At 40.8% G+C, this 144,179-nt stretch overlaps 2 protein-coding genes, 2 long non-coding RNA genes, 1 other non-coding gene and 1 pseudogene across 7 annotated transcripts in view; 2 read left to right on the top strand and 4 right to left on the bottom strand.

Annotated features, from left to right (window-relative positions):
• Positions 1–15,155, top strand: part of LOC129046394 (uncharacterized) — a 17,471-nt gene extending 2,316 nt beyond the window's left edge. Inside the window, exons 2-3 of the long non-coding RNA XR_008507582.2 lie at positions 106–195; positions 14,304–15,155. This is a non-coding gene — a long non-coding RNA (uncharacterized LOC129046394). The remainder of the gene's footprint in view (positions 1–105; positions 196–14,303) is intronic.
• Positions 15,156–35,826: 20,671 nt separating this feature from the next.
• On the bottom strand, positions 35,827–36,837 carry LOC123858249 (translocon-associated protein subunit gamma-like; annotated as a pseudogene).
• Positions 36,838–41,974: 5,137 nt separating this feature from the next.
• Positions 41,975–52,546, bottom strand: PLEKHO1 (pleckstrin homology domain containing O1). Of its 2 annotated transcripts, XM_045896745.3 has the most exons (6): positions 52,160–52,546; positions 51,448–51,594; positions 46,764–46,904; positions 45,961–46,065; positions 45,486–45,587; positions 41,975–44,385 (listed from the first exon to the last, which is right to left on the bottom strand). In XM_045896745.3, exons 1-6 carry the CDS (start codon positions 52,187–52,189, stop codon positions 43,681–43,683), a joined length of 1,230 nt encoding a protein of 409 aa, XP_045752701.1. In that variant the 5' UTR covers positions 52,190–52,546; the 3' UTR covers positions 41,975–43,680. The 2 variants fall into 2 exon arrangements, with proteins under 2 accessions (XP_045752701.1, XP_045752702.1); XM_045896746.3 differs by lacking the exons at positions 51,448–51,594; positions 52,160–52,546 and having other exon boundaries at positions 45,486–45,669; positions 45,961–46,116.
• A 5,823-nt stretch (positions 52,547–58,369) lies between these two features.
• Positions 58,370–125,781, bottom strand: VPS45 (vacuolar protein sorting 45 homolog). Of its 2 annotated transcripts, XM_064588456.1 has the most exons (15): positions 125,586–125,781; positions 124,822–124,956; positions 121,271–121,331; positions 116,267–116,346; positions 114,912–114,980; positions 114,653–114,790; positions 114,098–114,208; positions 110,661–110,795; positions 110,110–110,223; positions 109,544–109,711; positions 101,213–101,371; positions 100,900–101,007; positions 99,968–100,089; positions 87,187–87,318; positions 58,370–58,716 (listed from the first exon to the last, which is right to left on the bottom strand). In XM_064588456.1, exons 1-15 carry the CDS (start codon positions 125,676–125,678, stop codon positions 58,629–58,631), a joined length of 1,713 nt encoding a protein of 570 aa, XP_064444526.1. In that variant the 5' UTR covers positions 125,679–125,781; the 3' UTR covers positions 58,370–58,628. The 2 variants fall into 2 exon arrangements, with proteins under 2 accessions (XP_064444526.1, XP_064444527.1); XM_064588457.1 differs by lacking the exon at positions 114,912–114,980.
• Positions 67,766–67,838, bottom strand: TRNAK-UUU (transfer RNA lysine (anticodon UUU)). The gene has a single exon. It is a non-coding gene; the product is annotated as a tRNA-Lys (tRNA).
• Positions 125,782–125,920: 139 nt separating the features above from the next.
• On the top strand, positions 125,921–135,953 carry LOC129046433 (uncharacterized). The gene is made up of 2 exons (XR_008507719.2): positions 125,921–126,292; positions 135,127–135,953. It is a non-coding gene; the product is annotated as an uncharacterized LOC129046433 (long non-coding RNA).
• The last annotated feature ends 8,226 nt before the right edge of the window (positions 135,954–144,179 follow it).

Here is a 144,179-nt window from a genome sequence, read left to right as displayed (position 1 = left end):
TCTGTCCTTAATAGTAAAATACACTGTACTAGGATGGTTGTAAAGCTATCACTCCATGTTATATATTCATTATTTTTAGTTCACATGATTGTGATTTACTTTCAGGTTTTTATGTGTTCTGTCTTCACAAGTCAGTCACAATTACCCGGTGAAGAAAAAAACCAATGGAGATGTTATGTACATAAGCTTTTTAAGGTAAGGAGGTCTATAGCTATGATAAAGGCATAATATGTGGAAGAAAGTTCATTTAGCAAACTTTTAAAAAAAGTATTTATTTTTATTTTTATTATTTTTTAAAGATTTTATTTATTTATTTGGAGAGAGAGAGAGCACAGGCAGGGTGAGCAGCAGGCAGAGGGAGAAGCAGGCTCCCCACTGAGCAAGGAGCCCGATGCAGGACTCCATCCCAGGACCCTGGGATCATGACCTGAGCCGAAGGCAGACGCTTAATGACTGAGCCACCCAGGCGTCCCAACAAACTTTTTTTTTTTTAAAGACTTTATTTTTAAATAGTCTCTACACCCAGCATGGGGCTTGAACTCACAACCCCGAGATCAAGAGTTGTAGGCTCTACCCGGTGACCCAGCCAGGTACCCCTAAAAAACGTTTTAATACCTTTGTTTAAGGCACTGAAGTGCATGGAAAACAAAGATGAATAATATGCAACCCTATCCCTTGAAGAATACAGGCTAAACACAAGATTATGAGCCAAGAGAAAAATGATAGAAGGTAGACAAATAACAAAGCTTGTGCCCAGGAAGCTCAGAGGTGTACCAGAGCCTCGATTTGCTCACTTCAGTGAAGATCTGATTTTGTCAATGCACGTATGAGGGATAGACTCGTGCCATGAAAGCTCAAAGAGACTGCTGTCTAAACCTGGTGTCAATTTATTGGTTTTTAGGGAGATTGTACATTTATACTGACTGCAGTATTCTTGTTTATTCTTGTTCAATGTTTGAGATCAGTGCTCATCAATAAAAATATAATACTAATCACAAATATGAGCCACAGAAGTAATTTTAAATTTTCTCGTATCCGTATTAAAAAAGAAACAGATAACATTAATTTTAATAATTATTGTATTTAACCCAATATATCCAAAATGTTATAATTTTAACATATAATCAATATATAACCAATACTGAGATATTTTACATTTTTTTTTCATACTAAATCTCTGAGATCTGGGGTGGATCTTACACTTAAAGCACATCTCAGTTAGGATTAGCCACATTTCGAGTACTCATGTGGCTATGTGGAGGTCTAGAATATTTTCTTCCTAGAAAAAGGTGACTGGGAGGCCAAGTTATAATCAGAGCATGGAATTAGAACAGAAGGTGCTAGATGGTCTTGAGGGATATTTTGTTGGTCTGGCAGGCATGATGAACCTACCTTGATCCACCTTTTTCATGGTGTTAGTATTTGTTGTATTTAGCATGTCTTGCCTCAGGAGCCCAAGGCTAATACAGCCAAATTCTTCTCCTAATTTGATGTAAACTGCTTTCTTCTATTTTTTTTTTAAAGATTTTATTTATTTATTTGAGACAGAGAGAATGAGAGACAGAGAGCATGAGAGGGAGGAGGGTCAGAGGGAGAAGCAGACTCCCTGCCGAGCAGGGAGCCCGATGCGGGACTCGATTCAGGGACTCCAGGATCATGACCTGAGCCGAAGGCAGTCGCTTAACCAACTGAGCCACCCAGGCGCCCAACTGCTTTCTTCTATTAACGTACTTTGTATTCAAACAGGTTTTAAATTTTTTTAACCTCTTTTATTAAAAAAAATTTTTTTTTAAAGATGTATTTATTTATTTGAGAGAGAGAGAGTTGGGGGGCATGGGCAGAGGGAGAGAATCTTCAAGCAGAATCCCCACCGAGCTTGAAGCCTGAAGCTGGGCTGGATCCCATGACCCATGAGATCACGACCCAAGCTGAAACTAAGAGTTGGACACCCAACTGACTGGGCTACCCAGGTGCCCCATGCCTCTTTTATATTTGGTCATATTTGAACACAGACTAGTTAATTTTTGATTTGTATATCTCTTCACCTAAGCAGTACTTTCTTTAATGGGGTTAATATTATAACTGGCTAACTTTATCCATGATGTGTTTGTTATTTTATTTTATTTTTTTATTTTTTTTAAAGATTTTATTTATTTATTTGAGACAGAGAGAATGAGAGAGAGAGAGCACATGAGAGGGGGGAGGGTCAGAGGGAGAAGCAGACTCCCTGCCGAGCAGGGAGCCCGATGCGGGACTCTATCCAGGGACTCCAGGATCATGACCTGAGCCGAAGGCAGTCGCTTAACCAACTGAGCCACCCAGGCGCCCCATGATGTGTTTTTTAAAAATAAATATTTTTTTAATTATAAATGTATTTTAAGAATGTAAATTACATGGGGCGCCTGGGTGGCTCAGCCGGTTAAGCATCTGCCCTCAGCTCAGGTCATGATCTCAGGGTCCTGGAATCCAGCCCCATGTAGAGCTCCCTGCTCTGCGGGGAGTCTGCTTCTCTCTCTCCCTCTGCCCCTTGCCACCCTCATGCTCTCTCTCTCTCTCTCAAATCTTAAAAAAAAAAAAAAAAAAAAGTAAATTACAATCATATTACTAAAAACTTGGAAAATAGAGGAAAACAAATAAAAACTACCACAATATAATAATTGCTTATTATAATGTATATTTTTAGAGTTGGAATCATAGACTGTAAATTAATATTCTGTTTATTTTTTCCTTTAATATAATAATATATAAAAACTTTCCCCCATATTATTAGAATTTCAAATGAAATGGTTTTCAAAACAAATGGAATTTCTTTTTTTTTTTTTTTTTAAGATTTTATTTATTTATTTGAGAGAGAGAGAATGAGAGACAGAGAGCAGGAGAGGGAGGAGGGTCAGAGGGAGAAGCAGACACCCTGCTGAGCAGGGAGCCCGATGTGGGACTCGATCCCGGGACTCCAGGATCACGACCTGAGCCGAAGGCAGTCACCTAACCAACTGAGCCACCCAGGCGCCCAAAACAAATGGAATTTCAAATGAAATAAAATTTTAATCTGTGGGGGCACCTGGGTGGCTCAGTCATTGAGCATCTGCCTTCGGCTCGGGCCGTGATCCCAGGGTCCTGGGATCGAGCCCTGCATCGGGCTCCCTGCTCCGCAGGAAGCCTGCTTCTCCCTCTCGCACTCCCCCTGCTTGTGTTCCTTCTCTCCTGTCTCTCTCTCTGTCAAATAAATAAATAAAATCTTTAAAAAAATTCTAATCTGTGGTTATAGCATAATTTATCCAATATTTTTTGTCTAATTGTTTATTTCTCTCTCTTTTTTCTTTTTTTCTCTTTCTGTGTGTGTGTATAAATAACCCTCTAGTGAACAGATTAACACTATGATTGCATTCCCATTCCCGTATTTTAGGATAGTTCCTTAGAATAAAATCCAAGAAGTGGAATTTCTAGGTTAAAGGGCATTAATATTTTTATGATTCTTTTTTTTTAAAGATTTTATTTATTTCAGACACAGAGAGAGTGAGCACGAGCAATGGGGAGAGGCAGAGGGAGAGGGAGAAGCAGGCTGCCTGCTGAGCAAGGAGTCTGATGCAGGACTCTATCCAAGACCCTGGGATCACAACCTGAGCCAAAGCAGACACTTAACTGACTAAGCCACCCAGGCACCCCTATTTTTATGATTCTTAATTGCCAAATTATTTTCCAAAAGGACATTTAACAAGCTATCATTGATGATGAGAATAACAGTTTTACTTCACTTGTCCTCATAGTGGTCATTGTCTGTCTTAAACATTTATTTAATAGGCTTATACATTCATTTATTCATTAAACATTTATTGAGTACTTATTATGCTCCAGGCAATGTCCTAAGCTCTCAGGACACAGCAGTGAATAAAAGACAAAAATTCCTGTCTTCCTAGATCCTCTTGGATGGAAACAATCAGCTAGATAAATAAAATACAGGTGCTAAGTGATAAAAATCAAGCATGAAGGAGTGTCACTGGGGAGAGCATTTTAATTAGAGTGGCTAGTAAAGATCTCATTGAGTAAGTGACAAAATTTAAAAATATATTTTAAATTTAAATCACAAGCCTACAGAAAACTTGCAAGTATAGAAGCAAAACCTTTTTTTTCTGAAGCATTTGAGAATTACCCATGTAATGTCCCACCTCCCCAAAGAGTTTAGTGTGTTTTTACTACAAAGACATTTCTCCTACATAACCAAAATATAAGCACCAAAATAAGGTATTAACACTGAGACGTTAATACTGTCTTATCCTCATACCCCAGTCAGATTTTTGCCAATTGTCTCAATAATGGCCTTTATAGAAAAAGGATCCTGTTCTGCATCAAGTTGTTGCTTTTAGTTACCATTTCTCTTTAGTATCCTTCAGACTGAAACAGTTTCTCAGTGTTTCTTCAGCTCTCCCGACCTTGATACCTTTGAAAATTTCTCTTTAGTATCCTTCAGACTGAAACAGTTTCTCAGTGTTTCTTCAGCTCTCGTGACCTTGATACCTTTGAAAATTCCAGGCCACTTATTTTGTAGAATATCCCCTAGTTTAGGTTTGTCTGCTGTTTCCTCATGATTAGACTTAGGGTTATTCATTTTTGGTGGGACTATGACAGAAACAATGCTGTGTTCTCATTGCATCTTATCAGGTGGCACATAATTTGTTTGTTCCATTACTGATAATGTTTACTTTGATCACTTGATTTAGATGGTATCTTTCAAGCTTGTCCACTGTAAAGTTCTTCTTCTCTTCGTAATTAAGTGTTTTGTGGAGAGAAACTTGATCACACTCCTCATCAAACTTTCAGTTTGTTTGTTTAATATGTATATGAGCTCAGTTTCCTATTTTAGTCAGTGAGCGAGTGTCATTATTTTGGTGTTTAAATTGTTCTTAGATTTTCCCATTGGAACCTCTTCAAGCTTAGCTTCTGTGTCCTTTTGACATGGCCCCATCGTTTTTTGAGCACTTCCTTGTTTTCTGGCACACCAGTATGTTCCAGGCTTATCTTGTACTTTCCCGGCCGAGCCCTGTAATCCGCCATTTCTCTGAGGAGCCCTTGAGAATGCTATTTTGAAGTCACGCTTTGGGTGCTAGGTGTGCTCATTGCTACTGGGGTTGAATGGAGTTGCTCCTCCCAGTCCCTTTTAATGGAAAGAGAATATGTGTGTATATATAAATTTATATATAGGTGTAATATATACACACACAATATTCACATAATTATATCTGTATTTGTGTCTATATATCTATATTGAAAACCATGAATTCACTCCAATTTCAACCTAACACCTCAGGGTTCATTCTAGTTTTATCCCCTTTCCATCTTTGTGCCTCTATAATCTGACAGTGAGAAATTAGCTCCCTTTATCCTCTATTTACTTATTTGATCAAATCCTCTGTGTATTATCAGTCTCTTCCTCTGCTGCCACACCTTTCCCTGCCTCAATGGCTTTCTGACCTCATTCAGCATGCCCCCACCTCGCTCAGGTCTGACATCCCATGCATGCCGGGCCACTCCTCTGCAAGGGGTCTCTCCTTATCCTTCTTGGCTCTGACACACCTCTGTGCACTAGTCTACCTGGTTCTGCCCCATCCTAATGTCTGTAAGACTGAATTGTTTAGGAAAGGAAGAGAAAGGGAGGAGGAAAAGTAAAGGAAAATTTTTAGTAAAGACCCAAAGGACATGACAAAGCTAACTATTTGATACCTTGGTAAGACCACTTCGGATAAGGATAGCAAGCGTAAAGGCTGTGTAGTAGGAGCCTGGCTGGTGTGGTGGAGTGATGTCAAGGCCATATATCTAGAACAGTGTCAGCAAGAAGGATGGCAATATTCGATAAGGTCTTGGAGATAAGGGGTAGAGCAGGGTAAGAAGGGGACAGGTCCTGTAGGGTTTGTAAGGTCTTTGGATTTTAGTCTTAATGGGAATGGGCAACTATTGGAGAGCTGAGCAAAGAAATGAGAGCATCAGGGGCGCCTGGGTGGCTCAGTCGTTAAGCGTCTGCCTTCGGCTCAGGTCCTGATCCCAGGGTCCTGGGATCGAGCCCTGCATCAGGCTCCCTGCTGGGTGGGAAGCCTGCTTCTCCCTCTCACACTCCCCTTGCTTGTGTTCCCTCTCTCTCTGTCAAATAAATAAATAAAATCTTTAAAAAAAAAAAAAAAAAAGAAATGAGAGCATCTGCCTTAGGTTTTAACAGGTTCACTTTGGCTATTCTCTGGAAAACAGAGGAGGAGGGGCAAGGACAGAAGCCAGGACACAAGTTAGGAGGCTATTGCAATAATCCAAGTGAAAGATGTTGGTGGCTTGGATCCTGGTGGTGATGGGAGAAGTGAATTGAATTGTGGGTATGTTCTGGAGGTGGGGCTGACAGGAATTGCTGACTGATGAGATGTGGCAGATGTGGGAAAAAGCGGAGTCAGGGTGGTACCAAGATTTTTGGCCTGGGCAACAGGAAGAATGGGATTGCCATTCCCTGAGAAGGGGAGGGCTGCAGCGGGGAGCGGGTTTGGGGGAGAGAGGTAGTATCAGTAGTTCAGACTGCAATACATTTTCATTAAGTTTGAGTCACTTGTTAAAAATCCACGTGGAAATGGCAAGTAGGCAGCTGAATATTTCAGTCCAAGCTGGAGATACAAATTTTGGGACTCATTGATAAATAGATGCTATTTAAAGCCATGAGACTGGATGAGATCATTAGGGAATGAGTAGAGATAGAAAAAAGAGAAGTCTAAGTACTGAATTCCTAGAGCATTTCAACACACAGAAGTTGGGGAGATGAAGAGCAAAAGAGGCTAAGAAGGAGCTGTCAGAAAGGGAGGAGGAAAAGTAGGTAAAAGAGTTACCTCGTTGTTGCTTTCATTTGCATTTCTTTGATTACTGGTTGCAAGTTCCTTTGTAGATTGTTTATAACCTTTATCAGTGGGCTTTTACTGTTTGATTTAAAAAAATCAATTGCATTAATTTGTTTATGTAATAGGGACTTTAACCCTTTGTTATACTAGATAAAAAATATTTCTTCTATTCTTTGTCTTTTTATTTTGGTTATAGAATGTTCAAAATATTTATGTAGTAAATCAATTAGTGTTTTTATTTGTGATTCATCTTATTCTTATGAAGCCTAGAAAATTGTCTCATCCTCCAGAGATTTGATGATCATTGAATTCTATTTTATTCTAGCTTTTAATTGTCTTGATTTATTTTTATTGACTTGTGGACCACCTAGAATTAATTGTTGTGCATAATGTGAGGTCAGAGTTTAAACCTGTATTTCCTCAAGCAAGAGGGCTCAGTCAAACACCAGCAAGCATTATTTGGTTCAAGCAGTAATTCATAAATAGAGGGGTCAGCAGGATGCATGTGGCCATGTGCTCACCATCCAGGAGAGTGATGGGCTTGAGTGTACCATGTGCACTGTGGTCAAACATGGGAGCAGCCTTGAGAGTGGATGGAGCTGAATTTGGGTGTCAAATATCCTGAGCTTGGGTGCCAGTTCTTGAGAGAGCTGCTGGGAGTGCTGGCTGCCCAGCAGTTGGATATTCTGGGGGAAGGTGAGATCAGGCATCTCCAGATACCAGCCAGCTCATTGTCAGGTAACCTTGGGAGAGCCCCCTGGATCATTCTTTGGACAATCTTTTTGTTTCTCCACACCCACCAAATTGTTAGTTATTCCAACACTACTTATTATTGAATAATCTATCCCTTTGCCAGTGATTTGTGATATCTTTTTATTTTTTTATTTTTATTTTTTTTTAAAGAGTTTATTTCTTTATTTGACAGAGTGAGAGACAGCGAGAGCAGGAACACAAGCAGGGGGAGTGGGAGAGGGAGAAGCAGGCTTCCCGCGGAGCAGGGAGCCCGATGCGGGGCTCGATCCCAGCACCTTTGGATCACAACCTGAGCCGAAGGCAGACGCTTAACGACTGAGCCACCCAGGCGCCCCTGTGATATCTTTTTAAGCATATATTAAATTCTTATGTATTATATATATATATTTAAAGGTTTTATTTATTTATTTGACAGAGAGAGAGGCAGCAAGAGAGGGAACACAAGCAGGGGGAGTGGGAGAGGGAGAAGCAGGCTTCCCGTCAAGCAGGGAGCCCGACGCGGGGCTCGGTCCCAGGACCCTGGGATCATGCCCCGAGCCTAAGGCAGACGCTTAACGACTGAGCCACCCAGGCACCCTTGTATTATATTTTATATATGTCTAACTATTTGAAAATATTAGTATCATTAACATCAGGATATTTACATCATTAAGTTAAATTTTAAACATGTATTAATCTAATCTGTAAAACGTACTATCATTTAATACAGGAATAAGTGTTAAAGCATTATTATATGTATTTACTATTCCTATTTCTGAGACGTCTTAAGTTCTTTCTCTAATATCAGAATTTTCTCTCTCTAGCTTGAATGCTTCAACAGTAGAGAATTTTCAAATAAAGACAATGCTTAAAATAATGGTTTTCTATTTGATTAAAGCAGAAATTTGCAAGTAGGTTTATTTTCATTTCACTTTTGAATACTTTTGATTTTTGTTACACTCTTCAAGATGAGGTATTTTTTTATTATCCCTTTATAATTATAAGTGGCTACTAATGTTATGGTTTATCTTTTTTAGTTACCTAGAAGATGCCCTCCTAACCTGAAAATGAAATTATCCATTGGAAAAAATACTAGTAAGATTAAATCTTACTACTAAAGATGAGTCTTTAGTACTACTACTACTAAAACTGAGTCTTACCTATAATATATTGAAAGAATAATTCAGTAACCGAAAAATGCTTATCTCAGAAATTTGAGGACGGTTCAATAATAAATCTAATCTTAAACTTTGAATATGAAAAATATATATAAATACTTCTATATATATAGAGAGAGTATATATATAGATAGAGATACTCTTGGGGCACCTGGATGGCTCAGTCATTAAGTGTCTGCCTTCAGCTCAGGTCATGATCCCAGGGTCCTGGGATCGAGCCCCGCGTTGGGCTCCCTGCTCCGCAGGAAGCCTGCTTCTCCTTCTCCCACTCCCCCCGCTTGTGTTCCCTCTCTCGCTGTGTCTCTCTCTGTCAAATAAATAAAAATCTTAAAAAAAAAAAAAGAAATTATATATACTCTATATATAAAACATTCTATTTTAAGTACTGATTAGGAATGAAATAGAAGGACAACTCGACATGATAAAATCTTTTTCAAAATAACAATGCTGTTCTTTCCTTTTTTTTTTTTTTTTAATTTGACAGAGAGATAGCACAAGTAGGCTGAATGGCAGGCAGAGGGAGAGGGAGAAGCAGGCTCTCCGCTGAGCAGGGAGCCTGATGCGGGGCTCGATCCCAGGACCCCGGGATCATGACCTGAGCTGAAGGCAGCTGCTTAACCAACTGAGCCACCCAGGTGCCCCACAATGCTATTCTTAATGGCAAAATAAATAAGAATGTTTCCATTAAAATGAGGACCAAAATTAAAGGGATGCCGGCTGTTGCCTGTGCAAATAAATGAAGACCAACCAAACAAGAAAAACAAAAACTATTTATTCTGAGTTTGCTATAACAAGAGAGTCAGCTACCATCACTGGAGTTTTGTCAGTTACTCAAAGGCAGGCAGAAGATTGGGAAAGCTTTACAGTAGAGAAAAGGGAAGGCTTCACATGTGCTCCGCCCAACTGGAGACTATTGGCATGGGGAAGCTTGTAGACAGGCTAACTAGAAATGGGACATCCTATGTGATTGGTTAGAGGTGCATATTTTGCTTTCTATTGTTGGTCCCATGTTGGAAGTTGGGACCAAAATTGGGAAGGTTGTCAGTTATTAATGAAGTCATGGCCATTTGGGCGAGATTGTTACAGAAGTTATTGTTTAGCTTCTCGGATTGTCACTATAGATAGCAGCCTGGCTTCCTGTAAGTCTGACTTGTAAGAGGCTGGCTTCCTGGGTTGTTTATTGTAGATAAGGGGTTGGTTTCCTGGGCAGGTGGCTGCTGCTTGTGGGCCAAGGTTCTGTTTTCTGTATGGTCTGGCCATTGTCCATTTGTATATTTAGTCTCTCAACCACTGTAATTTAAAATTGTTTTGAAATTTCTGACTAATGCAATAAGATAGTAAACACATGATTTAAATTTGGGGAGGGTGCAGAAAGTAGATGGTGGAATTTTTATCTTAAACTAAACGTTTGAATTAATAAAGTCGTTTAGGAAAAAGCACTCTACTGTTCTGGCAATAATTAGGTAGGAAATGTAATGAGAAAAGCTTTCATTCACCATACCAACAAATAAAATTTAGGGATGCCTGGGTGGCTCAGTCGGTTAAGCAGCATCTGCCTTGGGCTTAGGTCGTGAATCTGGGGTCCTGGGATAGAGCCTGCAAGGCATCAGGCTACCTGCTCGGCAGGGAGTCTGCTTCTCCCTCTGCGTGCCGCTCCCCCCTGCTTGTGCTCTCTCTCTCTGACATATAAATAAATACAATCTTTAAAACAAACAAACAAAAAACCCAAAATAAAATTTATAGTTATGCTCTTAATGGAGTATGTTTGATCTATATAATCCAAACTATCAAAGAAACTATTACCAGAAGAAAAAACACTGGAAACACCTTTTAATAGAAACATTCTTAATTTTTCACCACTGAATAAAAGGAGAGGCATGCTAAGTTTTGGATGGAAAGCCTAAGCATTGTAAATATTTCAGGCCATCTTAAATCAACTTAAAAATTTAATACAATTTCTATTTAAATTCTCAATGGAATTTTTTGGGAGGCAACTAAAAATTTTTTCTAAAGTTGATCTAAAAGAATAAACAAAGAGCAAGACATATTTATTCATTCAATACCTATTTCTTGATTTCTGTGTTCCAAACTCTAGGGGAACATTAGTGAACAAGGTATTAACGTTTTAAAGTAATCCGATGTGAGTAAAATGTGTTTTCTTCTTTTCTAATAGATTGTTATCATTAACAAATTTAATTTTATGAAGATGTAGACCTGACATAAAAAAATTTTTTTTTTAAGATTTTATTTATTTATTTGACAGAGAGAGAATGAGAGAGCACATGAGAGGGGGGAGGGTCAGAGGGAGAAGCAGACTCCCTGCCAAGCAGGGAGCCCGATGCGGGATTCGATTCAGGGACTCCAGGATCATGACCTGAGCCGAAGGCAGTCGCTTAACCAACTGAGCCACCCAGGCGCCCCTGACATAAAAAATTTCGTTTTAAGATTTGTTTAAACAAATAAAAGTAGAAGTGTTAACATCTCTTTCTTACTAAATTCCTGTTATAGCACCTCCAAAGGGAAAACTCCTGGAGGGCAGAAATTTGCCTTTTCTACTTTTTGTAGCAGTGCCTTGTTTATAATAGTGTTTAGATTTTTATAATCCCCTCAGTTATTAGTTGTCCATTACAGAAATGCAAGAAGGAAAATATTTCAAGTATAGGCTAAACATGGCTAGAGTTTACTTTTCTTGAAGTATTTTCCCTTAAACTCACATTGTACTTATTGTTTAGACAGAAAACATAAGGTTATCTAGAGACATTTTATCATATCAAGGAAGGAGAAAAATAATCCCTAAATTACTATACATATTTAATCAACATATCACCAATTCAGGTTAAATTGCTTAGTACAAGGAATACCTTGATGTCCACGTTTATACCAGCTGAAAATAAAGAAAATGTTCTGTATTGAATTAATTAACTCTGTGGACACTAATAAGCAATGAACTCATGTTCTAATTGAAAGGCCAGATGCTACTGAAACAGGACAAGAAGAGATGAAGCAAGAGAATTTCTGAATTTTACTTTCTTAAACTGCAAGTGCTAAGTTAAACCAGTTTCTTACATTTCAAATCAGGGAAGAACACATTTTGGCCAATTTAGGAAACAGCATCTGGATTAAATGCTCTTGTTTTTCATAAGTACTTTGGAAGAGATGTGTACAGAATTTTCTTCATAAAGTTTTAAGAACAAAATCATAAGCAACAATGAACGCTATGTTTGGAATTGTATCTTTCTAGATTTGTCCATGGGTTAGCAAAGGAGGGAAAGTTGTTTTCTTTTGGGAGTATATGCCATTATTGTAGTTATTTGAAGGTAGATTTTAATTATAATTCCTTAAGGAGTGTCTGAATAATACTTCTACCTCAGAAGGACTAGTGTATGGATGCTTGCCGTCAGAAGGACTATGGGGAGTTGCCTCAGAATGAGGCATGGCAGACTGTGTAGGGAGCCTTCACAGTGGCTGCTTTCACTGTTAAAATACCAGTGAAATGAGGTGAGAACACACTGTCAGCCATTTCCCTCTATCTTCAGGCTCTAGTGGAGAATCCCTTCCTTGTCTTTTCCAGCCCTCATTGCTAAGCTCGTGGCCCCGCCATCTTCACAGGCAGCCTCTGTGTCACTCTGATCCCTGCTTCCACGATCATATCTCCTCTGACTTTCCTGTCTCCCTCTCATCTATAAGGACCCTCGTGATGGCGTTAGGCCCAGCCAGATAATTCAGACGAATCTCCCCATCTCAAAACCCTTAACGTAATCATACCTGCAAAATCCCATTTACCATGTTCGGTAATATACTCACAGGTTCTGGGGATTGGGACATGGACTTCTGGGGGGTGGTGGGGTGATTATTCTGACTATCACAGTTCCTTTAAATCAAAACCTAAGGAAATATTTCCTTCATGGAGAAGTTTAAAGTGGTGTGAAATTATCAATGAGTATATAAACTAATTTCTAGAATAATTTGCTTTTTTTTTTTTTTTTTAAGATTTTATTTATTTGAGAGAGAGAGCATGCATGAGGTGGGGGGCAGGGGCAGACAGAGAGGGATAAGCAGACTCCCCCCTGAGCAGGGAGCTCAGGATCATGACCTGCGCCCAAGGTGCTTAACCAAGCTTAACCAACTGAGCCACCCAGGTGTCCCTAGAATAATTTGCTTTTTTAAAAAGCTTGTGAATGCTTTAAAATAATTGCATATTACAGAATAACCTGGACTTTCTGTATAAGTGAAAAAAGTTACGAAGGGCGCCTGGGTGGCTCAGTTGTTAAGCATCTGCCTTCAGCTCAGGTCATGGTCCCAGGGTCCTGGGATCGAGCCCCGCATCGGACTCCCTGCTCCGCAGGAAGCCTGCTTCTCCCTCTCCCACTCCCCCTGCCTGTGTTCCCTCTCTTGCTGTGTCTCTGTCAAATAAATAAATAAAAATCTTTTTAAAAAAAATTTATGGAAATAACTCTCAAATAATATCACTTGGTGACATATATGTCTCCTCTCTCTCTGATCAGAGGGATATCTTTCTAGATTTTGTTTTCCTTTGGTCCAAGTCATGTAACTTTTCTGTGTTATCATTTTAAATATACATTCTAAACCATTTGACTGTCCTTTAAAGGCTAAAACCTATTTGTGCCTTGCTTTATTACGTGATTAGGAGACTTTCTAGTTGAATTTAATTAGAGAGGATAGGATGAAACCAATATATACAGAATCAGGAAAGCAGAAACTTCTCAGAGGAGATCAGGGAGTGATCACAAACTGCTCTGTGTAGCTAAAATAGATTTCCATCCCAAGATTCTGCTAATAAGAACTTGACAATTAAAGAGCTATAGTATGGGGCGCCTGGGTGGCTCAGATGGTTGAGCGTCTGCCTTTGGCTCAGGTCATGATCCCAGGGTCCTGGAATCGAGTCCCACATCGGGCTCCCGGCTCAGCGGGAAGCCTGCTTCTCCCTCTCCCACTCCCCCTGCTTGTGTTCCTGCTCTCGCTGTCTCTGTCTCTGTCAAATAAATAAATAAAATCTTAAAAAAAAAAAAAGCTACAGTATTTCCAATTTCACTAAGTAGTAAATAAAATAGTAGATTGGAATACATTAATAAAAAGTGATATACTCTTAATCATATAATAAAAATTGTTAATTGAGTCTTATTTATTGTTTTTTTCTTTAGTAAAACCAATGAACTCAGTGAGAAATTTGATAAGGGGAGGAAGTTACATTCAGTGCCAGTCCAAACCTGGGTAGCTTAGTTGGTTAAGCATCAGACCCTTGATTTTGGTTCAGGTCATGATCTCAGAGTCCTGGGATGGAGCCTGAGGGGAGCCCCACCCTGTCGGGCTCCCTGCTCAGTGGGTAGGCTCCTTGCCTCCTTCTCCTCCTGCCCCTCCCCCTGCTCTCGTGGGCGCGCGCTCTCTCTTAAATAAATCTAAAAAAAAAAAAAAAATCTAGTCCTCAGTCATTTGTAGGTTTTAAAATTCACAGAATCAGGATTTATTTTTTAAAATTGTGTTTTAAAGATTTTATTTATTCATTTGACAGAGAGAGAGAGCACAAGCAAGGGGAGCGACAGGCAGAGGGAGAGGGAGAAGCAGGCTCCCAGCCCAGCAGAGAGCCCGACGTGGGGCTCGATCCCAGGATTCTGGGATCACGACCTGAGCCGAAGGCAGCTGCTTAACCAACTGAGGCACCCAGGTGCTCCAGAATCAGGATTTATAAGCATAATGTGCTTACATGAGGAATAATCATTCACAGCAGATCTGAATAAACCCTCTTAATGTAACTTTCTAAAATCCAGGTTTGAAACTCCTTTCGATATTTTACAAGAATTTTCATATGATGTTTATAATTATTATGTTTCATATTATGTTAGAACACAATACAGACACATACCTCACCCCCTCCTTTTCCCTGCCATCTTCTCTATATTCAGCTAGAAGTGCAAGCTTTGTTTTCTAAGCACTTTGAAAGGAAGTGAACAGATCTGAGAAGTAAAACTGGAATACAAAGTCAAAAGTGTGAAGAAGTCTTCCACTAGCCAGGACTTTGGCGGGGGGAGGGGGGTGGAGAGGGAGACCTGAAAATCTTAATGCTCTGTTTTTTTGTTTACTGCAGAACTGAAATTCTCCTTTATCTCACTTAGAGTAATTAGTCTACAGAAGACCTTGTCTGCTTATAATTTTCAGGACTAATGTGACCATTTTGGACAACCTTTAGCATGATACAGTGGTTTTCAACCAGAGATGATTTTGCTCCCCAGGGGACATTTAGCAAAGTCTGGAGACATTTTTGTCACAGCTGGGGTTGGGGAGTGCTACTGCATCTAGTGGGTGGATGCTGCTAAACATCCAACAATTCAAGGGCAAAGACTTATTGGCCCACAATATCAATAGTGTGAAGTTGAAAAATCTTGGGTTTATAGGATGTTATTTAATTTTTGACGGACGTTCTGTGGTAGTGATGTGAGATAGTGTTTAAAAATTTTATTATAAAAGTATAAGCACTAGAGGGCAGTACCTGCCCAACAGTTGCAACTGATGTTACTTTACTTTGGTGGGGGAGGGGAGGGTCTTTGAAGGAAAAAAAGAGCTTGTGATTTAGGTAACTTGAAGGTAAGTGACTGTAAAAGATCCTTAAAGAAGTATTTAAGTAATTCTAGATCAAAAACAGTTTTAATGATTACCGTTTCTGAAGTCAGTAAAAGCAGAGCAAGAAGGGTTTTTTTTTTTCTTCTTTTTATAATGATATCTTGTGAACTGTTGCCAGAGAAAGGGGAAAATTCACATGAGGTTTTCACACACTGAAACACTAACGTCATTGCCACTAACACTTCTATTTGTTCTCTTGAAGCAGGTGATGGAAAGTCGCTATTCCTAGGGCATAGGGATTCCTGTAGTGCTGTTGAAGCTGTGTCTAGAACAGGGGAACTTAGAAAGCCAGTGATTGAACCCACTAGGCAACTCAGAGTCTGACTCCACTCTGTGATTCTATGAAACATAAATAATACCCAGTTTGTTGCTGGAAGTTATTTACGTTAGCTATCTATACAAGAATGCAATAAAATTTTCCTAAGGGTCGGTCCAGTTTTTAAAAATGAAACAATTGAGGTGGGTGGGGGGATGGAGTCACTGAGGGATGGGCTTTAAGGAGGGCACGCGATGTGATGAGCACTGGAGTGTTATAGGCAACTGATGAATTATTGAACTCTACATCTGAAACTAATGATGTACTATATGTTGGCTAGTTAAATTAAAATAAAAACAATAAAAAAGAAAATTACTTTTCCTTTTTAGTATGAGACATCCAAGCTTAAGCCTGAGTTTTGGGGGCTTTTAATAAAAATTGACCCCTTCCCCAAAACAGGTTAAACCGTTTGCTAAACTCATGTTAAACTCACATTTTTATTATTAAACATTCAAGGTGTACAACATGGTATAAAGAATGGACACGTCTTCTCCAGTTGTATCCTTCTCTCCCTGCCTCCTGCCCTGCCCTCAGGCCCAGGGAAATGAGTTTGATGTTTAACATTCTCCTGTGTTTCTTTGTACTTTTATTACATGTGTTAAAAATGCACAGTAATATATAACTTTTGCATATTTAAAAACTCCATATGCATGGCATGTAAGTGTTCTATAATTTGTGTTTTTCCTTCAACATTATGTCCATGTTGATAAAAATAGCTCCAGTTATACCAACATTTATTTATTATCTTTACGATTATAGATATTTAGGTTGTTTCCAGATTTGCTAATACAAATAATGATGTTATGTACATTTTCATATATAGTTGTTTTTGTGTACATGCTTATTTTTCGCTATTTTACCAAATATAATTTTTAAAAATGCAAAAACCTATAACCTGTTGCATCAGACTGCATATTTTCTGAAAGTCTTAAATATGAAGAGAATTCTCTGAATCTTATGCTTTCATTTGGTTTAAGCAATGAGCTTAAACACATCTTTTTTGTTGCTTCTGGGGCTAGGAAGAGGGTAGTAATTGGTGTAGTGGTACAGAATACCCATTAGGTTTATCTTTCTTTTGAGAGGGTGCTAGGAATTGAGAAAAGACTAGGAAAATAATGGGCTCATGTAATTTTTAAAAAAATATTTATTTATTTGACAGAGGGAGAGAGAGAGAGCACAAACAGGGGGAGCAGTAGAGGGAGAGGGAGAAGCAGGCTCTCCGCTGAGCAGGGAGCCCAATGTGGGGCTCGATCCCAGGACACTGGGATCATAACTTGAGCCAAAGGCAGACATTTAACTGACTGAGCCATCCAGATACCCTGGGCTCATGTAATTTTTGAACTTAAAGATCTCTTTTAAATATTCAAGAATAGGTCATATTAAAAAAACATAAATAGTTCAGACTGACTTTATTGGTCTGGACTGGCTTTATTGCCTTCTGCTAGATCCATGAAAGCAGTAATTTTTGTCTGTTTTTGTTTATACTTGTAAAAATGCCTAGCATGTAGTAGATGTTCAAGGAATATCTGGTCATTGAATGAATGAATATATAGAACCCAATCCACCTGGATGAAAGCTTGAAATTCATTGAACTACTTGGATATTTATAATATATCACTTAATACTAAGCAATACTATATTTGGAATTATCAAGATATTCTTGTTTTTCATCTAGGTTTTTTACACAGTAAAAACACAGTTGTGACTTTGCTCTCCATGGTAAATAATAATGAAAAGAGCTAACCCTAGTGAGTGAGTGCTAGGCACAGTGCATTACATGTATACACTCTTTTAATCCATGTAAGAACTCTGTGAGGTAGGTATTATTATCATCTCCATTTTTACCAATGAAGAAACCAAACGCAGAGAGCTTAAATAACTGTCAGAAAGCTAGAAAGTGGCAGAGCAGATATTTGAAATCAAACAGTTTGGAAGAATTTTATTGTTTAAACCTGGGATCTTTGAAGTCTTAGAGTCCAATCCTTTTAAGTCAAGCTTTATAATAGAAATGTAACATGAGAGGCCCCTGGGTGGCTCAGTCAGTTAAGCGTCCGATTCTTGATTTCTGCTGGGGTCTTGATCTCAGGGTTGTAGGATCAAGCCCTGTGTTTGGGCTCCACGCTCAGTGGGGAGTCTGCTGGAGATGCTCTCTCTCCCAAACTCCCAATCCCCCTCCACACTTGCGCTCTTGCTCTCTCTGTCTCAAATAAATAAATAGATCTTTAAAAAATATATAACATGAGCCACTTTAAAAAAAAAGATTTTATTTATTTATTTGACAGAGAGATAGAGAGAGCCAGAGAGCACAAGGTGGGGAGAGCAGAGGGAGAGGGAGAAGAAGACCCACTGATGAGCAGAGAGTGAGATGTGGGGCTCGATCCCAGGACCCCAGCACCTGGGTAGCTCAGTTAAGTATCTGCCTTCTGCTGGGGTCATGATCCTGGGGTCCTGGGATCTAGCCCCACGCCCCCGCATTGCCTCAGGCTCCCTGCTTGGTGGGGAGCCTGCTTTTCCCTCTCCCTCTCCCTGCCCTCCCCCTGCTTGTGCTCTCTCTGTCAAATAAATAAGTAAAATCTTAAAAAAAATTATTTTTATTTTTTAATTACTTTTTAAAGATTTATGTATTTTAGAGAGAGCGTGAGTGAGCAAGGGGAAGGGCAGAGGGAGAGGGAGAGAAGCAGACTCCCCACTGAGGCACCCTAAAAGATTTTTTATTTTTAAGCAATACTTACACCCAATGTGGAGTTTGAACGTACAACCCCAAGATCAAGAGTCTCATGCTCTACCAACTGAATTAGCCAGGCACCCCCCAAATTATGAGCATTTCAAAAAAAATTCACAAATATAATTTAAAATGCCTACATGCCGATAGTGTGATGTATCATAATTTCTTCAGCCATCCCCAATGGCTAGACATTTATTCCAGTTTTCCATACAGGTATACTTTGGAGATGTTGTGGGTTTGATTCCACAGCTCTGCAATAAAGCAAGTCAAATGAATTTTTTGGTTTCCTAGTGCATATAAAAGTTATGTTTATAATATACTGTAGTCTAATTAGTATGCAATAGCTTTATCTCTAAAAAAATGTATATACCAGGGCGCCTGGGTGGCTCAGTTGGTTAAGCATCTGACTGGCTCAGGTCATGGTCTCAGGGTCCTAGGATGGAGCCCCACCTCTGTCTGGCTCCGTGCTCAGCGGGGAGTCTGCTTCTTCCTCTCCCTCTGCCCCTCACTCCCCCGCCCGCCCCCTGCTCATGCTCTCTCTCTCTCAAATAAATAAATAAATAAAAATCTTTAAAAAAATGTACATACCTTAATTAAAAAATACTTTATTGCTGAAAAATGCTAACCATCATCTGAGCTTTCAGTAAGTCACTATCTTTTTTGCTGGTGGAGGGTCTTGCTGCAATGTTGACGGCTGCTGACTGATCAGGGTGGTGGTTGCTGAAGGCTGGGGTGGCTGAGGCAATTTTTAAAAATAAGACAACAGGGGTGCCTGCCTGGCTCAGTTGGAAGAGCATGCAACTCTTGATCTTGGAGTTGTAAGTTCAAGCCCCACGTTGGGTGTAGAGATTACTTAAAAAAAAAAAAAACTTAAAAAAAAAGACAACAATGTAGTTTGCCGTAGTGATTAGCTTTTCCTTCCACAAATGATTTCTCTAGCATGCGATTCTGTTTGATAGCATTTTACCCACAGAGCTTCTTTCAAAACTGGAGCCAGTCTTCTCAAATCCTGCTGCTGCTTTATCAACTACATTTGTGTAATATTCCAAGTCCTTTGTTGTCATTTCAACAATCTTCACAGCACCTTCACCAGGAATAGAGTCCATCTCAAGAAACCACATTTTTTAAAAATTAACATATATTATTTGTTTCAGGGGTACAGGTCTGTGATTCATCAGTCTTACACAATTCACAATGCTCACCACAACACATACCCTCCCCAAAGCCCATCACCCAGCCAACCCATCCCCAAGAAACCACTTTCTTTGCTCATCCTAAGAAGCAGCTTCTCATCCCTTCAAGTCTGATCATGAGATTGCAGCAATTCAGTCACATCTCCGGCTCCACTTCTAATTCTCATTCTCTTGCTGTTTCCACTACTCTGCAGTTACTTCCTCCACTGAAGTCTTGAAACCCTCAAGGTCATCCATGGGGGTTGGAATCAACTTCTTCCAAACTCTTGTTAATCTTACTATCTTGACCTCTTCCCATGAATCACGAATCATAAGACATGAATCATGTCTTATAGCATCTAGAATAGTGAAAACTTTCCAGATGGTTTTCAATTTATTTTGTCCAGCTCCATCAGAGGAATCACTGTGGTAGCAATATCCTTATGAAATGTATTTCTTAAATAAGATTTGAAAGTTGGAATGACTCCTTGATCCATGAGCAGCAGAATGGACGCTGTGTTAGCAGGCATGAACACAATATTAATCTCATCGTACATCTCCATCAGAGCTCTTGGGTGACCAGGTGCATTGTCAAGGATCAGTAATATTTTGAAAGGAATCCTTTTTCTGAGCAGTAGGTCTCACAGGTGGGCCTTGTTTCATTTCTAGAGCACAGGCAGAGTAGATTTAACATAATTCTTAAAGGTCTAGGATTTTCAGAATGGTAAATGAGCATTGGCTTTTTTTTTTTTTTTTAAGATTTTATTTATTTATTTGAGAGAGAATGAGAGAGAGAGAGCACAAGAGGGGGGAGGGTCAGAGGGAGAAGCAGACTCCCTGCCGAGCAGGGAGCCCGACGTGAGGCTCGATCCCAGGACCCTGGGATCATGACCTGAGCTGAAGGCAGTCGCTTAACCAACTGAGCCACCCAGGCACCCAAGCATTGGCTTTAACTGAAAGTCACCAGCTGCATTAGTCTCTAACAAGAGACTCAGCCTGTCCTTTGAAGTTTTGAAGCCTTGAAGCCATGCACTGACTTCTGCTTCTAGCTATGAAAGCTCTAGGTGACATCTTCTTCCAACACAAGGCTGTCTCATCTACACTGAAAATCTGTTATTTAGTGTAGTCACTTTCATTAATGATCTTTTTAGCTAGATCGTCTGGATAACTTTGCAGCTTTGACATCAGCACTTGCCACTTCATCTTACACTCTTATGTTATGGAAATGGCTTCTTTCCTTAAATCTCATGAACCAACCTCTGCTAGCTTCAAACTCTTCTTCTGCAGCTTCCTCACCTCTCTCAGCCTTCCCAGGAATGAAGAGACTTAGGGCTTTGCTCTGGATCAGGCTTTGGTTTAAGGGAATATTCTGGCTGGTTTGATCTATCCAGACCACTAAAACTTTCTCCATATCAGCAAATAGGCGGTTTTGCTTTTTTATCATTTGTGTGTTCACTGGAGTAGCACTTTTAGTTGCCTTCAAGAGCTTTTCCTTTACATTCACAATTTGGCTAACTGAATCCAGAGACTTAGCTTTCGGCCTATCTTGGCTTTTGACATGCCTTCCTTACTAAATTCAGTCATTTCTAGCTTTTGATTTAAAATCGAGAGACATAAAAAAATAAAAAAATAAATAAAAATAAAATAAAATCGAGAGACATGTGACTCTTCCTTTCCTTTAAACACTTAGGGGTCATTGTAGGGTTATTAATTGGTCGAATTTTAATATTGTTGTGTCTCAGGGAATGGAGAGGCCCAAGGAGAGGGAGAGAGGCAGGGGAGCGGCCGGTCAGTAGAACAGTCAGAACACCTACAACATTTATGATTAAGTTTGCCATCTTACATGGGCATGGTTCATGGTACCCTGAACAATGACAATAGTAACATCACAGATCAGCATAAGAAAAATAATATAATGAAAAAGTTTGAAAATTTTTGAGAATTATGAAAATGTGACACAGAGACATGAAGTGAGCAAAGGCTGTTGAAAAAATGGTGCCGATGGACTTGTTCAATGTAGAGTTGCCACAAATTCTACAGTTGTAAAAAATTCAGTATCTGTGAAGCTTAATAAAGTGAAGTGCAATAAAACGAGGTATGCCTGTGTTTGTTTTGTTTTCTATTTTAACATTTACTCTGCATTCTTTTTTTTTTTTTTTAAGATTTTATTTATTTATTTGACAGAGAGAGCACAAGCAGGGGAAGTATCAGGCAGAGGGAGAGGGAGAAGCAGGTTCCCCGCTGAGCAGATGGAGCTCGATCCCAGGACCCCAGGATCATGCCCTGAGCCGAAGACAGTCACTTAACCAACTGAGCCACCCAGGCGCCCCTACTCTGCATTCTAATATATATATATATACATATATATATTCTTTTTAATTAACATATAATGTATTATTGGTTTCAGGGGTACAAGTCTGTGATTCATCAGTCTTATATAACACCCAGTGCTAATTACAACACATACCCTCCCGATGTCCATCACTCAGTTACCCCATCCCCCCACCCCTGCCCTCCAGCAACCCTCAGTTTGTTTCCTATGATTAAGAGTCTCTTATGGTTTGTCTCCCTCCCTGGTTTCGTCTTGTTTCATTTTTCCCTCCCTTCCCCTATGATCCTCTGCCTTGTTTCTTAAATTCCACATATCAGTGAGATCATATGGTAGCTGTCTTTCTCAGAATGACTTATTTTGCTTAGCATAGTACCCTCTAGTTCCATCCATGTCATTGCAAATGGCAAGATTTCATTTTTTAATGGCTGCATAATATTCCATTGTATATATATACACCACATCTTCTTTATCCATTCATCTGTTGATGAAGGCATGCTTGTGTTTGTAAACAAACTCTTTTTCATACTCAGGATTCTTTTCTTTTTTCTTTTTCTTTTTTGGGGGGCTCTATACTCTTTGTTTTTATTTATAAAAATCTTCATTTTTATTTCAAGTTTTTATTTAAATTCTATGTAGTTAGTATATATGGTAAAATTGGTTTCAGTTGTAGAAGTTAGTGATTCATCACGTACATATAACCCCCCAGTGCTCATCACAAGTGCCCTTCTTAATATCTATCACCCTTTAGCCCATCCCCCACCCACCTCCCTCCATCAACCCTCAGTTTGTTCTCTATAGTTAAGAGTTTCTTATGGTTGGTTTCTCTCTTTCTCTTTTTTTTCCCTTCCCCTGTGTTCATTTGTTTTTTAAATTCTACATGAGTGACACCATATGACATCTGTCTTTCTCTAACTTATTTATTTCACTTACTATAATAATACACTAGCTCCATCCACATCATTGCAAATGGTAAGATTTCATTCTTTTGTTGGCTGAGTAATATTCCATTGTGTGTGTGTGTGTGTGTATACCGCATCTCTCTCTTTTTTTTACAGTATTTATTATTATTTATTTATTTATAGTGCAGGAGATGGGGGAGGAGGGAAGGGGAGGAGCAGAGGTAGAGGGATAAGCAGACTCTGCACTGAGTGCAGAGCTGGAGGTGGGACTCGATCCCACCCCCCTCAGATCACGACCTGAGCTGAAATCCAGAGGCTACTGCTCAGCCAGCTGAGCTACCCAGGTGCGCCTACACCACATCTTCTTTATCCATTCATCAGTCAATGGACATTTATACTCTTTCCATAATTTGGCTTTTGTTGTTAGTGCTGCTATAAATATTGGGGTGCATGTGCCTCTTTGAGTCAGTATTTTTGTATCCTTTGGGTAAATACCTAGTAGTGAAATTGCTGGATGGTAGGGTAGTTCTATTTTTAACTTTTTGAGGAAACTCCATACTGTTTTCCCGAGCAGGATTATTTTCTTTAGGTCCAATTCCTGCAAACGGAACTGCCATTCTGAAGAATATAAACATTTTTAAGGTTCGTGATATATTTTAACAAATTGCATACTAGAAGGGTTGTCCCATTTGCACCTCATCGTGTGTGAATGGGCCCATTTCACGGCAGTCACCAGCACTGAAGTAGTCTCATTTTTTTTTTTTCTAAATTGAGAGACCAAAAATGTTATTTTATTGTTTTAATATCAATTCTTTTGTTGCTATTATTTAGTATGAACATTTCCTTGTATATGGCTGTTTTCTATATTATAATTTACTTTGCCATTTTCTCAGGTTTTTCTTATCACTTCATTTGAGTTCTTGATATATTAAGACATTGTTAGTTTTTTAAATGAATAGTGTTGATAGTTCCTTTAAAATAATATTCCTTTCAACACCAACTTTCAACATTAAGAGTTTTTGTTTTTTTAAATATTATTTGAAGAAAACATTTAGTTTCAATTCTTTTAGGTGCCCTTTTGAACTGCTTTCTTATACTGTCAATGGCTGTGGGATCCATTAATTTCTGCAAAAAAATGTAGAAAAAATGCTTTTGGAAAAAAATACCTTTGGGAATATTTACTTTGGATTATCTGCACCAACTCTTCTCCTCTGATAGGGCCAATAGAGTTGGTTGCATGTGAAGATCTTTAAAAAATTAATTTATTGAGCCGCAAATCACATACAAAACAATTTTCACATTCAAATTTTGGAAAGCTGTATTGTTTGATTTGGAAAGGATGGATGGGCTGTGCACCACTTTTTTTTTTTTAATTTTTTTTATATCCCCAAACCTGAAGAGTGCCTTATTGTTGATTCCCAGTCCTCAGGACTGACTTTTTTTTTTTTTTTTTTCTTTAATTAGTCCTGGTTTCTCTGGGTTGCAAACTTTTCTCCAGTAGCTGAAAACAGAGACTTCTGGGTACTTTTTTATTTCTTCTTTCTTCACAGTTTTAAAAGAGCCCCTTGCCTCCACTGTTTGTCATTATGTGTACTGAAGTACAGAATAGAAAATGCAAAACAAGACAGCTGTACAGGAGGTTTTTCTTTTTCAAGAAGTGCATAGACAAATGGCACAAGGTTCACTGTTCTCACCAGCTGAGAGCTGAGCTTCCAGAAAGCACTACTTTAGGGGAACAAGTGAAGTAGTGTGGGAGGTCTGAAAGTCTTCATTGACACAACAGCGGGAGCCTCTGGTACCCACATTGTCCGGTATGCGCTGCCCTTCGGAAACCAGCTCTTGAGACTGCCACGCTCCCAACATCCCCCAAAGCTTAAAAAATGGTTTGTTTTTGTTTTTTGTTTTGTGTGTGGGGTTTTTGTTTTTTTTTCCTTTTGGTCATTGTTCTTAGTTTTCTAAGTGAAATTCCTGAAAAGGTGTTTGTTTTTGTTTATCTTCGCCCTTTGGGTGTTGGTCAATGATTCCCATATCCCGTGGGGGTCTGGGCAGTAAGGCCATGACCCTGACAAATCAGTGGTCTAGCATTAGTGTTTGTTTTCTCGAGCTGCAAGCAAAAAGGAGCACTGGAGTGGGGGAACATAAGGCAAATCTGAAGCTGATGATTTAAGCCATTATTGATAGTTTCCCAGGTTTCTTTTTTTTTTTTTTTAAAGATTTTATTTATTTATTTGACAGAGAGAGACACAGCGAGAGAGGAAACAGAAGTAGGGGGAGTGGGAGAGGGAGAAGCAGGCTTCCCGCGGAGCAGGGAGCCCGATGCGGGGCTCGATCCCAGGACCCTGGGATCATGACCTGAGCTGAAGGCAGACGCTTAACCGACTGAGCCACCCAGGCGCCTCTTCCCAGGTTTCTTGAAGGATGATATGGAGAGATTTAAGTTTATTGTAAGAAATAACTTTCCAGTGGAACAAGATATTAAAAGTTATAGGTTTGTATCAGTGAAGTTGTAGACTCATTTGTAAACGTAGAGAGCTCTTCAAGGAAGACACAGTCATCTGTGGCATGTTGGTTTGGTCTAGAAGGGCTGGGGCCAGGCAACCTCTTCATCAATGGCTTTCATTCAAGTCTTAATAGAGCTCTCTTGAGAAAGGATGCGGCCTGTGCTCCTAACTTTGAGGAGCTCAGAGTCAGAGACCCGTAGCCTGGAAGATCCTTAGAGATCAGTACTCCACACTTATTCTGCAGGGAGCACTGAGGCCCAGAAGGGTTATTTGCTCAAGACTACACTAAGAGTTAGTGGCAGACTCTTGACTTTCTGGAAGCTAAATCTTTTTACGTCCAGGTTGGTATTTTTCCATTCACCTATTGTTGAAACTGCTTTATAGCTGTTAGAGAGCAACTCAAGACAATATATAATTAAGTGTGAATTGAATAATCAGTTGCCATCGAATATGGGGAGAGTGCCTTGTTAACTGTAGTTATCTGGACGTATATGACAGATTTTGAGGAACTGGGTATGGTGCGGACATTACAAAAGAACCAGAAAAATCTGGTCTCTGTTCTGTGTTGTTGGGGGACATACACGAAGAAATTTACATCCTTCAGTCCAAGGCCGAAGGCTTTAAAGGTGCTCTCTGTTGGTGCACAGGCGCCCACGAAATTCCCCTGGCGAAGATCAAAATGAAAGCAGGGCTGGGTTGGGAGGTCAGGGGTGGGAGAGGAAGTGCAGTCCAGGTGATTCACAGATTTCTGAGTAAGCTTGGAAAGGCCAGCACACCTTTGGGGATGAACCTAGATTGCTAGACCTTTGGGTCTATGACAGGAGGGTCCCTTGTAGAAGTCTGGATGTAAAGAACTTGAGTTGTCCCCCCCACCCGATAACTTCTGCTTGGCTGTTAGAAGTTAGTTCTTGGCCTTAATATTTGATTTCTTCTCGCCCTCTATGCCACATAGGTTTCCTTTCCCTTCTTAGAGGATTGCCGAAAGCAAAAGTAACAATCAGAACCATCTGCCACTTAAACAAGAGGAGATTTATCACTTTAAAAAAAAATTTTTTTTTTTAAAGATTTTATTTATTTATTTGAGAGAGAGAGAATGAAAGACAGAGAGCATGAGAGGGAGGAGGGTCAGAGGGAGAAGCAGACTCCCCGCTGAGCAGGGAGCCCGATGCGGGACTTGATCCCGGGACTCCAGGATCATGACCTGAGCTAAAGGCAGTCACTTAACCAACTGAGGCACCCAGGCGCCCCGAGATTTATCACTTTTTTTTTTTTAAAGATTTTATTTATTTGAGACAAAGAATGAGAGAGAGAGAGAGAGAGAGCACATGAGAGGGGGGAGGGTCAGAGGCAGAAGCAGACTCCCCCCCCCCCCCCCCAGCAGGGAGCCTGATGCGGGACTCAATCCAGGGACTCCAGGATCATGACCTGAGCCGAAGGCAGTCGCTTAACCAACTGAGCCACCCAGGCGCCCGAGATTTATCACTTTTAATAGGAAGGATGCTTGTCCAACAGAAGAAGGGTAATCATCAGAGAGGAAAGCCTGTGGTCACTGCTCTGCAGTCAAGTTGGTGGGTGGGGGTGGGGGTCCCCAAAGAGCAAACATCAGATACAGAGAGTTTGAGGCCAGAGAGAGCACACTGCTGGGTCAGGGAGCAGGAAGTTCAGTGCCTCTGCAGCAGGGCTGGAGTTTAGAGCAGGGGGCAGGTCCTGAGGCATCTAGTGAGGGGGGCGGGAGGGAGAGGCTGAGGCTGAGGCTGAAGAATCCAGATCTAGAGGGTCCTGTAAGCTACGTTAAAGAAAGTACATTTTAGAAAACAAATGAAGAGAAATAAAACAAAAAAGTTTAAAAAAATGTAGATTTTACCTCAAGGGCAATGGTGAATATTAGTATCATTTAAATTTTAGAATGTTCAGATTGCAGTGTGGGATGGCTTATGGAAAAGGGAGGAAGAGAAACAATGGAATCGGTGAGACTAATTACAACACTGTTCCAGCAGTTGAAGTGAGGGGAACTGATGGTCTGAACCACGTAGGGGCAGAACTGGGAGCAGCGCTTTTGGGCCTCAGGGCAAACATCCCCAAATTGACCTTCAAACAACTCTGTAATTCAAGATTTGCCCTGCAGATGGGTGGGACTGGTAATGTGCCTTTCAAGAACTTTCAGTTAAACTAAACATTCTGGATATTTAGTGCTATTTTAAAAGTGCTATTCTTTTAAAATAATTATGTAAATTAAAAAAAAAATCTACCTCCTTTAGATTTTTGTCTCCAGGAACAAAGTACAGTCAACCCCTGGCAGTTGGTCTGGGACAGAGGTGGGTGAGGGAGGGAGGTAATCAAATTTAGGAGATATTTAAGAAGTAGGATGGACAAGGAAAGCTTTTGAGGGAAAAATATTTTGAATTCATTTTTTAAAGTTGTTTTTTAATTGAAAGAGTAATATATGCTATGGTAAAATTCAAACAATACTAAAGATATACAATGAAAATATGTCTCCTTAACCAAAGTTAACCGGCATTAATAGTTCTTATGCACTCTTCTAGAAATTTTTTGTGCCAGTGTAAACTTATATAGGTGTTGCGGGGTGAACTGGGGAGACCCTGGGCCCTGGTGCCTTGATCCAGCCAGACCAGAAGGAGTCGCCAAAGGTTCTTGGTCTTGTCATGAGAATGAATTCAAGAACAGACACATAAACCTGGATGAATAACACAAGCAGAAAAGTTTGTTAAAGTGAAAAGTGCACTCTGGAGATATGAGAGCTGTGTGCCCTGGGGGTTGGGTTTCTATCTTTTATTGACAGTTGTTAACTAGGGGGTTGAATATTTACTACTTGGGGTGGGAGGCAGGGTTTCCCAGTTTTTTTTTCTTAATTTGGTCAGGAGTTTCCTGTGAGGGCATTGGCCATTTTGGGCCTGTTTGGTTTGATCTAGCTTCTTGTGGAGTGCTGTGGGGAGAGGCCTCCGACCTTCCCAGTATCTGCCCATGACTTCCTCATTGCTGACCTCCAGGTATCCTGTCAGAACCTAACTAACTGCCTACTCTAACACAGGCATACCTCAGAAATATTGTGGGTTCGGTTCCAGATCACTGCAATAAAGCGAGTCAAATGAATTTTTTAGTTTCCCAGTGCATCTAAAAGTCATGTTTATACTATACTGTACTCTATTAAATGTGCAATAACATTGTGTCTCAAAAATTGTACATTCTTTAATTAAAAAATACTTCATTGCTAGGGTGCCTGGGTGGCTCAGTTGGTTAAGCGACTGCCTTCGGCTCAGGTCATGATCCTGGAGTCCCAGGATCGAGTCCTGCATCGGGCTCCCTGCTTGGCGGGGAGTCTGCTTCTCCCTCTGACCCTCCTCCCTCTCATGCTCTCTGTCTCTCATTCTCTCTCTCTCAAATAAATAAATAAATAAATAATCTTAAAAAAAACCCAAAAAACTTCATTGCTAAAAATGCTATCATGTGAGCTTTCAGCAAGTTGTAATCACCGATCACAGATCACCATAACGAATACAATAATAATGAAAAAGTTTGAAATATCGTGAGGATTACCAAAATGTGATAGAGACATGAGGTGAGCAAGTGCTGTTGGAAAAAAGGTGCCCTTAGACTTGCTCAATGCAGGGTTGCTGCAAACCTTTGATTTGTAAAAAAAAAAAAGGCAATATTTGCAAAGCACAATAAAAAGAGGTATGCCTGTTCTTTTTAATAGTTTTGCAAAAATAATATTTATTTGTATTAAAATAAATATTAAAATATTTAATATCTCTCTTTTTATAAAAAGGGGAACACACTATGCACCCTGCTCTTCCCTTTACCAATTCACTGAAACATTGTCTTTTGGCAGTTTTGCCACATCTACTTTATTCTTTTTAATGATTGCTTCATGGTCTATTGAATTAATGTGTTATCATTATTTATATTGGTTTCCAAACTGATGGACTTCAGGGCTGTTTCCAGTTTTTGATATTTGAGTTAGATTTTAAATAAGAGCAGACACATGAATTAACGAAGGAAGAATTCTAGGTGGTGAAAAGAGGTTTACACATGAACAGGGACCCCTAGCATTTTTGTGACTGAGGAGCTGTTCTTGACTTGCCTAAGCCTGAAGGTGATATATCTATGAGGGCAGAGGTGGGAGAGCAGTGGGTGTTTATGCAGACCTTCGAGTCTGTGTTGTAGATTCAGAATGTGACTTAAGAGCTGGGCATTTCTAACAGGCAGTACCCCACTTTGTCAGCAATTAGAGATCTTTCAGAGGAAGAGGTGTGAACACTGACCACATTCCCCTCCCATAGAAATGCCTTCTTGCCCCTCCATAGCTGTCACCCTATTGCATTCTTTTTTTTTTTTTTTAAGATTTTATTTATTTATTTGACAGAGAGAGCGAGGGAGTACAAGCAGGGGGAGCAGCAGGCAGAGGGTGAGGGAGAAGCAGGCTCCCCACTGAGCAAGGAGCCTGATGCGGGGCTCGATTCCAGGACCCTGGGATCATGACCTGAGCCAAGGCAGATGCTTAACCAACTGAGCCACCCAGGTGGCTATTGCATCTAAATCTGCCTGCTATCGTAGTTGTTTCTCTGGGCACCGTCGCCGGAGTGAGAAATATGAAGGATTTGTAAAAGACAGAAAATAGGTTTGATGGCTTGAATAGAAACTTATGTCAGGGGAGAATGAGAAATGGGCCATCTGTGTAAGGCCACGCCCTTTCATCTAAGCCCATTTGTCCTCTCCCACTGCTGTTGGAAGAGTTCATCCCGGATGTACCCATTTTTCAGTTGCATGATTTTGAGAGTCTCCAGCTTCAGTTCCCCTATCAGTAAAATGGGCATAATTAGTCCTGGTTGGCACAAGTACTGAGAAGGTTAATAAGCCAATGGATATGAATGGGCCTATTTTACTTTTTCCAAGGCCTTCACAGAATGGAATTTGTACAAGGCAATATGTGTCCCATCCAAGACAGTGAAGCATAATCTATTCTTTCCTGGGATGTGCCTGCCAGTGGCCAAGGTAAGCCTCAGCCTGTGTGCTTTATTTAAACAATTCCTGAAAGTTCATCACCTTTTGGAAAATATTACCAAATTTCTTACCTATCACCTTTAGGAAAATATTACCAAATTGTATATCACTCTGTGGTTGGCAAAGAGACCTTAGCAACAGGGGTCTCATATAAGCCTCCAGGAAACCATCCAGAGTAAGTAAGGCATATTTGATTCCCAGGTAGCGGGTGGTATAATAGGCTCAGAGAGATTGATGTAAAGAAACTGAGACTCAGAGAAGACACAAATAATAAACAGCAGAGATCAAGAATAGGTCTCCTCTAGACTACTTACAGGACTGATGAGGTGAGAGATAACAGCCCTGCTCTCAGTCTGCCTAGGCTTGCGATTCTCGTGTCTGTTTTCCCCAGTCATATTTTACATCCTAGTAAAATGTATGTCACTTTTAAAATAATTTTATTAAAGATTCTATTTATTTGTCAGAGAGAGAGAGCATGAGCTCTCTCTTACGATAACCCTATGAGGTAAGCAGAGCAAATAGGAGTAATTCCACTTTGCAATGAGGAAATAGATTTAGGAATTGAGACCTGCCCAAGGTTAAACACCCAGTAAGGAGCAGAGCCAGAATGGGAACCCGACTCTTTGGTCAACAACTTCAATGCCCTTTTTATACTTTCGTTAATGTTATTAGGCTTTTTATTATGCTTTTATTGTACATTTGTAACTTTTTCTAAAATTCAAATTAGATAACCTTGTGTAGACATTCATTACAAAACATTTATTGAGTACCTTGGTAAACTGGTCAGCATCTAGTTACAAAAAAAGTAAATAAACAGTTACAGTCAAAGATATAACATAGTTTGCAATTTGGAGCTTTAATAAATGGTTTTTAATGACAGCATGGTGACAACTTTTCCTCAAAAGGTAATAATCACAATTGACTTTTGTAAAAAGTGGGAGAAGGAAGTCACATACACACACAACCCTGCCCCGCATCAGTGAAAATCATCTGAATTTTCCATGCCAGGAAGTAACTGGCATTTTCTTGGCATACTGACCGGCAGGGGATTACAGGCTGCCATGTTGTGTATCAGCAGAGGATGTCAAGTGGATTTCGGTATTCTGTCACTTTGATGTCACTGTCCAGCATTGTCTGGTTTTTTCCTTGCTAACAGATACCACAACATCATGTGAAAAAAAGAGAATTTGTAATAATTGCCTTTGTAAACAGCATATTTCTTGCTTGATAATGAAGACTTTGTTTACAGAAGTCCTCTTGCTATTTTGGGGCCATAATTGGTTGTTGGTCTGCTCATCCTTCTTAGTTCTCCAGGGCAAATGTGACCTGGAGCAGATTCTAAGAGAAGAGGGATGGGGCAACGACTTAGAGATCAAAGATTAGACAGAACAGTACCTTCAGAGCGCTAGATTTGGAATTAAAAAAAAAGAAGAAGAAGAGCAAAACTCCTCTATATAGTGAAGAATTAACTTTACGCAAAGAAAAGGGAAGAGTTGAAGCAGAGCTATGACTTTTGCCCTCTGCTCCCGGGAGGTGATCTCTAGGCATCTAGAATGTTCCACTTCATAGGGGCGTCTTTGCTCTGAGGCTGAGGCTGGCGACTGGACAGTCTAACGGTGTGATTTGTGACAGCTTTGGAACATGCTGTATCAGTTCCAGCCTCCAGAGGAGCTGAACACTGTGGGTCAGCAGTGTGGGCAGTGTGTGATTGAGCCCTAGTAAAAGATCCGGACTCCAAGGACTTGGTTAAGGGTCCCTGGTTGGCAACACTCGAGGATTGTCCCACATTGTAACCAGGAGGAGGTAATGCCATCCAGGACTCTACAGATGATGAGAAGCTTTGTGTTTGGGCCCCGCAGATTTCACCCCATCTGTCTCTTCTTTTGGCTGGTTCTGATTTGTATCCTTTTGTTATAATAAAACTTTCACTGTGGGGGCGCCTGGGTGGCTCAGTCGTTAAGCGTCTGCCTTCGGCTCAGGTCACGATCTTGGGGTCCTGGGATTGAGCCCCGTGTTGGGCTCTTCGCTTAGTGGGGCTCCACTGCTTCTTCCTCTCCTTCTCCTTCTGACCCTCCCCCCACTCATGCTCTCTCTCAAATAAATAAATAAAATCTTAAAAAAAACACCTTTGGGCGCCTGGGTGGCTCAGTTGGTTAAGCGACTGCCTTCGGCTCAGGTCATGATCCTGGAGTCCCGGGATCAAGTCCCGCATCGGGCTCCCTGCTCGGCGGGGAGTCTGCTTTTCCCTCTGACCCTCCCCCCTCTCGTGCTCTCTGTCTCTCTCATTCTCTCTGTCTCAGATAAATAAATAAAATCTTAAAAAAAAAAAACACCTTTAATTGTAAGTACAGTGCTTTCCTGGGTTCTGTGAGTATTTCTAGCAAATTATCTTGAGGAGGTAGTGGGATCCCCGAACTCGTGACTGGTGACTGAAGCGAGGGCAACCCTGTGAGCGCTGTGCCCTTCACCTGTGAACTTCGTCTACCTGTATCACTGGGGTCAGACATCGCTGCGTTTCCCAAAACTGGATCTTAGATTTAGATTTTGGCACTTTCTAGCTTGGTTATTTCTGTCAGCTTCAGGGTTGTTTTTTTTCCCCTTAATTTGGGGGTCATCCCTGTTCTGTTTTCCTTACGGAGTTAATTCTTAATGTGTGTAAAAGAATACGCTACTTAAAAACTGTGATGGGCCATCAAGATATATTAATATGATCACAATGGACGTAAATGGTGGGGATGAACGTAGCAGAGATGTGGGTGGGATAGGGAAGACTTTATTCCATCATTCATTACACAAATAATTTTTGTGTTTCTATATTGTGTGCAGAGTGCTAGGGAGATAAGAGTGAAGAGTCAACAGGTCATGATCCCAGGGTCCTGGGATCGAGTCCCACATCGGGTTCCCTCCTCGGCAGGAAGCCTGCTCTCCCTCTCCCACTCCCGCTGCTTGTGTTCCTGCTCTCGCTATCTCTGTCTCTGTCAAATAAATAAATAAAATCTTAAAAAAAAAAAAAAAAAAAAGAGTGAAGAGTCAAGGCCCTGCCCCTGTGGGGCCTGTATTCTACTCCGGGAGAGAGAGAACGAAAAGGCAAAAGTGGCAAATGATTAGTCTGTGGTCATTGTTGGAAGCAAAGAGTGATATGACAGGGAGCGATTCCACTGGAAGGGGTGCTTCCACTGGAAGGGACAGAGTGACCAGGAAAGAGCTCTCAGAGGAGCTGACATTTGAATAAAGATTTTAAGGAAGAGAACTAGAGTGTTTTTTAGGCAGAAGAATAGCAAGGGCAAAGCGCCTGAGGCGGGAAGGAGGTTTGAAGAATAGGAAGTAGGTCTGTGTGGCTGGATTGGGAGAACATAAGGTGGGAGATATGCATGGGTCAGATGATGAAGGGCCTTATTTTCCAGGAAAAGGAGTTTGGATTTTTATTGGATTTTTATTTTAAGAGTGATATGAAGCTTAGATGATTTTAAGTAGGCAAGTTACATGAATTGCTTTAAGAAGACATTCCAGCTGCTGAATGGGGAAGAGCTGAAGCAGAGAGAGAGGTCATCAGGAGACCATGCAGTTACTCAGGTGAGGGGCTGGCAGAGGACAGATAGAGAAATGGGCGGATACTAGCTATGCTTTTCAAGTAGAGCAAACACCTTGCAGTGGATTAGATGGTGGCGCTGGGGAGGGCACGAGGAAGAAAAGTGTGTTGGGTCCTCTGGGAAGCAGATGCCGAGGAGTGGGGAGTGTAAGAGGTATCAGAGGTGGGGTATGTCTATGAAAGGAAAGGGGAGAGGAAGCAGGATTGGTCAGGGAGAGCCTCGGTCTGAAATGCAGGTAAAATCTTGGGGAACCCTTGGGGAACTTCAGGGCAAAGGTGTCTTGTGAGAGGAGGTTCCATTGGGCAGAAATGTCTAGGCCCTAGTGACCCTTCATGTTGCTCTCAGTCATTGGTGGGGGGGGCTGCCTGGGAGGAGCGTGCCCAGGCTTGAAAACTGAGACAGATCCTGAAGTTTCCACCAGCTGGAGGCTGACAGCTGACTACACTTCTTACAGCTGATCAGCAAGCTCTCTCCTGAAGACAGATCCAAGCGGGGCACCCCCATGGCTACCACAGTCCATCCCTTGTACCATGTGGATCCATTCTCCGGACACATGGTGGGGGGGAGGGGTAGCCCTTCCAGAGTCCTAGTGAGCTGTCTTCCTAAAGGGACTTAGAAAAGGATGGTCTGTGGATTAACCACAGGCTATTGCTGTGGCCGGTCTTGGGGCTGCAACCGATAAATGACTGTCTCCCGGCTCCATAATCCACTCCAAATTCCACTGTCCCTCTCTGCCAGAGATTATCCCACTCTCATCTCTGCTGGCCCTGATGGCTTGCCTGGTAGAGAAACCCAAGCCCTTATTCTTGAGGCGGTCTGGGAGCCCAGTAACCTCACCCTTCACAGGCTGTGCTGGATTTGCCATTCACATCACAGTTAGGCAACGGAGTGCCAAGAGGTGCCCATGGGGATCACCCGAGTTCCATGCATATTCCTGCCCCATGTGTTTAGTAGCATTCCATCTCCTTTTGCTGGGCAGGCTCAATATCCCTGTCTCAGTCCCCATGCAAAGCCACCACCTTGCGTGTCACCCAGGATATGGGCTAGAGCAGTATTCCTAGGTATCCAACGTATTGTTTCCAGAACAAAGAGGTCCACAAGGTATGTGCTTCCTTTGTGGATGTAATATGCAGCAGTTTGTCTTTTCTTTATAGGAGATGTCCTAGCATGCCTCTGACCCCTGGGTCCCCCAAACTATTGCAGGGGGAGGTCCCTAGAATCTTCAGAGAGTTTATATCACACCCTCTTGAGTGAGTGTGTCTTACCAGGGCTTCCAGGGGCCTTCTTGTGCCTTCTCTCCAATCAGCACAATGTCACTGATGCGGTGGGTCAATCTGGGATGTCTGCATGGTCCAGATCTTTTCTGAATATATCACAACAGAGATTGGGAGAGTTGTTACAGCCTGGGGGAAAGCTTAATGAATGTTGTTCAGTCCATGTGAATGATGCTTCTGATCCTCTTTCCTGATTGGGATACAGAAGCTTGTGTATGTTACATCGATGGCCACATGTGTCATGTATTTGAAGCATATCTGTCTGTCTGCTGTAGCAATGAGCCCACACCCAGTATGGTGGCTGCAATCAGGGCCTGAACTGAGCTGGCTGTAGTCTACCGTCACTCTCTAGGGTCCATCTACTTTCTGTAGGAACCAGACTGGAGGATTAAACAGAGTTATGATAGAGCCCACTACCCCTTGAGACCCTTAAGGGTGGTGCTGATTTCTGTCTTCCTTCCAAAGTGGGATGTACATATATATATAATTTTTAAAATTTATTTTCCCCCTTTCAATTAATTTAATTTCAACAGTCTGTCAAAAAAGAGCCAATAAACAAATATTGAATTACGTTTTGTTGGTTTTTTCAAAATGTCTTGTGCGTCTCTCACCCTGACCACCCTGCTACTTTTCCACATTCCATGGGCCGCGCGTAGATGCAGAGCTGGTCCGGTCTACTTGGAGCCAGTAGACAGGAGGACAAGGAGGCCTGATGAAACACTTATGGACAAAATACAGTTCACTGTGGGGTTGAAGTTCGTCAATATAAAGAAGGAAGCGACAATGACCAAGCCCAGGAATCGGGTGTTGTTATAGAAGATGGAAAATGTTGTAGCTTCATAGTCAGCAACTTCCCTCTTCTTCCACCAGATTCTTTCAACTTTTTCCTTTCGAGACATCTTTCTGTTATCAGCTTCAGAAAGTTTGCAAGTCACTTCTTTGGCAACAGCATCCTCCCTCTTCTGTGCTACTAGATGGGGATGGTGGACACGATGAAGGCGCTCCCGAGGAAGAGCGTGGGGGACTTGGCTGAGAGGTTGCAGCTGAAATCCTGCGGAAGCAGATCCTCCTCAGATGGCTGCTTGGAGTCACCATGGGGGCCATGGTGGAGCTCGTATTTTAAACTGAAGTGTAGTTGACACAATGTTACATGAGTTTCAGTATACAACATAGTGATTGGACAACTCTGTATGTATGCTGTGCTCACCACAAGGGGAGCTGCCATCTGTCACCATACAACACTATTATGATACCATTGACTATATTCCCTGTGCTGTACTTTTTACCCCCCTGACTTATTCCATAATTGGAAGCCTATTACCGCCCCCCCCCACATACCCCTTCACCCTTTTTGCCCATCCCTCTAACTCTCCTCCTCTCTGGCAACCATCAGTTTGTTTTGGGATATTGTTTTTTATTTACCACATTGCTTTAGAGGTGTGAGAATGGGGAGAGAGGCACAATTTCAGAAGCTTCCCCACTGTGATATAGCTCTTGTCACATAGACCAATGACCCAACATAGGGACTTTCCCAAAAGCCAAAATCAGCTCCAGTTACACATACAGGAATGGGGCAATGACCACCAGGTGGGGCCATGGACCCGTGGAGCATCTTAAGATGGACTTCAGCCAGGACTCCATTTTGATGGGCCAGGAGTCCATCAGTCTAGTCCACCAAGCAGTCCACAATGACAATTTCAGGTCTCTGACTATCAGGATCATTTCAGACCCTATGTCATACTGGATACCCCCCTCCTCTGGTTCACAGATGCCCAAGTAAATGGCTGTTAAGGCCCTTTGCCGGAAGGACTGGTGGAATTATTACAATATATACTTGCTGTAGGGTCCTTCCTCCTGGGGACTCATCCACATTTTCATTCAATGGATTTCAGGTCTGAAAACAATTTCAGATGTAGGAACTGGGCAAGGGATCATGACATTTTTAAAGTGTCTTTAAAACATTTCATATTTAACTGTGACTTAAAGACCTATAATAAAATTTATCATCTTATCCATTTTTAAGTGTGCAACTCAGTAGTGTTAAGCATATCCACAATGTTGGGCACCCAGCTCTAGAACTTTCTCATCTTGCAATACAGAAACTCTGTACCCATGAAACAACTCCCCATTTCCCTCTGCCCCCCAGCCCCTGGAAACCACCATTCTACTTTCTGTTTCTATGAATCTGACTACTTTAGATACCTCATGTAAGTGGAATCATACAGTATTTGTTTTTTGTGTGTGTGTCTGGCTTAGTTCACTTAGCAAAATATCCTCAAGGTTCTTGCGTTGGGCTCCACACTGGGTATGGAGCCTACTTAAAAAATAAAATAAAATAAAATAAAATGTCCTCAAGGTTCATTCGCGTTGTAGTATATGACAGACTTCCTTCCTTTTAAAGGCTGAATACTATTTCATTATATGTATATAGCACATTTTGTTTATCCATTCATCCTTTGATGGACACTTGAACTACTTCCATCTCTGGCCCATTGTGAATAATGCTGTTACAGACGTGGGTGAGCAGCTATCTCTTCAAGATCTTGCTTTCGATTCTTTTGGGTATATACTGGGAGTGGGATTGCTGGATCATGTGGTAATTCTGTTTTTATTTTTTGGAGGAACCACCATATTGTTTTCCATAGTGGATGCACCATTTTACATTGTTACCAACAGTGCTCAGGGGTTTCCGTTTCTCCAGTTTCTTCTGGCTGGAGACTGTTCCATTCTCTTTTTTATTTCTCCCTCAACTTTTGCTTGCAAACTGATTCCATATTGGTATTGTTAGCATTCTGCTTGGAAATCTCCTTAGCCACCTCCAACAAGTTTATTACGTTCATTTTCTATTTTCCAAGTACCACAGGTGACGGTTTCATAAATTATTCCGCTGCTATATAGCAAAGATGACCCTTTCCTCTGAGCGTCCAAGAGCAATTTCCTCCCTGCTCATCCAGCTGTACTAATAGTTTTCTTGCTGCCTGCCCTTTTTGCCTCTGTCTGCTCCCTGGGCCCCGTGCTAATGCCATGTGTTTTAGGTTTTAATTATGGACGTCTTCCACGTACCGATTTCTGTTTCAGTATCTACTGCTGAATTGCAAATCACCCCCAAACTTAGTGGCTTAAGACAACAACGATTTATTCATTTCTCACAATTCTGTGGTTTGATCGGACAGTTGGTCTTCGGGTCTTGCATGGTGTGCTGTGTTTAGCCATGTCTGTGTGGAGGCTTGGATGTTGGGATGATTCTATGCGGTTTCCAGACCTCTTCCCCACGTGGTCTCACATCTTCAAGAATGCTCGTCCAAGCTTCTTATATGCAACTGAATTTTAAGAAGCCCAGGCTTCTTACATGCAGTGAGGGAACTGCAAGACCTTTTAGGGTCTAAACTCTGGAACCTACACAATGGCACATTCTATTGGTCAAAGCAAGTTACAAGGCAAACCCAGACGCAAATGGCAGTTGGAGAAAGAGCAACGCCTCTCGAGCAGAGGACCAGTAAACTCACATTGCAAAAGAGCATGGAAGGAGGCTGGTTCAGCAAGGACCATTATTTAAGGATTTTCCACATTTATTTAAGTTTAAGCCGCCTGTTAGGCACTGAAGTAGAGACGTCAAAAGGGCACGTGGCTGTGCGTGCCTTGATCTCTGAGGCGGGCTGGGGCCTGGAAAGTGAATTTGGGAGTCATCCACATATAGACATGATGCTTTTGTGAATTGTCCTGCCCACCCGGTTCCTGGTTGCTGTGTAAGTTTGGACTGTGGATGGGGCAGGGTGTGAGCGGAGTGCAGCCCACTGCAGCCAGAGCTGGGGGGAGGCTGGCGGGGAGAGAAACCTTCTGTTCCTGCCGGGGCTCCAAGTCCCCCTCCCCACTCGGGCAGAGAGCACTTCGCTAGGCTTCTCTTTCCCTTCCCACCTCAATAGAGCCCCCAGGGCTAGGGATGAGGTTAGGACAGCTTGCCTGCACGCAGAGGACGGAGGACGGGGAAGCATTCTACTGCCTTACTTTGCCACCTACAGAAAGGAACCCAGGAAACTGAGGACCACATTGCCCTGCTCCATCTTCTTTCTGTTGTGTTGCATTCCTGCCCTGTGGGAAAGCTGCACGAGCAACCGATTCTACCACTCCTGGCTGTTCTCAGCCTTCATCTAGAAGACAGTAATTGGGCGTCGTCACAATACTTTGTTAACCCAAACCTGATCACCTTTATTTTACACTTTTCTGTGTTTCTCGGGAAGAAGGGGCTCTTCGCTCTCATTGTTTTACTATCTGGAAGAAGGGAAAGCAAGAGTGGGGCTGAATCTAGCATTTCTGAAAGAAGGAGGTGATTTCAGAGTTATTCCAAACCAGCTGGTAAGACAGGGGAGACCACCCCAACTTGTCCAAAGCAGGAAGCAAAGAGGAAGAGGGATTAAGAGTTGGAGACTGGGGTGCAGATCAAGATTCTAGTGCTACCCACTCTTTTAGGAGTTACTCTTCTCCATATTGTCCCTTAAGAAAGAGAAAACTGCCTTATGCGCCTCGTTCCCAGCACTGCACCAACCTCTACCCTCCTGATAACTTAGGAGGAGCTGGGAATCTGTATTCTTTCCAACCTTAATGCGGTTTTCCGCACATTTGTTAACTCTCCAAGATCCTATTTTTAAACTGGTTCTGCTAATTTTTGCATTCTCCCCCTGCCTGCTTCCAGGGCGGGGTTGGGCCGGGGCTGGGCTGGGGCTGGGGTGAGGCATGTACAAGAGTTTCTGGCTCCATCTCTCATTTCCTGAGCTGAGCTGGGTTGTACTAATTGACCTCAAGGGTCTCAGCTGTGCTAAGCTGGGTGTTTGTTAGATCTCGTTAGGCTTGTGATTAGTGCAGAAAATCTAGGTCAGAGGCAACTGGTTGGAGTGATGGTCTCAGGGGGTGTGAATAAAGGCGGGGAATAGCAAACAGGTTCCTGGTTCTGTGGGTGGGGTGAGCCAGGGACAGGGACCGGTGAGACTGGTGTCATACACACAGACGGAGAGACACAGGGTCACGTGCAGAAAGGCGCTCAAACTCTTGGGGCGCGAGTGTGCTGGCGTGTGTGTGTGTGTGTGTGTGTGTTGTATTTGCTCCCGCGTTTACTCGGGTTTCTTTCCAACCTCTCCTTATATGGTGTGGCTCCAGAGCAGGCTGGGGATTGGCTGCTGTGCTTGGGAGACTGGGAGCTTGGAAGAAAGGAGGAAGAGAACTGTACCGAGCAGGGGCTGGGAGTGAGAAGGGGAGGGGGCTGGAGCCGAGCTTCGAGCTTCGAGGGCCGTGGAATGGGGCTGGGCCCCCCGCTTGCCTGTGAGGTGTAGAAATGGGAGAGATTTGGGGGCATGGTTTTGGTAGAATATACCGGTGACAGAGGGGCTGGGAGCTAGGGTCAGAGTTGCAGGCTCAGCAGGGCATGCTCTCCGAAGGCTGGAGCAGGACTTAGAGAAACTTGTGGGGTTCTCCGCTTTTCTTCTCACCCTAAACAGCCTACAGCTCTGCGAAATAGCATGCGCAGGAACCCATCAGCTCTTCAGGTCAACACCGCAGACATTTTCCTCCTGCCCCCCAGACCGCTACTTCACAAGCGAGTGCGGGGGAACAGGCAAAGTTGAGGAAAAGGTCACTGAAATATGCAATGGCATTTAGTTCTTCACCCGTCTCCACTCCTTACCCCGTTTCAACTCTGCGTCCTGGATTCCCCCATCTCCCCAGCCTAGGGCCTCCCAAAAGTCTCCCTTTTGGAGTTCCTTTGTGTAAGAAAGGAATATAGCACAACTGATGGGAGAGGGAAGGCGAGGAAGAAAAAACACACATCCTGAAGCAGGTCCACTGGCAACTGTGTAATAAGCGAGTGGGCTCACAGCCCCCTGCCCAATCTACCCATTCACCCCAGAACCCAGCAACTGGGAGGGAGTGGAGGCAATATGGCAGGTGAAGAAATTGGGCTGATGGAATGCGGGGAGAGAGGTCTGGGCGAGAGGAAGCTGGGCTCCCGGTGCTCTTGTCCTCCCGTCCGCCCACCTTCAGGGTCCCAGGGGCAAGGCTGGCTTGGTGCTGACCCCCGCGGCTCCGGAGGACAGGCGATCTGGCGCCCCCCGCGCCCCCCATCTCCAGCCGTAGCCCCGTCCCTGGCGCTGCGTGTCCTTGAAGAAAGGGCGCGGGCACTGCGCGGCGCGTGCGGGCTCAGTGCGCTCTCGCACTACAACTAAGTGGCCGCGATCAACCGCGGGCCGGAGGCCTCCTAGCCCGCGCTGTCCCCAGCCCAGCGCGTCGTTCTCCTGGTCACAGCCGCCGCAGGCGTTTGCTGAGTGTCCGCGGCAGGCATTTCCCTCGGGCCCCTTCGCCCGCCCGCCCAACATGAACTCTCCGTGCTGCGGATGAGAAAACGGACAGTCGGAAAGCTCGTGCCTTGGGGCCTCATAAGGAAAATGTCGGAATCTGAACCCAGATCTGTCTGGTTCCAAAGCTGAGCTCGTTTCGCTCCCCTGTGGCCTGGGCCTTAGTTCCGCGCCCAGAGGCCCCCCATCTTTCTTTTCTGCTCCCCTCACCTGTCCTTCTCCTTCCAGTGCCTCCCTGTGTCCTCTAGCCCCCCTGGCAGCCACAGGGAATTGGCACCTTGGGACAGACATGTTCTTCCGGCTTTTGTCTTTTTCTTCATTATGTAGGAGCAACCAGGAAGAAAAAGAAGAGGGAAAGTGCCGGTAAAATAAAATTAATACGAAGGTAGGGACTTCTACAAGGAAATATTTTAACCTTGATTTTCATGATTGGACAACAGGTGGGTCTACTGAGCATGTGAGTTTAGGAGAGCGAGGCCTGTCGGGAGGATGGCAAGTCTGCGGACCCAGATTTCTTCACCTGCTGCCTCAGGAGACCCTGGGCAGGACATTCAGGTGGCACTCTGGTGTCGTCTCCCTCACTCAAGTAGGATACATATTCGTCCGGGAAGAGACTTGTTTAGAGAACTACAGGCTAGATCTGGGGAAAACCTGCAGGATGCATGGTGCAAGAACCTCTCTTCCATGGAGACATCTCCCATCGTGCTTACTTGGGATGTGCAAGTAACATCAGAGCAGAAGATTGGGAACGGAAGGGTCTGCGCTCCCCCCAAGGGATTTTCCTTTTCTCCCTCCTACCGCATCTTCCTGAATGTCACATTGGGGCAGCCTCACCACCAGCACCAACAGGCCTCTGTCCCCACGTTCTCCCCTCTCACCCCCAAGAAGAGCGCTAGGTCTTGATTCTTGGAAGCAAGAGATCTAGGGAAGAGGGTCAAGGGGCTAGCTAGGGGTGCATAAACTTCCAAGTGGCTTCTAACCCCTTTAGTTGATTCGTGAGGCTCTCTGTCCCCTTCCTGTCAAAACCCACTCAGCTCTTGCCTTCACAACCCTTCTCTGGCCCCTGTCACTGTTGCTAATCTGATTTTAGGAACTTCAGAGGGAAGAAGCAAACAAAACAGAATGAGTGTGTGAGATCTACCGTTGACAAGAATGCAAGGGAGCCTGGCCAGGAGGGCGGTGGCGTGAGCACAGAGATGTTTTGCTGAAGTTGGGGCCTGATGAGTGTTGGGAGAGAGGTTTGAGGAAGGAGAGGGAGAGGCTACAGGAAACCTAGCTTGGCCAAAAGAGGAACCTGGCCACACGTTTGGTTTTCCCCTCAATCCTGCCCAGCTTGCATTGCAAATCAGTTTCGTTCTTAGTGCGGTTCTTCTGTGGGGTCAGCCGCCCCTAGTTCCCCTGCCCTGGGGCCCCCCTCCCCCCCACCACCGAAGGACCACACCATTCCAACTGTCCAGCACTGGATCTTCGCGTCGGTGTTGGGAAAGGTAGGGAAATGAAGGGAAGACACACGGCGAACAAGATAGCCGGGCAGCTCAGTCTCATTAAAGGGTATGAGCAAGAAGCTGGTGTGTCTGGTGGGACCCCACAAATCCTACTCAGGGCAGGGACAGATGTCACTTCTGTGTGCGCAGTTGGCAGTGGCTTCCCTATCCCCAGGGCTAGAGCTGGACAGCTGAAATTTCACCCTCAGATTGGAAACCTGGAATGGGATGGAAGCGAAAAAGCCTCCCCCGCGAACTTGGCTTATGCATGTCCTTGGGAGCAGCAGAACGTTCCCTGCCGTGTCTGAGGGGTGGTGTGTGTAAATGGCCAGACTATGCCTTTATCCCCCCCTCTCTTCGTCTAGGTGAGAGCTTCTTAATACCGCTGTCGGGGTCACCTCCTCAAATCTGAGGCAACTGAGGTGCCAGAGAAACAGCCACGGATAAGGAAGGAAACGGGGGTGGGGGGAAGGTTGGGCAGCAGCAAGAGCAACGAGTTTGTGGGGTTTTTTTTCCTTTTTTTGACTGAGGTAAATAAAAAAGCTTTGTCCTGCAACACTTGGAGATAAGAGTCCGTGTACCCCACCCCCCAATTCCAGCCGCTGTCCCCCTCGTTCACATCAGGCTCTTCCGGTACTGACTGTGCTGAGTGGCTGCTCTGAGGTGGGAGTCGGGGCTCTGCAGGTCCATCTGTCTATACAGGTCCCTCAGCTCCCTGACTTCCTGCAGCACCCTCTTTGCTTGGCTCCAATTCGACGACGCCTCTCCCAGCAGCCGCTCTGTCTCCAGCAGCCGCTGCTCTGACTCAGAGTCAGGAGGAGACCCCGGGGGGTCCTTGGCCTTTCGCTTCCCATCTCCCAGTCCCTGAACCTCGGTCAGCAGCTCCTGAGTCTTCTCCAGTTTCCTGGCGACCAGGTCCTGGATCCGGGACAGCTGCCCCGGGTGGGGTGGAACGAGGCCTGGGGGGTCCCCGGCCCGCAGCTGGAGGGTGCAGGCCGGGGCAGCGTCCCGCTGAGACAGGATCTCCTCCAAGGAGGCACAGCGGCCTTTCTCTGCGGGGCTCAGCTTCTTGGGGGCCTGGGGCGTGTAGGTGGCCCCCTTGTCTGGCTTTTCCCAAGCCCGGGGGAGGCCGCTGGCTCGGTCTGAGGAGGGCTGGATGCGGTCTGAGTCTGCTCTCCGCCGGCTGCCGGCCAGGTGGGCCACAGACTTGTCCAGGTCCACGCGAAAGTTCTCGGCGCAAGAGGCCGGTTCCTCCGGGGAAGGGTCTTCCTCCTGGATCAGGTCCAAAGTCAGCATCCCATCCGAGGTAGAGGTGGAAGCCTAGGGAAGGAGAGGGTGGGGGTGAAGGGGGGAACTGCCATCAGTAGGTGGTTCAGGAGTGACTGTCTGTCGGAAAGACAGAGGCAAACTGGCCATTTCCCTCCTCCATCCTGACTGAGCCCTTTGACTTTCTTACTGTTTCTTATTCCTTTGATAGTGATTGGAACTTTTCTCTTACTGTTCTGTGATTTAAAGTAACTTCTCCTGCTCGTGTCCCATACTCCCCATTTTACTATAAACTTCCTGCAGAGTGCCTTTTTTTCTCCGTCTCGGGGACTCTAAGCATCAAATCGGGTTTGACACCCACAGGATGTTCCGCATGGCACAGCTGCTGTCCTTTTCCATCTGTGTCCTCTGAACCCTATGCCCCAACCGCCTCTGCCCTTTAGAGCTCAGGACCCCGCGCCTTAAAGTAAAACTTGTTCTAGTTCCAGAACACTACAAGAATACAAAACAATACAGGTGCTATTCGGCACCTCCTGTATATCGATATATATGTTGTTTCAGTCATTCATTCCTCACAGCAGCCCTTCAAGGTAGGCATGGCGCCTGCCCCCTTTCCTGCTGAAGACCAGCGGCCTCAGGGAGGGAGTCGAGAGAGAGTAAACTGCAAAGCTAGGTTACAACCTGGTTCTGTCTGACTCCAAAGCCTGTATTCTTTCTACTATACCTGACTGCCTCTCTCTCTCGAGACCGAGAGCTCGGACAGTGAGAGGAACCAGCACTCCGTGTGTTGCGGGGGCTCACGGTGATCCTTCCTCCTGGAAGTGACTGCAGGGCCTGATGCCACCGCTGTGCGGTTCATTTCTACTCCGTGGGACAGCACTCACCTCTTCTATGTTCGCTTTCCTTGTGGGTGGATCTCATTTTCCACCAAGAATGATACATTTATTGAGGGCAAGGACTTCTGAACTCATAGTAGGTGCTAAGTAAGTATTTCTGATTTGGAGGAATCAGGCAGGGGGACGGGGTGCAGGCACCTCCTGAGCCTTTGACCTTGGTACCACAAATGCCTCTGGTGGGCTGAATACTCTTGTCTGAGACGGGCCCACGTGGAGTTGGCCCTTCAGCAAGTTTTACTTTCTTACAATCTTACGTACCACGGCCATCAGGTGTCCCCGAGTTGGGGGGCGGCGGGAGTGTTGGATTTTTGCCCTGTCTCGAGTGGGGTGTGCGAGATAGCTGTCCTCCTCAACGGTGACCTGAAGAGATGCACTGTGAGTCATGGGCGCTCTTCAGAGACTGAACCAGCCCAGCATCCCCTGTGGCCTGAACATGCCTGGACTGGGAGATAAACCCACCCCGTTGACTGGTTCTGAGAAAATCCAAGGGCAAGGCCTTTACTGCACGTGCGGGGGCTACAAGGCTGGCCCCAGGCACCACAAAGAATGCAAAGAGGAGTTGGTGGAAAGACTCAGAAGGTGGGACAGTGGGGTTTTCAAAGGGAGCTAAAGAAGTACAGCTCGTGGGTGGTAGCAAGTTAAGTGGGGTGCACCCCCAAACCTCCCCCTTTACATGAGTCATGGGTACTGCCTCTGCCCTGGTGCTCCTCCCCTCCACCTGAGCCCCCCTGACCTCATCCAAGATGCGGTTCTTGGCTCGGGTGATAGCAGAGTTGAGGGCATTGATCCATGATTCCTTCTCTTCTGGACTCACGGCCAGGAAGATCAGGTTGGGAGCCTGTGAGGGGAAGATTCTTGGTTCAGCCAGCGTTTTAGGGTTGGTGCCTCACTAGGAAGGGTGAAGAAATAAGGAATTATCATCTCATTCTCTTAGACCCAGCTCCTAGAAGGAGAGAGATTCTGCTTCCAGAGTCATCCACAACCTAAGGAAACCAGCCTCTAGTCCTAGAAGATGCCACAGCTTAGAGGTTGTTTGAGAAATGACCAAGGAAGAGCTAGGAAGGGTGATGGATATTACTACGTCATTGGAGATAATTACAGGAGGTTTGATAGATAATAAAGGACAGGTACTAAAATAAAGATCTTTAATGTCTGAGTAAACAGAAAGTGACAGGAACTTCCCTGAGTCCCCTCAGACAAGAGAAATTAGATTCAGAAATTCACCTATCAGGGTACAGGGAAAAGTGATTTTCTTCCAAGACTGTATGATATATGTGTGCCTGTGTGTGTGAGAGAGAGACAGAGAGAAAGAGAGAGAGAGCTGATCTCTGTGATTGGATAGTTTAAAGGCTGGCTCGCCTGGAGGGGAGGCAATGGCCACAATATTCTCAGGTTAAATAACAGAAGCTGGCAGGAGGGCAAGTGCGGGGCCTCTGGGCCCAGAGTTTGGGGAGAACCTGAAGGGCAAAGGTGTCCTCTGCCCCCGACATGCAAGCGGCCTCGGTTCCAGGGGCCCAGGAGGCAGGAGAGACATACCGTGTTGCCGGGCTGTTTGGAGTGGGCAAGAGTAAACTTGCTATGATTTTTCTTGCTCCTGCTCTTGGATTTCCGGAGCTCTTCACACTTTTCATAGTCACTCAGGTCAAACACCTCTTGAATATTTTTCTCATCTTTTACCTAGGGGAGGGTTAGAGGTGAGGTGCTGAGGAGAAGATGACTTCATGCCTTCCCCCAGACTGTTAATTTAGGCCGGTTCTGGGAAGCAGGATGAGCCTAAGGAGAGGGGAGGGAGGACAGGGTAGGAGAGCTGTCTGACCCAAGGCCCACACAGGCCTGAGCATGGGCATGGTCCTGGGGCACCCCTCAAGCCCCGACTCCTCAGGTGGGTTTCCATGTAAGCCCCTTATCCCCTTATCCACACTCTCTTCGGCTCAGCTCCTGTTTCCGGAGCCCCAGGATGTCTCTCTTCACCATGACCCCCGTTATGTCCTTCAAAAGACACGGCTTATGTGGCGGCTAATAGGTTAATCTTATCATCCCGAAGAAAGACAGACCTGGGTGGCTGTTGATCATCCAGAGGGAGGAGATAAAAGCGGAGTCAGCATCAGGGATGTCTCCAGGCAAATGCTACCTCTGGTCTCTCCCATCTTATTAAATGTTTACACTGTCGCTTTATTTTATTTTTTTAAAAAAGATTTTATTTATTTGTCAGAGAGAGAGAACACAAGCAGGGGGAGTGGCAGAGGGAGAGGGAGAGGCAGGCATTCGGGGCTCGATCCCAGGACCCTGGGATCATGACCTGAGCCGAAGACAGACGCTTAACTGACTCTCTACACTGTCGCTTTTTTTTTTTTTTAAAGGTTTTATTATTTTTTTTAAGTAATCTCTACACCCAACATGGGGCTCAAACTCAGAACCCCAAGATCCAGAGTCACAGGCTCCACTGACTGAGCCAGCCAGGCTTTCTTACCTGACTCCCTCCTCAAATATATATTATTCTAAAGAGAGTCATCGGCCTCCTTCATTTCGGGAGCTCCAGCACCATAGAAACAGCAGTGCCCTGTGCTGAGTTTGCTCAGACAAGCTGAAAAATACACCTATAGTTCCTGCCCTACTCCTGCCCTCCGAGCTCCTGAGACCACCCGGCCTGGCCCTTGCAGGCTTCGAGAGCCATTTAAGTCATCCACCTCTCCCTAGACAAAGATGCACTTACACTGTCCCTGGGAGGACATTTCAGACTTGTATTCTGCTACTTCTCTCCATGGTTCCAGTTTTGAGAGCTGGTTCTCCTTTGTGTCTAAACTGAGCCCTTCCTGCTCGTGCTGTCTCTCTTGCACCCTACCCTTTGCAGCGTTAGCCAGCATTTGGCCCTTCACCCTCCTGCCAAACGTCTCATCAGACCACAGTTCTCTCTCCATCCTCTGACCCCAACCAGCCTTTGTGGAGGGCCACAAAACAAATTCCAGTAATACTTCTGCCGAGGTCTCGTGGAAACCTCTCCGTTGTTTCTCCTCTCCACTAAGGTGTTCCCCACAGGCCTGGGACTCTGAAGCTGTGGCTCATGGACTGTTCTGGCTTACAAGAGGAGAGGGACTTAGTCGCCGGCCCAGACGAGCAGCCTGTGATTAGAAAGCCCTTTCGCCCTCTACCATTTGAGCCTGGGCTCAGAAGACCCTGGGAACGAGAGATGAAGAGCGCCAGTGCCTGTCTTGTCAAAACTAAACAAACAGATAAAAGTAGTCTCCTGTCTCCCTTGGAAGACACCCACCCTCCCTGACTGGAACTGTTTCTCAAGCGCGAACTAGGAACTGTGTGCTCGCAGGTGACTTCATCTATTCCCCTGGTTCTCAGCAGCCTTGAGGTGGGGGAGTGAGTCTCTCTTCCACTGCCCAGCCCATCTCTGGTCTTGCATCTGGCTGTCCTTCGGACTCGCCGCTGGGGCCAGGGGGCTGACACAGAGGCGGAGGGCTCATCACACAGCCTCGCCGGGGTCAATGGCTGCTCATACATCTGCCTGTTTGTGTTGGCCCGGCGTGCCTCCCCCACGGCTTTCCCCTTCCAGGGCTCCCCGGCTTGGGGCTGGTAAGTGACCAGAGGCCTGGGAGGCTTGTGGATGGGAGCGGAAAAGGTGTTGGCAAGGGGTGTCTGAGAACAATTCCCGGAAATGTGGGGCAGGGAGGGAGGATGACGCATCAGCCCTCCTGTCCTTCTTCCTCAGGCTTGAGACTATCAGCAGCCGCCAGGACTCTTAGAGAGGAAAGTGCTGGGTGTGTGTATGGAGCCAGGGGAGGAGAGTTACTTGTTCTGTTTTCCTTTCAGGAAGGGAAGGGAAGGGAGAAGGGAAGGGAAGGGAGGGGGGTATGCTGCCTCAGACACGCTGACAAGGAGCTCCAGGAAGGAGACAGTGACAGAGGTTAGGCCTCGAGAGGGCAGTGGTAGGAGAAAGGGCAAGACAAATGGCGGGACGAGTAGATTCCAGTCCCACGGAAGATGGACAGCTCCGAGACCCTTGTCCCAAAGTCTCATTTATAACTACCCATCTTCCAAAGCTAGCCCTTCCTTTCCCCTGGGCCCACAGAAAGGGATTTTCCCTTACCAAAAAAGATGCCCTGAACCCAATTTCCTCTACCAGGAGATCTCCTAAGATCTAGTTTCTGTTCCTATACATCAACCCCGTGATCATAGGGTGCCCTTTGACTGAGAATGAGGAAAATGATTAATAACAACAAATACAGAAGGATTGCTTTGATGGAGGTGGTGATGGGAGACCCTGCCTTTATGAGGAGAGGTAACAAAAAAAGACTTGAAAATTCGAGGGGAGAGGGTTAGGGATATTCTTGCGTTAACACATAAATTACAAACATTATACTTTGCATTTAAAAAAAAATCTTGAATCTATTAGCTCTGGAGCTTGTGGGAAGTGGACAGAATAGAGCCCAGAGTCCTCTGTCAGCTTCACCCTTAGCCCAGGCCTGCCGTGGCATGGAAACGAGCTCCAAAGAAGAGGAGTAACAGTAGGCTTGTCCCCACTTCTCCTGCGCCCTTCTCAGCAGGGGACAGCGGGCCCCATAACCAGTCAGATGCTCCTGACTCACAGGACACCAAGCCTTGGAGGCTGAGGTCATTCGAGCCTTCCCCCTGTCTCTGTACTCCTTCATCCACAAACAGGGAGCAAGCACGCTCTTTCACTCCCAGACTCTTTTCTTTGGACAAATACAAACAAGAAAAGATGTCTTGTTCCTTCTACCCTTCCACTGTTCTCATGGTTCCCCTTTGACGTGTGGGAAGTTCTCCCTGATTGCTCACCAGAGTTTCCTGCCATTATGAAGTTCGGGGAAGACAGGAGATACCCTTTGACACTTGCTTATTATTATTATTTTTTAAACTGGAAAGCCAGCAAACTGTGGAAAAACCTTCTGTAGGATTCGGGATTGGGTAGAGGTGGCCCTTAAGAAGAAATCCTGCTGTCAAAGTCTTCTCCCACTGCCCTCCATCATAAGTTCCCAGCCTGGTGTAAATAGTCAGGTCGAAACACCCAGAAGAGGGATGGCTCGGGCCCGGGCACAGCTCAGCTCTCCCCTACTTGCCTAGGTACACGTTCTGTTCAGATGAATACTTTCTCTAGGACTGCGCATGTGTCTGTTTCAATACCATAAAAGGATTTATTTACCTAAATATAGTCTACTGCAGAAAGCAGAAGAGGTTAGAACTCCGGGTGGACTTCCCAGTTAGGCTGGGGTGGGGGGGGGCACAGGATTGGGGGAGGAAGGGCCACCCAACCAGGGGAGCACAGGACAGTGTCCTAGCCTAATGCGGACACAGTCTCAGAAGTAGGGGACTGGAATGACTTCCAACTCAGGGAAAGCAATGTCAGTTTCTCAGGTGTTACTGATCTCAAGAAATAGAGATAAAAGGGAGAAGAGTGTGGGTTCGGTGATCTGGGCTCAGGTTCTGAATGCCGACTGTGGTTTTCATTTTAACTACCCAGGGACGGACAGGGGTTCCTGACTCGATTTGTCTCCTTTCTGATACAACTGGGGGAAGTTATGAAGAGGGTGGAGAATGAGTTCCTTGCTGCTTCTTTTTTTAATGGAGTGGGAAGCATACAGGTTAGGAACGTTGGCTTCAACAGAAATAACTGCCACTCATAGATACTCTGCCTGAGGTCATATGAGACTGACCCAGGGTTGTGTACGTGTTTTCTGTGACTGGGGCAGCTGCAGCTGTGATATGACCCGCATATGCCCCCCTGCTAGAGACAGGACCGAGGAGGTCCGCTGGCTGGGGGCAGGAGCACAGGAAGGGGTGAAGAAGAAGCTGAGCAGAGTTTTTCAGCAGCCGTGGCAAAGGAAAAAAAAAAAAAAAAGCCTACCTCCAGCTAGCTGCCAGGATAGGGTAGGGGGCAGCAGGGGACACTTAGAACTTTTGGGACACCTTGGGAGGGGGGGTCGTCGTCGTTGTCAGAAAGGTGTTTGCCAAGAAAAATCATTAAGTAAAATGCACGCTCGACTTGGAATTCTAACTCGGGTCTTCTGGAGAAAGGGTGACCTTTCTCTGCAGATCTGACAGGGGTAGAGACCCACCGAATTGCTGAACTTGCTTTTGGAACAAAATGGGGGGGGGGTGAGGGAAGCGGGAGGCGGAGGTAGGTGAGTCCCCTGTGGAGGGACAAAACGGGGAATGTGAGGACGCAGGGACAGCGGAGGCAGAGGGCACCTACCTCCTTCTCAGAGATGTACAGCTGGTCCCCCTTCAGCACCACATAACGGTTTTTCCAAATCTCCCTGAAAATCCCTTTCCCGCAGAATTTCCGGACCCAGCCGACCTTCTCAGGCGGTGCGGACGGCTGGTTGCCATCCTGAAGCCCCTGCCCCAGGGCGAGAGCAGAACCCTCCGGTTAGGTGGCTATCGCCCTCTCCTCGTCTCATTCCGGCCCTCACGACCCCCTCGGCTCCCCTCTCGCCGGCTTTCCCGTGACCGCCCCCACCCCCCCAGAGGCTGGACTCAGGGCGCCCCGCGTTCGCGCCCCACTCCTCGGAAGGTCTTCACTCCGGGCAACTCTCGCCCCCACCGCTGCCCTCCCGCTTCCCCCACATAAACAACTCCAAGTGCGAGAGGAAGGGGCCGGGGCCCGGCCTGGGCGGAGGGTGGCCTCCGGCGGGCCGCCAGGTCCCCCGCCCCCTCCCGCAGCCTCGGTCCCCGCCGCGCCGGGATTAACGGCATTTTATTTTATTTCTCATTGTCTCGGGGCCGCTGCAGCGCGCACGCCGGCGGCGGCCGGCCGCCCGGGGGAGGGGGCGCCGGGGGCGGGCGCGAAGTGAGCCCAGTCCAAGCCCCCGACCCAAGTCCGCACACAAAAGCCCCCCCGCGGCGGCGCCGGGGCCGCGGGGCCGGGGTCCTCGGAGCGGCCGGCGGCGGGCGGGCGCACTCACCCTCTTGGTGGAATTGTTCTTCTTCATCATTCCGGGCGGGCGCGGGCGCGGGCGCGGGCGCGGGGGAAGGGGCCGGCTGGCGGAGCTGCCCCCGGCGCCGCCGCCGCCGCTCCTCCCTCCCTCTCCCGGACTCTCCCCTTCTTTGTAGCTCCGGTTACACTAAAGGCCGGCCTCCCTCGCACTCGCACACACGCACGCCCGCTCCCCGCCCCTCGGCGCCCTCCATCCCGGCGCCCACGCGGCCCGGGCCCCCGCGCGCCCCCGCCGCCCGCTCCCCGGCCCGGCGCGCTGTGGGCGGCCCGGCCCGCGCCCCGCGGTTCCATCCGCCGGCCCGCTGACGTTGCGAGTTCAGAATAAAGGGCGAATCGCGGAGCCGGAGATGGTGCGCTCCCCCACCCCCCTCCTTTGTTTCCGACTCGCTGAGGGTGAGGAAGACAGACCCAAACCCAGCCCGAGAGCGGCCCCCGGGGCGGGGGACGGGGCGGGGGGTGGTCCGCGGGACCCGCGCTCGCACCTGCGGCGGGAGCCGGGGGTGGAGCCCGAGACACCGACCCGCCGGACCTGCCCAGACAGCCCGCGGAGGCGGCTGGAACGGATGATGGAGAGAGGTTTAGGAAGACCGAGATAACCTAGATCGAGATCGTCTCCCTCCCAACGCAAAAACAAAAACAAGAGCGGGAGGTGGGAGGGCGCCCGCCTTACCGAGAACCGGCATCTGGAATTCACACTCCCTGGGTGGTAGAGATAGTGGCCTGGGTAGGTCAGGTGCTGGGGAAAAGTTTTATGTTCCCGGAGGACGGGGGTATTGGTGTGTAGGGGCACGCGGGGGGAGTGGAGTTCATAGTAATCCACATTGCTGCCAGTTTACCAAGCCTCAGGCCTTCTTTGAGCCTCCTGAGTATGAAGTGGATATACGTATGAGCTCCACTGCACATAGAGAAAAGTGAGACTCAGGATGGCCGAGGGCTATGCAGACACACACGCTAAGTACTGGCAGGAGTAGATTTCTCTGTCTCCAAAGCCATTGTTCAGAGTACCATGTGGCTTTGGATACAAGCTCCAGGTGAGGCTTAAACTTCCTATTACCTGGGTATATCTTCCTGCTGCACTGACCTGGAAACATCCATCCGAGTCCAGTGGAGGGAAGGGCTCCATGCCCAGAGGATGCCCTGACTGGGGGAAACCTCTGCTGATGCCTCCCACACCAGATCTGCTTCAGAGCTTACAGAACAACATCTTCGTAACTTCATTTTTTTCCAATACAGATTTAAGGGGAGGTGGGGAGTCAGAAAACCCAGGTTTGGGTACTAGTTTCATCATCACGACTTTGTGGCCTTTGGTCAAGTCACTGAATTTCTTTCTTCTTCTTCTTTTTTAAATTTAAATTTTAGATTTTATTTATTTGAGAGAGAGAGATAGGAGCAGAGGGAGAGGGACAAGCAGACTCCACACTGAGCTCAGAGCCCCAGGCGGGGCTCCATCTTACAACCCTGAAATCGTGACCTGAGCAGAAACTCAGCTTAACCCACTGAGCCACTCAGGCGCCCCAAGTCACTGAATTTCGTTAGAACTCTGTTCCTCAACATATTAAACGGTGAGGGATGAGCTGCCAATTCCATCAACAAGGAAAGTTAGAGGGATATAGGAGATCACCTGTCGAAGTCCTATGAAAATCTGCAAGTATTGTCCTCTAGGGCTAATTATTGAACAATAATAAGCTAACAAACACATTGCCTGGCATATGGTAGACATGCAATAACCAAAAAATGAATACAAATCCCTGGCACACAAGAGCCGGGAAAAGGAAGAACTCTTTTTTTTCTGGAGATGTCTCAAGATAAAAGAAAGTATTGACCGGGGTGCCTGGGTGGCTCAGTCGTTAAGCGTCTGCCTTCGGCTCAGGTCATGATCCCGGGGTCCTGGGATCGAAACTCGCATCAGGCTCCCCGCTCAGTGGGAAGCCTGCTTCTCCCTCTCCCACTCCCGCTGCTTGTGTTCCCTCTCTCGCTGTGTCTCTCTCTGTCAAATAAATAAAATCTTAAAAAAAAAAAAAGAAAGTATTGACCAATTTTGTGGTTTCAGGAATGGGGTGGTCTTGGCTTTTTCTGGCATCTGTCAGATGAAGGAGGGGCTTTTCTCTTTTCCCAGCCGACAGGAGGTCCCCTGTCCTCCTAATCCAACAATATTCCTCTTAACCTCTTTCCATTTAGCACAGTAATTAATTCCTCTATTTTAGACTGATGCAGAAATTTATCGTTTCAAAATGCTCTCAGATATAATTTCTTTAAATCTTTAGTGCCACCTTGTGAGGTATATGGAATAAATATTATTCCCATTTGGAAAATGAGTAAACTGCATGGCAACTCAGTCGACTTGGCCATATTTACAAAGTTATTGGCTAAATGGATTAGAATCCAGGTGTTCTGACTCCAGTCTACTGTTTAGGCTTTGTGTACACACACACACACACACACACACCCTCCTCTCCCCTTCCACCATCTCTACTTCTCACTCTCTGTTTAAAAAGTGCTTTAAAAAGAATGAGAAAATCCAGGATGTCTTCATAAATAAGGAGGCAAAATGTCCCAGTGTACTGGTGAGGAAAAAGTAGCAGCCATGCTCTTTTGAGGGCTTGCTGGCCAGGCAGATGAGAGCAGTTTGGATTTACAGTTTAAATAGATTCTGGCTTATGGGAGACAAGAGATTCATTTGCCCCATCTTCTTCCTTTCTCCTCCGTTCAAAAGTCAACAAACACTTGAGTGTCTGCTGTATGCAAGGTAGTGGGGTCCTTGTGCTGGAGCTTTGTGGAACATCAGGCAGAGGGACTGCTAAAAAATCAAAACCCTCCAAAGTAATTTTCAGATTCCAGAACAGATGCATGTGGGCTGGAGAACCTTTCCTATTTGCTCCGTAAGATGTTACATAAATCTCTGGGTTTCTCTCTCACTAACCTGCACTGCTGCACTGTCTCGTCTTACTGTCCTGCCCCTACCTGCCCTCACTTTGCCTCCCGGGGTCCTGTTACTCACACCTCTTTCCCTGGGCCATACTCCTCCCGGGCCTATTCCTCAGCTCACTTCTTTCTCACCAGGTGAACATCATGGCACCTGAATCGGGATTTTGGATTTAGGACTATTTCCAAATACCAATTCCTAAGTGAGAAATCTGAGTGAGAATTTATGGGTGCTTTTACACATTGTCATAGCACTGTCTCCTCACTGGGCTTGACACCATCGTACACACAAACCACAAAGATGACTCAAGCCAATGTCTCTCTTTGCTGGAGAAGATACTGGGAGGACTTGTGATGGGGTTACCTCCCTACTAGCATCACCGTGGGTAAGACACACCTGCCAGCAACTTTACTCTTCAATGGACTGTTTTAAAAGCCACTCCAAGCAAGGGAGGAAGAAAGGAGCGATCAGCGATAAGGATTTTGAGTTGCTGCTTGCAAGTTTACCGTGCAAAAACTGCTGTCCAAACAGTTGGTTAGCTAAAAACAGTGCCTCGGCTTTGTCGAGTAAATGGGACATTTGACTAGGGCATTTCAATCTGTGGAAGAGAGGTCATTAAAAGCACATGAGACTTCAAGGAAAATGCTGTTTTTAAATTTTCTTTTTTTTTTTTTTAAGGTTTTATTTATTTATTTGAGAGAGAGAATGAGAGACAGAGCATGAGAGGGAAGAGGGTCAGAGGGAGAAGCAGACCCCCCGCTGAGCAGGGAGCCCGATGTGGGACTCGAGGATCATGACCTTAGCCGAAGGCAGTCGCTTAACCAACTGAGCCACCCAGGTGCCCGGAAAATGCTGTTTTTAAAGGGTAAAGATAAAGAGCCACGGATAATGTAATCAGTTCTGTAAATCTTAAGTAAAAATGTAAGTCTTTGGGGCATCTGGATGGCTCAGTTGGTTAAGCATTGGACTCTTGACCTTGGCTCAGGTCATGATCTCAGGTCATGAAATCGTGCCCGAGTTGGGCTCTGCGCTGGCTGTGCAGCCTGCTTGGGATTCTCTCCGTCTCCCTCTGCCCCTCCCCAGCAACTCACATGCGTGCATGCCCGGGTTCTCTGTCTCTAAAAAAATACTTAAAAAATTATTTAAAATGTATGTAAGTCTTTGATCCTTAATAAAGAAATGCCAACTTCTGGCATCAAACATCCTGAGGGTAAGGCTCACTTTTTAGATTTCTTGGTATTGTTAGTTGAGTAGGCACAATGGAAGCAGGCAAATAATAGGAGGAATGATATAAGAAAAGTCTCTGTTCCTTTTTGTCCTTATTTATTTATTTAATTATTTTTTAAAAGATTTTATTTATTTATTTGACAGAGAGAGAGATAGCGAGAGCAGGAACACAAGCAGGGGGAGTGGGAGAGGGAGAAGCAGGCTTCCCGCCGAGCAGGGAGCCCGACGTGGGACTCGATCCCAGGACCCTGGGACCATGACCTGAGCCGAAGGCAGACGCTTAACGACTGAGCTACCCAGGCGCCCCCTTTTTTTCCTTTTTAAAAAAAGATTTATTTTAGAGAGAGTGAGTGAGGGAGGGTGCGTGTGGGGGGAGGGGCAGAGGGAGAGGCAGAGAATCTCAAGCGGACTCCCCGATGAGCAGGGAGCCCAAGGCAGGGCTCGATGCCTCCACCCTGAGATCATGACCTGAGCTGAAATCAAGAGTTGGTTGCTTAACCGACGAGCCACCCAGGCACCCCGAAAAGTCTCTGTTCTTATTATTCTTATTCCAAAGAGTTATCTTGCCAAGAGGAAGGGAAGCACAGGTAATCCTGGTTGGAGGGAGGTTTCTGTTCATTTGAAAAAACTATGTAATTCATAAAATGCTGCAATTAAAATAATGTGTCCCCAAGTGAAGGCAGTCTCACTTTTTTATTATAAAAAAGGGAAAAATTTGTAAAAATATACCTAAAAATGACCCACAAAAAAAAAAAAAAAAGGAAAGGAATTTAGATCTTAGCTCTTAGCTGAAATATGGACACAGCCTTAGGGCTTCACATGAGTATGAGTTAAAGAGACAATGGAGATAAGGGAGAGGGAATGGGGAAAAGGGAGATGGATAGAATGACCTTTATTTTTTCCCTTATTTCTTGAGCTGCTGATTAGTGCAGTGGAAGGGTTGACAGGAATCCGATCTTTCTGTATAGTGATTTTGTATCCCCAGGTTGGAGACAGGAATCAATCTTATTGTCTATTATTAGTGTTTGCAATGTTCTAAGTGCTTTATATGTATTATCAAATTCTTATAATCCTATGAGGATGGTACTTTATTACTCTCATTTTTTCAAAAGATTTATTTATTTTAGAGACAGAGTGGGCAAGCGGGGAGAGGGGCAGAGGGAGAGGGATGGAGAGAGAGTGGGAGAGAGAGAAGCCGACTCCCCACTGAGCACGGAGCCCAATTCAGGGCTCAATCTCACGACCCTGAGATCGTGACCTAAGCTAAAATCAAGAGTTGGCTGCTTACCTGACTGAGCCACCCAGGTGCCCCTATTACTCTTATTTTACAGATGAGGACACTGAGCCACAAGGAGACTAAATAGCATTCCCAAAGCCTGATAACTGTGACAGACTGGAACTTAGGCTATCTGAGGCTAGAGAATATTTTATGTTCAACATAAAAAGAAGGTTAAAAAATATCTAAAGGACTTACAGAGAACCAGGGCAGGATTGTGCTGTGGTGTTTTTGCTATGATTCAAGGATGCCATAACTTCCTGGCATTAGTGACATCACCACTTTCCACTGCTTTCAAGAGAATCGAAATTGACACCAGGATTTATCATTTGCCTTGATATACTTTAAATATCCTTTGGATAGAAGCAATGCCTTCTCTATGTTTGGTGTAAAGCCAGTTCATGCCTTGTCTCATGAATTCCCATAAATAGTTATTAACCCCAAAGAAATAAAACTTGTATCTTTTCACAAAATGGATTTTTATTGTAGTCATCCATGGTTTCTCAGTGCCACAAAAAACTGCAATGTAGGAACAATTTTTGGATGGTTCTTTACAGAAACATGATGAGTTTTCAAAAAATGAGGTGTGCAGGAATGTGGTTAATGAAAAGTAAAAGGGGTCAAGAGAAGAGAGGATGTGTAGCGTGTGCATCAGATGATTACTTTTTAAACTCCTCTGAGCTCTGATAACCCTTTTCTTAAGTAAGATCCCAACAGAATTCATCAGAAACTGAAGTGATTGTGCTGTCAAATACAAGGAATACATCTGTTTATTTAATACGAAACCATGAGAAAAGTGGGTTGGGATGGGCATAGACTTATTCTCAACTCATCACTGGGAGTCTTGGTGTCTGTGCCGACAGTTCAGGAATTAGCAGGCTACTTGGAGATGGGTTATAACGACAAGCACAAAACCCAAGGCTCTTCTCCAACACCTCTGGCCAGCGCGGAAGGCCTGCAGAGAGCCTAGAGGGGAAGTCGCGCCATTCTCTTCACCTCGCCATCACCATTTCATCTTCTGCTTGCTGACCTTGATGGAACTTGAGAGCTCTCCCTGCTTCGGCTGTGCAGTCCAGAAGCCAGAACTTCCTCTAGGAAACTGAGCAGTAGATTTGAGGTTACTCAAAGGAAAAAAAAAAGCATCTCCAAAAACAGAGTATCTCGCCCATGACATGTAACTGGCTAAAGGATAGCATGATTAGTATGCAAGGAGTACTGGTCTGCTATTTGGGTGCAGAAGAGGAGCATCAGTTGAACGCTCAAACATCCGGATTAGAAGGAGCGCCCCTTAGTGCTCTTCCCCAGGGTTCTCACTAACCTGGAAGATCTGTTAAGACTGAGTTTCCAATTTGAAATTTCTAGTTAGGAACCCAGTTTTTTTTTTTTTTAAATTTTATCTATCTATCTATCTATCTATCTATCTATCTATCTATCTATCTATCTAGAAGAGAGAGCACAAGTGGCGAGAGGAGTAGAAAAGGAGGTGGAGGGAGGGGGAAAAATCTCAAGCAGACTCCATGCTGAGTGTGGATCCTGATGTGGGGCTGGATCTCATGACCCTGAGATCATGACCTGAGCTGAAATCAAGAGTCTGACGCTTAACTGACTGAGTCCCCCAGGTGCCCCGGAACCCAGAATTTTTAAGGGCAAGGCTACCGTATTAATTGAGAGCCGTGTTACATCAGCACCTCTTATTTGACTCTTAAAATGGCCTCAGAACATGGACTGTGCCTCTAGTCTCCTCTGTAGCTAGGGGACTCTGCAAAGTGGCACCAGAGTTGATTTTCTAAAACACAGATGATATCCTATTGCATACTTTCACCTCATCAGCTTTAAAACCTTTCTTTTTAATACCCATCACCAGGCTAACCCATCCCCCCACCCCCCTCCCCTCTAGAACCCTCAGTTTGTTTCTCAGAGTCCATAGTCTCTCATGGTTCATCTCCCCCTCCGATGTCCCCCCCTTCATTTTTCCCTTCCGACACATATTGAAGGGAGCACTGGGTGTTATACGCAAACAATGAATCATGGAACACTACAACGAAAACTAATGATGTAATGTATGGTGATTAACATAACATAATAAAATAAAATTAAAAAAATAAAAACTTTCTTTGCTTACAGAACAATGTACAGATTAAAATTCAAGGCCCTTGGGTGCCTGGGTGGCTCAGTTGCTTAAGCGACTGCCTTCGGCTCAGGTCATGATCCTGGAGTCCCTGGATCGAGTCCCGCATCGGGCTCCCTGCTCGGTGGGGAGTCAGCTTCTCCCTCTGACCCTCCCCCCTCTCATGTGCTCTCTCTCTCATTCTCTCTCAAATAAATAAATAAAATCTTAAAAAATAAATAAATAAAATAAAATTCAAGGCCCTTCATAATGTATCCTCATAATAACTAATACTTGTATTTATTTTGCTCTGAGGACTGTTTTAAGCCACATATGTATGTGTATATGTATGTGTGAAGTAGATGCTATTATTCTCATTTGAGAGATGACGAAACCAAGCTATAGAGGTGAAGTGACTTGCCAAGTTCACCACAGCCAATAAGTGGCTTAGCTGGGATTCAAACCCAGGCCCTGGAACCTGCGCCCTTGGGCCCCGCGCACAGTGCCGCTTGTGCGCCCAGCAGCGTCCAGCCATTTGCTCTCCCCTAAACACCTCCTGAGCTTTCCTACCTGTATGCTGTGCTCTTCTGTCCTGTGTCTGAAACGACAGACAGCCCTTCTTTGTCTGATGAAATCCTTTTTCTCCTTTAAGGCTGACGATTAAAAGTCACCTTTTCTGTGAAGCCTTCTCAAACGTCTTCAGGCTGCATGGATCCCTCCCATCACTATAACCCTCACTGTTCTACTGCTGTTTGGGCTCCGTGTTGGTCTTCACCAGGTACCCTCTCTATTATTGCCGCCACACTAGACGGTGAGCTGCTCAGCGCGGGTCTAGGCCTTCTTCAGCTTGGATCTGCAGGGCTTAGCACATAGGCTGATATCTAGTAGGGACCCACTAATGGTGTACTGAATAAATGAGCTCATCAAGATAGCTCCGCATGGGGGTGCCTGGGTGGTGCGGTCGGTTAAGCATCCAACTCTTGGTTTCGACTCAGGTCATGATCTCGCAGTCGTGGGATCGAGCCCCGAGCTGGGCTCTGCGCTCAGCTTGGAGTCTGTTTCAAATTCTCTCTCCCTCTCCCTCCTGCTCACTCTTGCTCTCTCTCAAATAAATAAAGTCTTAAAAAAAAAAAAAGATAAAATAGCTACACGTTGGCAAGAGAGCCTTCGCTATGATACAGGCGTTTGGGGGCAGCATGGTAAGTGTGCCGCAGTCACTCTCAGGAGCCAGATCTGTAGGGAGGGTTAGAGGGGTAACCAGGTACCTTATCATTGCCATTGTTTTGCAGTTTTAGACCTGGCAGATTCTGGACTTGGAGGATTTAAATTCCAAACTCCTTTGCAAAAGAAAAAAAATGATGTAGAGGGAAAGGAGTAGAAGCTAAATTTCTTTATTCCCCTACTGAAATCCAGGCACCTCTGTCTGGCCTGGGCTTTTGGCCAGTTGGACTGGAGACACTTGGAGGGCAGAAAACAAGTGTCAGGGAATGAGGCAGCATTGCTTTTTTGAAAGATAACACAAGAAGTCTTTGATCAGTGACTTATAGTAAGAATGAAACAAATGTGCTGGGAAACCCTACAGGAATTTATCAGGTGATCTTTGCTTCGCTTCAGACTCTGCAACCAGTGCAAAGGAAAGAAGTAACTTAACTGAAATTATACTTCAAGATCCTCCTCTGTGTATCAACAAGACCCCACATTCTTGACTGCAAAGAGAAAATACTATTTATATTTGCCAAGTCTAATTTTGTTTCCTAGGGCCATTGTGACTTTCTAAAAGTATCTATTTGAGGACTTTGATGAGTCACAGCAGAATGCTTTCAAAATTATGGGCGATGAACATATTGGTATCTATACCCCAAATTTTGCATATGTTTAAAAACAACAACAACAAAATGATTTTTGTTTTCTAGCTTTTTTTTTGCATATAGAGATTTATTTAATTTAAATTCAATTAGCCGACATATAGTACATCATTAGTTTTTGATATGGTGTTCATTGATTCATTAGTTGCATATAACAATCAGTGCTCATCAGATCACGTGCCCTCCTTAATGCCCACCACCCAGTTACCCCATCCCCCCATCCACCTCCCTTCCACAACCCTCAGTTTGTTTCCCACAGTCAAGAGTCTCTCACGGTTTGTCTCCCTCTCTGATTTCTTCCCATTCGATTTTCCCTCTCTTCCCCTATGATCCTCGGATCTAGCTTTGTTTTAAATCAATTTCACTTGAGAAGCAAACTCAAAAATTTCCTTCTCCTATGATATCATAATCTAATTCAATTCAGCTCAGTTCAATTTAACAAGTGTTTTACTGAGCATTCATTATCAAGCAGGCACTGAGCTAGTTGTACAAAGGAACACTTGTTATGATTCCTACCTTTAAGGGACTCTTAGAGACAGATACACAATCACAACTCAATGTGAGACAACATATAAACAAAGATGGTACCAGGAGCTAACGGAGGGGATTAATGCTACTGCTTGTCTTGGTTTGTGCTGTCATCATTCACAACTTCATGGAGAGAAGCCAGGTGGGCAGAGAAAAAGCCCTGATTTTATTTTATTTTATTTTATTAATTTATTTACTTAGAGGTGGGGAGAGGCAGAGGGAAAGGGAGAGAATCTTAAGCAGGTGCCCAACATGGAGGCTGATGTGGGGCTCGATCTCACAACCCTGAAATCATGATCTGAGCCAAAATCAAGAGTCCACCGCTGCACCAACAGAGCCACCCAGGCACCCCAAGAGACCTGATTTTAAAAAGTCAACCCCAAGGGTCACCTGGGGGGCTCAGTTGGTGAAGCGTCTGACTCATGATTTTGGCTCAGGTCATGATTGCATGGGTCCTGAGACTGATCCTGGTCTGGCTCCGCGCTCAGTGGGGGTGTCTGTTTGAGATTCTCTCCCCCTCTCTCCCAACTTGCGCCCATATGCGCACGCACTCTCTCAAATATATAAATAAATCTTAAAAAAAAAAAAGTCAACCTCAAAAACTCTTGTATCATGCATTGGAAAAAGAGTTTCTTCACTTTTTAGTCTTTGGTAAGGAACTGGAGACTAACACTCAAAGGATTTTAGATTGTAATTACTAAAGTAATTGAGTTGAACAACTGTGCTTCTAAACAAAGCTGTATAAGACTCTATCTATCTATCTATCTATCTATCTATCTCTCACTTATATCTTCCTCTTTTTTTCACTCTATTCCACAGATAGAAGTTATGAGTTTCTTCATAATAAAAAACCAAAGACACCAAAGGAAGCTAGAATCGAATGTGAAGTGGTAAATGAAACAAAATGAATAGAATTTATAGGAAGCAGGAGCCTAGAAAAAGACTTCCTGGAAAATAATGAGAAAAAAACCCCCCAAATATTTGTGTTAATGGAGTAATAATCTTCTAATTACAGCCAAACACTTAGCTGGAGACGCTGCAACATAGGAGTGGGTGAGAGAGAAGGATACGACGGAGCGTTTAACAGCCCAGAGCACTGACAAGCCCTCTCCATGTCCACTGCTTACAGCTGTCGGAGCTGCCATTGTGTCTCGTACCTCTGCTTTTGCACACACTATTCCCTCCATCTGGAAGGCTGCCCCATCCCTCTCGTACTTTATCTGAACTGTGCATCTGTTACAACTCAACTCACATTATCAATCCTCTAGAAATTCATTTGCCTATATTTCTTTTTCCACATAAGCCTATAAGCTTTTTGAGGACACAAGTAATACATGAATACATTCTTTTGGCAAAAGTTTTAAATAGTACACATAGAGCTCGAGGCTCCTGGATCTTTCTTCTCCCCATTGCTCTTTCCAGAGGTAACAATTTGATTAACAAACATTTATTAACTGCCTACTATGTGCCAGGCACTGCTCTAGCAGCTATAAATACAGCAATAAGCAAAGTAAAAAAAAATTCTTCCCTCATGGGATTTATATTCCAATGGGAGAAGGGGAAGGTAAATGAAATTAGTAAGTAAAAAGTAATAATAACATAACAGTAATAATAATGGTGAGCTCATATCACTGTATGCAAGGTTCTCATTAGATAAAAACTATGCCGGGCGCCTGGGTGGCTCAGATGGTTAAGCATCTGCCTTCGGCTCAGGTCATGATCTCAGGGTCCTGGGATCGAGTCCCACATCGGGCTCCCTGCTCCTTGGGAGCCTGCTTCTCCCTCTGCCTTTCTCTCTCGCTCTGTCTCTCATGAATTTAAAAAACAAAACAAAACAAAACAAAAAAACTATGCCACTTTACAAAGAAATGGAGGCTCAGAGAAGCCGAGGTCTTACATCTTGAAAGTGACAGAGTCGGGATACAAACCCAGGCATCTGCCTTCAGAGTTTGCTCTCCTAAGCACGATGCAGCACTGCCTCTCTACGGTATGTGAGATGAACAAAGTGCTTTGGAGAAAAATACAGCAGGTTTGAAAAAGAGTTGGAGTGGTGCTGGTGGTGTGAGATTTTAAATCCTGTGGTTAAGGAAGGCCTCACTGAGAAACTGACATCTGAGCCAAGACCTGAATGAGGCAAGGGAAGGTATCTGGGGGAAGGGCAAGTGCAAAGGGACCAAGGCCAGGTGTGTTCAGGGAACAGAGGGGAGGCTAGTGTGGCTCGAGTGAAGTGATTAAGGTATTGGGTAGTAAGATATAAGACTGGAGGGCGCCTGGGTGGCTCAGTTGGTTAAGTGACTGCCTTCGGCTCAGGTCATGATCCTGGAGTCCCGGGATCGAGTCCCGCATCAGGCTCCCTGCTCAGCAGGGAGTCTGCTTCTCCCTCTGACCTTCCCCCCTCTCATGCTCTATCTCATGCTGTCTCTCAAAATAAATAAATAAAATCTTTAAAAAAAAAGATATAAGACTGGAGATGTTAAGGAAGGGGATGGAGGGGAGTATGAAGATGAGATCATGTGAGGCCTGGTAGCTTATTGTAAGGATTTTGATTTTTACTCTAAGATGGGTAACCCCTAGAGGCTTTTGTGCAGAGATGAGACTTGCCCTGAGTGACCTGGGCATGTCTCTATCACTAGACATATCCCTAGAGTGACCCAGAGAACAGACTGTAGGGTTAAGGGTTAAGGGTGAGGCAATTGTAACAATCCAGGTGGGAAATGGTGGTGTCATGGACTAGGACAGCAGTAGTGAGGTGTCAGATTCTGGACATATTCTGAAGGAAAGGATCATAAGATTTACTGATGAATCAGGATGTAGGGCAGTCAAGAAAACACCAAGTTTTTGACCTACGTAACTAGAAGGATGGATATGCAATTAACTGAGATGGAAAGTCTGAGGGAGGACCGTGTTTAGAAAGATGTATCAGAAGCTTGGTCTTGATCATGTTAAATATGGGTAATTAGACATTCAAATAGAAGTGTCAAGTAGACAGCCGAATATACAAATCTGGAGTTTGGGGGAGAAGTTCAGACTAGAAACAGTGGTTCTTAATGGGGAGGGGTGTGAGAGAGATGTGATTTTATCCCCAGGGAACATCCGGCAATGTCTGGAAACATTTTTGGTTGTCGTAACTGGTGGAATGCCACCAGCATCCACTATGTAGAAGCCAGGGATGTTGCTGAACATCCTACAATGCACAGGACAGTTCACCGCAACAAAGAATTATCTGATCCCAAACACTAATAGTGCTGAGGCTGAAAAACTCTGGATGAGAGATATAAATTTAGGAGTCAGTAGCAGACAGATTTTAAAGCCATGAGCCTGGATGAGATTGCCAAGGAAGTGAGTATAGATAGAGAAGAAGAGAGGTGGTCTAAGGACAGAGTTCCAGGGATTCCCAAAATAGGAGAAATGAACAAAAGTGACAGAGAAGGAATGGCCAGTGAGGTAGGAAGAACAGGAGACTATAGTTTCTGGAAGCTAAGAGATGAAGGTGTTTCCAAGGGAAGAGACTGAACAACTGCATCGAATGTTGCTCACAGGTCAAGTAAAATGAATGCTAAAAGCTGACTCTGGGGTTAGCCATGTGGAGGTCCCTGGGGACCATAGCAAGAACAATTCCAGAGAGCGATGGGGTGAAAGCCTGAACACATCGAGGCTTAAAAGAATATGTGGGTTCAAGAGAATATGAAGGAGAGGAATCAGAGACAATGATTAGAAACAATTCTTCAAGAATTTTTGCTACAAAAGAGAACAGAGAAATGATATGGAACCTGGAAAGAGATAGGAGGCTAATACAGGGTTTTTAAAGGCGGGGTAAAAGTCAGTATGTTTCTATGCTTCTATGAATGATCCACTAGCATGGGAAAAACTGATTGAGGAGAGAGGAGTCAATTTGGAGTGATATCCTGGAGTAGGTGAGGGATGAGACCTGGTGCCTACCTGGGGGTGAGCTAGGCTACAAACACTGGTCCCACGGGATGGGACAGATGGCAGAGGGGGTGGTGGCAGTGAGAGCTTGGGGAGTTCTCTTCTGATGGCTTCTCTTACCAGTTAATGTACATCTTTTTTTTTTCTTTTTATTTATTTATTTGAGAGAGAGAATGAGATAGAGCATGAGAGGGGGGAGGGTCAGAAGGAGAAGCAGACCCCCTGCTGAGCAGAGAGCCCGATGCGGGACTCGATCCCGGGACTCCAGGATCATGACCTGAGCCGAAGGCAGTCGCTTAACCAACTGAGCCACCCAGGCGTCCCCAGTTAATGTACATCTTGAGTAATATCTTTTTGATCTGTGTATCCGCAGTAAAAAATAGATGCTGCATTTAGAGTTTGCTGAGTGAATACCTGAATCAGATATGTATTTCTATTTTATTTATTTGAGAGAGAGCGAGAGAGCACGAGTGAGAGAGCACAAGCAGGGGGAGTGGCAGGGAGAGGGAGAAGCAGGCTCCCCACTGAGCAGGGAGCCCAAGGTGGGACATGATCTTGGGACTTCAGGATCATGACCTGAGCCAGACAGATGCTTAACTGACTGAGCCACCCAGGCACCCCCAGATTCATATTTTTTTAAAAAGTTAAGACCTTATCTTAAATGTCACCTGTCATGCTAAACATTTTCTAAATATCCAACAGCAATTTTATCAGGAGCAAAGAAAACCATTGGCATTCAAGCACTGATGTCTGAAAATAGTAGGAATCTTATATACAGCTCTTCACTGGATATATGATTTACCCATAAAGAACTTCTCATTATTTCTCAAATGTGCTGTTCCTCTTTTTTTTTTTTTTTAAGTTCCTTTCCTTAACTATGCTGTTTCCTTATCCCTGACTGCTCTTCCTATGGAAATCCAACTTATTCTTTAAGGTCTAGCTCAAATGCTATCTCCTCTGTGAAGTATTTCCCGATTACTTTGCCTGAATTAATTATTTCTATTTAGGACACATTTTACTTAAATTACATGCATTAACACTTCTCAAAATTAAAAAAATTTTTTTTATTTAAATTCAATTGATTAAGATAGAATTTATTATTAGTTTCAGAGGCAGAGGTCAGTGATTCATCAGTCTCATATAATACCCAGTGCTCATTACATCACATGCCCTCCTTAATGTCCATCACTCAGTTACCCCATCCCCCCACCCCTGCCCTCCAGCAACCCTCAGTTTGTTTCCTATGATTAAGAGTCTCTTATGGTTTCTCTCCCTCTCTGATTTCATCTTGTTTTATTCTTCCCTCTCTTCCCCTATGATACTCTGTTTTACCTCTTAAATTCCATATGTGAGTGAGATCATATAATTGTCTTTCTCTGATTGACTTATTTCGCTTAGCATAATACCCTTTAGTTCCATCCACGTTGTTGCAAATGGCAAGATTTCATTTTTTGATGGCTGCATAATATTCCATTGTGTGTGTGTGTATGTGTATATCTTCTGTATCCATTCATCCTGTTGATGGACATCTGGGCTCTTTCCATAGTTTGGCTATTGTGGACATTCCTGCTATAAATATTGGGGTGCGGGTGCCCCTTCGGATCACTACATTTTTATCTTTGGGGTAAATAGCCAGTAATACTTCACAAATTTTTGTACCTGAAAACCCCTCACAACAGAAAAGAATGAATTTATTATTATTATTTTTTAAGTAGGTTCCATGCCCAATGTGGGGCTTGAACTCACGACCCTGAGATCAAAAGCCACATGCTCTACCAACTGAGCCAGCCAGGCACCCCTGAATTTATTAGTCTCAAGGGTATAGTCCAAATTGGTTTACCACCTTACATCTTTCTTTGAGGTCTGGTATTTTGTTTTTTAAAACTCCATAAAAATTTTGTTATTTTTCATAAAAGGACCTTTTAAATTTTGATATAAACATATTTTAAGGTAGTAATCAGTTATTTAATTCTACCTCTGAACATCTCCCCAAAGTATAAGAAAACGGACTCTCCAAAAGAAGTGTCATGTTTATTTTGTGCTTTTTTGTGTCCCTGGGACTAATTATATCCTGATTTGAGAAATACAAAATTTTTTGATCCCCCTCCACTGGACCATACGATCATCAAAGATAACGACATCTTATTTTCTTTGAATTTTAGACACTGACTTGAATAATACCGTGTATAAAGCAGCTACTCAAGAAATATTTTCCCTTGTGCTCCCAAACAATATAATCATAACCTCCGTCAATATTGTGGCTCACATTTCCTCTTGCTGCTCTTTGATAGAAGCAATAATAGTAAACAAGACAAGACTAAACTAAACAAAAAGCCAACAACTTAAAGGTAGATGGACAGGTGAATGGAGAAGTAAACTGTGGTATGTTCACACAATAAAATGTTACATAACACTGAAAAATGAGTGAACAGAGGTTATATGGTACAATATAGATGAATCTTAGAAGCAATGTTGAGTGAAAAAAAAATGAAACCATTTTCTATAAAGCTCAAAAATAAGCAAAGCTAAATAATGCATTGTTTAGAAATATATAGATAAGCAATAAAAATCTCCCACCAAAGCAAGGGAACTAAACACAAGATGTAGCATAGTGCTTACCTGTTGTAGGGAGGTAAGGGATGTAATTGGAGAGGAATACAAACAGATCCATGTTATTGGCAATTTTCTAGTTCTTGGGTTATGTGAAGGATTCAAGAGTGTTCATTATATTATTATAGCTTCTAACTTGTATGTTACATATATTTATTTATAAATATAAAAACTATATTAAAATACAATAGAGGGGGAAAAAAGCTGAATGGGTTTCTTCACTCTGGAGTTTCTCAGAATCTTCAACACATTAATGTGAATTGTGACTTTCCAAGAGAAGGATGTAGTATTTTCTTTTTTTTAAAGATTTTTTTATTTATTTGAGAGAGAGAGAGCACATGAGAGGGGGGAGGGTCGGGGGGTCAGAGGGAGAAGCAGACTCCCTGCCGAGCAGGGAGCCTGATGTGGGACTCGATCCAGGGACTCCAGGATCATGACCTGAGCCGAAGGCAGTCGTTTAAGCAACTGAGCCACCCAGGCGCCCCGGATGCAGTATTTTCTAAACTTAGTTGCCTATAGAATCCTTTTTTAAGGCACTACCTATCAACACCCAACAAATACCAAGCACATTTTCTATAGGACAGACCTTAGGAAACACTGAATTAAGACATAAAATATTTCCTTGATTATAAACCAGTTCCACTGAGGTTACTTTGTCCTATGACACTTTCTGACAAACAATGTACTGCCTACTTCCCATTTCCCACCTTAGTACTGGACACGTGACTTATAAAAACAAAACAAAACAAAACAAAACAAAAAGCCAAGCAAAAGAAAACAAACAAAAAGGAGCCCTTGGCTTTATTTCTTCTCCCACTGAGAAGAAACAGGACAAAAAAGCAAGCAATGGGATTCTGCATGTATCCAGCACTGTGCATGTATCATTCACTGGAGCACGTGTGAGGAGGAAGGGTTACCCTCTTAGTCCACAGGGCACAAGATGGACTCCTCAGGGACAGAACTGCCTGTAATATCACTTACATGGAGGTCTGAAAGGAGGTTATCATCTGAAAACAAAAAGAGCTAGAGATGTATTTTCTCACCACTGGGAACATTCAAGACCACATCAATCTGTCAGAGCCACCACAACTATAGGAGTAGAATGGTTACCACCATAAAAAATGCAAGAAACGAAGCTCCCAAATAACCTACCTGCAGCAAGCATAGCTGCTGAAGACTCTGCAGACCTATTAATTACAGAGGTGCTGACTCTGGCAGCCTCAAAGGGGACATTTGAAGTGAGCGCAAATGGAACTTGAGCTACTAAAAGTTTTTGTCCTCATAGACCACAAAGGTCATCTGGCAACAGGGCTCTCTTCACAGTAAATTTCATCACTGCCCCAGTATATTCCTACTTGGGATAATAATATAATTCTGCTCTTGAATTATGTTAAAGTAAAGGTTTTCAAAGCAAATGACTTGGAAGTATAGGTGATGACAGAGGTGGTAATGATGAACAATACCCAAAGTCCCTTTTACTTTGTGTCCCCCAAATACAATAGTAGCAGTATCAGTGGCAGCGAGTAACTGAGTGCTTACACTGTGCCAGATTCTCCTCCAAGCATTTTATATATATTCTATATCCAGTCGTCACAACGATATGAAAGAACTATTATGACCTCCCTTTTACAGCTGAGAAACGGAGGTGCAAAAAGGTTAAATAGTTTGCATAAAGTCATACGAGTGGACACATGGCAAAAGTGGGATTTAACAAAGGTAGTCTGGCGCTGGGGCCCGTGCTCGTAACTGCTATGCACACTGCCTTTCAAAAGACCAAAGCAGGGCACCTGGGTGGCTCAGTCGGTTAAGCTACTGCCTTCGGCTCAGGTCATGATCCCGGAGTCCCAGGATTGAGTCCCGCATCGGGCTCCCGGCTCAGCAGGGAGCCTGCTTCTCCCTCTGACCCTCCCCCCTCTCATGCTCTCTCTCTCTCTCATTCTCGCTCTCTCAAATAAATAAATCTTAAAAAAAAAAAAAAAAGACCAAAGGGTATCATGTCACGTGCAAGAGTGGAAGTTTGACTTCTTTGCCGATAGAGCAACAATGTCCGCAACAGCCAAAAGAGCCCAGCTGTCCTTCGACAGATGAATGGATAAAGAAGGTGTGGTATATATGCACAATGGAATATTCCTCAGCCACCAAAAAAAATGAAATCTTGCCATGTACAACGATATGGATGGAACTAGAGGGTATTACGCTGAGTGAAGTAAGTCAGTCAGAGAAGGACAATTATCATATGATCTCACTCATTATGTCGAAGTTAAGAAACAAGACAGAGGATCATAGGGGAAGGGAGGGAAGAATAAAATCAGACAAAATCAGAGATGGGGAGAAACTATAAGAGACTTAACTGTAGGAAACAAACTGAGGGTTGTTGGAGGGGAGGTGGGTGGGGGGATGGGGTAACTGGGTGATGGACATTAAGGACGGCATGGGATGTAATGAGCACTGGGTGTTATATGCAACTGATGAATCACTAAACTCTACCTCTGAAACTAATAATACATTATGTTAATTAATTAAGTTTAAATAAAAAAAAAAAGATATATATATAAAAAAAAAGACCAAAGGGTACCCAAAGGTGATTTGTAAATCACAGGTCCTATTCAGCCCAGAGGCTCTAATGGTAATCCCAGTGAAAGAACAGGTGTCTTGATGGATGCATCATTTGCGGTTGGGGAAGGTAATACAGCTTTGGTGGAGGAATGACAACTCGGGGCTGTGCTGAGGATAACCAACTACCCTTAGCACTTAATAATTCCAATGACATCAGGTTGATGACTTTTAAAAGTCTGTAGAACATCTTAGTATTTTATCATAAAAAAACATAGAAATATAGATAATATAGAAATGTAGATAATACAGGAAGGAAACAAGTCACTTTTGTGTCACTCCACAGAGTTAACAATGTTGAACTTTTCCTTCCATTTTCAACCTTTTATTGTTTCACCCAATAAAGCCGGAAACAAATAAGCAAATATGTATTGGGTCTTACATACTACACAAAAAAGCATATCCTATAAACTTGTAAGAGACGAGAACTTTGTCCTAAAACGCAACATTCTGGCTACAAGAAACAAACTATTTAACCAAGTTTACGCAAAGGAGAAAGGTGTACTGGATGGCACGGGGCTGGGTGTGAGATGGAGTGACCTGGAAAGGGGATGAGTGCTGCTCTGCGACCAGACGGTATCTACCTCTGACTCTTGCTTCTGTGTCTCTCATTTACTAACAGGGGATACACTCTATCACAACTCTGGTCCCAGCAGGAAAGTAAACTCCCCCCAGCATCTCTACAGAGATGGTGATGATTCCAACAGTTTCAAAACCGATCCTGAAATGCCCATAAGTGAACAAGAGTGTCCTCTGGATTCCTCCTCCTTTGAAATGCAAATTGTTACAGGATCCTAATTTTTTCTGTAAATAATTCAGAGATCAAACCAACTCGTGGTTACAGGAGAAGGTCCAAGTTTCTAGTGTTACTTAAGTAGAAATCTATAAAGTACCTATTGATGATATGAATCAGCCCCCTCCCACCTTCAAATTTATTTACAGAAATTCAAAATGCCAACTGTTTTCTAAGCCCTAAACTGTGCTCTCTACAAAAAAAACCCTGTACTCTCTACATTGTTACTGACTTACTCTGTCAGGATTATATTATTACCAACACTTAGGCATCATCAACAGCTGCAACTAGTTAATCAAGTTAACCATTTTTATTCAAAGAGCAACACTGTCTTAAATCTCATTCTTAATTACATTTTGATGACAAAAATCTTAAAACAACACTAACTAAATGATCCCTTACTTTTGTACTATTTTTCCCCCTGCTTTGGTTTACAATATTTCTTAGTAGGCAGAGAGCTACATATATTGTCCATTTGGTAAAAACAAATTTTGCCTACCTTATAAGTGACATTTATAAGCAAGAGATTAAAATAATCATAGCTAGATAAATCTTCTTGAAATATTATTTCAACCGAGTGCTTAGGTGCCCAGACTGGAAACAGACTGAGTTCAAGTCCAGCTTTGTCACTTATTGGCTCTATGACTTTGGACAAGGTTTTCACTTCCCTAAAACCTCAATCTCCTCATCTGAAAAATGAAATCAATGATAGTAATAAAAATATCTACTTTGTTGGGTCATCACGAGACTGAAACAAAACTGAATGGGTAAGGCAGTACAATCCAGTAGAAATGTAAACAAGTTACAAATGTGAGCTGCTGTGTAATTCTAAATGTTCTATAACTATATTAGAAAGGTAAAAAAGAAAGGTAACATTAATTTTTTTTAAGATCTTATTTATTTATTTGACAGAGAGAGAGAGAGATCACAAGTAGGCAGACAGGCAGGCAGAGAGAAGCAGGCTCCCTAGCAGGGAGCCTGATGCGGGGCTCGATCCCAGGATGCTGGGATCATGACCTGAGCCGAAGGCAGATGCCTAACCTACTGAGCCACCCAGGTGCCCCAAGGTAAAATTAATTTTAATAGCATATTTGACTTAACCCATATATCTAAAACATTATCAACTTCTAAAAATTATTAATGAGATATTTTACACTTCTTTTTTTGGTACTAAGTCTTTGCAATTTGATATATATTTTATACCTGTAGCACACCTCAAATTAGACTAGCCACATATCAGGTGCTCAATAGCTACACGTGACTCGTGGCTACCTTATTGGATAGCACAGGTATAACGTGTTAAAACAGTGTCTAGCACATAGTATGTACTAAATAAATTTTAGTCCTTGGTATCATCATGATCCCCTTTTTATGAATTGCTATGGATCAGTGTTTCTCCAGGTATGTGACTCATAACGCTAGCTAATATCAGGTGGTTCTAGAGCAATGGCGTTAAAAAACACTGAATTACACAGTAAGAAAACTATTCCTTTTTAAATTACTTTTTTATCTTTCTGACTGTATCAAGAAAAAAGTGTCAGTTTGATACTATAGTACTTTGTTTTTTAAAACTTTAATTTCTTATTGATAATAGAATTTACCAATTTTAAGGGCATCGTTTGATTTTGACAAATGTATACAATTGTGTAACCATTTCCTTAATCAAGATATAGAACATTTCCATCACCTGAGCCAGGGCTTCTAAAAAATCAGGAAACTCGCACTGCCTCAACAACAACAAGAGCCCTGAAGTCAACCCCATATCTTTGAATACGTAAAGTCAAATTGCTTTCCAGAAAAGTTATACCAATTTATACTTCTAGTAGTAATATTTGAGTCTGCCTCACTGCACTTTTAAGGAAATAGTCAGAGATGGGACAAAGATTTATCAATATACAAGATGTTTATTGACATCATATTAAACAAAAATTGTAAACAATCTAAATGTCTAATAGTAATGGTTAAAGACACTTTTTTTTTTTTTGAGAGAGAGAGCGTGCACGAGTGAGTGGCGGGGGAGAGGCAGAGGGAGAGAGAGAGAATCCTAAACAAGCTCCATGCCCAGAGTGGAGCCTGATGTGGGGCTCAATCTCATGACCCTGAGATCACGACCTGAGCCAAAATCAAGAGTTGGATGCTTAACCAACTGAGCCACCCTACGTGCCCCTAAAGACACAATCCTAAAGTTGAAATTATACAGCTATTAAGATTATTTTAAATAATTTTTAAAAAGATTTTATTTATTTATTTGACAGAGGGACAGCGAGAGCAGGAACACAAGCAGGGGAAGTGGGAAAGGGAGAAGCAGGCCTCCCGCTGAGCAGGGAGCCCAATGCGGGGCTCGATCCCAGGACCCTGGGATCATGACCCGAGCTGTAGGCAGACACTTAATGAGTGAGCCACCCAGGTGCCCCTATTTTAAATAACTTTTAATAACATGGGAAAGTATTCTCAATATAATTAAAAGAAAACAAGTAGAAAACTATATAGACAATATGATCCTAATTATGTCAAAAACAAAATAAAATGTGGGGCGCCTAGGTGGCTCAGTTGGTTAAGTGTCCAACTCTTGATCTCAGCTCAGGTCTTGAACTCAGGGTCATGAGTTCAAGCCCTATGTTGGGCTCCGCACTCAGCAAAAAACATAAAAACCAAACCAAACCAAACACAAAAGAAAAAACTCAAAAAACTTTAGGTAGAGAAAAAATAGGAAGGAATATGCCAAAATATTGACAGTGGTTAACTTTAGTTGTACTGTTATGAAAGATTTTTACTTTTTTTTTAAAAGATTTTATTTATTTATTCATAGGAGACAGAGAGAGAGAGAGGCAGAGGGAGAAGCAGGCTCCCTGCTGAGCAGGAAGCCCGATGTGGGACTCTATCCCAGGACCCTGGGATCACAACCCAAGCCGAAGGCAGACGCTTAACCATCTGATCCACCCAGGGGCCCAAGATTTTTACTTTAATATTTAATTTTTTTATTATAATGACAATGAATTACTTCGGGGGAGGAAAGCTTGTTTTTCTTTATTTGTCTTTGCTTTCAGAAAATAACTGAAAAATGGGACCATTAATTATTGTGCAGGCATATAGAGAGTTTAACTGAACCCAGGAGTATTACAGAGAGCCTACTATGTGTAGTCATTATTATTGGTTCAAAAGGGAATCTGGCAGTAAGAGGATCGTTGATCTGGGGTCACCTTCTAGCAGGGTATGTTTTCCTCCTTGTCAAAATCCTTAAGTAACTAAACTGATAGCACTGGAGACTGAAGTGCTCTCTTCACCTAAGTTTAGGTGGGGTTCAGGCAATGGCAGCACTGTTGGCTAATACATCTACCTAGCCTTCCTTCCCCTTCACTTCTATCCTGAATTCCAAGAAGACAGAGGGATTTCTTCTATTGGGAGAAGAATTCCATCCATACGGATCTGGTTCTTGGCCTCTCAGCTCACATAGCTAACTTAAAGTGTCAATTGCGGCCAGCAGGGACTAGAACTCTTTAATATTGATTGACTTGTGAAGTGATAAGGCAAGCCAGCTCAAATCCCTAACCAAGATGCTCATTTATTTGCAAGGTAGGATCATGTGCATCAGAAACACAACTAGAATAACAGATCAGTCTATTGTTGGTGAATAAATAGTGGGTATTGTTCATTTAAATACACCTAGGAATTTGCATTTTTATAACAACACATGTTTATTTTGAACATTTAAGATAAATAATACTTCTCTTAAGCATATGAGCTTTGATAGCCAGCATGATCCTGATAAAGTATGTCAGATTTCACGATTCTGCTCAAAAACCTACAATACACACAAAAACTAGTATGTGTTTATAGCAGCATTATTTATAACAGCTAAAAGGTGGAAACAGCTCAAATGTCCATCACTGACAAATGGATAAACAAAATATGATATATGCATATAATGAAATGTATTCAGCATTAAAAAGGAACGATTAAAAAGGATACAGGTTACAACATGGATGAACCTGGAAAACGTTATACTAAGTAAAAGAAACCACTGACAAAAGACTACATATTATATGGTTCCATTTACATGAAAAGTTCAGAACATGGAAATCTATAGAAACAGAAAATAGATTAGTGGTTGCTTAGGCCTGGCGTGAGGGAAATTCTTTCTGAGGTGTTGAAAATATTCTAAAATTGACTGTGGTAATGGTTGCACACATCTGTGTACTTACCCCAAACCACTGAATTGTATACTTTATTTTATTTATTTATTTTAAAGATTTTATTTATTTATTTGAGAGAGAGAGAATGAGAGAGAGCACATGAGAGGGGGGAGGGTCAGAGGGAGAAGCAGACTTCCCGCCGAGCAGGAAGCCTGACGCGGGACTCGATCCAGAGACTCCAGGATCATGACCTGAGCCGAAGGCAGTTGCTTAACCAACTGAGACACCCAGGTGCCCTGAATTGTATACTTTAAAGGGATGAATTGTATATAACATAAGTTATATTTCGATAAAACTGTTAAAAAACAAACAGACCCCACACCCGACAATGCTCTCTAACTCATAGTGAAAACCAGTCCTCGCAACAGCCGACAAGGCTCTCCACTGTGAGGCCCCAGATACCTCTCTCACTGCAGCTCCCTCTCCTTTTCCCAGCCTCTCTGGTCTCCTTACACACACTGTGTGATTGTGCCTTAGGACACGGCTCTGCTGTGCCTGGGATGTTCTTCCCTCCATCTGTTTGGTTCACTTCCTCACCTCCTTCAAGTCTTTTTTTTTTTTTTTAAAGATTTTTTATTTATTTATTTGAGACAGAGAGAATGAGAGACAGAGAGCATGAGAGGGAAGAGGGTCAGAGGGAAAAGCAGACTCCCTGCCGAGCAGGGAGCCCGATGCGGGACTCGATCCAGGGACTCTAGGATCATGACCTGAGCCGAAGGCAGTTGCTTAACCAACTGAGGCACCCAGGTGCCCACCTCCTTCAAGTCTTTCCTCAAATCTCTGCACGAGGCCTCTCCTGACACCATACTGAGTAGTGTAACTCATCCCCACAGCCCCCATGCAATACCAATTTCCCTTTACTTTGCTCTGCTATTTTCTTCCATAGTATTTATCACCTTCTGAATTACTATAAAGTTTACTTATTAAGTTTGTTTATTTTTGTCTCCCTCTGCATTAAAATGTAAGCTTCACAAGGGTTAGGATCTTTGTTTTATTCACGGAGGTATCCCATGCTCAGTAAATATTTGCTGAATGAGTGAATGAACTATTAACTTTATGCTGTTCTTGTGTGTTCAATATATATTTACTAATGTATTCTAGAACTTGTAACTCGGGCAAAATGACTTCTGACTGTTCCACATAGATGTTGGTGAAAATATCTGTCGTGCTATAGAACAACTCATGTCATATATATAATTCCTAGAAGCTGAAATTTGATGTATTCCTCCCCGCCTCCTCTGCAATTGAGGGGCAGTATGACTAATGAGACAAATGAAGACGGAAGTTGGGGGCGGGCAAGCACTGAGACAGGAGACCACGGTATGCACACTGCAAACCTGCATGGACCCCAGAAGCACAATGGACTAACCACTTAGGGCAGGTACCTGCTGCATGTGTTCAGAGCCCTACGAAATCCACTACCCAGATGCTTTTTCAGGGCAGGTTCTCGGCCTTCAAAAAACCATGAAAATTATGCCTTTAAAGAGGTCCCTATGATTGGTTAGTATCTTTTTTTCTTTGTGTTTCATTATGTACAAAGGAGGGGGGGGCAATACAAAATTCATATTAAACTTCATATGGCTATGGAGAGAAGAAAATATTGACTGTCTCTCTTTATCCAGAAGGCAATTTTATTAAGAATGTTGCTAAGGAGGGATGCCTGGGTGGCTCAGTTGGTTAAGCGTCTGCCTGCCTTAGGCTCAGGTCATGATCCCAGGGTCCTGGGATCGAGTCCCACATCGGGCTCCTTGCTCAGTGGGGAGCCTGCTTCTCCCTCTGCCTGCCTCTGTTTCTCTCTCTCTGATAAATAAATAAAATCTTAAAAAAAAAAAAGAATGTTGCTAAGGAGGTAATTAGCTTCTGGAAAATTCCTTGGTGTCTTAGTAGCATATACATGCCTTCTATTTTAAATGGTGTTTAAATCTAAACAAAGATAATTACAGTTACACATAATCAGAGCAGGCCCTATAGAAACAAATCATATAGCACACTGCAAGCCCTGTAGAACTTTGCTTCTGTGTAACCAGTACTTGAATCACTGAAAAATATTGTCACAAAAAAACTCTTTTAAAGAAAGAAGACACTTATATGCTACATTAACAAAATGAATGGTAAAAATCCTATGGTCAATCACCTCATGAGATGCAGAAAAAACATTTGACAAAATTCAACAACAATTTTGGATAAAAATTCTCAACAACATTGAGTACAGAGGTAATGTACTTCAACATAATAAAGGTCACCATGACAAGCCCACACCTAACATCATACTCAGTGGTGAAAAGCTGAATCTCTAAGCTCAGGAACAAGACAAGTATGTCCACTTTCACCACTTTTATTTAACATAGCATTGGAAGTCCCACCCAGAACAATTAAGCAAGAAAAAAAAAGGCATTCAAATTGGAAAGTCAAAAGTAAAACTCACTGTTCGCAGATGACATGACATTATATATAGAAAACCACAAAGATTCCACCAAAAAAATATTAGAATGAATTCAGTAAAGTTGCAGGATACAAAATCAATATACAGAAATCTACTGCATATCTATACACTAATAATGAACTATCAGAAAGAAAAATTCAGAAAACAACCCCATTTACAATTGCATCAAAAAGAATAAAATGCCTAGGAATAAATTTAATGAAGGAGCTGAAAAGACCTATACACTGAAAACTATAAGACAATGATGAGAGAAAATGAAGACGCAAATAGATGGAAAGATATTCCATGCTCATGGATTAGAAGAATTAGTATTGTTAAAATATCTATACTACCTAAAGCAATCTATAGATTCAATGCAATCCCTATCAAAACTCCAACGGTGGGGTGCCTGGGTGGCTCAGTCAGTTAAGCGTCTGCCTTCGGCTCGGGTCATGATCTCAGGGTCCTGGGATTGAGCCCTGCATTGGGTTCCCTGCTCAGCAGAGAGTCTGCTTCTCCCTCTCCCTCTGCCCCTTCCCCTACTCATGCACGTGCGCACGCTCTTTCAAAGAAACAAAACAAAAACAAAACACCTCCAATGGCATTTTTCATAGACATAGGACAAACAATCCTAAAATTTGTATGGAACCGCAAAAGACCCTAATAGCCAAAGCAAACTTGAGAAAGAAAAGAGTTGGAGACATATGCTCCCTGATTTCAAACTATATTACAAAGCTATAGTAACCAAAACAGTACAGTATTAGCACAAAGACAGATCAGTGGAACAGAACAGAGATCCCACCCAGAGATAAACTCATGCATATATAGCCAATTAATTTATGACAAAGGAGGCAAGAATAAACAATGGGGAAAGTCCAGTCTCTTCAGTAAATGGTATTAGGAAAACTAGACAGCCCCATGCAAAAGGATGAAACTAGACCATTATCTTATACACAAAAATAAACTCAAAATGGATTAAAGACTTGAATGTAAGATCTGAAGCCATAAAACTCCTAGAAGAAAACATAAGCAGTAAGCTCCGTGACATTGGTCTTGGTGATAATTTTTTGGATTTAATACCAAAAGCAAAGGCAACAAAAGCAAAAATAAACAAGTAGGACTACATCAAGCTAGAAAAGCTTCTGCACAGCAAAGGAAATAATCAACAAAATGAAAAACCTACTAAGTGTGAGAAAATATTTGCAAATCATATATCCAATAAAGGGTTAATATCCAAAATACATAAAGAACTCATATAACTCAATAGCAAAAAGACCTCAAACAATCCGATTAAAAAATGGGCAGAGGATCTGAATAGACATTTTCCCAAAGAAGACATACAGGAAGCCAACAGGTAGATGAAAAGATGTTCAACATCAGTAGTCATCAGGGAAATGCAAATCAAAACCTGTTAGAATGGCTATTATCAAAAAGACAAGAAATAACAAGTGCTGGCAAGGATGTAGAGAAAAGGGAAGTCTTGTGCATTGTTGAGGGAATGTAAATTGGTGCAGCCACTATGGAAAAGAGTATAAAGGTTCCTCAAAAAAATTCAAAATAGAACTACCATATGATCCAGCAAGTTGACTTCTGGCTATTTATCCAAAGAAAACAAAAACACTAGTTCAAAAAGCTATACACACCCCCATGTTCACTGAAGAATTATTTTCAATAGCCAAGATAAGGAAACAACCTAAGGGTCCATCAACAAATAGATGGATAAAGAAAATGTGGTGTGTGTGTATATATATACACACCCACACCCACACATACACACACACACAATGAAATAATATTCAGCCATAAAAAAGGATGGAATCTTGCCATTTGTAGAAACACTGATGGACCTTGAGGGCATTATGTTAAGTGAAATAAATCAGACAGAGAAAGACAAATATTGTATGATCTCACTTATACATGGACTTTAAAACAAAGCACAACAAAATAAGACAAAACCAAGCTCATAGATACAGAGAACAAACTGGTACTTGCCACAGGCAGAGGGTGGAGGGGTGGGTGAAATGGGTGAAGGGAGCTGAAAGGTGCAAACTTCCATTTATAAAATAATTAAGTCATGGAGATATAATGTAAAGCCTGGCAACTATAGTTAATAATACTGCATTGTATATTTGAAAGTTTTGCTGAGAGAGTAAACCTTAAAGGTTCCCATCACAAGAAAAAAATTTTTTGTAACTATATGTGGTTGTGGATGTTCACTAGATTTAGTGTGGCAATCATTTTGCAATATATATAAATATCAAATTATTATGCTGTATACCTGAAACTAATATACCTCAATTTTAAAAAAGAAGGTACTTAAGAAAGAGGAGCTTAAATTCAAATAACTTTGAATGGCAAGGTGAATTTCAGATTCAACTAATGTATATCTTCTTTTGAAATTTAAGGGACATCTTCAGATACCTTTTGTCTTAAGATGAAGCTTACTTATATACAGGCCCCATTCTTACCAAAAAATTACATTAATATCTGGAAATATACAAGGGAGAGAAGAAAGAATTGCTTTCTGTTCTTTATTTTTTGTCTACAACTAAGATTTTTTTTCAATATGCAGTAATCTTGATATATTTTATTTAGTAAAAAAAATTTTTTTTTAAAGTAAACTCTACGCCCAACATGGGGCTCAAAGGTATGACCCCAAGATCAAGAGTTACATGCTCGGGTGCCTGGGTGGCTCAGTTGATTGGGCAACTGCCTTTGGCTCAGGTCATGATCCTGGAGTCCTGGGATGGAGTCCCCGCTTCGAGCTCCCTGCTCAGCAGGGAGTCTGCTTCTCCCTCTGACTCTCCCCCATCTCATGCTCTCTCTCTCTCATTCTTTCTCTCAAGTAAATAAATAAAATCTTAAAAAAAAAAATGCTCTACCAATTGAGTCAACCAGGCACCCCCAATCTTGATGTATTTTAGAAATAGAAGGTATCCCAGGATGAAGGTTACTCAAATTGCTACATCAGAGGTAAGGGTACATGTAATTTTCTAGGATGCAAGAGATCAATTTTGACCTATCTGCCATTACATTAAGTATCTTGTCCCAAATCATAAACTAGTAAGTGGTGATGCTGGGATCTGACTGCAGAATAAACCTGTAGTGATCTCAAGTTTTACTTAAGAAATCAGGGAAATCAAGTGACCTGTATCCCAGAAATATCCTGCAACAGGCATTTCCCACTCTGGAGGGATAGTAGTTTCTATATCAGCACATCACACTCCCAGCTACAAGACATGATTTTTTTTTCCTGATCCAATATCCCACTAATCCATATCCTTGAAGGGCAGCCCATATCACATTTTACATGATTCCAAGTATTAAAGGAGGACACTCATCACTCACATCTAAAAGTATACTGTTTCATGATCACCAGTCTCTTAAAATACTACTTCTGTGCTGTACAGCTCTTGAGGTCAATGCTGTGTGGTACTTACTCCTTTGGACTTTTCCTTAAGAAATAACCCACATATTACAGGGGCACCTAGGTGGCTCAGTCGTTTAGCATCTGCCTTCGGCTCAGGTCATGATCCCAGGGTTCTGGGATCGAGCCCTGCATTGGGCTCCTTGTTCAGCAGGGAAGCCTGCTTCTCCCTCTCCCACTCCCCCTGCTTGTGTTCCCTCTCTCGCTGTGTCTCTCTCTGTCAAAAAATAAATAAAAATCTTAAAAAAAAAAAAAAAAGAAATAACCCACATACTACATAGGGAATTGTACAATAAGCCCCCTGCACAAAAATTAAACCCTAACAATTCACAGAAACAAATTCTTAAACTTTCTCTCCCCCAAAACAAGGTTCTTTGCTAGCTCACAGTAGCCCCACTATATCCAGTTATAAAACTGATTTAAAAAAATATTAACCTTTCCACTTACTGAGAGTCTAAGATTTCAAAATATATTAAGAGTTGTAATCTTACTGAATATGCTAGTAATACCCAAGGTCGCCCACACTCATCACGAAAATGGAGCCCTTCCACTAAAAGCTGAAGCTAAGTTACTTTCGATTACTTAAGCCTTTGCAATAACTGATCTCTGAAATACAAATTCCATTATTATTTTTTTAAAAGATTTTATTTATTTGACAGAGAGAGAGAGAGAGTGAGAGAGCACAAGCAGGGGAAGCGGCAGAGGGAGAGGACCCTGAGATCATGATCTGAGCTGAAAGCAGATGCTTAATCTACTGAGTCACCCAGGAGCCCCTATTTTTTTTTTTTTTACTGATTGTGATAAATTTCACTGTTTACCTACCTATTAGCTAGAGGTTATATCTTTGTAAATATAAATGATAAACACCTGATTTTGGATCATTTATATACTGTAAACTTTAACTAAATATTTTCCAGGTTGGCAATTACCACAGTAACTCCCTCCTTAAAAAGTTTCATTGGTTAGGACCAGTGAACAATCCTGCTCAAGATATATATTTATTTATTTATTTATTTATTTATTTATTTATTTATTTATTTATTTATTTGCTTACTTGACAGAAAGAGAGATAGTGAGAGCAGGAACACAAGCAGGGGGAGTAGGAGAGGGAGAAGCAGGCTCCCCGCTGAGCAGGGATTATTTATTTATTTACTTACTTACTTACTTACTTATTTGACAGAAAGAGAGATAGTGAGGTCAGGAACACAAGCAGGGGGAGTGGGAGAGGGAGAAGCAGGCCTCCTGCTGAGCAGGGAGCCCGATGCAGGGCTCCATCCCAGGACCCTGAGATCATGACCTGAGCCGAAGGCAGACACTTAATGACTGAGCCACCCAGGTGCCCCCTTGCTCAAGATTTTATCAAACCTTCTATTGCTAATGCTATTGGCTCAAACATAATTCAGGGTACTGCTTAGCATACTGTCAGGTCAGACAAAGAAATACCAAAGCTGGCTAGTTGGAAGAATCTAGTCTAGACCTTTTGCGAAGCAGCCTCACTTTCTTACTTTTACATAAAAGATTATTTAATTGCTCAAGAACCGGAAAGTATTTGGGGTTATAGAACTAATGTGATTAAAGAAAAATGAAGGATTCGAAAACACGAGGAAAGAAGAAATTAACAAAAACATCAGGCAAATTTGAAAAAGAGGCAAAATGAACTTATAGGCATAGAAATATAACCTTTGAAGTTAAAAACTGAATGGACAAATTAAACACAGATGAAGACAGAATTATTGAACTGGAATACTGATCTAAAAAATTACACAGAAGGGAGCACAGAAAGATACGGATGTATAAATGAGAGGTTAAGAGACAGATGAAGGCCTAACACATATCTCATAGGAGTTCCAAAAAGGGAGAACAGAGGAAACAGAAAAGCAGCAATGTTCAAAGAAATAATGACTGGAAAATTTCCAGTAATTATGCCAAACATGAATTTTCATACCAAGTAGCATAAATAAAAATAAACCCACATTTAGATACATAATACTGAAACAAGAACACCAAAGACAAAAAGATAATCTTAAAAAGAATCAGAGAAGAATATATTGCCTATAACCCCAAAAACAATTATAGTGAGAGGAGACTTCTTTTTTTTTTAAGATTTTATTTATTTATTTGACTTCTTAACAGCAACAATTAAAAATAATATTCTATTGCCTTCTAACTTTTAAGTGCTGAGAATAAATTATCAACCTGGATTTCTAAACTTAAACTAAGATGTTTTTAGAAAAAAAAAATCAAGTTGACCAGGAGCTGAAAGAACTACTAAAGGATATTTTTAGTAAGAAGAAGATTGGATCAGAAAGAAGGACCAGGGTGAAAAAGTGGGAGGAAGGGAAAAGGGCAAATACATGGGTAAATCTAAATAAATAATAACTGAAAATAATGATGACGATTAATTTGGGGATTATAAAAACAAGATGGAACCAATATGCTGGACAATGATAGCTTGGGATAGTCAGTTGGGAGGAAGCTGATTAGAGATCCTTCACAGCATCCTTCCAAGATCCTTGTATTATTTGAGAAAGGCAGAAATAGATTACTTTTAACCTGTTTCTTATTCATCCAACAAGCATCCTTTAAAGGCAAGTAAAACTAATCTACGGTGATAGAAGTCATAATGGTGATTACTTTGCGGGAGTTGTGACAAGGAGGGGATATGAGGCATAAGGGAGACTTCCAGAGGTGCTGGTAACATTCTACTACTTGGTTTGGGTGGTGGTTACATAGTTATATTCACTTTGTCATATTTCATTGAGTGGTCTGCTTACCATTTGTATGCTTCTCTGTATGTAATGAAGTATGTAAGTATATGTAATATTTCTATAAATTATAAAAGGAAACTATGGCACAGTTTACAAAATAAAATTTTGATAGATTATAAAGCTATAACTTTAAATGCAAGTCCTAAAAATGATGGAAAAAATAGAGGTTAGTATTTATATAATTTTGGCTGGAAAAGAACTAATAAGCATGACACCAAAGGCAGAAATCACTGGTAGCTTTGACTATATAAAAGTAAAAAATAAAATATAATAAAATAAAACCTTTATACAACAAAATACTGTGAATAATGTAAAACAAAAACATCAAACAAGGAAAACTATTTGCAAAAATATGTAACAAATGGTTAATATCCTTAATTATATAGATATAATTAATAAAATTACTGGGAAAAAAAGGAATACCCCAATTGCAAAATGGGAAATAATATGAACTGGCAATTCAAAAAGAAATATATAAATGGCCAGTAATCTTTGGAAACTGACAAAGAGGGGTGCCTGGGTGGCTCAGCCATTAAACTTCTGCCTTCGGCTCAGGTCATGATCCTGGGGTCCTGGGATTGAGCCCTGCACGAGCTCCCTGCTCAGCCAGGAGCCTGCTTCTCCCTCTCCCACTCCCACTGCTTATGTTCCCTCTCTAGCTGTCTCTCTCTCTGTGTCAAATAAATAAACGAAATCTTTAAAAAAAAAAAAAAAGAAAGAAAGAAACTGACTAAGAGTTTCAGTAATTTGCTTGAATTCATAAACAGTAAGAGGGAAAGTCAGGATTCAAACCCAGGTAATCTTACTTTTCAATTAATATTTCTTTAATGAATGAATGATTATATATTTAACACTAAAAGATGTTTATATTTACATCATAGACTACAAAATTCAGGTCATAAAACAGAATATAGAAGAAATCCCTTTTCTGCTGATACACTCATATAAATGTTTATACAGGCTTAGAAATAAAAGGTCTGAAAAGATCAAAGTGTAACAGTGGTGAGATTATGGGAGCTTTTTCTTTCTCTTTATATTTTCTGAATTAAAAGAATTTCAGAATGAATGTGTACTACTTCCATAGTAAAGGGGAAAAGTTACGTTAAAAAGCCAAATAATAATACAAAAGGAGGGGCGCCTGGGTGACTCAGATGGTTAAGCGTCTGCCTTCGGCTCAGGTCATGATCCCAGGGTCCTGGGATCGAGCCCCACATCGGACTCCTGGCTCAGCGGGAAGCCTGCTTCTCCCTCTCCCTCTGCCTCTCTCCCTGCTCATGCTCCCTCTCTCTCTCTATCTCTGTGTCTCAAATGAATAAATAAAATCTTAAAAAAAAAAAATACAAAAGGAAAAAGTACACAAACACCTCTAATGACTCCCAATATATCCATGCGTATGTACATGGCTCGGCATGGATCTCTCAGGGTCTCTAATCATTAAATTCAGTTATCATGCCACGCTTCTCCAGTCTCCTCCTCCTGTCTTTCCTACCCTTAGTTTCCAAATTAATCTTCCTAAAATACTGTGACCCTCTTGTAATTTTACTGCTTAAATAATTTTCAATGATTCTTCATTTTCTAGACAAGAAAGTGAAGATTCCTCAGCCTGGAATTCAAGGCCTTTCACAATTACGGCATTCAGTCAACCCTCTCACTTATTATGCACATTCCAGCTGGTTGACTATTTGCCGTCCTTTCTCTATGCTTGTTGTCTACAGCTTCCGTAACTTGTTCATGTGGTTAACTCTGCCTAGTATGTTCTCTCCCTCATGTCCATTTTCTACCCAAGGTTCAGCTTATGCACTATCTTCTCCATGAAACATTTGCTAATTTTTCTTAGTCACTCTGGTAATCCATGGCTCTTTAGCCTGTCTCTCTAGGCACTTATTTTTTTATTTTTTATGTTCTATCTTTCCTAATAGACAATGATTTCCTTGAGGTAGGATTTTAATCTTATTCATCTTTGTATTCTTCTTACTAAATACTTATTGAATGAATATAATTAATCAACAAAAAGAGAAAAACTCGCAGAATTCAAAACCATTATATTTCAGTATATTCAAAGTGCCAGTCTGTGGCTATAACATTTCTCCTTTGAACACAGGAAATATAAATTGTTAATGGTACAGGCTGGTCCTTACTCTTCAGGTCTTTGACCTAACTGGCTGATTTATGAAGCTAAAGGAGTTAGATCCTTCATCTCTATTACACTATGAACTGATGCATTTTGGCCTACCAGCTGTTTATTCAGCTTTATAAATTTAAGCTTTATTCTCTAGGAAAGGGAACAGAGTCGTAGGACTGAATGTTCTCCCTTACCTTTTCGTGTTATGCACTGTGGTTCCTCCCAGGACAATCCTCACTCCAGGAGTGGTACGGTTCAGGTTATAAACTGTTAGAGCCTCTTCATAGGTGGCTCCTCCAATTATAAACACAATGATATCCTGAGGTCTGCAATAATGAAGAAAGTTAACATCATAGGATAAGAGGGGAAAAAGGCAAAGATTTGGTGTTACTATTATATGCACAGTTTTCATTTCTAAATCATTTTTGGTGGAGGAAGCAGAATTAAAGCAGAATAGAATAAAAGGCTTAAAAAAGTTTTAATTATCTGAAATTGGCAGGAAACAGAGCAGGAATTGCTGAATAGTGATTTGCTTTCTGTTTATGAGCGGATGTCTTATAATTTCTGTGCTGTGGATTTCAGAATAGCACAATAGTGTTTGCTGGAACCAAATGTAGAAATATTCTTTTATATTCAAGAGGCTGCAGAGTACTTCACTGTGCCATGATATCAATATAGCAGTAATTTATACTTGTACTACACAACTCCTTTCGTATATAAACCCTCTGTCAAATACTTAGTACAGTGTCATTACAATGGCCTCTGTCCAAGGACTTCAAAGTATTTTGGAAAGTACTAGTATATTCGGATGTTCCCATAAGATGGAAACTAGAAACATTTAATATTTTGAGTGTAAAAAGAGAATGGGACATATAAATTAATGGCACTTCTGGGAACTCCACCTCTTCTTAAAATCTTTGTTTTCAAATCCTTTGATAAACCAAGAAAAAAAAAAAACCCTGTGAAAACAAACAAACAAAAAACTCTTGAGTATAGTTTTGATACTGGACATACTGACATATCAGCTCAGTCACTTGCCTCACTGTGTAGTTTTATTGTGTTCCAATCTTTATCAAAACAGCTTCATAACAGAAGAGCCTCCTATTGGCCCCTTCTGTAGATATCAACAAGAAGGAGACCATATCATTTCAAAACAGTTTGCCTTGTTTTTCTTTTCTTATGCCACCAAAAGAAGATAAAATTACTTGATCTTAGCAAGCAAGTAATTTTGTTAATGACTTATTGGACATTATTTAAAACTACATCAAATAGAAGCATCCATTTTGGAGGTTACAGCACAAAACTAAATAGAAACCTCTTTAATCATACAGGCTTATGTATAAATCATGGAAAACCCCCCCTACATTTCCCTTCTGTTTGTCTCTTTCTAAAACCTTGAAGGAATTAACTGAGAGAGTATTTATTCTTATGGCACTTCATGGAAACAGAATCAGATATTACGGCTAAAATTAAAAATGTTCAGATAATCTCTGAATTGCAGAGAAACCCAATAAAAGGCTCCCAATGATGAAAAGGTAGTTATTTTGCAATTAATTAGGTAGAGAGTCAATCATGGCATTTCTGTGTGAAATGCCTGGAACTTAAAATCATGCTTTAACACTAAAATTACTTTTTCTGAGAGAAAGAGAGAGAGAGAGAGCGAGCATGAGCAGGAGCAGGGGCAGGGGGAGGAGGGAGAGAGAGAATCCCAAGCAGGCTCCATGCTCAGCATGGAGCCCAACATGGAGCTGGATCCCACAACCCTGAGATCATGACCTGAGCCGAAATCAAGAGTCGAATGCCCAACTGACCAAGCCACCCAAGTACCCCACAAACATACTTTTTAAGACAAAATAAGCATTTAAGACTACTCACCTGAAACAATGTATTTAGCACAACAATGCTTAAGAGTTACCTACTGTTATATATTCTATAATCATTTTTGCTATTTTATTTTTTATGAAAAGATTTTATTTATTTATTTGAGAGAGAGTGTGAGCTAGACAGAACACAAGCAGGGGGAGTGGCAGAGGCAGAGGGAGAAGCAGGCTCCCCGCTGAGCAGGGAGCCCAATGTGGGGCTCAATCCCAGGATCCTGGAATCATGACCTGAGCTGAAGGCAGATGTGTAACTGACTGGGCCACCCAGGCGCCCCTATTATTTTAAAATATACTATTTTTGACTAGATAAATGTTTGCATATAATATAAAATACAAAAGGGTATACTATAAAAAAAGTGAGTTTCCCTCCCACCACAGTGCTCTTGCACTTCAGTTTCAATGTAGAGGCAAACACTACTACTTGCCTCTTATGTGTCCTTTTGGAGATATTGTCTATGTGTATATATAAGTAATTATATGCATAAATACATATTCACACACATATATACACACTACACATATAGGTATATATACATATAGCACACACACACATACATATACACAAGTAAAGCATTTTATGTGCACTGTTCTGCTCCTTGTCCTTATCTTGGATCTAGTCTGCATTTTAAATTTTGGTAGATATCACCAAGTTGCTCCACAGATGTCATTCCACCAGTAACTCAGGAAAGTGCCTATTTCTCCCCATCCTTTCAGCACCATGTATTATCAAGGCTTTTGGTCATTTTAAGTTAATTAAGTTGATCACTTGTTCCTCCTTGATATACTTTCTTCACTTGGTTTCCAAGACATCACATTCTTGGTTTTCTTCATTAGTTGCTCTTTTTCAGTGTTCCTTAATGGCTTCACCTTATCTCCCTGACATCTTAATGGTGGTGGAGTCATTGGTCTTCCTTTCTTCTTCATCTACACTTACTCTCTAGATCTACTTTGCCTAATGTAGTTACCATCAGCCACATATGGCTATTTAAATTTAAACTAATTAAAATAAAATAAAATATTCAGTTCCTCAGTAGAACTAGCCACATTTCAAGTGCTCAATAGTCACATGTGGCTAATGACTACCTTATAAGATGGCACCAATAGAGCACATTTCCATCATTGTAGAAAGTTCTATTAAACTTATCGATCATCCCTAGATGATCACACCCAAGTTGTATGGTTTTAAATACATCTCTCTGCCGATGACACCCAAATCTCTATCTCTAGCCCAGACAGACCTGTCTCCTAAATGCCACATTTCTACTAGATGTTTAATAAATTTCTCAATTCAAATGTTCTAATTCCTCATCTCCCCCAAGCTTGTTTCACCCATAGCTTTCCTCATCTTAGTTGATGGCCAGTCTATCTTTTCAGTTGCTTAGGATAAAAACTTTGTAGTCATCCTAACTCCTCTGGAATGAAGCAGATAAGTTAGAGACATAGTGAGAGAAAGAGAGGGAGAAATAAGCAGTGGCCAGACCATGGAAGGCCTTGAGTCTTATATTTCATGGTGGATAACTGAATCACTGAAGGAATATAACAGGTTACCATGATCAAATGTGCTTTTTTGGACAATTCTGGCAGCTGTGTGAGAACGAATTGGGGGATGCAGGTGGGAAAAGATGGAGAACAAAAGGCCACTGTAAGACTTCTAGAAAGATATGATGAAAAATGGGACTAAAGAAATACCAGGAGTGGAGAGGAGGGACTGGATATAGGAGACAAAAAAAAAAAAAAAAAAAAAAGACTCTTCAGTATTTGGTCAATGGTTAAATATGGAGGATGAGAATAAAGGAACAGTCCACAATAACTTTAAGTTTTCTGGTTTTGGTGACTAGGTGTAGTGGTTTAGGTTTGAGGAAAAAAAAGCAAGACTGATTTCCTGAAAGACAAAAACATGTGTTGGAGATACCTGTGGAACATCCCAACAGAGATGTCCACTAAATATATTATCTGGACATTTAGGCCTAATGATTTCCCTGAATACAGGTGGCAGCTGAAGCCATGGAAATAGATGAGTTCGACCAAGGGAGAGCGTGTAGAGTGAGAAGAGAATCGAAAGACAGAGCTTTGGAGAGTTTTTAACAGCCACAGGACAAGCAAGATGAACAGCCAGCAAAGGCAACTGAGAAGGAAACTGTCAGAAAGGTAGGAGGAGAACCAGAAGGGAGAGGCCAAGTGACAAGTGACTTTCAAGAAGAACAGAATGGTTAACAGTGAGAGAACAGTCGGGTAAATAAGGTGAGGACTGAAAGAGACCACTGTGTGTGCTGTTGTATATGAATCTGTAAGAAAAGTCTTAGTGTATTATAGTGGAGTAAGAAGCCAGGGTGCATGGATTGAAGAAGACAGTGACTTCATCCAGGAACCTGACTGTGAAAGAAAGGAGACAGGTTAGAGGAGAGCCCGGATTCAAGGGCTTTATACTTACTGCTTGTTTAATAGGAGAAACCCAAGTATGCTTGTAGTCTGTGGGAAAGTAGTTAGATGAGGAGAAGCTGAAAATATAGGAGGCAGGGAGAGAAAGGGAGCAAGCAAATAATCAATACAGGAAGGCTGCAGAAGAGATGGTAGGAGTCTAAAACTAGAGCGTGGACAGAATGATTAGCTCTAAATAGGAAAAAGGATGTATTTCCTTTAGAATGGAGGAAGGACATAAAGGTCGGTATATGTAAATAAGTTTATAAATATGGGGGCTAGACACTGAGGGAGTTAATGTCTGACAGATTCAATTTTTTTTTTTTCTAGGAAACACTGCTGTGGGCTGGGGTGGGTTAGGTGATTTGGAGAGAATGGAAAACAGTCAAAACTGATGTGGAGAAAGAGACAAAGAGAAAGAACTAAGGATGCATAAAAGTTTGAGTATCTGGGAAGGCCCAACTGAGTTTAGAAACAATGAATTTGTAGTGGCACTAATCCATAATTTGTGTGATTTCCTCTAGTATCACAGAGAAGTAGATACTAAGTTATTAATCCAATATTAATCTAGTGCTTTAGAGGCTGCAGGGAAAGAGGTTCTTTGTAACTTACAAGAAAGCATTACCTGAATCACTAAAATACTCTACACCATCAAGGTTTCTTTCCTTCAAGTCCTTGCCTCCAGTTACTGGCCAGCTTTCTCTTGCTGTGAAAGGTCATTTGCTTAGGAAACGTTGCATGATTATGACAGTAATATTTTTCTACCAAGTATGATGAACTCTTAATTATTCAAGGACTGAATATTCAGGTAAAATACAGGTTCTCTTCTTTTTCTCCAACTGATAGGTATTGTTTCGGTTCTGACTAATCTTTCTACAGAAGGGGAAAGGGAATATGAACAGCTAAGACTCAAGTTCAGTTCTTGTCAGACTCTTTAGGAATCGATTTCATAAGGGGATCAACTAAGCTACAGTTGGCTATAATTTTAAATAGTGACATGAGTCTCTATAACCTTTATCATAGTATTACGTAACCTCATGGATAGATACAATTTCTTTTCAACCAAATTTCAAAGAATGTAAATTTTTAATTCTTCCCACTCTATTGGTTCTAGAGTACCAATGAGCTGAGATAATAATGGCTTCTCAAATATAGTCATAACTGGTTTAATATTCATTAAAGGATGTGAAGAATGAGTTCTGTGGAGAAGAAAAATCCAAAGTTGCAAGAATGTGCTGTCAAGGAGACAGAAGACATTCTGCCAATTGTTTGGTCTATGTTGTAACTATCTGGGTGTCAGCCTAGGTAGAAACAGGAAAAAAAAAAAAGTAGTTGCAGTGTTCAGAAGTAATAAAATCTTCAAAGCTGAAATGAAATTCTATTCTCAGAAAATGAGTATTTTTTTTTTTTTTTTTACAGGGAGATTCCACATGCAATAATACTCTTTATGTTGAGGGGCAACCCTAGGCTGACACTCATTATGCAGTTTATCTTGAGTAAATACTCATTAATTGCACAGATTATTTCATTAAGAAGAAGGGAAGGAAGTTTCTCCCTTGCAGGGGTACAGTGACTGATGAGAGGAACCGGACAGTAACATTTTTGAGCTCCTGATCTGGTAAGTCAATTTAAAAAGCAGCTGAGCAGACGAACAAGGATCATCCAGGAAAAGAGATGCTGCTTCTCTATAGCTGCCCTCTGCCCATCATCTGCCTCAAGAGTACGTCTGTTTCTTGTGGAAAAGAAAGGCAAGAACTGGGAAGGAATAAACTCAAGCAGACTCCTAAAAGAGTGCAAGAACTCTATCCTTTAGTCTGATAATTTCAGGGTGCCAGAGTATTTTCGTATTACTGGAGAGGGAAGAAAATGTTGCAGATGGTAACTGTGGGTGTAGGTTATATTAATATAAGGACAAAACTTAGATACTGGTATAGATTCTTACAGCTTGACTTAATTGTGTACCTAAAAAGATGACTATGTTACATTTGGTTATGAAAACATTAATAAATGTTTTCCTGAACCTCCTACTACTTACTCAAGCTGGCTTAAGGAGGAACATCGATGGGGAAAAAAATACAACGCTGACATTTTTCCTTTTCTTTTCTTTCCCTGGTGAATTTTAAAAGTAGATGTTCTGATGAGGCCAATGGCAAAATACACAACAAATCATTTTTATATGATGATTGAAGCTAAGTGGAATACACAAGTTCAATTCTTTGTACACATCTTCCTGTGCTCTGTAATTCACTCCAGCAACCGAAGGCATTAATTAATTCAGGCAGCAAACATTAGATAGAGAATAGCAGCCAGTTCATGCTGCATATAGATATACAAGGACATCTTGAGAACTCAACCAATTTACATCTTATTTTATTATAAAAATAAACATTTTTCACATATAGAATTTTGGAAATCATTACTTCTATACATGAATAAACTAAGTAGAAAACCTTAAGCTTTTAAGAGGCAATACTTTATCTACTTTGTGGGCCATTACACTTATGGCTAAAATTCAAATTTTTGAGTTCTTAGGGATAATAAGGATCTTAGGAGCATTTACTGTAGGAAAAAAGGCCAATGGAAAAGGACTGCTGTCTATTATAGAAACAAAATGAACTGCTGCAACAAGATTCCACTAAATTTATGTAAATGTGAAAAAGTACTTCCTTTTGAATTGACTGTGGAATGCATGACCAGATAGCTCCATTCTCTCACCAAATGTTTAAGTTGCTTGTTTTTATGAGGGACAAGGAGCAATTCTGGAGTGAGAAAGAAAAATGAGGCTGCTAAATAGAATATGTGGGAGTCCCATCTGCAGAAGAAAGATCAAAACTCAATTTGTAGATATGGCTATACTGCCAAACAAGTTAACCACATATTTAATAGCTAAGGGCTAAAACAATTCTACAGGTGTTCCTGATTTCAAAGTTGTATTCTTGACACATCTCCTTTGATACTTCCTAATAACAACAAAACCAAGGAATTCTATCATGATGAGACTTAAATTATCACAAGGATGACTAAAATCAATGACTCTTCTCAATGTGATGATCCAAGACAGCGGCTAGAACTGAGAGTGAGGCCTAGTGGATGTAGAGCCAAAATATTGTAGAGCATTACTGGCAAACTGTAAAAATCTAAATTTTCTGGTAACATCAACCAAATTTATTCTCTAGTTTAAATTTTCCAACTGTAAATCTTGTCATGTCAACTGTTATAGATGCTTACATGAGAAATTCGACACCTATCGAACACCTATTTGTAAAGCACTGTGTTAAATATTGTGAAAAACCCAAATACTAATATAGTTCTTCAAGAAAATGATACTTAATACAATATCAATATATAATGGGACAGACAGACAGGTATACAACTAACCACTGTCTCAATATCCAGAGGTAACCACGCTTAACACTTTCTTGTTAATTCTTTCTGAAGTATGTATAGTATACATAAAGATATGCATGCTTGCATATATATTACATACATACTATGGATAGTTGAGCAGACCTGTTTATATACACATGTGTAATAATAATATTTATGCTTAGATATGGGTTTTTATTTTTTACACAAAAAGGATATTATAGCATTTTGCTTTTCTATCCAATATATCTTAGAAAGTTTTTATATCACCCCATGAAGAATTACGCTATTTTTTTTTAAAGATTTTATTTATTTATTTGACAGAGAGAGAACAGCGAGAGAGGGAACACAAGCAGGGGGAGTGGGAGAGGGAGAAGCAGGCTTCCCGCTGAGCAGGGAACCTGATGCAGGGCTCGATCCCAGGACCCCGGGATCATGACCTGAGCTGAAGGCAGACGCTTAATGACTGAGCCACCCAGGTGCCCGAGTTATGCTATTTTTTTTTTTAAAGATTTTATTTATTTATTTGACAGAGAGAGAGACACAGTGAGAGAGGGAACACATGCAGGGGGAGTGGGAGAGGGAGAAGCAGGCTTCCCGCGGAGCAGGGAGCCCGATGTGGGGCTCGATCCCAGGACCCTGGGATCATGACCTGAGCTGAAGGCAGACGCTTAACGACTGAGCCACCCAGGCGCCCCGTTATTCTATTTTTTAAGAATGCATAGCACTGTACTGTAATTTAGGTAACCAGTCCTCTATTGATGGATATTTAGCCTGTTTTTTTTTTAACTGTTACAAATAATGTTTCGGTAACTATCCTTGTTTATATGTCTTTTTGTACTTGCACAATATATCTAGACAGCAAACTTTTAGAAGCAGAATGTTCAGTAGGTCTTTTCAAGGCCTCTGCAGTCTACCTGCTGTTAAGCAGGGCCAGAAGGTGGCGTAGGCATCTTCTGTGCCCTGTCCTGTTGTTTCGGAACCAACTTCTCTGCCTTCTTCAATGTCTCCGTTATGTTAGAAGCTCATGATGCGGTTGCACTGTTTTCTCCTGACCTCCTTTCCTGGTCACTCTCTTATTCCTTGAAGATTTTAGCTCTGGTTTACTGTCCTACTTCTCACTGCTGTTCCTTTCAGGATTTTCAGTGACTTTCATATCAATGTGGATTACTCATCTCACATCCCGGTCTTCGCACCCAGGATGATGTGTTCTTCCATCCCTCATAACCAACACCCATGATTATAACCTAAACTCCTTCACTTTAAGTATCTGCATTGTGAAATCTTGCATTCAAGATCTCTTTCTCCAACAACAAGCTCCTCAACTTCTAATTCACTTACATTAATACTTCTACTATAATAATTCTTTGACCTCATCAAGACCACTAATTCACTCAACAATACTTTATTTACCATCTAATACCCTCCTTCTGTTTTCAATTCCCCAAATCCAGGTTGGGCCTAGCTGCCAGCCTTATCCTCATTTAATCTAGTACAGCCAAAAGTTGCTGGAGAAAACCACACAACTAGGCTCATGGGCTCTATTTTAAAGGTTTTATTTATTTATTTATTTGGGAGCGGGGAGAAAAAAGAGGGGGGAGGGGCAGAGGGAGAGGGACAAGCAGACCCTGCACTGAGCGTGGAGCCCACTTGGGGCTTGATCTCAACACCCTGAGATCATGACCTGAGCTGAAATCAAGAGTCCATTGCTTAACCGACTGAGCCACCAAGGTGCCCCTCTATTTTAAATTAATGACCATAAAACTCTAATGGGCACTCAATTTGGCTAGAAGTCCTACTTACATTTCCCTAGTAAATCTGATTCCTGGCCTGCAAGATGACAGTTTCACAATGTTTTCTCTTTTTACCCACTACCTCAGTTGATAACTTGACATTGTATTTTACTGAGAAAATAGAAGCAATCAGCTTAGATGGTCCCATATTCTCACCATCAAAATTGTTAAAAAGAAAAAAGTACCTCTGTTTCTATCAAAGGCTCCTCTGCTTATGCTCTGGATCCCTTAAAGACTTGTGCAGTTCTTCCTCTTTCTCTTCAGCATTTTTGACTTTTCTTTCTTTAGGGTAATTCTCATTAGATTACAATCTCATCAGCTATGCTCTAGAATCTCTTTCCCTTGAGTACACACTCTCTCCTAGCTACCATCCCATTTCTCTGACACCTTCATGCAAAATTTCTTTAAAAGTGTTATATACATTTGTTATCTCTATTTTATCTTACATCCTGTAACCCTAATTTGGTTTCTAATCTCCCGGAAACTGGGAATAGGTCACCAAAGACCTTCGTGTTGCCATATCTGATGGATTCTTCACCGTTTTCACCTTTACCTCTCAGAAGACTAGACTCAGGTTACCACTTGCTTCTTCGTCTGTATGACACTATGCTCTCCTGGTTTTCTTTCTATCTTTATGTCGCCTCCTCCTCAGTCTCCATATCTGGCTCCATGTCTTCCACTCAATCCTCAGTCCTAGGCTCTCTTCTTTTCTTTCTATGCTCTCTCCCTACGTGATCTTATATATCTTATATCCCATAGCTTTAAATATCGCCAAAATCTTGTTGACTCCCAGTTTATTATCCAACATTTCTACTTGGTTATAGGCATCTGCAACTTAACAACTTGATTGCCCCCCACCCCAACCTGAGAGTTATTCTTCACTTCTCTCTTATTCTATGGTAAGAGGGTAAGAGTAGATAACCTCTTTAGTGGAGTAGAGGACTCCATTAAATAAGTCTATTGATTCTTTCTCTCCCAGCCTCCTTATCCAAACCTCTTTCATTCCTTACCTGTACTATTATAACGGCCTCCTAAGTAGTCTCCCTGCTTCTATTTTTGCCTTCAAATATCCATTCTCAAAAAAAAAAAAAAAAGAAAAGAAATCAATTCTCCCTAGAAGATGATCCTTTAATAAGTAATTCAGTTCATGTCACTTATGTCTAAGCTCTTCAATGGTTTCCTTTGACATTTAAAATTTAAAAACCTTCTTAAGACCCTATGTAATCCAGCTCCTACTTATTTTTTCAACTTATTTCCTCCTTATTCACTATGCCCCAACCACACTGGGTTTCTTTCCGTTCCATGAACTTGCCAAGTTCTCTCTTCAAGGCCTTTGCTCCAGTGTTCCCTCTGCTTGGGATGCTTTTTCTCTTAATTGTTATGTGATTGGCTCTGTCTTGTCATTCAAAGCTCATCTTTTTTTTTTTTTTTTAAAGATTATTTATTTATTTGAGAGAGAGAGGAAGAGCACAAACAGGCAGAGTAGCAGGTAGAGGGAGAGGGAGAGAAGCAGGCTCCCCGCTGAGCAAGGAGCATGATGTAGGGCCTGATGCGGGGCTCGATGTGGGGCTCGATCCCAAGACCCTGGGATCATGACCCGAGCCGAAGGCAGACGCTTAACCAACTGAGCTACCCGGGCACCCCTTCAAAGCTCATTTTAAATAGCATTTCCTCAGAGAGGTTCTCTCCATTTAAAACAGCCCCCCTCACTTCTACAAAGTTACTTTGTAGCTTATTACACTATTTATTTCCTCAATAGCACTTATCTCATTCAAATCATAGTCTTTATTTGTTTACTAGCTTACTGTCTCCTTCATGTAAGTTCCTATAAGGGCAGGTAACTTGTCTTTCCTGTTTTATTTCCCCAGCATTTACAACAGTTTTTGACATACTGAAGACACCCAATAAATATCTGTTATATAAAAGGATGCAGCAATTGAATTATTAACTATATTTGTATTTAGGTAATAGTGACAAATGCTAACAGATGCTGACAACTGATAAATGTGCATTTTGTTGGAAAAGCATCATTCTGAGCTTTGTTCGGAAATGAATCACCCAAATTAGAAAGGTTTGCTGTTATGAACTAATCATACACAATATACTTTTCTGGTGGTGTATGGTGTCTCTTTAGCAATAAATAGCTAATTGATAATTCTTATATGAAATTCATGAAAAAGTAATATTTTTACTTCTATCATACTAATTAGAAGGCCACTTAATAGACTTATACTGTTTTTCAAAAAGCCTCTAAGATAGGTAAATAGCTTTAGGCTGGTTTGCATTCTTTCCACTTAGTTGACATTTCTGAATCTTGACGCCAAGTTCCTTAAACATTTTATCTGAATGAATGTACTGTCTGAATTTAACCCCAGATATTCTGCCTCTCAACCTTGGATTTTTTAAAAGATCTTTCTTTTCTGTTGTTACCAAATTACAGAGGTTTTTTTTTTTAAAGGAAAATGGAAAAAAAAATTTTTATCATATAAAAGAGTCATCTTTTTCCTTTCAGAAGTTTATTATATCTATAAAACACTATTCTTCCAAGACTCTTAGGTTATGATTAGCTGAAATAATTGAAGAAGTCTACCAATAGTAACAATTTGCACATCAATCTATCCCATTACATATATTAGATTCTTTATAATATGTGGTCCCAGTAAAAAATACACAAGAATATAATTTATGGGCGCCTGGGTGGCTCAGTTGGTTAAGCGACTGCCTTCCGCTCAGGTCATGATCCTGGAGTCCCTGGATCGAGTCCCGCATCGGGCTCCCTGCTCGGCAGGGAGTCTGCTTCTCCCTCTCCCACTCCCCGTTTGTGTTCCCTCTCTCGCTGTGTCTTTCTCTGTCAAATAAATAAATAAAATCTTTAAAAAAAAAAAAAAGAATATAATTTATAACAAAGTAGACTTTGTGTATATTGAAAATTTCAGGTTGATCTAAGTAAGTTGATCTGGACGAGTTTTGTTTTTATTAAAACTAACAGACCACTCGATTAAAATGACAATTAATTCCTTCCTTCGGTTAATACCCCAAAAGCAAGCCATCCTTTGCTTCTGTGTAACAAATGGCCTCTGTTAATTAGGTCTCAGTTCGTATGCTGGCCACATTTGGCAAAGTCCAGTCCTCACCAAAAATAGTAACAACCTGCTCTGGATGGCAACCAAGCAGCAAATCTATTTTTGGCCTTAATTTTTGAAACTCCAAATGTTAAATGCCATGGAACTGAACCTTAAATGGCATAAGTAAACTCATCTGATATCAAAGGACAGAATACAAGTATATGGGATACTTCAAAACACCTATTTCTTTATTCCAAAAGAAATAATCTTGCAGGCTTAGTAAGTGAATTTATATCTAACCCTGACACATGTAAAACCAAAAGAATCTCAGAACTGAAAAAACAGGAGGAGGAGTAGAGCAGTATCATCTTAGTTGTTGTCTCTTACAACACTCCACATTTCCTATTTTCTTAGTGTTTCTGGTTTTTATTATTAGTATCTTAGTTACCTTACCTGTCTCTGAGTGTGCTGGGGCCTAGATAAGGGTACACGTTTTCCTTAAGCTTTCCTTTGATGAGATGGTCCAGGGTCTCATGTAGGAAAGGTTGATGTTGAGTATACACATTTTCTACTCCCTAAGACAGGGGAAGACGATTCTTATATCATTTTGGGGGAACTTGCAATATAACAGTTAATGATACTCATCAGAAAAGGACATGCACTCAATAGGGATTTCATGGGATAGATTCAAATGGGAATTTTCTGGTTAAATAACTTAAAAATTTCTTTTCATCAATTAGAAATGTTCTAATCTCATAAAAATACTTTGTAACTTAAGCCTAGCTATTATAAAAGAATTTCGAAAATGGAATTGCTTAAATCCCTTATCGTCTTTTCAGTGATTCTTATCCTTTTGTGAAAATGTTATATGGTAGGTAGAGCAAATAAGAGGAAAAGACCACATAGAAAAGGAGTCAAGAAACACTCAGGTAAATGGAAACATTTCAGGAAACATAAGAAAGGCTTGCAGATTAAAACTAATTTTTTTTACCATTTTAAGAAAATAGTAATTTTAAAAGATCTACAGTTGTTTGCCTCATCTTTAATTTCCTTCAAAGAAAAACAACCAAACAAATCTTAAATGATAAAGAAATGGAGTAAAACAGCTATAACCAACAGAACTGTCTGTTTTACTCTGGGGTATTTCCTGGAAATATTCTATTATTCCCTGTTCCGCTGCTCAGTCCAATGCTGATGCTGCTCCCATACAGAAAGCATTTGAAGAAAAAGCTTTTGGGAGATGTCTGCTTTAATTTCATTTAATTGACATAGTACTAAATTAGCAGCAATCCTGAAGTTACTCTGAAGATCTTATTTATTCACTCTCAGCCGCAGGGGCTTCCACTGTTTCTCATTTAGTAAAAAGTACAGAGGACATGCCATACCTTCAATCCTTTGAGGAACTGTTTGGTGATAGCCACAGCATCTTTGGGGCTGAAAAGGTCACTTCCTCTGACCCGTTTACCACCATATTCAACTACTGCAGACACAAGCTATTAGGAAAAAAGAGAACCAGCTCTTATTGCTTGGGGATCAGGAAACTCATTTCATAAGAAAATACCTTTATTAAGGAAATGAAGACATGAGAGGACATAATTATACATTTCTGTAAGTAAAAGCAGTATGATTTGTCAGAACTAAGAATATAATAATAGAGTTGCTAGCTGTTTGGTGGGATTAATATATAAATTTGGTTACCTTTCGATATTTCTCAGAAACACCTTTATTCCTGAGGTCCATCATTAGTCCTGGTAGGCTATTGCTGCTGTGTCGCTCATAATGTAGAGCATAAAGCATCACCAGGCGGGCAGCATCAAACTCCGTCACTTTGGGGTTCTGCAGGAGCCTCTTTACATTCTGAAAAAACGAAGAGCTGATATTTATCTCCCCTTCACCTGAGCGATGTATAAGATCTTAAGTCTAGTAAGTCTAATGAGTGGCAGTGATGCATCTGAGTTCATGACTAAGATTACTACAATGGCAATGTACAGGTTATAGGTATAGCAATTGTTTCAACTACAGAAAATTAAATGCCTTTGCCCAAGACAAGAATTTCCCATTGCAATTGCTTTAGGACAAAAATGAATTTAACTATGGATAGTTCCTTCTTTCTTTCCTTTGATGAGATGGTCTATGGTCTCATGTGGGAAAGGTTGCAGTTTCCTTGCTGAAACAAGGAACATATACTATTTCCACCATTTCAATCAACACAGCACACGACAGAACTGACCCGTTGACTTGCAAAACTATTGCTTAGCATTAGTGACTGACCAGTGAAATGGAGACAAATTGGTAGAATTTTATGTAGGAGGACTGGGCTTAATCTCCAAGAAGCATCAGATGTAACAATATGTTTCCACATGCCTTTCAGAGATATGAGTATGTAAAGAAAATGAGTGTGTAACCTCTAAATTGAACACTTGTGATCTTAAGAGGGCAGGTATTGACTGCAAAGGAAGCTGGACAAAATCATTTAGGTTTTGTCAATCCTCATATTAAGGAACTTCCCCATAGTACGTATTTATGCTTATTATGCAGCAGAACAAATTAATTCAAGCCAAGAACTACTCTGTGATCCCCCTCTAAGCATAAGGCACTATGCCAGGCACTGGAGGATATAGAGGTGAGTTAAACAGTTTCTTTCCTCAGTGAGTTCACAGACAAGAAGGTGAAGGGGAATGAAACAATTACAGCCTATTCTGCTACAAAGCACGTTTCTTGAATGCACTTTAACTCTATGAGATCATTAAATATGGGAATGGTGTCAGTTTAACACAGAAGGTATAATGGCTTATATGTACTTTTTCCAGTATGTTAGTATTAAGAAGGGAATAGGGCCAAGCTTCCTCTTTAAGGGGAAGCTTTAACACTATGTTAAGAAGAAAGGATATAAACCCTACACAAGAGTTTTCTGCAAGAAGTAGCTGGTTTTGTAGCTTTAAGAGCTGTTATATTTTCCACTGTATTAAGATATCTGGGGAAGGGGCAAGTGCATGAAAAGGATGTGAAGAAATTTCTCTGAGTTAAAAAGCAAACAAAATGACAGCCAAAAACTGACTGATATCCCCATATTGTATTTTTAATTTTGGTGAAACTAGTTTGTATAGAAGCAAAAGTTTTTCTGACCTTACATCTTGAAGAATAAAATGTGAGCCCTAGGAGTAAGGAAGGCTACAAAGGATGGACTGAGTATATTTCTAGGTACAAATGTCTGTGGAGATTTAACTGTGCTAATATTTTTATTAGGATTGTCACTATTTTTATTAGGGCTTTGATTACAAAGTTATATAGACTTTTTTTTAGTTACGTGGATTTTAAGTGACCTGCTTATAATCCTATTTTCCCATAATACTTATTTTTAGTACATGATTTTGCAGAACTGGAGGTTTTTCAGGAAAACACGTGGTATTATAACAGAAACATATGTATGCAAAAAACAAAACAAGAAACAGAAACTGAGAATCAGCACAATGCGGGGAAGGGGACACAGAGTGAAGAAAAGTACATCTGGTTGCTGAGGAATCAAGAAAGACTTCATGCAAAAGGCCCTAAAAAATCAGTAAGTGTTAGAATTAGTCTGGGAGACTAAAAGAGGAGATGCTCTTAACAGGAATATGGAAATCAGAGAAAGAAATGGGTTGAGTTGAAAGACTGGCAAGAGCCTTGGAGGGCACTAGAGTCTGAGGACATACATCCAAATGGAACTTTACAACTTATGAGATGCTTTCACATACCTTATCTTTTTAATACTTCACAACAGCCAGGCTTAATGTTTAAGAACTCTTCTGTTCACACCAAAGAGAACTACGATGACATGGGGAACCACCCAGGTGGCTCTCAAGTAGGAAGTTCTCTGGGTAGGATTTCTATTGTTGCTTTTCTGGGTGAATATTTCACTAGCATCATCTTTAAGGAATCAAAAGGGAAGATATTTCTCTTCTTTAGATTTAAACCCTGCAGTCATAAGAATTTCCTTACTTTTTTTTCTTTTGTAGTACCCTTTCCAGAGCAATCACGGAATACAGACTATTTAGAATACCTGTTCAAATTTGCCACTAGTTTCTACCATAATAAGAATACCCTATTTCCTATGTCTCTCATCAACTTAGCCTAAGTTTAAAACATCCATCTGGGATCTCTGTTGCCACTTTTTTTTTATAGGCACAATGTTTCAATTCCTGCCCTTGGGATCACTCTCTTTTTACCTTAAATCTACTCAATTTCTGTATTTTTCAGCAAATCTGAGATTCTCAAGTATAAAACCACAAAACTGGTATAGGGACAAAGACTGCCCCAATCAGCTGGTACCCTTCCTACTTGATCCCTTTCTAACTACTTTCGCTTGCATCTTGACTCTTGGCTCTTTCCCATTAAAGAATTCCACTTCTCTTCCTTGAGATCTGGTGCTGGTATTTAGAGTCCCCTGGCTTGACTCTTAGCTCTCCCTTGAGGATGTGGCTCAGATCTGATCCAAGATTACTTTGAGTAGATTACTTTGCTACTTTTGATCCCTTAGGACCCAACCCATGACTCAGGTCAGCGTTCCAGCTAGGCTTACCTATTTCCTCATGAAAGGAAACATGTAGGTACAAGCTGAGTTCTTTCTTCTCTTTCAGCTATGTAAGTCCTTGAAGAGGAAGGGCATTTTTGTCTGCCTGGATCCCACATTATCCTCTGACTTATTATTTTTTTTCAAAAAGATTTTATTTATTTGACAGAGAGAGATACAGCGAGAGAGGGACTACAAGCAGGGTGAGTGGGAGAGGGAGAAGCAGGCCTCCTGCCGAGCAGGGAGCCTGATGCGGGGCTCAATCCCAGGACCCTGGGATCATGACCTGAGCCAAAGGCAGACACTTAACGACTAAGCCATCCAGGCGCCCTATCTTCTGACTTAATTTTGAACATTTCACTCATGGCTACATGGTCATGGTCAACTTGACCAACAGTGGTATATGTTATATTGAGATTCCAGGGTACTAACCAGAGAAGAGAAAACAATCCGAAAGACTTCTAATTACACAGCAGGTATCTGCTACACGGTGGTATTTATATGTTGGAAATATGAGTGAATTACATAATGAACTTCTGGTTTCTCTTTTCTTATGAAATTTTATGAAATTTTCCATAACCCTTGAGACTTTCAAGAGAGAAAAGTATATTTCACATAACAATGGCTGAGTAAAGAGCAAAAGAAAACTATTGTCCTCTTAAGAAGATAGGATTCAAACACAGAATTTACTGAATTCTAACATTCATATATGCCTAATCAAGGAATAAGAAAAGCAAAAACACTCTCTCTGACGGTTAAGTTTCAAAAAGGAGCTAATGTTCACTCAAAAAACATCAATTAAAAAACAATTCTTTTCTGATATTTAAAGATCCTTCCATTGTTTTGGGCAACTTTTCTATTTTCTTCTACCAAAATTATGATGAAGCAGCACAAGAACAAATTTTTATAATGACTTAGTTATACCACTGTATCAATTACAGATGAAGTCAGCAACTAAAAATAGTCTCTATTTTTTGTTTTAATTTAACCTGAAGAATAGGAACTCTACCTTGTTATCTGCTATCACATTAATGTAGTAAAATCATCAATGACTAGCATTAATAATCCAGCAGATTAGAATAGCAAGATGAAATTCGCAGAAGCCTTTAACATGCTGATATGATAAAAAAAAAATGAGTCTTAACAGTTTGAGAGAACAGTGTTATGGGACTATAAAGAGCTTATCTAGAAGAAATTATAGAAAGTAGGCAGGACCCAATTCTACTGACTGGTAAATACATCTGAGTCAGTATTCTTTTCCTTAATGACTAGCCAACATAAAATTTAGCTTTGCTGTAGGTCTTCTGCTGGTCAACACTGTCTGAAACACTGGCTAAATGTTGGTTTAGAGAGAAAATGATCATTTTTATTCTTAATTGGTGAAAGTAAAATTGTCACCTCAATGTGTCCCAAACAATTTTCTTATGATTTTAATGAGAAGCAGAAAACCCTTCTGAAATCTGGGAGAGAGAGAGATCCGAGGTGATGAGTAGATTAGAAAACAATATCCTAGATGTCATAGAGAAAACAGAATGTATCATCAAATAATAATATGGATAATGTGACAGTTATTACTTATTGAATGTTTTAAGTACCAGGTACCATATTAAGTGCTTTACATGTACTAGCTCACTACACCCTCACAAAAATCTTTAAGGTAAGTACTGTAATTTTTCCCCATTTTACAGACAAAAAGACTAAGTGGTAATAATTTTCAAACCCAAGCCATCAAAGTCCCAAGCTCTTAGCCAGTACTCCATACTGCTTCAAACAGAACTCTTCCTCTTAATTTTTCTAAGAAGTATTTATTGAGTCTTTATATCTTTAATAGGATGATTTGAGGCCTTTTACCCAAGGTCAGGAAAGAAGGATATAAAAACAGACTAGTTCTTCCTTCTAAATGAAAAGCTATGACATGACACACGATGGGGGGAAACTGCTTACTTTCTGAAGATATTTCTCTTCATGGCATGAAAAAAATATCTTCCTCACTAATCAAATGAGTCTTTTCCAAGGCTATAGATATGTTTTAATGATAGTACATTGCAGTTCGGTTCTAGTGAAAATTCTTCTAAATCAAATTTTTGTTAGCCTGTAGGATAACTGGTTAGAAGTGGCAGTCATTTATATAAGTTAATTTTTAGCAATATATGTATTTTTTTCCTTCATCATGATATAGTTACTATTCAATAAAGCAAACGCCATCTCTACTCAAAAACCTCAATTCATTATTTCATGACGTATTATCTAAGGTCAAGCCAAGGAATGCTATAACCCATCTAGGGGTCAGGCCCCTGGCATGTACTCATTATCAAACAAAAGCTCCCTTTATAGACTATTTAAATCATGTTGCCAAAGAAATCCTTTATGGTGGGGGAGTCCAAATCAATGGCTCACTGTAAAACCCTAATAACATGGGCAAGAAAACCTTCAGAGGATAACTTTTTAAAATATAAAGTGGATCACAAATGGAATTCATATTTTAAAGTATCTATTTTTTTCTTTTAAAGTGAACAAGAAATAAGGTTTCAGGCAAGGAATTATAGTAAACTTGTCTAACTGCTTTCTGTATGGTAGAGAAATACAAATAAAGATACTAAAACTGGCTAGTGGTTAAGTTTGGTTCTATTGTTTCAAAGGGAAAAATAAAAGATAAACAAGGAAATTTACATTTAATTACAGGACAAAATTTTGTTTTTATTTAATAAGAAAAGAAAATTTATTTTCTTGGAAAAAATAAAAAGTTTTAATAGGAATACTTTTATTAGGCCCACAAAACTGCAAACTGTTATTAAGTACTGCTTCAAGTAAGTTGGTCAAATTAAACAGATTGCTATACATCTTTATAAAGGAATACTACTTAGTGATTAAAAAAAAATGAGTGTTTAGGTTCTGATCTGGAACAGTCTCTAAGATACACGGTTAAGTGAAAAAGAAAAATGCAGAACTATGTGTACAGTATGTTATCATTTGAATTTTAAAAAGAGAGAAGGAGATACACACCCTCACACAGACTTGCGCATATACAGAATAACTGTAAGGATGCATGTGAGACTAGTAACAGACTGAGTTTTTACTACATACCTCTTTCACCAAGAACTTATATCATCTATTTAAGAATTAGAATTCAATACAATTAAAAAAATAATAAAATCAGCCTGAAAGTTCTTTGAAAGGTTTTAGAGCACAGGGATAAAATTCAGTGTTGATAGAAGGACTTTTCATAAATATAAAGCAAATAGAATCTTCATGATTTTCAAACTGATGATGTTTTCAGAGGAAATCTTAATAAACAGTAAAACGTAACAAATTGTAAATCCCAGTAAAGACCTTGCTATAACTAGAGCAACCACAGGTGGGTGGATTTCTTTGCTTTAGTTGTACCATATATTGTGGATTTCTTTGCTTTAGTTGTACCATATATTTAAAGCATTATGTTTAGAGGAAGGGAACAACATTTACAAAGCACCTATCATATGTGAAGCATTTTACATATCTCACTGAATCCTGGTAAAAATCTAGAAGTTTGAAATCTTTATCCCTGAGGTTTGGGCAAAATAAGTAATATTTTCTCAAAAAAACTTTGGTATATAGAGACAGGATAAAAGCCAGGACAGTCTGGCTCCAAAGCCTGTGTTGTTTCCATTATACCATGCTGGCTTTATTTTATAAAGTCAAGTCGAATTACTGCAGGGAAAGAAAGAGACTAAGTTGTAGAATATAGGGTCCTACTAATAAGGAAATGCACTTCTTATGGTGAGTGCCTTAGAAATGGCTACCTCCCAAAGGACTCTCATTCCCAAGTGACTTATTGCCAGTGATACCACACTGTCATTTCTCAGGAACCTTGGAATTATCGAATTTGTTCTGTCTTGTTATCCTTATATCCAACCTGTTGTTAAATTGTTTTCTCCCTTTGAACTGTCTCTCAGATTTGCCCTTACTGTACATTTTTAGTACTATCACTGTGAGTCTACTAGCCCAACGTCAGGTTTTTCACCTCCAAAATATCCTTACTAGATTAAATTTCCTTAAATACTGCTTTCATCGTATCAACTTTCTACATATGGCCCTACAATGGATCTCTCTGCTTATCTCAGCAAGTGCAAATTCCTCTTACAAGCTTCTTCATAAACTGGTTCCTGTTTACCAATTCAATTTTATCTCCTATTTCTCTTCCACACCCACTCTCCAACAGGTCACACTGTTTATTATTTTCTGCATACTTCTGCCTCTTTGCTTTTGCTGTTATCCCTGACTGAAATCCTCCCCCAGATTCTATTCATTCTTGATGGCCCATCTTAATATCACCTCTAAGGAACTGTCCCTAATAACCTCAAATCTAATTATAGTCAGCATCACAATTTTAACTTAATTAAATATTACCTTGAAACACCGCCTAAGTGCTCCTTGTGCTTTAGTGTTGTCCCTTCAACAATACTGTAAATTTCTTGAGGCCAGAGTCTGATGATGTCCCTTTTCTTCTAAAATACTCTGGAAGCTCTCAACACTTTAAGATTAAAGCCCAATCTCCTTTCAGTGTCCATAATCAGGTTCCAGGTTGTCTTTCTGGCTTATCTAAGACTATTCCTCATCTTGTACCCTGCACTAGCTACACTGCATTATTCTCTGTTCCCTTAATTTTTCTCCCTCCACATCTCCATGCCTGCATTCTCTCTGCCAAGAATTTCCCCTCTTCTCTCTGGTTGGTGCACTTCTACTGTTTGGTGCCCTCCTCCTTATTTGTCCAGACCCAAATCTAATGTCATCTTCTTCTTTAAGAAGCTTCATCCTTAGGGGAAACAGTTGTCCTTCCTCTGTATTTCCATATCCCTTTGTAAATACCTCTAGTAAATAGCACTTATAGCATGGTAATTCTTGGTTTAAATTTCTTTCTTCCCTACTATATAGTGTGAGCTCTTTGAGGAAAAGGATGGTATCTCTTTCTTCTTTGTACCTCTGGATCCTTACAGCACAATGTACATGTAGCAGGCATTTACATGTTCATGGAACGAAGAGCAGGTGTTCAATAATAAAAAACTTAGATAATGCATTTTAATACATACTGTATCTTTAAAATCTTCCTTACAACACTGTGAGACAAATATCATTACACCTATTTTACAGATGAGGAAACGGGCTCAGAAATTAAGCCAACAGCTCCAGGTCACAAAGCCAGTAGGTGGCAAGTGGCTAAAATGCAGATCTTCTGATTTTAGTCTAGTATTCTTCCTGTAGACTACGATGCCCTCCTAAATACTCAGTTAATTGTCTGAACCCTTTGCTATTGCACATTATTCTTCTCCTGTGGTTCTTGAATCTATCTTAAATAAAATTAATCTGTGTTCTTGTCTCAACTCCTTGTTAGATTATAAATTCCATGTTGGTGAAGAAGGATTACTTGCCTTTGTATCTCTTGCTCTGCCTGGCACAGTGCCTTACACATAGTAGGTGCTCATCAAATTGGACTGAATAGATACCTGGAGAGCACTAGAATGGTCATTTTGACAGGCCAGTTCTTGCTCAACTTCTGAAACCTCCAGCAGATTCCGCTCACTGACCAACCGAGACAGCTCTCCAACCACTGTCACATGCTTTGACACAGTCCCAGACATCTTCTTAAACTGTGGGTAATTCTCAACAAAGGCCTGCCATGGGAAAAACAGCAATTGGGGGTTCTGTTATTTCTTGACCGAGGACAGACATGCACGAAGGGAAAAAATAAGCAGGAATTGTTCTGCCCAGACTAAGGCATCTACAACTTTCAATCCCATGGCATTTTGTTTCTGCTTAAAAAGAGAAGAACTGGTACATGTCAGTAGACTGACTTTTTAAATAGTCCAAATGTGACTGAAGAATGGAAAGAAGCACATGGCTTGTTATGAAGTTTTCACTATATTGTTTCCTAAAGAGAAACAGTACAGAAAATTATCTCAAACCAGACAAAATCAGGCAGAAATCAGACTGAGAATATTCCAGAAATGTTGCTTACATGAATAGTTCCAAAGTCTTGCATGTTAGTCATCCATGAACATGTTCAATTTACCTTCATGTCTGCTATTGATTCTAGTTTTTGCTGTTCTTTTGGTTTCTTCTTCTGAAAGTCTTCCATGAGATTCTTTATATTGCTACCAATCTCAGCAAAGTTCAGGTACATATTCTGTGAAAAAGGAAATTGGAAACACAGTTCTATCAAAGAGTCTGACTTTCAGACCATTTAAAAGAAGAAGTGAAAAAGAATCCCGAAGGCAGAATTGAAGGGCAAGAAAATTCCATTATAATGACCAAATCTGGACATTGGCCAGGACACTGGTGATGAATACCATTACTATTCTCACAAAGGGCTACAGAAGTAAATAAATTGGGTTCTAATTTTAAAAGTACAAAGCTAAATATGTGAATTCTATGAAGAAAAAAAAAACTGTTAAAGGGTCAGAATCCAAATCTTCCACCTTCTTTTGAGATGCAGTTTATCTACAGGATGCTCTATCATCCTTCCACATGAAATCCCATAACTATTCTCATTCGAACAAATCAATACTGGCCTTCTTACATAACAACAACTAAAAACAATTTAAAAAAATTTTAACCACCTACGTTAGCATAGAATTCATCGTTTTCAGCAGATAGGACCACCTCTCTTAAGTCTTTACTGATCCCCGGCACTCTGGAAAGATCAATCCGATTGTTGTTTATGCCCAGTAGTTCATGGACCATGGCCTGATATGTCCACTAAATGAAGAATTATGACAAAAAAATTGGTAACTGACAAACATGGAAATAGTAAATGTTGAGGAAAACAAAAACTGGTAACATTCTTAGCAACTAGTCTTCTTTACATAGAGGTTCTTTATTTAGTTCAAGTTTTATTAATATTTTGTGTTCTACTCAGCATTAAGACTCATTGTAATTGGTTAAACTAAAGGTCAAAATACTTTTAGATTTTATACGTTTGGAAGAAGGGCAGCAAGATTAATATTCCTGATAGAAAGAAAACAAATTAGGTCTATCATTAGCTCCAGTTTTTGCCTGTGAATTAAGAGTATATTTTTGGCTTCGCAGATAGGGCTACATGGGTACTGCAGTTACAAGCTGTACCATTTCCTGTACGTTTCTGTGGTTTTCTGCAGCATGAGAAGTGTGTTTTTACAGATCTGAGTGGTGCTATATTTATCCTGGGAACACTAATATTATCAGAAACAAACCTTGTGAGTTGATCAAAACACACATATTCAGAAGCTTTGCCTCTGAATCCATTTTATTTCATATTTTTACTTAATATGAATTGTGAAGAAGGATTGGTTTCCATTCTTCAAAATGTGAACTTATTTGGTGAAAATGGAATGGAGAAACCCTAAATTTTGCCTTCTCACCATTTATGGAGAATGGGTTCTTCTAGTCATAGGTCCATTATACAAAACTAAGTATTTTCCAGCATATTACTTTCTAAATCTAGAATCTAAATGCTAGAAATATTTATATACTTTTACTTCATCTTAAGCAATCTAGATTTATTAAGAAAGAACTTAAAGTTATAAAAGAAGGTGCTTCATTTCCTAAAATACTTGCCAAATGAATCCTTAAAAAAGCAAGTTTCAGGGGCACCTGGGTGGCTCATTTGGTTAAGTGTCTGACTCTTGGTTTTGGCTCAGTTCATGATCTCACGGGTTGTGAGATAAAGCCCAGAGTCAGGCTGTGCTCAGCAAGGTGTCCACTTGAGATTCTCTGTCTTTTTTTTTTTTTTTTTTTAAGATTTTTTATTTATTTGACAGAGAGAGATACAGTGAGAGAGGGAACACAAGCAGGGGGAGTGGGAGAGGGAGAAGCAGGCTTCCCGCGGAGCAGGGAGCCTGATGCGGGGCTCGATCCCAGGACCCTGGGATCATGACCTGAGCCAAAGGCAGACGCTTAACGACTGAGCCACCCAGGCACCCTGAGATTCTCTGTCTTGACCTCCCTCCCTCTCTTTCTCAAATAAATAAATAAAATCTTAAAAAAAAAAAAAAAGCAAGGTTCGTGGGGGCACATAAAATAAGTATAACAAAATACTTATGCTTCCATAGACAGCATCCTGTGCATGCTTCTACCATTAGTACTTACTCTATAATTAAAATGATCAGTTTACTTCTCACCCCATTGGATCATGAACTCTTTGAGAGCAGAGATTGCATCTTTTAGCCTTTTACCTCTAATACTTTTTTTTTTTTAAGTAGGCTGCACACCCAATGTGTAGCCCAACATGGGGCTTGAACTCATGACCCTGAGATCAAGACCTGAGCTGAGATCATGAGTCGGACACTGAACCGACTGAGCCACCCACCAATACTTAACACAATACCTGGCAGGCACATAATAGGTCTTTAATGAAATTAGTTGAATGAATGGTTGTTTTTCTCTGGGTAACAGAATTAGAGGCAATCATTTTTCTTTCTACTTTCTTATATTATCAAAACTTCTTTAGTGAACAGATATTACTTTGTATTTTAGGAATATAAGGCTATCCTATTATAGAGAAGCTGCACTCCACAGATTTCTCCTAGCATTAACATGATTATAAGCTGGGAAGAAACTGAAATATAAACTATGTCTTTCCCTACGAATTCAAAGTCACTATTAATAAAGCCTCTACTTTGTGTAAAGTACTGTTCTGTTTTTTTTTTTTTTTAAAGACTATTTATTTGACAGAGAGAAACACAGCAAGAGAGGGAACACAAACAGGGGGAGTGGGAGAGGGAGAAGCAGGCCTCCCGCCAAGCAGGGAGCCCGATATGGGGCTCGATCCCAGGACTCCGGGATTCATGACCTGAGCCGAAGGCAGAAGCCCAACAACTGAGCCACCCAGGTGCCCCCCCAGTAAAGATTTTTAAGTCAGGAGTAGTAAGATCAGAACTGTGCTTTAGGAAAAGTGATTTAACAACATTGTTTCTATGAGATACATTAGAGTAGAAAGAAATTAAAAGAGGGGAATCAAGGCCTTTCTGTTTCAGGCATCTTGGACCTTGTGGAGGCCTGCTGGGAACAGGACTCCTAAAATGATAAATATGCCTGGAAGGCTGTGGTTCAAGGTCATTTTTTGCTGGCAATAAGCAGGATCTCCAGAACCAGAGGGAGCACACAGCTCTTCTTAAAATTGAAGGTGTTCATGCTCAAGATAAAACTAAGTTCTAATTAGGCAAGAGATGTGCTCATGTGTTCAAAGCAAGGAATAACACAGTGACTCCTGGTGGCAAACTGAACAAAACCAGAGTAATCTGGAGAAGGTAACTCATACTTATGGGAACAGTGGAATGACTCATGTCAAATTCTGAAGAAACCTTCCTGCTAAGGCCTCTGAACACAGAACCCATGTGATGCTGTACCCTCAAGGATTTAAACTTATTGAAAAGCAAATAAATAAAAGTATAGACTTGATCTTTTTTTTTTTTGATTTTTTTTAAAGATTTTATTTATTTATTTGACAGAGAGAGAGATAGAGAGAGCAGGAACACAAGCAGGGGGAGTGGGAGAGCGAGAAGCAGGCTTCCTGCTGAGCAGGGAGCCCGATGTGGGACTCAATCCCAGGACCCTGGGATCATGACCTGAGCTGAAGGCAGATGCTTAACAACTGAGCCACCCAGTCGCCCTAGATTTGATCTCTTATAAAAAAATGAAATAAAAAATAAAAGTGAGGAATTGGTAGATGACTATTTCAGTATTCCTTTAAGAGATTAGGGTCTACACAAAGGTAATGGCAGTAAGAATGGAAAATTGCAAATAGATACTGGAAAAGGAGAAGCTAAATCTAGAAGTTGCCTTGATCAGGTGAAGGTGGTGGCAGAAGGGAACAGGAAAGATGAGGCAGAAGAAAGAGCCAAAGGAAGACCATGGTTGGAAGAATAGAGATACCAAAACACCAGGAAATACAAGGCAAAAAAAAAAAAAAAGCTGAAAATAAGGAGGCAAATACATGGACGACACTGTTCATTTCCACATCTGCATTTTGATGAATACCACTTGAAATCATGCTTCTATTATGCTAATAAAGGGTTCTGCACCTGGTTTAGCAATGGGGTGATGGCATCATCACAACGATCTAAAATAAGGAGCAATGGAGGCACCTCAGTCCGCCGGAATTCAAACAGTTCATATTCTTTAGTTATTACCTGCTGTGGATGTGAGAGAAAGATGGTTTGGTCAACCAATTAGTTGCAGACAGAGATGACATAAACAGAAAATTAATACATAAAAAACACATTTAACAACAGTTCTTTGCACCTTCATAGGCCTTCCAAAAAGGATTAAAGGCTTGACAAAGTTTGGTAGCATCCTGTTTAAGAGGTTAGGATTTAAAACTCCATTTTACAAATGGCTTAATTGGATCAAAATAAGTATTTAACTTATTTAGCTTGCAAATGTTTCTGGAGTTAAGCCTAAAAATTTTAGCCCTAATTTGTTGCTTTTGATTTTTTATTACAAAGACCTCCCTCTTTGCCAGTAAAACTAACACGTCACCTCCTTGGTTATAGAAAAAATATTGCTATAGTTTCTGAAATATGATAAGGAAATGGATGGTCTTCATGCTTTGGAACTGGGGATAGGGAAAGCCATACCTTAACACATTCTGCAAGTCTTTTTGCTGCTTCTGATGAAAGCTGGTAGCGAATCATGGGACATTTCTTCAGAGATAAAAGGAGAGCTGTCAGTCCTTGAGTTGTTCTGGATAGCTGGGCTGGATCCCAATTTCGACCCTTTTTGTTAAAAATGTATATTCAGAGAAAATATGTGAATTTTTTCTTACAAGTCCAATTACTTGCTGAATGAACTCCCACCTGATAAATAAACTTATTTTTTTATCCTTTCCTTCCATACCTGGCAGCAACCCAAAATATTGAGGGAAAACAAATGTGGATTCACAGCAATATAATCACCATAAAATTCCTGCAATCAAAGCATCAAGATAAGTCAGTCATTTCATAAATTCCAACTGTATCATATAGTAATATTTTCATATGTGATATAATACTATGTGATATAATCAAATTTGAGGAAATGCAGATGTAAAAGAGATACAAAAATTGATCAATTGAGTAGCAATAGTCAATGTGGAAGAATAAATTATAAAATGGCAGCAATTATAATAATCATTTAAAAAACAAAAAGTTGTAGAAGTATGTATATTACATTTCTGGAGACTTCTGTGTATACTTATCAATTAGTAAAAATAAGACACTGCTATAGGATATACAATGTTACACACAGATGAAAAAGAACTTTGCTGTCCAGTGCATTCTTTTTTTTTTTTTTTTTTTTGGTCCAGTATATTCTCATGAGGGAGAATATGTTTTAAAATAGGTCATTCTTGGGCGCCTGGGTGGCTCAGTTGGTTAAGCGACAGCCTTCAGCTCAGGTCATGATCCTGGAGTCCCGGGATCAAGTCCCGCATCGGGCTCCCTGCTCAGCAGGGAGCCTGCTTCTCCCTCTGACCCTCTTCCTTCTCGTGCTCTCTGTCTCTCATTCTCTCTCTCTCAAATAAAAATAAATAAAGTCTTCAAAATAGGTCATTCTCTTTTTTTTATTATTATTACTCATTTATCACCTAGCACATCCTTCTGAAAACCCAAAACTTGTTAATTTGCTGCCCTATTCTTCACTTAGGTGATAAATGTATTTAGACATTTGTGATAAATGTATTCAAGAACACTAAAGTTTTTAAGAAGTAAAAGGTAACATGACATGTTCTGATGTGATGTATTATATAGCATGCAGAATATTCAGGAGTTATCAATGACAAAAGTCTACTTTTTACCTCCCAGAGCAAGATAATCACAAACAGAACTTTAACAAACCTCTTTCACATCCTTTACTTCCTATTCTTTTCCAATCACACATAGCCCTGTAGATGAACATTCTTATAATGTGGTTCATAAAACTAGCATAGACTATATCTGACTCTATTCCCATCCCTGTGAAACCCTCCCTACCCATTCAGTAGGATCCAGTACCAGTCCAATCTCCTTATTCCCACTGACTCCTTTAATTCTGTTCCCACCCAATTTGATACCTCTTACAAACTTTCTAAGTATGAGTATAAATAGTTTGGTGGAATGCACATTTATAATGTCTGATCAATAGCCTCCCTTTTGAGACAGTACCTTTCTTATTGTTAGACTCAAATCTTTAAAATGGGCCAATATAGGAGATGTGTTGAGGACCAATATGTTTACCTGAACCTCAGCCACAACTTCCTGTTCATCAGCTTCAGCTAATGACTTCACATCACTCTTGCTGATCACATTACTGAAATCTGAAACAGACATATGAGTTGTGGCTGACTCAAAGGAGATCACTTTTGCTGCAATTAGACATAAAAGAGCCTAATGACTAAGTGAAGCTTGGTATACACTGTGGTATATGTCAAAGTCAAACACCTTCAAACTGAAATGAGTAGTACAAATATATTTAAATCCATAAATTCATAATAATACTTAAAAAAAAGATCACCATGTAGGCATTGGAGGATGCCAGGGAACCAAGTCATTATGCTGAAAATAGCAAGTAAAGGGAAAGAAGTGAGTTTTTATTCTGTTATATACAAACTGTACCACAGATAACCAAATAGTAGATGAGGGGAAATTTCTCTTTATGGAAATATCCCAGCTAAAAAACAAAGAAGGAATGATCATGATAGAATTAAAACATCATCATTTTTATTAACCACTAATGAATCAATGGATGAACCTAGGCATTGAGCATCAATTGATGCTAATATCACAATAAGAGACAATCAAAGAAAGCACACAACACTGACTATGAAATATTCTTCCCAAGAAGAAATCAAATCTAAATCTAATTAAGCTTCTATATCCAAGTACCAATTTCCTAAAGGATAGAGGAATATTTCATTTATTTGGGTTTTTGTTTGTTTATAAGAATCATTTGTTTATTGTAGAGAGAGAGAGAGAGAGCATGCATAAGTGGGAGGGGAACAGGGAGAGGCCGAGAGAATCTCAAGCAGACTCCACACTGAGCGCAGAGCCTGGCGGGGGGCCTTGATCCCATGATCCTGACATCATGACCTGAGCCGAAGTCAGATGCTTAATGGCTGAGCCACCCAGGTGCCCCAAGAAAAATCATTTTTAAGAATAAATTTTTGGGTCGCCTGGGTGGCTGAGTCGGTTAAGTGTCTGCCTTTGGCTCAGGTCACGATCCCAGGGGCCTGGGATGGAGACATGTATTGGGCTCCCTGCTCAGTGGGGAGCGTGCTTCTCCCTCTCCCTGCTGCTCCCCCTGCTTGTGCGTTCGCTCTCTCTCAAATAAATAAATAAAATCTTAAAAAACCAACAACCAAAAAACCCTAAATGATTGTTTTTAGGACCCACATTTAGGTGGTAAAAATATAAAGAAAAAGCAAGTAAAACCAAGAGTCAATGCTTAACTGATTGCACCACCAAGGCACCCCAGGAAATTTTAAACTGCAAAGAATATGTTAAACTACCCTATCGGGATGCAATCAGCAAGATGCAGGCTGTGAGAAATTTTAACAAAACGATATAGTTTCCTCAATAAATAAATTGCACTGCAGAGAGAGAGATCGAGAGAGACAGAGAGAGAGAAAACACCTATAGAAGATTAAAGGAACTTAAACAACATATCAATCAACAGCTTGTGTGGATCTTATTATGATCATAATTCAAATACAAAGACAGTGAGAAAACCACCAAAACAAAACCATAAGAGAATTTGAAATTTGAACACTGAGTATTTGAAAATAGGAATTATTGTTCATTATTTGGATATGTAAAATAATGGTATTTTATTTTATTTGTTTTTTATAATAATGGTTATTTTATAAAATGTGTCCTTATCTTTTAGAGATGCATACTTAAATATTTAGGGATGAACTCATATGACGCCTTAGATCTCCTTCAAAATAACATTGGTGGGGGAGTAGGTGGCAGTATAGCTAAAACAAGATAGGCCATGGCAAAGCAACTTTTGAAACTGGGTGGTGGGAACATTGGAATTTATTATACTATTTGTATATATTTGAAAACTTCCATAATAGAGGTTTTTTTTAACAAAGGAAGGAGGAACTTATTATACAATATATTTAGTAGACATAAAAATACAAAAATAAAATTATAAAAAAATGAGATGAGCAGAAAGCCAGTTTAATGTTGATATAAATTGTGCTGAAAATTTGTAATGGATAAAATCACTATATACAAACTCATTTAGTTCATTTTAATCAAATAAAATTGTGAAATTGATTGCTTTACCCAAGTTCCAAGAGTCTATTTTTCCTAGGCTTTAGTGCTACTTTAATATATACCATTTTTTTCCTCTACTTCATAGAATCACAGTGCAGATCAAACAACCTTTAGAACCAGAAGAATAGACATTAGATTATTGGTTACTAATCTCAACTGCTGCCTCAAAAAACTCTCTTTAGAGGAAAAAGGAGTCTTTCATCTCATGACCTACTCAATTTTTAAATGAGAGACTCAGCACAAGAAGTGATTCCATTATATGTCTACTTAAATTCGACAGCACAAGGAATCTCTCATATATTCCTACACACACACACACACACACACACATCACTAAGTAAAAGTTTCTACACTTTCCTAAGCACCTAACTTGTGATCAGACTAAAAATACTGTAATGACTACACACTTATCAGAATGGCTAAGACAAAAAATAAGGGCAACACCAAATGCTCATAAGGATGCAAAGAAACTGGATCACCTGTACAATGCTAGTGGAAAGTAAAATGGTATGGTCACTCTAGAAAACATTTAGCAGTTTCTTAAAACACTAAACATGGAACTACCATATGACCCAGCAATTGCTCTCCTGGACATTATTTACTACAGAGAAATAAAGGCTCAGGCTCACACGAAAACTTGTACACAAATGTTTATAACAGCTTTATTTGTAGTGGCCAAAACTGAAAACAACTCAGATATCCTCCAATGGGTAGTTAAACAAATTGTGGTATATCCATAACATGGAATACTACTCAGTAATAAAAAGGAATGAACTACTGATACATGCCACAACCTGGATGAATCTCTAAAGAATGCTGAGTGAAAAAAGCCAATCCCAATGGGTTATATACTGTATAGTTTCATTTATGTAACATTCTTGAAATGACAAAATTATAGAAATAGAGGACAGATTAGTGGTTGCCAGAGGTTAATAAGGGGATTGGGTGGGAGGGAAGTGGATCTGGTATAAAAGGGCAATATGAGAGATCCTTATGAAGATGAAAATGTTTTGTATCCTAACTGTATCAGTGTCAATATCCTGGATGTGGTATTGTACTATTAGTTATGTGAGATGCTACACTGGGGGAAATGGGTTTAAGAATAAACGAGATCTCTGTATTATTTCTTACAACTATATGTGAATCTACAATTGTCTCAAAATAAAAAGTTAAATTATGAAAGAAAGCTTGTGACTATAGCCAAAAGGAAAAAAACCCAAACAAACACTAGGGTGGAGAAAAGTAATAAAATTGCCAATTTTTACCTCTTGAGGTTGTTGTAAGGGCTAAATGAAATAATATATGTGAAAGTTCTTTATAAAATACTCTTATTACAAATGTTAATTTTTGGTACCATTATTTAATTGTAGCATATAATGTAGAAAGTATGTGTATCTTGGAGTATAATCTAAACCCTAAAACTCCAAAGCCTTCAAGTAAGTTTTAAAATTTTGCAAATGCCCTACATACTGAGAGTTAAGGTTTGTCCTTGGTTTTGGAAATGGCACCAAATAAACTAGACTTACTAATCCCATAAAGATCAATAATGACATCTAGAGGAGAATGGATGTAACTTCCAAAGCAGAATGTATTACATCAAGAAAGATCATATAAAATGTATAGTAACCACAAACCTAGTTTATTTCCAGAACTCTGCCCTCCCCCTAACCCCCCAAAAAGTTATGTACATAAGAGATACCTACTGGATGTCTTGTACTTTCAAGCATTACATAAAGTAGCAAAAAAAATGGAATGTTTTCATCTGGTATGTAAGTAAATTTCTGCTTTTCCAACAAACTCAAGCATATCCTCCTCCAAGTAAAGAAATCAGCTTCTATGCCTCAGTTCATAAAAGTATAAAATAGGAATAAGTATACACCTTTTTTGTTTTGTTTTGTTTTGTTTTGCAGAGGTGGGATGTGAAATTTGGCTACTTGTAATTTTTGACTTATAAAGAATCTTGATAGGCAAAGTAAAACTTAAAAAGTAATTTTTACCTAATCCATCAATTATATAGAAAATCCCACTTAGCTCTCTAAAATAACATTGCTTGGGGGCGCCTGGGTGGCTCAGTTGGTTAAGTGGCTGCCTTCAGCTCAGGTCATGATCCCAGAATCCTGGGATAGAGCCCCGTGTCGGGCTTCCTGCTCAGCAGGGAGCCTGCTTCTCCCTCTCCCTCTGCCTGCCTCTCTGCCTATCTGTGCTCTCTCTCTCTCTCTCTGTCAAATAAATACATAAAATCTTAAAAAAAAAAAAAAAAAATAAGGGGATGCCCGGCTAGCTCAGTCGGTAGAGCATGAGACTCTTAAAAAAAATAAAAATAAAAAAATAAAATAACATTGGTCATAAGACTTTTTTTTTTTTTTTAAGATTTATTTATTTATTTACTTATTTGACAGAGACACAGCAAGAGAGAGAACACAAGCAGGGGGAGCGGGAGAAGGAGAAGCAGAAGCAGGCTTCCCGCGGAGCAGGGAGCCCGATGCGGGGCTTGATGCAGGGCTCGATGCGGGGCTCGATCCCAGGACCCTGAGACCATGACCTGAGCTGAAGGCAGACGCTTAATGACTGAGCCACCCAGGCGCCCCTAGCTAGTTTGTTCTACTGGACACTTCATATCATCAATAAGTTAACTGAATCAGTCACTATATGAGTCTGATTTTTTTGTCCTTTCAAAGTATTAAAAGTCTTATGACCAGGGGCGCCTGGGTAGCTCAGTCATTAAGCGTCTGCCTTCGGCTGGGGTCATGGTCCCAGGGCCCTGGGATGTAGCCCTGCATCCGGCTCCCTGCTCCGTTGGAAGCCTGCTTCTCCCTCTCCCACTTCCCCTGCTTGTGTTCCCTCTCTCGCTGGTCTCTCTCTGTCAAATAAATAAATAAAATCTTAAAAAAAAAACAAAAAACCCCCACCTAGCTAGGGTACAGTTACATGATGGAATAAGTGAAATAATATACTTACAAATAAAATATATACTGTATTTTGGTCTCCGGAGCTCTTGAATCAGATAATCCACATTCTCCTAGAAAGGAAACAACAAATAAATAATATGTAAGAACTGTTTAAGTGAAAAAATAATAAATACTGTTCATTGATTTATTTAAGTATTTACTGAGAGTCTACTGAGTGCTGAGGTCTAGATTTAAGTGTATGTTGTGGGGATGAGGGCTGAAGGTGAAAAAGAGATACATTAAATATAATGATCAGGAATCATCTATAATATTAATGAGCTGCATTACCTTGGCCAAATTAAGATTTAAAAATATTAAAAATACAAATGTTGAAGTATAACATAAAACTGAAAATAATTCTGCAAATTTGCCTCAGGCTGCTTATCTATAAATTATTCATCTAATCAATATTCTTAGATAGAATATCAAAATGCATCTAGTTCTTTAAAAACCAACATTCAAGAAAAAATACACTTAATTGTATTCACTTTGGCTTTTAACTTATTGGTACCTAAGACTGTACAATTGTAATGTTTGTAAAGTATTTGCAAACAGCAGGCTAAGACCTTTCATATAATTACATTATTTAAAAACAAAATATGGGGGCCCCTGGGTGGCTCATTCAGTTAAGCGTCTGACTTGTGATTCTGGCTCAGGTCACGATCTCATGGGTCATGGGATCAAGCCCAGGGTCAGGCTTCACACTCAGCGGGGAGTCTGCTTGGGGTTCTCTTTCTCCCTCTCCCTTTGCCCCTCCCCCCACTCACATTTTTCTCTCAAATAAAATAAATAAATCTTAAAAAAATAAAAATGAAATATTAAATTTAGAAGTAAAAAAAGTTGATTTTTATATGGTCAAAACATAAGAATTTCAATTACATAAGATCATAATGCAGGTTTTATCTATTTTTGATACTATTAACACATAGTTAAATTTCAATATGAATTTGGTCCCCAGTCTAAACATGATATGAAATACAGTTTTGAACGTTTAAAAAAAATCATACATTTCCTAAAAGAACTAAAAATAATATAAGCAATACATATTGCTTGTTAAATGGGAAAAAGGTTTTTTAAATTGTCATTTAGATTAAAAAAATACATTAAAATTAACTTTATAACATAATCTTAAAGAAAAATCGTTTTTTAAAAAGATTTATTTATTTATTTGACAGCGAGAGAGACAGCAAGAGAGGGAACACAAGCAAAGGGAGTGTGAAAGGGAGAAGCAGGCTTCCTGCCGAGCAGGGAGCCCGATGTGGGACTCGATCCCGGGACCCTGGGATCATGACCTGAGCCGAAGGCAGACGCTCAACGTCTGAGCCACCCAGGCGCCCCTTGTTTGTTTTTTTAAAGATTTATTTATTTATTTGAGAGAGAGAGAATGAGAGACAGAGAGCACGAGAGGGAGGAAGGCCAGAGGGAGAAGCAGACTCCCTGCTGAGCAGGGAGCCTGATGCGGGGTTCAATCCCAGGACCCTGGGATCATGACCTGAGCTGAAGGCAGATGCTTAATGGCTGAGCCACCCAGGAGCCCCAAGAAAAATCATTTTTAAGAACACATTTTATATATATATACATATATATATATATATAAAGAGGTTCTCTAATGAAAATTATTAGGAAATGATGGACTAGATGATCTCTAAGATCCCTCTCAGCACCAAACTTTCATGAGCTACAAACGTGAAAAACTGGAAATGACTGTAACACAGTATTAATGTATTCATTAATTCAGGAACTATTTATTGAGGTCCACCATGTAGCAGGCACTGGAGACATAACAGTGTGAAAAAACAGATACCATCTCTACTTTCATGGAGCTTACTGCTGGTAGTTGAGACAGATATTAATCAAACCATATAAAACTTCAACTACGACAAACAAAAGGGAGAAGAAGATGGTGCTGTAAGTGCTTATAAGAGGGGGGTGTGACTTGGACAGCAAAACCAGGGAAGATTTGCGGGAGGAAGTAAAGAAGTTCCAAGCAGAGGGAAGCGCCTGCGCAAAGGTCCTGTGGCATGATGGAACAAAGTGAACTGAAAGATTAATGTGGCTAAGAGCAAAAGGGGGAATGGTTTGAAATAAGGCTGTAGGAATGACAGGAACTAGACCATACAGAACCACAATTAAGGAGTTTTGCCTTTAGCATAAAAACAATGAGAAGTCATTCAAGGATTTCAAGTGGGGGTGACATGATCAGATTTGTATTTTAAATTTTTTTTTTTTTTAAGAATTTATTTATTTGACAGAGAGAGATACAGCGAGAGGAGGAACACAAGCAGGGGGAGCAGGAGAGGGAGAGCAGGCTTCCCACAGAGCAAGGAGCCCGATGCGGGGCTCGATCCCAGGACCCTGGGACCATGGCCTGAGCCGAAGGCAGACGCTTAACGACTGAGCCACCCAGGCGCCCCCAGATTTGTATTTTAGAAAAAATATAATACACAAGCATGATAAAAGAGTGCATTGGAGTTGAAGATCATGAATATAAAGAGAATATACAAAATAAGGTTGAAATAGTATAGGAGTTTTATAGGAAGACTCAAGCTAGATTTGGAAAATGATGGATGAAAATGGACAGAAGGCTAAAGAACCTTTAATTAGGGGAAGAGAACGAATAGAGAAGAGAAATGAGCATGTAGAGGGATGATAAAAAGGTGCAGTTGGCAATAGTGGAGGAGCAGAGATTGGACATAGGAGGCTGGATACATAAAGGCAGACCAAACCAGCTAAAGGAGGGATTTAAGGACTGGGCTACTAAAGATTGATTTAATCATGGAAGTAAAATTGAGCCATTATATGTTCCTGTGCATAGATATGAATAAAATGATACAGACTCAAGATATTGGTGTAGGTGCATAAGTATATAAGATTAAGCAGCAATGGTGTTCAGTGTGATAGGTATGGATGTTAATTCAGGAATTAAGTGATGTGGGTCTCTGCTAGGATAGTTAGTGGCTTGGGAAATAGCTGGGAACCTAAAAGGCATCTTGGAGGAAAAACTGTAAGGAGTAAACTGAGATGTGGAAAGCAGGAGAATCAAGGTTATAACTCTGATGAACCAGGTTAATTATGATACCATAAATGATAATACAAATTTATTTTGCTTTCTTTTTTTTTTTTTAAGATTTTATTTATTTGACAAAGAGAGACACAGCGAGAGAGGGAACACAAGCAGGGAGAGTGAGAGAGGGAGAAGCAGGCTCCCCGCTGAGCAGGGAGCCGGATGCGGGGCTTGATCCCAGGACCCTGAGATCATGACCTGAGCCACCCAGGCGCCCCTTATTTTGTCTTCTTAATGCTTTCTTTTTTTTTTTATTTATTTGACAGAGAGAGACACAGCGAGAGAGGGAACACAAGCAGGGGGAGTGGGAGAGGGAGAAGCAGGCTCCCCGCAGAGCAGGGAGCCCGATGCGGGACGCGATCCCAGGACGCTGGGATCATGACCTGAGCTGAAGGCAGTCGCTTAACCAACTGAGCCACCCAGGCGCCCTGTTTTCTTAATGCTTTCATATCAGAGTGTTCTGTATTTGCCTGGGCAAATGACAGCTCAGTACCTACCTTCGTAGGACGAAGAAAACAAATTGCTTTCAGGTGTTTCATGATCTCTCGATTTTGAGAATCAATGCGTTCAAAAAGGTACACTTCCTTCTGAAGAATCTCTGATTGTGTGTATACCATACTCACTATGCCAGTCTGTAAAGAAAAAGATTTAACTAATATTATGCTAGTCAAAAATAATATAAACAATCAGCAACATCTAAGACTTAAAATTTTTTTCATTAATACTTAGCTGGATAATGTAAATATTAAGATATGTAACATTTACTGAGCATCCAGAACATGTAGGTAATGTACCAGGATGAAAAGCATGTTCTCTCTGAACACAATCAATAAATTTCAAAAAGAAATTTTTTCCATCACCTTAGAGTGTTTTTTTTTTAAATAAATCTGTGACCAACAAATAATAATCTGTTATCTCAGCTTGAGCACTAACAGCTTTATTTTAAAAACACAACGGTGACTGGAAATAAAAGTCTTCCAAATGTTCTGTCTCACATATTATTTCTTGCCAAAGACATTTAGAAAAGGACTTCTGATTCCAATAAATTGTTCCGGGTAGAAGAAAGCTCTGGTGGTAGTTAGAGCCATTTACACTGAAAACCTGCTAGACAAGCTTTATACGACCTCTCAGTTCCACACAGCACTGACCCTCGCTTCAAAATCTTTAATTAAATACCAAATCTTACAGTGGAGTGGGAGTAGCTATTATAAGGGAGGGAGAGGTTCCTCACAAACAAAATACGGAGCAAAAGCAAACTCACCGTCTCTTTATCCATGAGGAGTACTTTCATACCCGGTCCGCTGTCCTCTATCATTTTGGAAACGTACTGTTTCACAGCAAAAACCACGTTCATGGTGGCGAATTGACAGGTTAACCCTACAGCCCTTCCCGCCCCCTTTTCTCTTGCTAAATTAACCCCCGGCCTTTTGGCCGGGTCTCAGCGGCTTCCTCCCCGCCCGGCTTCGGCTTCCGGAAGTCCGGGCAGCTCCTACGGTGCTGGGAGTTGTAGTTCCGCTGCGCGGAGCCGGCGACCGAGCCTCCTGGCTGAATGGAAAAGTCCGGCTGAGACCCCCCCCCCCCCCCTCCCGCCCCGGGTCGCAGCGCTCGGAAGTGATTCTCTACCACGTCCAGCCTGGAGCTGTTTGAGGCCCGGACTCAGACCCCGGCGGGCCGTGGGTCCGGGGTGCCCCGGCTGCCCCCGAAAGCCTCTCCTGCTGGCTAGGGGAGAGACTAGCCGCTCGCGGCGTGGAGGAACTTGGCATCAGGCTGGCGTGGAGGCAAGAACCGCAGAGTGTAGCCGTGGTCACTATTTGCCATTAACACTTTCTTGGGTGGCAAGTGAAGGATTAAGGGAAGAGAGCTGGCGTGATGGCTCCCGGCCGCTCGGGAAGGTCTAAGAGATGGTCGAGATTCGTCCCCCCCCGTTTCATCGTGTCATTGACAAGGCGAGGACAGTACTCCTGCAAAGTGAGGCCCGAATTGGTTTTCTGAATGCCCTTGAGGGATGTTTTGGGAGCGGCCTCAGATCCGCTCCCCGGGAGGGCTGGGAGCTGAGTCGGCAGCGGGGACTCGCAGGGCGCGTGAGGGACCCCGGGTTCGGCGCCCCGGGCGACCGGACTCCGCGGGCTCCCGCTGAGCGGGTACGAGGGACCCGCGGCGCTGAAACTTTGGGCAGGAGCCCAGTTAGTCAGAAATGGGTAGGGGGCACGTATCCGGTGGGGCTAAAGCAAAGTAGCGTGGGGATTTTAAGGGAAAACTCACAAATTTTGATTTAAGAAACAAGAAAAACTTAGCCACAAAATGAGTCTTAAAACCATCAACTTCTAAATGTTTGCATTTGTGTTTAATAATCCAAAGGTCTTCTCTCCTTTATGCCATTTCTCGAAAAGGAGGGGAAATGTTAGTTTTCCCACACCTTTACGTTAGGGAATTGAAAAATCAGGAAGATAATAAGAAACAACTGCAAGAAATCAGCAACTATAATTGCTTGTAAATATTTCCACGAAAATAGTGACCAGTGTTTGTTGGGGTCACTTTAATCAATAGATTCAACATTACCAAATCATTCTTTCGTTATATTTTAAGAAGTACACAATTAAAACTAGACCCAGAGCACGTTAACATTAAACTGGCTATTAAGATTACTTTATAGGGCGCCTGGGTGGCTCAGTCGTTAAGCGTCTGCCTTCAGCTCAGGTCATGGTCCCGGGGTCCTGGGATTGAGCCCCGCGTCGGGCTCCCTGCTCGGCAGGAAGCCTGCTTCTCCCTCTCCCACTCCCCCTGCTTGTGTTCCCTCTCTCGCTGTGTCTCTCTCTGTCAAATAAATAAATAAAATCTTAAAAAAAAAAAAGATTACTTTATAAAACTTTATATACAATTATCAGGTCCTTTAAGGGAGCTCAGAAGCCACCTATCATAGATTTTTGTCACCTCTGAAATTGTGAGGAATGTGTTTATTTTCTTTTCAATTTTTCTACCGTGTAAATAAAACTTCCCATTGCGCTTTTTATCAATTTTTGAATTATGTTTTGAAAGTTATATTAAAATGAAAATGCGAACTTTAAATGGATACACGTGAGAAAAATCTAATTTATATAAAATTCTATTATTAACTTAAAATGTTAAGATTTAAAATATATTAATATATTTAAAATACATTACAATTTAAAATACGGAACCCAATGAACCAGTGAAATACCTGCAAATCCTGTAAGTTATCAATATTTGAAAATTCACCTCATTTAGACTTCAGTATAAGATTGTTTTCCACTTTATGCATTTTTTAGAAAAAACAAGGAAAGTCTTTTCTATGAAATTTGTGCTTTTTTAGACAGTAATCAATATGTAAATAATACTTTTATTTATAGTTGGACAATTATAACATTTTAGAGAAGGAAAATGCCTATTTTGACAAGGCTTAGTAATTCACTCCATTGCCCAAGAAGTTCCATTGATGTCAGTGGCAGTGATATTTTGTACGTTGATAAGATGCAGAATGTAAACATTCTGTACAAAATAGTTATAATTTAAAGAATGCTGTGATAGTCCTAAAGTTTGCAAGCCTATTGTGAGAAATAAATGAAATAATGTGCAGAAAAAATGTGCCTGGCACATACTAAGTGCTCAGTAAATAGCAACCTTATTTGTTTATTTTTAAAGATTTTATTTATTTGAGAGAGAGTGAGAGAGAGCACGAGTGCTAGGAGTGGGAGAGGGAGAAGCAGGCTCCCAGCTGAGCAGGGAGCCCACCTCGAGGGCTCTATCTCAGGACCCTAGGATCATGACCTGAGCCAAAGGCCCACGCTTAACCGACTGAGCCACCCAGGTGCCCCTCAGCTTTAATTATTTAAAATCAAAAGATACAGAAACCTGGGTGACTCAGTCGGTTAAGTGCCTGCCTTCGGCTCAGGTCATGATCTCGGAGTCCTGGAATCAAGTCCCACGTCCAGCTCCTCGCTCAGCGGGGAACATGCTTCTCCCTCTGCCTGCCGCTTGCTGTGCTTGTGCTTGCTCTTTCTCTCTGGCAAATAAATAAATAAAATCTTTTTTAAAAAAATCAAAAGGTAGATATATCTTTTAGCTTATTTTTTACATACAACATATTTTATTCCTCTTTGACAAGAAAATCTTAAAATATAATCAATTTCAGAATCTGTAAACTACAGTTTCTGAATATAATTTCTATAATATGTTTATCTTGCATTACTATATGATAATAGAAGTGTCGATGGGAAGAATTGGGCTGCTCCTTCATAATTTGTAAACCATATATTTTTCACAGAGGTAAAACTTAGGAAAAATATGCTTCAAGTTCCTTCAGAGGCTTAGTGATTACCCAACCTCAAATCAAACAGTTTGTTAAGCTTTTGTCACAGTTGGTGGTTTAATACTGAACTTTATGGTAGCAAAAACAATGAATTGCTTTAAACCATTAAGTAAAAATTATTTGCATGAAGGGTTCTGTCTGCACATTCAGTAGTTTGGGTGGTTTCATCTTTCTTTTTTTTTTAAAGATTTTTATTTATTTGACAGAGAGAGATACAGCGAGAGAGGGAACACAAGCAGGGGGAGTGGAGAGGGAGAAGCAGGCCTCTTGCTGAGCAGGGAGCCCGATGCGGGGCTCGATTCCAGGACCCTGAGATCATGACCTGAGCCGAAGGCAGACGCTTAACGACTGAGCCACCCAGGCGCCCCTGGTTTCATCTTTCTGATGGTGATACTAACTTTGATCACTTGGTTAGGTGGTGTCTGTGGGTTTCTCCACTGTAAAACTAATTTTCTCCTTGTAATTAATATATGCAAATAGATAAAGGGGATTAAGAGGTAAAAACTTGCAGTTGTAAAATAAACAAGTCACGGAGATGAAAAGTATAGCATAAAGAATATAGTCAACAATATCGTAATAATATTGTATGATGACAGATGGTGATTCTTATCGTTATGAGGGTTGAGGAATGTATAGAATTGTTGAATCAATATGTTGTACACCTGAAACTAATGCAACATTGTATGTTAATTATACTTCAATTTAAAAATGTATACCTAAAGCAAAAATAAATAAAAATATCACAGGGAGAGATTCCTTGATGTGCTGCAAATGTCCTATTTCTTCATTGTACTTGTTATACCTACTAATTTTAACTGGAATCCATTGATGGGTCTTGCCTGCAACCATTGGTGTTTACCTGATGGTAATTATTTTTCTCATTTCTTCTGCAGTTATTGTTTGGAATTCCTCTGTAAAAAAGAGCTATACTCTCCCCCCCCCTTTTTTAATTTATTCAATCATTTATTTATGTCAGACTCATGGATATTTAAGAAAATTACTTTTAAGTAGTAGGAAGGATATGTAGAGGTTGAGAGTGCCGCCTCTGAAATCAGGCAGCCTGGTCTGGATTCTGCTGAATCCTGGCTGCAGGACTTTGGCAAGTTACATAACCACTCAGTGCCTCAGTTTCCTCATTTGTAGAGGGAGAAAATAACATCTACCTCAGGCTGGGATGAGCATTAAGTGAGTTAATACGTGTAGTTGTTAGCCTAGCTTTAGTTACTTTTTCTTCGTGAGTATTTTTAACGGTTGTTAAGTTTTACTGTTTATAGGTTTCCCCACCTACAAACTGAGTATAAAAATACTTGACACAGGGGCGCCTGGGTGGCTCAGTCGGTTAAGCATCTGCCTTTGGCTCAGGTCATGATCCCAGGGTCCTGGGATCGAGCCCCGCATCGGGCTCCCTGCTCTTCCGGGAGCCAGCTTCTCCCTCTCCCTCTACCACTCCCCCTGCTTGTGATATCTCTCTCTCTCTCTCTAAAATAAATAAATAAAATCTTTAAAAAAAATTACTTGACACACAAATGGTAGCTGTGCTTGTGGTGAGCATAGCATAAGGTATAGACATGTTGATTCACTATGTTGTTCACCTGAAAATAACGTGTGTCAACGATACTCCCATTAAAAAAAAAAAAAAGGGAAGAACATCAGAGAAGAAAGAAATGAAGGTAAAATAGCAATGAACAAATACATTTTCATGTGCTTGCCTCCCTGAGAAATTATTAAAATTCACTTCTGAAATGAATTCAGAATTGTAATGTTAATGAGATGCATAAGTTCTTATTTCAAAAAAAAGATTGAACTAGAATTTTGCTAAGATCTCTTTTATGATCATAATGCTGTTCTTGAGTTACTCTCTGTGTTAGAAACATAAATGACCATGAAATGTGATGAAATTATTTTTAACATTTAGATGTTTCAAGAGAATAGGCAAGCCATGTTAAGTAAGTATCAGAAAATACATGTTCTTATAAATCCTTAAATTTCTTAGTGGTAAAGGAATTTTAATTATATTTTTATATTGAAATAATTCCTTTAGAAATGGCTCATTATTGACTTGATCAAGCATTGGATCAGGATTACTTGTTTTTCTTCACTAGAAAGAATAGTGTTAAAAAATAAGATACAAAATATTTTGTTTATACATCTATTTGAAACAAATTTAATGTAGGAGTTTATTCAGGATTTCTCTTAATATATTTTTAAAATTTTTTGTTTATTTATTAGTGGGGGGGGCGAGGAGCAGAGGGAGAGGGACAATCTGACCCCACGCTGAGCCCGGAGCCCAACTCAGGGCTCAATCCCACGACCCTGAGATCATGACCTGAGCCAAAATCAAGAGCCCAGCGATCAACTGACTGAGCCATCCAGGTGCCCTATATCGTAATAATATTAATAAATAAAAGCAAACACCTTTTTTTTTTTTTTTAAGATTTTATTTATTTGCGAGAGAGAGAATGAGAGACAGAGAGCATGAGAGGGAGGAGGGTCAGAGGGAGAAGCAGACTCCCTGCTGAGCAGGGAGCCTGATGTGGGACTCGATCCCGGGACTCCAGGATCATGACCTGAGCCGAAGGCAGTCGCTTAACCAACTGAGCCACCCAGGTGCCCAAAAGCAATCACCTTTTAATAAAAGCAATCACCTTTTACTGAGCTTTAACTATGTGCAGAGTCCTTCCTTTACAAATATCTCAGCTTTTGCAACTTTCCTTTGAGGTATTGTCTCTATGTTACAGAGAAACTGAGATTCAGAGAAGTTGAATAACTTCTCTAAGGTGACACAGCAGCAAGTTGAGAGAAGCAACCTTTTTTTTTTAAGTTTTATTTTATTCAAGTAATCTCTACATCCCATGTAGGGTTCGAACTCACAACCCTGAGATCAAGAGTTTCATGCTCTTCTGAGCCAGCCTGAAACCCCTAGAGAAGCATATCTTTTTCAGTAGGCATTTTACCACGTTTCTTTGTACATATCCTTTCTGTACATCCATTTTTAGAAGGTGGATTGTCATTTCTTTGAGGAGAGAGGTGGGTTGTTTTTTTTTTTTCCTATCCTTTTTCACCTAGTGCAGTCCTGTACACAGAAGATACCCAATGAATATTTAATGTTGGTGATACTCATTACTGGGCTAACTTCTACAATGGCATGTTAAGTAAAGTGTAGAGTTTTACATGGACAGTACAAAGAGATCAAAATACAGATCCAGATGATGTATGCCAATAATTTTATTGAATGATATGGAATAAACTCCGGGAAAAATATCATGGGTTTTCTTTCCAAATTCCCAGGTAAATTACAGGGATGTAGACTTAACTGTTCTGGTGCTCTAGTAACAAATGACATGACTTTTGTTTTGTTTTTTTTCTATCTGCTAGCAGTGATTAGAGAGAATTAACTTCATAAAATTGTTGGTTAATTATTTACCTGAGAATGCATCAGCTTTCAAAAAGCGTTTAATTCAGCTTTGAATTTTTTCAGTACTCAGCTAGAGGGCGCCCTTGGACCACCATGAAGATATCAATAACTAAAGAGGCTCTTTAACATTTGATGCTGGCCCACTGAGTAATGGTTACATGACTGAGGGAGAATGTATTGTTTTGGTCAAAATAGATTAGAAGATGCTTTAATGTTGAGTTTAATCTGGTTTTGGCTTTAAATCTTATTGAATTGTTGCATAAATTGACTGCTTTCCAATTTTTTCATTTCTTAAGACACTAGGCAAAAGCTGTAAGGTTCAAACCAACAAGCATTCAATTTGGGAGATTTGTTTGATAAATATAATGTCACATCGAAAATCTGAAGGGTGGAAATCTGATTATAACTTCTATTCATGTCTGATTGCAGTTGACAATAGGTCTGCCAATATGAACATGTATGTGTTAGACGATGTGCTGAGTACTTTTCTGTGCCTTATTCATACAAACAACTCAATGACAAAAGTAGTGCTGTTACCTTCTATTTATTTATTTTTAAAGATTTTATTTATTTATTTGACAGAGAGAGAGAGAGCACAAGTAGGCAGAGTGGCAGGCAGAGGGAGAGGGAGAAGCAGGCTCTCCGCTGAGCAGGGAGCCGGATGTGGGGCTCGATCCCAGGACCCTGGGATCATGACCTGAGCCGAAGGCAGCTGCTCAACCGACTGAGCCACCCAGGCGCCCCTGTTACCTTCTTTTTAAAAAGGAGAAAATTGAAGCCTAGGGAGATTAAGAAGATTTCCACTAATAAGTGACAAAAGTGGAATTCAAATCTGGAGGTGCGAACACCAGAATCCATACTTCTAGCCAGAATGTTATACTAAAATGACAGTTTCCTCTGTTCGTGGCACAAAATACACAATTAATGGTGAAATTGCGTTTTTTTTCCTCTTTAATTTCCCAATTATTATTGAAAGAATACAGCAACATTCAGACTCACCATGGCTTAATTTAGGAATAATTTTGGGAAATTAGACTTTATTTCCTGGTGATGTAGTAATTTAAATTCAGATGCTAAAGACCGATCAACTCCTGGTCAGAGGAACACTCAAGTTTGCCGTGATAGAGTGAAAAGAACACTGAATTGAGAGCCAGGTAATCTGATTTTTAGTATATTTTACTACTAATATCTGAGTGAGCTTCAGAAATGATTTAAGCTCACTAGACCTCTGTCTTTTAAATGAAGGGAATGGACTAGAAAACTTCAGTTCATAAATCTGTGAGTTTTAGATTTTGCATATGGAAATCATTCTCTTTGTTTTGTATCTGCATACTGTACATGTCTTATTCCATTTCTGGGGGCAGTATATTTATATAAATCTAATAATGCCATGCATCTACTTTAGCACTGGTATGAAGTCCCCCTCGCCCCCAAAGGTGCATCTATGGAAGCACCTAGTTCTCAACACTGGTTACTAGAGAATTTGTGGAGGGTATTCGTTCTTTCAACCAGCATTTACTGAACACCTACTATGTGTTAGCTATGAAATTTAGCATTGAACAAACAGACAAAATTCCTAACCTCATGAAGTTTACAATCTTAGGATAATCAGACAAAATAAGTAAAATTTATGGTAATTAGATGATGATAAGTTCTATAGAGAAAAACAAGACAGGTTTAAAAAAGGGACATGGTGGGTATAGGGATGTGAAGATTTGCAGTTATAAATAGGATGGTTAGGGAATCATTCACTGAAAAGTAGTCATTGAACGCAAACCTGAAGGAGGTGAAAGGAATAACCTATGTGGTCTCTAAATAAAGAAACTTCCAACGAAAAGGAAGAGCAATTGCAAAACCCCTGAGGTGGAAGTAGCCTCTTCATCAAAGCGGAAAGTGGCCAGTGTAACTGGAGCCGAGACAGTGAGGGGCAAAGGTAGATAATGGGGAACAGTGTGTATAGGACCCTATTGTCAGGGCATCGACTTTTATGTTGAATGAGATGGAAGTCACTAGAAAGCTTTGAGGAGAGGATCAATTTGGCTGTTGGGTTGAGAATAAACTGCAGAGGGCAAAGGTAAAAAGCAGGGAGAGTAGTTAGGAGCATTTACAATAATCCAGGAAAGTGATATGAGGTCTTAGCCAGGGAGATGGAGATAGTGAGGGAGTGGTTGGATCCCAGAGATCGTGACAGGATTAGCTGATGGTTTGGATAAAGGATATCTGAGACAGGAGTCCCAGGAAGATGCCAGGGTTTTAGCCTGAACAACTAGAAGGATGAAAGTGCCATTAACTGAGGAAAAACAGCCTTTGCCCTTTCATTTCCACTGTTACCACATCACGCATGTGCCACACATCTAAAATGCTGCAATGGCCAACTTTTAGCTTCTTTCTTTTCCAATCCATCCTGTGTGCTATAGGAATTAAGAACAGGTTGTTTAGATTGGGGGAAAAGTGAAGTCTAGATCAATATTCACAAGGTAAACATACTTTGCATTTTTTAAAAATTTAATTTAATTTTATTATGTTATGTTAGTCACCATACAGTACATCATTAGTTTTTGATGTATTGTTCCATGATTCATTGTTTGCCTATAACACCCAGTGCTCCATGCAGTATGCTTTCACTAGCTTTTGGAGATGTATTTTGGAAGAAGTTGCTGTGGCCGATGTCAAAGAGGTTACTTGCATTTATTGTTTTTCCATAATAGGGATTTGCCTTTGTATTGGATTGTTTTTGAAGTTGTTTTTAATGGTTCAATAAACTCAGAGTAGAACTACAAGCAATATAATTATTCCCTCTGCTTTATTAGAAATGCTTTTGTAATCATGTTAATTATATTACCTTATATCTCTTTGTAATTGATATTTATGCCTTCTGTAAGATAACTATAAAGCCTTTTTGTTCACATTTTTATATTCTTGAGGACTTGCCGTAGGATTGCAGGAAGTTTAAAAATTGGCAGTGGAGTGGATTTGTATTATTAGTCTGATCTTAATGTTGTAACATACTGATTATGCAAGATATATAATTAGTTTGCTTTTGTTATTTAACATATGCAGGACTGTAACAACACAAACTGGAGATGATATAAGGTACAAGAAGAAAGCACTTAAATTACTATCTGATCAAAACATTTAATTCTATGTCTCCAAAGGCAAAGGAAACAAAGGCAAAAAGGAACTATTGGGACTTCATCAAGATAAAAAGCTTTTGCACAGGAAAGGAAACAGTCCACAAACCCAAAAGACAACGGACAGAATGGGAGAAGATATTTGCAAATGTCTTATCAGATAAAGGGCTAGTATTCACAATATAAAGACTTATCCAACTCAACATCCAAAGAACAAATAATCCGATCAAGAAATGGGCAGAAGACATGAACAGACACTTCTCCAAAGAAGACATACAAATGGCCAATAGACACATGAAAAAATGCTCCACATCGCTTGCCATCAGGGAAATACAAATCAAAACCACAATGTGACACCACTTCACACCAGTCAGAATGGCTAAAATTAACAAGTCAGGAAATGACAAATGTTGGTGAGGATGCAGAGAAAGGGGAACCCTCCTACACTGTTGGTGGGAATGTAAGCTGGTACAGTCACTCTGGAAAACGGTATGGAGATTCCTCAAAAAATTGAAAATAGAGCTACCCTATGACCCAGCAATTGTACTACTGGGTATTTACCCCAAAGATAGTGATCCGAAGGGGCACCTGCACCCCAATGTTTATAGCAGCAATGTCCACAATAGCCTAACTATGGAAAGAGCCCAGATGTCCATCAACAGATGAATGGATAAAGAAGATGTGGCATGCTACTCAGCCATCAAAAAAAAAAAAAAAAGAAAAGAAATCTTGCCATTTGCAATGACGTGGATGGAACTAGAGGGTATTACGCTAAGTGAAATAAGTCAGTCAGGGAAAGACAATTATATGATCTCACTCATATGTGGAATTTAAGAAACAAAACAGAGGATCATAGGGGAAGAGAGGAAAAAATAAAATAAGACGAAGTCAGAGAGGGAGAGGAACCATAAGAGACTCTTAATCATAGGAAATAAACAGGGTTGCTGGAGGGGAGGGGAGTGGGGAATGGGTAACTGGGTGACGGACATTAAGGAGGGCATGTGATGTAATGAGTATAAGACTGATGAGTCACTGACCTCTATCTCTGAAACCAGTAATACATTATATGTTAATTGAGTTAAAAAAATAAAACATTTAATTCTAATATTAGCAGAATTCTCTAGAAAATTTACAATGCAATGCTTTTTTGTCTCCTTTCCCCTAAAATTTCCCTCAACTTTGGTATGTGTCTGTTGAATAATATTTCTAATTTTGAGAAGTTAGTTTAAAAACAAAGTATTAATTTTTTTTCAATGAGAATTTGAAATCTGAATCTAAAAATCCTTGATGTTATTACTGATCCTCCTTGGCACTGCTGGATAATTTTCTGTTTAGGGATCTTGGCTACAACTACTACATAAATATAGTAATATATAATTTATCTATTTTGATACTGAGTTTCTTTTTTTTAATCAATTTAAAGGCACACAATGGAGGAACCATTTTCACAGGCTAATATATCTTGCCTCTGCTTCAAATTTTGTTTATTTATTTAAAGTTTTATTTAAGTAATCTCTACACCCAACATGGGGCTCAAACTCACCACCCCGATATCAAGAGTTGCAAACTCTTCTGACTGAGCCAGCCGGGTGCCCGGTCTGCTTCAAATTTTAAATTCGCATTTTTTCGCCTTTATGAAGATGGAAGGAGTAGATGAGTTATTTTATAGACAGATTGTAATACTGGGTTGTTATAAGTAGTTTTCTTTGCCACATATCCTTGACTTTCAGGTAAGCAATGAATGAGTTTATTTGGTCACTGCACACCTGATTTTGATAAGTTTTTTTTTTTTTAACTCTTAGAATAGGATTAGCCATCACATATATGTACAGAAATATGATCTAAATTAAACCTTTAACAACTCTCAAATTGGAAAAAATATAATTGTGCGAGACTTATTTTTTCAGACCAATTTTTGTATACGTTGTATTAAACCACCAAGTGTATCTGGATCCTTCACTATGAAGAAACAGGCTTCCTATATCATCTGGAAATGTTTAATGACTATAGCTCTTATTGAGCTCATGAGCCTAAAATTAGAGAATCTGAAGAATCCTAAGAGGTGGAAGGGAATGTAGATATCATCTGGTCGATGTAAGAGTCTCTCTTCATCTCTGACACAAAGTCATTTTTTATCTGCTTAGATATGTCCAAAAAGGAGTGAACTCACTAATTCATAAGAAAGCTATTCCATTTTTGAAGAGTTCAAACTGTTAAAAATCTGTTTCTTATGTTAGAGCCAAGATCTGTCTCCGTCCAATTTTTACCCTTTGGACTTACCCTTTAAAAGCTATATGGGGGGAGGGGTGGTGCCTGGGTGACTCAGTCGGTTAAGTGGCCAGTGGCCAACTTTTGATTTTGGCTTGGGTCATGATCTCAGGTATGGAGCCCCGCGACGGGCAATGCACTCAGTGGAGAGTCTATTTGAGGATTCTGTCTCTCCCTCTCCCTCTGCCCCTGCCCCTGCTCTCTTTCTAAAATAAATAAATAAATCTTAAGAAAATAAAAGCTGTATGAAATACATTTAAAGTATCTTTCATAGGAGCAGCATCTCTTGTGTTCTTCCCACCAGGTCTTTTTTCTAGCTTTAAACATCCTAGCTTTGTTCAATATTCTTTATATGACGTGGTTCTTAAGGCCCTCGTACCTAGCTGACCTGCTCTGAACTTACTGAAACTTACCAGGTATTCATGTAGAGCAATAGTTGCTCAACGTTAGTTGTGCTAGAATAGATGCACTTGGGATGCTTGTTAAAAATGGAGATTCTGACTTCATAGATCTGAGATGCAGCTCTGGAAACGTTACTTTTAATTAGTATCACAAAGTAATTCTGATGCAAAAGCCCTCTGGGCCTCCCTTTGAGAAATGTTGTTTCAAAATGTAGTACTAACATCTCTGAATTCCTTCCCCAAAGGCCTCAGCTGGTGACAAGGACAAATGTGTAAAATGACCCTTACAAGGCAGGGCAGGGTGAAATGAATGTGAGGTCCACAGGCTGTAGAGATGCTGGTCTTTAGGCCAACAGATGGGGCAGGTCTTGGGAGTAGTTTGCCCCGAAGTGGGGGGAATGGTTCTCTGGGTGAAAATGAGTGTGAGGGGAGGGGTGGTAGGATATATACATATGCCATATATATATCTACTGCCAAAAAGAAGTAGCTAAAAAAAAAAAACCCCACAATACTACCTGCTTGTAAGGTAAACAGAACTCTTATGATAAATAACTTTTGGGTTGAAAGAAAAGAAAAATTGAAATTAAAGACAACATGGAGAATATTACATAGCAAAGCCTAAAGCATAGAGAAGTAGTATTAAAAAGAAAACATACAGCTTTAGAAATACTCCTAGGAAACATGAATTATCGATGTTAATCAATGAACCACACACTGAACTCAATAAGCTCGACGAAGAACATCAACAACAAACCTAAAAAAGCAGAGTGATGGAATGAAAAGAGATAATGAAGTCGAAAACAGTCAAAAGTATACTTGATCCATGTACCCAAACTGATTCTTGGAAAGACCAACAAAATAGACAAGCCTTGGGCAAGTCTCATGAAAAGAGAAAACAAGATGGAGAAGGAGAGAAAATACCAAAAAAACAACGTTGGTGATGGAAAGGGGACATATCATGGAAACAGTGAAGACTTAAGAAGCATAAGAATTTACTGTGTACTGCTTTAGAGCAATACATTTTAAAATATAAGCGAAACAGGAATTTCTAGGGAAATACAAGCCAAAAGTAACCCAAAAAAGAGGTCGAGAATCTAATAGCCCAATAACCATAGAAGCAGTTAGAAAGTAAAAGAAATGTATTTAAAATAGGAATAGTGAAAGGAATAGTAAAATAATGTACTTAAAATAGGAATAGTAAAAGAAATGTATTTAAAAGGAAAAGAGCACAATGATGTGAATATACTTTATTGAACTGTACACTTAAAGATGGTTGAGACGGTAAAATTTATTTATGTATTTTTTACCTCAATTGAAAAAATTTTTAAAGGAGAAGAAAAGACCCCAGCTCTCAGTGATTTTATGGGCAGGTTATAGAAAAGCCTTAAGAAAGAGATTAATTCATTTGTTACTTACACATTCCTACAGCATGGACAATAAGGAAAAACTTGCAATATATTTCTATAAGGTTAACTTAACCAAGACAAAGAAAGGAAAAAGTATAGCACAAAAAAGGAAAACTCACATCAATCTCACTTATGAATATAAATATAAAAATTCTAAATCAAATATTAGCAATTTAAATTCAACAGTGGATTAAAAGCAAAATAGATCATAGACATCTGTTAGACCATAAGCTCCATGAGGAATCATTGCTGGTTCCCTAATACTTGCCAAGTGCTTGGCATGTATTAGGTACATACATTTTTGTCGAATTGAATGAGTCGAATTAACCAAATAGGTTTAATTCCAGGAATGCAATGTGCAATGTGTGGTTGACATTAGGGAATATGTTTATTATGCCGGAAGAATAAAGAATAAAAAGATAATCTTATAAGATGTTGAAAATTTTTTTGATAAATCGCAACTCCTATTCCTGATAAAAGTTGTTCTAACCTAGGCAAAGGAAATTGCCTTAATTGAGGGCCATCTGTTAAAAACGTAATTAAACTTCACACTTTATTATGAAACTTTAAAAGCCTTTCCATGAATAAAACAAGAATGGTTGCTATACCTGCTGCTATTTCAATGGTGTTCTAGAGGTCTTAGCCAATGGAAAAAAAAAAAAAAGGAAATAAGTACTAGAAAAGAGGAGACAAAAATCATTATATGCAGGCAATATGATTGCCTATTGAGATTATGTAAGGCAACTAATGAAACACTAATTAGAATTAATAAGAGAGTGCAATAAAATGGCTCCATATAAGATAAACAAATCAACATCTTCTTGTACGCTAGCAATAACTAATGAAAAAATGTAATGGGAAAAAATTCCATTGATAAGAATAACAAGAGTATAAACCCAACAAGAAATATCTGACTTATATTAAAAATACTGTAAATATTTCGTGAAAGACAATTTAAGACATTTTGAATAAATGGTGGTGGAAAATTAACCAAAATATACCAGTGATCACGAAAATCTAAATGAATTAAACTCATGTGTTTGAAAACATCTTATTTTCTTTTACTTTCTTTTTTTTTTAAGATTTTATTTATTTATCAGAGAGAGAAAGACAGCGAGAGAGAAATAGAGAGCACAAGCAGGGGGAGTGGGAGAGGGAGAAGCAGGCCTACCGCGGAGCAGAGAGCCCAATGTGGGGCTAGATCCCAGGACCCTGGGATCATGATCTGAGCTGAAGGCAGATGCTTAACCGACTGAGCCATCCAGCCATCCCTAAAACATGTTATTTTCATATTATATTTATATTTTAAAAATATGTTTAAAAAATATTAACTTATGAGATTTTTAAAAAGAGCTATATGATGTTTACAATACATGTAAAATATAAAGATTTAAAAAAATAACAAAGAATGTTTCAAAGTAAAACTATAGGAAAATCTACAGCAGGCAAACACTAACCGAATTAAAAGCTATACAACTCGGGTGCCTGGGTGGCTCAGTCGTTAAGCGTCTGCCTTCAGCTCAGGTCATGATCCCAGGGTCCTGGGTTCGAGTCCCACATCCGGCTCCCTGCTCAGTGCGAAGCCTGCTTCTCCCTCTCCTGCTCCCCCTGCTTGTGTTCCCTCTCTCGCTGTGTCTCTCTCTCTCTCTGTCAAATACATAAATGAAATCTTAAAAAAAATAAATAAAAGCTATACAACACATGCTAAGGCAAAAAGAATTAAGACCTCAATGTGAAAATAAGAAGTAAAACTTAAAATTTTGAGTTTGAGGGCGCCTGGGTGGCTCAGTTGGTTAAGCAACTGCCTTCGGCTCAGGTCATGATCCTGGAGTCCCTGGATCGAGTCCCACATCGGGCTCCCTGCTCCGCGGGGAGCCTGCTTCTCCCTCTGACCCTACCCCCTCTCATGTGCTCTCTCCCTCTCTCTCATTCTCTCTGGCTCAAATAAATAAATAAAATCTTAAAAAAAAATTTTTTTTTGAGTTTGAGATGTGAAAGATCTGTTCTTAAACGAAAGATGAGTTCTTAAACCAAACACCGAAAGCACAAACTTAAAAGAAAAAGAAAGATTAATTTTACTACATTAAAATCCCATCCACTGGGGCGCCTGGGTGGCTCAGTCGGTTAAGCGTCTGCCTTCAGCTCAGGTCTTGATCCCAGGGTCCTGGGAACGAGCCCATGTCTGGCTCCCTGCTCCGCGGGAAGCCTGCTTCTCCCTCTCCTGCTCCTCCTGCTTGTGTTCCCTCTCTATCTCTCTCAAATAAATAAAATCTTTAAATAAAATAAAATAAAATAAAATCCCATCTACAACAAAAGCCCCATAAGCACAGGAAAGACGGCCACATACTAGAAGACACTTGCTAGGGGTATGTTTGGGGGTTGTGTGTATGAGTTTACATCTGAAAGGGTTAGTATCCAGGATACCTAAAGTACCTTGTAAAACAGGTGGAATTTAAAATGGATAAATGTGTAGAATCTTCTGCTTAGTTTAGTTGGCTCAGGATGGGGAATATCTGATTTATGAGCAGTACTTGGATAAAGACCATGGGCTTCACTATGAGGCAATAATTCGATCTGGCTAACAAAAGAGAAGCGGATGCCCGCTTCAATCATAGTACGAGAAGAACACCGTCCAGAACTCTCTTTTGTCCAGGCTATACCCAGCATATTGAGTTTTTCATAATTAGCGAATATTCAAGTAATTTTTTAACTAAAAAAAGGGAAATGTATGATGAGGTTTGAAATCGGACTGATAACGTGCCAAGTCTGCTAAAATAGATATTTATTATCCAACTTTCAAATTTTTGTTGCTGTTATCTTTTCTCCCATTTTATTTTTAGTATATGTGCTGCCGAAGTGAGCACTTCTCCCATTTTATTTGTTCTTGGAGGAATATGCCTTTATTGTCACTTTAGTGGCGTTTACACAAGGTAAACACTTGTGTTCAATCCACCATCTATAAACAGTCCTTTTCCTCAGATTAAGGAATGAGCAATAAGATAAACAACTTTTATTACAAAAAAAAAGAGGGAGTGGCATTTTGTGCTACTTCTTGAATATTTTGAGATCTATCAGGGACAGCTAGCATGCTTTCTTAGGAACTGATCTGCAATATTATTTTCATTACATAAAATGTTGAGCTGACTGGGCCATATCTGACCTAATTTTTGCTAGCCCATATTTTCTCATATATGCTTGAAAATAGCCATAACTAAAGAAAGTCTTTTATTTAAAAATTAACTATTATATTGTCTATAGGATGTATACGAGCAATAGAAAAGCAGTTCGTTCTTATTTTTAAAGGCCTGGACAGCAGTGTTTATGTTGCTTCTGTTTAAATCCTACCTGATGAATAATTCAATTCTAGGAAGGAATTAAAGACATATGAGCTCAAATTCTTCAGTTTTGTGGGTATTGTTAAATTGTTGTGGGACAAATGTTTGTTAGGTAAGATGAGTTAATGACTTCAATCAATATGAAAATCACCAAAGCATATCTTAATTTCATACTTTTCCTTTCTGGATTCATTCCCTTGCGGATCATTCCATTAAAACAGTTTTTCTTATATTCACCACAGCTTTATTTATGATCAACACAAAAATGATTGATTACATAATGATGGCTTTATTCCTTTGAATGTTGAACGGTCACAAAAGTTATAATGATGAACATAGTTACACGGTAAAGTCTCGCAAGAGAACAATAGATGAGTAAGTATCAGACAAAGATATTTCATGAGGGAGGCAGTGTGATGTCATAGAAAGACACCAACTTTGAACCCAAAGCAACCGAGGTCTCAATCTCAGGTTTACTACTACACCAATTGTGTGGCTTGACTCCCTAGACTTCAGTGTCCCCATCTGTCCAATGGGTATATTGTTAGCTGCTCTGCAAGTTTGTTGCGAAGATGTGAATTAAACCCCTACCTAGCACGGTCCTTGGCACACAATGGTAATGTTAGTTGAGCACCTACCACAATGGCAACCATAAATCAGACTTAAACCTTAAAGGAAGATAGAACTATACACATATGATAGCCCAATGCTAAGGGTATAGTTGGCATGTTGTTCTTCTCTTTTCTAGAAACTGGAGCCACGGCAGCTGACTGTCCCGTGTTAGAGGATAATAGATGTTCTAAATGTCACTGTATTTTGCAAGTGAGGGTGCCCATGTCACTCACACTTGCACCCTGTGTTCTTCTCTCTGAGGCTCAGGCTTCAGAGATTCAGGCTGCCTTTTTCTCCCTGGATGCTCAATCCCTCCCAAGTCTAGCTCTGGACTGGAATACTCTGTCGCCCCATTGCTCATTCCTCCCAGGCCTTTTTCATTTTAAGGATGCTATTATAAACCACTTTGGGGAGTTACAAAAAACAAGCACTGAGAAATTACAAAGCACACAAAGATCTTAGAGGAGTGGCCTTTGACGTGGTAACTCAAAGGTGAAGCTCCCCATTGTAAGCAGAATAATGCCACCCTCCCAAAAGATGTCCACATAGGATTAGGATCCTTAGAACCTGTGAATATGTCGTGTTAGACGGTAAAGGAGAATTAAGGTTGCAGATGGAATTAAGGTTGCTCATCAGCTGACTCTAAGATATAAAAGAGTACTGGTGACTATAGTAAAAAATACTGCATTATATATTTGAAAGTTCCTAAGAGAGTAGATCTTAAAATTTCTTATTATGCGAAAAAAGTGTAACTATGTGAGGTGAGGGATGTTAACTAAACTTATTAGTTGACTTATATTTTGTAATCATTTTACAGTGTATATGTATATCAAATCATTATTTTCTACACCTTAAACTAATACGTTATATGTCAGCTACATCTCAATAAAATCGGAAAAAGTAAAAATAAAATTTTTATAGTTAAAAAGAGATAGCAAGAATACTATCTACGTAGGCCCA

Source organism: Mirounga angustirostris, unplaced genomic scaffold (assembly GCF_029215605.1).
Source record: "Mirounga angustirostris isolate CCGP_5_RB_7025 unplaced genomic scaffold, mMirAng1.0.hap1 SCAF_4, whole genome shotgun sequence".
NCBI classification, from domain to species: domain Eukaryota; kingdom Metazoa; phylum Chordata; class Mammalia; order Carnivora; family Phocidae; genus Mirounga; species Mirounga angustirostris.
The sequence above is the reverse complement of the archived record's forward strand: the minus strand, read 5'-3'. Positions and strand labels throughout refer to the sequence as shown.

Bases quoted from the DNA above. Each gene is read 5' to 3' on its own strand.
- PLEKHO1 (XM_045896745.3), bottom strand. From the start codon at position 52,189: ATGATGAAGAAGAACAATTCCACCAAGAGG. The intron at 51,595-52,159 runs GTGAGTGCGCCC...GCCCTGGGGCAG, and splicing joins AGAACAATTCCACCAAGAGG to GGGCTTCAGGATGGCAACCA. The intron at 45,588-45,960 runs GTCAGGGGGGCT...GCATCTCTTCAG, and splicing joins AGAACCGCATCTTGGATGAG to GTCACCGTTGAGGAGGACAG.
- VPS45 (XM_064588456.1), bottom strand. From the start codon at position 125,678: ATGAACGTGGTTTTTGCTGTGAAACAGTACGTTTCCAAAATGATAGAG. The intron at 124,957-125,585 runs GTGAGTTTGCTT...TTTTCTTTACAG, and splicing joins TCCTCATGGATAAAGAGACG to ACTGGCATAGTGAGTATGGT. The intron at 110,796-114,097 runs GTGCAGAACCCT...TTCTTCATTTAG, and splicing joins TCACCCCATTGCTAAACCAG to TGGACATATCAGGCCATGGT.